Genomic DNA, 136,616 nt, shown 5'->3' on the forward strand with positions numbered 1-136,616 from the left:
AGCCAGGCTCTCCGCCTGCTCCGCCGGGTGGTTTTTTTTGGGGCAGGCCGGGGAGGGAATACTGCTCCCGCCCCGCCCCCCCCCGCCCCTGCGCCCGCGCCCCCGCCCCCTCCCCCGCCGCCCCCGCGCGGCTCCGGGGAACCCCTGGTGGAGGGAAACTTGCAAGTTTGCACCGCGCTCGCTCCCTAGCTCGCAACTCCGCGGCTGGGCGGGCGGCGCGCGGGGGGGCGGGGGGCGCGCTCCGGGCTGCGGAGGGGGGCGGGGAGCGGAGGGGGCGGTGCGCACTGGGCGGGCGGGGGGACCGGCGGGGGGTGCGCTCCGGGCGGGCGGGGCTGGGCGGGCGCGCAGGCCGGGCGGGCGGCGGCGCTGCGCCGAGTCCGCGCCCGTCGCGGGCCCCCCGTCGCCCCCCCGCCGGCGCCGCAGCGGTCGGAGCGGGGCGCGGGCGCGCGCGGCGGGGGCGCGGGCGCGGGCGCGCGGCGGCGGCGCGCAGCACAAGTAGTTTACATTGTTGGGCGACTTTTGCAACAACTCGCCGCGCCGCGGCCTCCGCGCGCCGCCGCCGCCGCCGCCGCCGCCGGCTCCCGCCGCCCGGGCCCGGCCGGCCGCGCCGGGGGCCGCCGCGCTCGCCCGCCTCCCGCCGCGAGGTCGCCGCAGACATGGACACCAAACATTTCCTGCCGCTCGGTGAGTGATCGCGGGCGGCGGCGGGGGCGGCGGCGGCGGGGCGCGTTCCCGGCGCGCGCGGGGGCCCCGGCCAGCCCCGCCCGGCCCCGCGCCCCCCGCCGGCCCGCGCGGAGTTGGGGCGCCGGGCGGGAGCGGGTGGGCCGGGCAACTTTTACCCGGGCCGGCCGGGCGGGGAGGGGGCGAGGGCGGCTGGCGGCCCCCGGCCCGCGCCGGGCCGCCGACTTGGTGGCGGAGCGGGAGTGGGCAGCGGGCGGGCGGCCGGTCGGCTGGAAGGGGGGGGCTCCTGGCCCCTCCTGGCAGCGGCCCGCGACCCCCTCCCGGGCGCCCATCTCCAGCGGGGCGGCGCAACTTGTGCGCTCCTAGCCTTCGGCCGCCCTGGCATCGGGACGGCCTCTGCGCCGCCGCCTGGGCTGCCGAGTCCAGCAGGCCGCCGGCCCTGGAACACTCCGGACTCCTCCTCCCCCAGAGCAGCCCGGGCGCGGGTGGGCAGGGTCGCCAAGGGGCCGTAAAACCGGGAACATCAAACCTGGGGAGGCCCCATTCCAGAAATGGGGCCCCTCACTCTGGCGCACCAGAGTGTTCTCCGGGCATTCTCTGGAGCTGGCCCTGCACTTGGGGTGGACACCCTAGAGGCACGCAGGGCCGGTTTTCCTGTCCTCCCACTGCCATCCCACCCAGTGGCTTCCCTGCCCCGGACTGCTCTCCAGCTCAAGGTCTGGACCCACGGAGGAGGAGGAGGAGGGAGCATGGCCAGGTGCCCCGAGCCATCGTCCTGCCTAGGGTTTGGGAGTCAGTGAGAGGCCGGGAAGGGGGGAGGGGGTGGGGAGACTTTATAAATGAGCCCGGGAAGGATATTAATTTGGTGGTGGGGCCGGCAGCTAGGCTGTCAGGCTGGGTGAAGGATTTGTGCTGAATGGAAATTAAAGCAGCTGATTATGAATGAAACCCGCGGTCTATTGCCCCTCCTGCCTGCCCACCCTCCTGCAGCCCGGGGTGCAGTTTGGCCACCGGGTTGGCGGCCAGAACTCAGCACAGCTGCAGAGACGTTTGGTGAGATGGGGAGGTGGAGGGGAGCCGCGTGGAGCTGGCCCCCCTCCCCGGGATGTGTGGGCGAGGGTCTGAGCCCTCGGCGCCGGCTCACAGAGGGGCATATGGCAGGGTGACTGGGGCAGGGTTCCGAGTTTGTCAAACCTAAGGAGACTCCTTCCCTGACTCTGTACAGTGAAGACCTCCGCAGGCACCAGGCTGAGCACCCTCCTTCCTCCCCAGAGACCCCAGGGTGGGCGCTCATGCCCGTTTTGCAGATGAGAAACCTGGTTGAGAGAGACTGAAGCCACAGGCTACAAAGTGATGGATTTTGGATTTGAATCCCCAGCCTGTGGTGACCGTGTGTGTGGAGCAGGATTGAAAGCTGAGTTGTTTGACTTGCCACTGCTGGGCCTGGCGTGGGCCTGGCGGGGCCCCGTGTAGGCCGACAGCCTCTCCTGTCCCCCGTTAAAGCTTTGCACACGTGTGTGCACATACACACACACAGAGCATCCCTCTGGAACAAGAATGCTGAGCTCTGCCTTTGCTCTCCTCCTGGCCCCCGTGATGAGGCAGGGCCATGGCTGGGTGCTTGGAGCGGGACAGGTCCCGGTCCCTGACATCCTGGGAGGGTCCTGGGAGTCAGCACACATAGGGCCCAGGCTGTAGGGTTGCTGTGCTGCAGTCCCCGTCAAGAGGAAAGGTCGTGCCCCAGGAACCTGGGTAGGTGTCGTGTTCCTCCCCCCCCTTCCCCCCCTTCCCCCCCCGCCGCCCCCCCTGCTGCAAGTAGGCTGGCTGGGGGAGCTCCTCTCCTTGACTCAGCCTGTGGCCTCCCAGGCAGCCCATGCCCCAGGCCTGAGTGGAGAGCTCTGGGCTCTGATTACACTTTATTTTTTTCTAAGCTTGTGACCAGCTCTGAAGTCCAGTGGAGTTGAAGGTCCATTTAAGCGGCTACTTGCCTAAGCCCTTTTGTCAACATGGCCTAATCCCTCGTTGGGGGTGAGTGTCAGGAGGCCCGGCTTGTCCAGGCGTGGCTGGCGACCCAGGGCGGACCTGGAGCTGCTGGGCAGGTGGCGTTGCCCCTCATGGTTGTCCGGTCACTTTCAGGGCCTTGGGCAGAGGGCCTGCTCCTTCCAGCACCCATCGCCTGGGGCTCGGTGGGCTTGGGTACTTGCTGTCACCCGCCCGGGAGTCTCCCAGCGGCTGAGCCTCCCAGTGGTGGTGGGGCGGGGATGAACCCAAGGTACAGATCTGGAGGCCAAGGAACTTGCCCAAGGCAGCCCCTGCTTCCTGCCCCTGCTGCTGCTGCCCAGGGTGGACCAGTGCCCGTGCCCATCGGGGGGAGACCTGCACTGGCATCAGGCCGGACAGTGGGACTGGAATGCTGAGTCCGCAGTGTCCCAGGGTCTCAGACCCCAGACCCCTGGCTGCTAGTAGCCCATTTGCCCGGGGAAGGGTGGGGGGCAGTAGCAGAGCAGGAGGTCCACTGGTCACCCTCTGGGCAGCTCTTGGAGACCTGGGAGAGCTTGGAGCCCTGGTAAGGGGCATCTGGTAACATCAGAGCCCTCGGGACCCAAAATAGAGCACATTCCGGGGCCTCCCGAAATAACAGGGTCATGTGACTCTCTGGAGGCTGGGCTTGGAGGCTGGGCTTGGAGTCCGGCCTGCGAGGCAGTCCTGTCTTGGCCTGGGCACTGCTGACTGTTGGGGCGTTTGTTTTGGTAAACTCTGGAGGGGGCTCTGTTTGTTGACGGGGGAAGTGTCAGGGTGAGAAAAACAGCCCTCAGATGGGTGTGGCCGTGGCCGTGGCCTTGCTGGCCTGCATCCTTGCCTGGGGTCGGTTGCCTGTCTGATGTGCCTGGGCCCAGCGTGTCGCCCTGACCCACTCTGCCCGCACATGGGTGGGGCGAGCTGGGGACCCCCAGGGGGAGCCACGGAGGGCGGGCGGGCAGCGCTGAGCTGGGGTTTGGCGGAGTTGAGCGGGCAGCCCTGCTCGCCCCGGGGCAGCTGCTGGGGGCCTGATCCCAGCTCCACCGGCTCTTCCAGCTGCGCCTGTCCTTCCGGGCCTGCGGGGAGCTGGGCCTCCTCCAGGAGGCCCTCTGCCTGCCTTCCCCCGGCCCCTGCCCCACCCCCTCTGTGCCTCTGTGGGCGGGTTTCGGTTGGTGGTCCTTGTCTCCCGTCCTGGGGGCTGGTGGTGGGATTACTGTGTGGTACAGAATGGGGCTGGGTGTGGGTACCACGGGCTCTGGCATCAGGAGAGGGGCCGCTCGGTGAGTCACGGGGGGACAGACTTGGGCTGCACAGGAGGTGGTGTGGGGTCGGGGGGAAGGCCCCAAACGCCTGCCCAGAGCCAGTGGAAGCTGCCTCCGGACTTTCATTTTCTTGGCTTGCCCGGGCTCTCTCTACAGTTGGTGTATTTCCACGGTAGGCGGTGGTCTCGAGTAAGGCCTGTCCTCTAGGAGAAGAGGGCCCCTGGGCCCGACTCATCTGCTGTCCGTAGGACAAGAGCAGAGGCCACTGAGCTGGCTCAGGACAAGACCTGATCCTCCTTCCCTTTTCCACCCACTCCTCGTTTGCCAGAATTTGTCTTTGGTAGCTGGCTCTGGTGGCCAGGGCCTTGAGGTGTCCCATCGACTGGTCTGTTCCTATGGGAACTGACTGCAGGCAGGGTTAAGGATGGGCAGGGGTGCCGGCCCTTGAGAGCCTGGGTGGCTGGTGAGGTTGGTGTCCACTTGGGGATCACCTTCAGTACCTTTGCCCTGACGTGCACCGTGCAGGTCTGTTTCCTGGATGCTGTGGAAGGTGCGGGGAGAGGGCCGGTCCCCTCCCCTCCCCTGCCTGCACTGCTTACGTTTTCCAAGGGGCCGTTCCATCTTCACTCTCCCTTCCTCTCCTCCTCAGGCCCCTTTGTCACCTGCCCCCCCTACCTGCTCTCTCTCGAATGACCCGGCCATTCCCGGGGAGGGGGTGGGGGGGTCCCTGGGAGCTGCACCTTCCTGGGGGACTGTGTCCTCTTGTGGGCTGGTGGTCAGGCCACTGGGGATCGGGTCCTCTGTCCCTGCTGCCTGTGTGTGTGGCCTGCCTGCCGGCCTCTCGGAGCCTTAACTGTCCATCTGTAAAATCGACACGTGTGTCGGCCCTTCTACGGTGCTGGCGGAAAGGCAGCCCATCTTATTGCAGGGGCGTGTCTACCTGGCGGCTCTTCTTCAAAGGCAAGGCCTGTGGCCAGAGCCTCCCGGTGTCCCCTGCCTGCATCAGCGTGGGGCCCGGTTCTCGAGTGTTAGACTGAAACAGGACCACAGAGCAGAGGCATGGCTGCTGCTGTCAAGGCTGCGGGACCCACGCTGGAGAGGAGGGCTGCCCCCGGCCCCGTCTCCACGCTGAGCGAGCACCGACGTGGCCCCTGGTCTGGGCGCCCTCAGCCCTGCTGGGTCCCTGCTCTGTGCACCCTCCCCGAGGCCCGCAGGAGGTGGTGGGGCGAGGGCCTCGCTTGCACGCCCACCGAGCCCGGTGCGGGATGTTCCGAGCAGTCGTGCCCCAGTGCTTCACAGACGGAGAAATTGCACCCTAGAGTTACAAAGCAATCGTCTAGCTCAGCAGCCGAATGAGCCTGATGGAGCAGAAAACAGCTAAATAAAATTGGCCCGGGCCGACGCAGGGGAGAGTGGGGACACACACGCGCGTGGCGGCCCCGGTGTGCACACACTCACGCGGCTGGAGCCGTGTGCTCGCTCTAGGCCCTGCAGCCGGGCCCTGCCTGCGCTGTGCCTGGTGCTGTCTGTCCTGTGTCCCTAGGTCTGTGTGTCCTCTTGTCCCTGGGACCCACGTGAGTGAAGCAAGTGAACGAGGCGGTCGCTCAGGGACCCATTTCCTTGGTCTCCAGAAGCCAGATGGGCCTCCTTGACCCACGTCTGTCCCATGTCTCTAAATCTCTTCTGACGTGTCCGGGGCACTGTGCCGTCCATCCGAGGACATGATGGCTCCGTTCACTGGGCGCCTGCTGTGTCCCTGGGCCTCGGTTTCTAGGACCTCGTGACAACCTCGCGGGGCCCACGGAAATGTGAGGTCCGTCGCAGTCTTTGTGCCGTGCTGCGCCTCTGGACGGTTCTGCCTGCTTTTTCTCAGCACCTTGGTTTCCCAGTCGCGGGGCCTGAGCACCAGCTGGGCCAGGACCAGTCCCTGGGGTGGGGCGCTGCTGTCCCCCGACCTCCTGATCCTCAGGTGGCATCTTCAGAAGCCACTCTCCTGGCGGGGCCTGGGTCTGTGCCCCGTCCTGGCTCCCCGGGAGCCCTGTTATGCATGTCGGGCCCTCAGGTGAGTGAACGTTTTGTTCTGGGGGACGTGGTGGGGGTTGAAGCTTCACTGTCCCCGTCTGTCCCCGTTCTGTCCCCGTTCACCCCTCGAAGGCCCTCTGGGGAGTAGAGACCCCGAACCTCCTCCGGGGTTGTCCCCGGCTGGGGGTGTGGCAGGGTCGATAGACTGGAAAACCACGGGCTGGGTGACAGCTAGAGGCGCAGCCTCAAGACCCCCGTGGCCTGGGGTCCCCGTCCTCGCCCCGCCAGGGCAGAGCTGTCTGGCAGCAAATTCCTGAGGGACCTGGTGGAGGTGCTGGGCGAGGACAGCCACAGCTGGTCCCCGGGGCGGGGCAGGGCCTCGCTTATCTCTGTGTTCCCCGCCGGCAGCGCACACGCATGTACGTGCACGTGACCGCAGGCCTCCACGCGTACACGCGCAACGTGCACACAGGTGCACAGCTGTGTGCACACAGGTGCACAGCTGTGAACACACGCGCACGTACGAACACACGTGCACACGCGCGCACGGGCCCTCACGCACCCACTCCCACGAGCGCGCACAAACACGCGTGCACGGACGCGCACACGCGCCTGGCCTTCCCAGCTGATTCTAATAAAGTCTCAATGAGCTTTTCCTTAGAAGGACTCGGGCCTGCTGGCTGGCTTCAGTCCCCACGGCGCCCGGGGAGCACCTGCCGGGCGCCGGCCGGGTCCTGCTGCCCCGCGGAGCTGGCTGTGAGCGGGAGGGCGGCCGGGCTTCCTGTCGGAGCCGGTTCTGGCGAGGACTCTGAAGCAGAGGCAGGGTTGCGGCGGGTCCGGGGGAGGGGTGCTCCGGGAGGCAGGGTCAGCTGAGACAGGGCCCAGCGGCCCGTGTGGCCGGAGCTAGGAGAGGCGGTGTTGTGTGAGAGCTGGCTGGTTGACACGGTGACCAGGAGGGGCCCCGGGGCCCTGGGGTCGGAATTAGGCCTCCAGCTGTGTGCAGAGGGTGGGCTGGAGGAGAAGGGTCCGAGGTGGGCTTGGAGCCCGACAGGGTAGGTGCCCCTGTGAGTGGGCTCTGGCTGGGTCTCTCAGCACAGCGGCCTGCACTGGGGGCGGGGACCCCAAGTGGCTTCCTGCGGGGGGAGGGTCAGGCTGGGCCACTGGGTTGGAGATCTTCACCTCCCTGAGCACAGGGCTGGGAGAGGACGCCCCCCACCCCCCAACTCCTGCCCGGCCCTGGCTCTTCTCCTCTCCCCTTCTCCCTTCCTGGCCCGTGGGCCCTTGGCCTGTCCTTGGGGACGTGCTCTCCACCCCATGGGCCCCCCATCACATCAACCGAGACGTTCCAGGGCCTGGGGCGCTAGTGGCTTCAGCTAGGGGGCCTGGGATCTCTGGGAAAGGTGATGGAACAGTCTGGAAGTCAAGAGGGCTGAGCCCAGCCCTGGAAGGACGTGTCGGGCCCGGAGCACCGACGTTGGGGGACGGGCTGTCTGTGCCGGGGCAGGGCGACCGGGCCTCCTGGGGTCAGAGCAAGGACTCGAGGACCAAGGTGGGGACTGACCTTGGGGCTGGGAAATGGGATGTTGGGGGGCCCTCGTGGGGCTGGAGCCACTGAGGGCCTCGGTGTGAGTTGTTGCCCTGGGGTCCCTCCTCGTGAGATGTTCACGGCTGGCCCTTGGCTCTAAGTTCCTGAGACAGGTGTGGGGAGCGCCGTCAGTTGGGGCTGGGGACACAAAGAGGAGCCCATGGTCTGCTTCCCGGTGACCCAGAGCCTGGCCCCGGCCCCCCTGCGCCTCCATGGGCTCATCTGAGCAACAGTGGTGTCTCGCCGTGCCTCGGTTCCCCTGGCTGTGCCCAGGGTTCGGGGCCGGTGGTGATGGGTCTCAGCAGAGGCCGCGGCCGTCCCGAGTCTGGAGCCTCCTGCGCGGAGGGGAGGAGAGGGAGGGGAGAGCGAGTTGGGCCCGGGCCAGCCGTGTGTAGATCCTGCGGTGGTCATGGATAAACCCCGCGGAGTTCAAAGCCGGCCCCGGTGCGGCCGCTGGGCTGTAATGAGGTTACTGATTCAACTGGCTTCCTGGTGCTGCCGCCCAGAACCGACGGAGGCTGGGGAGCCCTGGGGAGGGATCTAAGTATCCCGTAATTGACCAATTTAGCTTAAGTGTCCGCACTGGCCCCGGGCAGAGGTCAGGTGGTGACAGCCCAGGTGGCCGGAGTCGCTGCGCTCACAGGCTCTCTGCCCGGCCCTCTGGAGCAGGCGCCGTCGGGCGGCTGGCCCCGAGCCCCTACCTGGAGGTCCCTGTCCCGGTCCCCTCCCTCCGGCCTGCGGGGCCGTGTCCTCCGGAAGCCTGAGTGCTTTTCCCGGCCAGAGCCAGCCAGGCTGTGCGCGGTCTGTCGCCTGTGAGCCGGCCGAGTGGAGTGCGGGGCGGTGGGCTCAGTTCTGGACTGGGTGCCGGGCTACCTGGGTTCAGCTCCGCCGCTTCTCATTCGGACGCGGGGTGACGACGCAGCCTCGCAGGGACACGGGAGGGTCAGCCAAGAGAGCGCTCACGGTGGGCTCCGAGCCGTCCGGGAGAGTGCCCGTGGTTGAGGAGTCGGGTGGAGGCGACCCACGACCGCCGTCAGTGGCAGCTCACCCCCCGCCGTGGAGGATTCGCCTGGGACCCTGGCGAGGGGCTGGCGGGCCAGCCCGGCCCCCGCTCGCCGGGAGATGCAGGCCTGCTGTCCAGGGAACCCACCTTGCTGGCTGTTTGGCCCTCAGAGGCCGGGCCAGGCGTTGGGCGGCATTGGGCCGCGGTGGCAGGGCGGTGGCCTGGGCTGAGTGCCCTCCACGTGGACAGGCCCTGGGGTGGAGCTGTTGTGTCCACATTTTGGGGATGAGGGCTTCAGTCTCGGGGAGCTTGAAGGATGCGCCCAAGGTGCCCTGGCTGTGTGCCCCCGTGACCCGGCTTCATCTGGAGCAGCTTTGGGGTGCCCTCAGCAGAGGCTGTCACTGCTGCTCCCAGGAGAGGCCAGTATGGTTGAGCTCTTGGGGCGTCCCCTGAACCCCCTTGTCTTGCCCCACCTGGGCAGGCTGGTGGTCACCCCTCCCCCGCCTCCGGGGGGCAGGAGGGCCCCTCCCCTGCAGGGCTGCAGCCCGGGGTGGGGTGGACGGTCCAGTTGGCTCTCTGAGCAGCTCGCTGCATGCCCGGGCAGGTCCCTTCTCCCCGCGGGCCTCGGTTTCCCTGGGGCCCTCTGGCTGCCAGAGGCCTCTGCTCCTCCCTTCCTCGGCCCTGTTCCCCTGAGCTGGTGGCCTTGCAGTTGGGGTGGCAGAGCTGGGGACCCCCTCCTCGGGAAGTGGCTCTGTGCCCTCCCCCTGCTGAGGGGACAGCAGCTGAGCTGTGGGAGCTAGGAAGTTGGCTGCGGTGGGGAGTATGGTCAGTCCCGCCGGGTCCAGCTCTGGCTTTCACCTGGGAGTGTTATGGTGAGACGGTTTCGGGGTAAGCAGCGTGTCGGGGGGGGGGGGGAATAACCTTACTGATGGGGGCTGGGCGGAGCGGGGGCAGGGCAGCTGCAGGTGCTGTCATGCCAGCCACCACCCAAGGCCGGGCCGGCCCCTTCTCTCCTTGGGCCCTGACATCCCCAACCTGGAATTCTCCGCGGGCCCCCATTGCCCCAGTGTGGAGCTTGGGCCTCTGCTCAGTGTCACGTGACCCTCAAGCCTCTCCCTCCGCATCGAGCACCGCTCACTCTGCTCTCTGGCTTTCTCGTGTTCAAAGCGTGCTGGTGTGATGAATGAGTGCCAGCTCTGAGCTGGGGGCCGTGTGACCCTGGGCTGGCAAATTTACCTTTCTGGGTCTCAGTTGCCCCACCTGTAAACTGCCTGGGAAAGTCAGGGAGGCTTCAAAGAGGAGGTGATGTCGTAGTTAGGTTTTACGGGATAAATAAGAGTTTGTTGGGTGGGCAGTGGGTCGGGGCCCTCCCTGGAGGATTTCAGAAGGATCCGACTGCGCTGCCAGGCTCCTCTGGCTGGCCCCTTGACGGCTGGTTACCGGTCTGTGCTGGAGAGGACCCATGTGAGCGTGAGGGGTGTGGTCAGCTGCTCTGGGAGTGATTAACCTTGGGGGGAGGTACGACTGGGAGTGGGCCTGGCTGCGACCTGGCCACCCCCAGCCTGGCGGCAGGCAGCCCCTCTGAGCCGTCTTCTGCGGACCCGATGTCCCCTCTGCTTCCCGGGCCCTGGGATGTCCTGGTCTGGAGCATGGCCCACGCTGGCCCACCTTGTGTTCTTACCCCAGCTCGGAGCTCCGGCTCCTGGGGGGAGTGGCCAGAGTTGGGCCCCTCTCTGGGTGGAGCAGTTGGGGGTCCTTTCCCCACCCGCCTGTCTGTCCCCACATCCCTTGGTCCATCCCCGAAGTGCCCCTGCCCCCACCTCGTGGAGCCTCCTGCAGGAGTGCTGGGCTGTCTGATGGTTCCTCAATTCACCCCCTCCTTGCCTGGATTGAGAAAAATGGCTCTTACTGGGGCCAGAGTCCACAGGAGGTGGCGGAGCTGCCCCCGCCCCGCCCCTGCGCCTGGACTTTCTGCCCAGGATCAAGGTCAGGAGGAGGGCTAGGAGGTGGGGGCCTTGGGCAGTGAGTGCCAGGCTACTCTGAGCTCAGACGGTGGCGAGGCGGGCCACAGCCTGGGGCGGGGCGGGGCGGGGCAGCGCTGGTGGCCACCTTCCTGGGTCCAGCTGGAGGGGTGCGGACAGCAGGGACGAGAGCCAGGGCCTTCCCCCTTCCCTGTTCTGTCTCCCTGGGCAAAGGTCGGGGCGCCAGCCTCTGCCCCCAAGAGGCTGATCCCTGCAGACTGCTGACGGGGGATGGGTGGCCCGCTCAGAGCCCCTGGCCTGAACCTTCCGGCTCTGCCACATGAGCTTTGTGACTTGGAGCACGTTACTTCCTCCCTGTTTATCTCGGTTTCCTCATTTGTGAAATGGAAGGAAGGATGTTGGGCTGAGTCGGAGGTGGGAAGTACAGGGCTGGCATGCCGCTGCTCCACGGCCGGGACCCTTGGCAGACACCGCCAGTCGGGCGCGGCTCTTTCCCCGCGGGGCCTGAGACCGCGGAGCGCCCCTGCCCATCAATGGGCTTGGCTCACAGGTCTAGCTGGCTGCCGAGCGCACAGCACCAGGCGCTGCACCAGCCTAAGAAAGCGTTTGTTGACTGAATTAGTGCTTTCTGCAAATGTCTCCCGCACCCCCTCCACTTCAGAAACGTGGGGGGGGGGAGCCCACCCCTTGCAAAGTGACTTTGAAAGGCATCGTTGTTTGAATCACCCTTCTTCTGGGGGTCCATCCCAACTTTCAAGGGAGGGAAGTCCTGCTGTGTGTCTACCCTGGTGCTGATTCCTGGGCGTGGAGCAGGGAGAGCCTGGCGCCATCGACAGAGAGCCTGCCCTGGAGGATCCCTGGGCCCAGCTGGCAGCTGGAAGCCCTCGGGGAGCCTGAGGCCAGGGTTCCAACCCTGGGTGTCCCTGTCCAGGGCTGAGCCTCCCACCCTCTCTGCTCTGCGTGCTCTAGATGCAGCTGCCACCTGCTGCTGGACGGAACCTGGGTGTCCCTTGGACTCAGTGCCCGGATGCAGCATGGGGGGTCGCCAGACCCCGATGACTGCCTGTGTCGAGACGTGGTTCCTTCCTCTGCTGCTGAGTACGTCTTGTTGACACTTGGCTGGTGGGGCAAGAGGGTAGAAATCAAAGCCCGGCCGAGAGGTTCAGAGCGAAGCTCCCGCCTGCCAGCCGTCTGTTCATCCCTCTGTCCGTCTGACTGGCTGTCTGTCTGCAGACGCCTGGATCTGCTGGACCCTGGGGAGGCAGCGTTGAGCGAGGCTAAGCCCCCAAGATGGTGAGTGGTGCCTGGGGTCATAGGGACTGGGATGGACTGCCGCCACACTACCACTTGTGTCACCTTGGGCCAGAGTTTTAAAACCTCTCTGGGCCTCAGTTTTCTTATCTGTAAAGTGGGGCTGATAATGTGTGTCAGGGTAGATCACTCGTGGTTGACAAGTGTGGTCATGCCTGCTTTGACTGTGGGGGAGGGGACAGTGTGAGTGTGGCGGTGGGAGGACTACTGGAAGCAGGGCGGGCACAGGAGAAGGGTTAGCAGCTTGCCCTGGTGTTCAGTGGGCTGGGCTGTCTGAATTGGGTTGTGAGGGATGTATAGGAGTTGGCCTGGGAGAAGTCAGTTTCTGCGTCCTCAGATCCGCACGTTAGTGTTGTCCGTCTGAGACCTCCCACTCAGAGTTCCTTGAATCTGCCTGTGTGGCTGGAGCCGAGCCAGTGAGAGGAAAGGGTAGAGATGGAATCAGAGAGTGCAGAGAAGCCTATGGAACCTCTGCCCCGGGGAGGTGGAGCCACTGGAGGGTCCCGGGCCAGGGAGGGTGGCGTCTGGCCTGTGCTTGGTAGGAGGCTGTGCTGCTGTGTGAGAAGGGGGGGGGGGGCAGAGGGCAGGGCAGGGGAGTGGTAATGAGGCAGAAGTGGTCTGGGGCCTTTGGCCTGAGCACAGGAAGGGTGATGTGCCTTTTACCAAATGAGGAAGACTCTAGAGGAAGGTCTTGGGGGGCAATCAGGACTTTGGTGTAGGATGCAGCCTGACACCTGGGCCCAGGCAGCTGGGCAGTCTGGAGCACGCGCCTTAGGTTCCCACGGCCTGGCTGGCGGTCCCAGCTTAGTTCCGCAGGTGTAGATGGGGCTTATGGTAGCCTGGGTGCCTGAGAGTATGGGAGATGCTGCGGGCAGAGTGCGCAGCACAGCCCGAGATGTCCAAGGCCTCTCTGGGCTTCCCTCCCAGGCTGGAAGGGTGGGCAGGCGTGCGGGCACAGCCGCCGGCCTGGGACAGGCTGCCACTGGGCGTTGGATCCCTGCTGACTTATTCCTGGCTCCCGTGGCTGGCGTGGGATGGGATTTATAAAAAGGAAACGCCTTGGTGCTCAGAGGGCCTCCTCTGCCGGGGTGTGATCTGGCTGCAGGACCGCGGGCACCTCTGGTTCTAGGCTGACCACCCCCCAATCCAGGTGCTGCCCCTCCGACCCCGGCTGGCACCCTCCCCACCCCAAGTCCCAGGGCCACGGGGCAAGGTCGCAGCTCCCGGTGCCCTTGCTGGCTGCAGGTCTCGGGAGAGGCGTGCTCCCCACGTGCGTCTTCCGGCTGCAGCAGCCGCCCTGCCCGCACCTCTTTGCTGAGACTTAATCTGCTTGTGGACAGTTATTGTGTCTCCTCGTTGGGCAGCGGGGACGCTCTCATGGCCGGCTACCGGAGGGGGGAGGGGATGGCTCCCGAGCCCGCGCTGGTCCTGCACGTGGCTGATAAGCTATGGAGCTCGTTATCGGAGGGGCAGCCAGGGCCCCCCACCCCCTCGGCCATCACGTCCGTCCTGCATCGAGGCCAGGCCTTGCGCTCTGCCCGGGCCCCTGGGCGAGGGGAGGGGGCAGGCAGATCATGGCCTTGGGGGAGTGAACGGGCCTCGTAGGGACCTGGGGGTCTCAGGGAATCCCTCCAGGGCTCTGGAGCTGGCCTGCCCCGGACCTCCCTCCCCTGCTGACCCTCAGCCCCTCTTGGTGGCTGGCCCTGCACGCACACGCACACGCACACGCACACGCACACACGCACCCCCTCCCTGGTTTCTGAAATGACCGTCGTCACTCCCGTCGTATCCCTGGCTGTCTGGACTCCTCGCTCGGTGCTTGGTGGCCACTGGCCCACGCGCCTGTGTTGGGTGGGCTGCTGGCGTCCCTGACCTCGGGCTTGGCCCCCAGGACCTGGAGGCCAGAGGGCCCAGGGTCTGCTCTTTTGTCCTGTGCTCTCACCCATGGGACCCCCAGCTCGGGCTCTCCAGCCAGCTCAGAGGGTCTGTGGGCCGGAGGGGGCTGGGCAGCAAGGCCAGGACTGGGAGTGGCGTGTGCTGCCCCCCGCCCTCAGGGACCCCATCCTCCCCAGACTCTCCTTGGGGACTTGGAACCAGAACCACGTGGGGCGCAGAGCTCGGGCAGGGTCACTCCTGTGGCCGGGTTCTGGAGCCGGGGTGCATGTGTGCGAGCCTGTGTGTGTGAGCGAGGGGGTGTGAGCGTGCGTGTTCCGTGTGTCCACACAGGCAAGTCCAGGCCAGGGATGGGCCCACGGCCCTCTAGGGCCGGCTCGCTGTTAGTTTGGGCCCCGAGGGCTGGGAGCCCCGGCGGCCGGCATGGGCAGCGCCCCGGGTGTGTGCAGGGAGACGTGGGCGGGTCCGAGGCAGGCGACGCTCAGAGAAGCAGCGGGGCCGAGGGGCAAGTGAACCCCTCGGGAATTGGGGTTTTTCCCTGAGGGCCGGAGGATTGGGAGGGCGGAGAGCAGATGTTCCAGAAAGACCTGGGGCTGTCGTGGGAGGGGGTTTGGGGCCGAGCAGTGCTGGATCAGACCAGCCGTGTCACCCCCAGACCTCCCCAGCCGGTCCCCCAGGGCTCACCCCAGTTCCCAGGCCTGGGCGAGGGGTTAGACGAACGTCAGACCCAGTGGTGGGGGCTGAAGGGGCCACGGGAGTGACAAGGGTCCTCTGAAGAGGGACACAGTGGTGGAGGCGCTCGTCCGCGGCTCGTGTCCCACTGCCCTGGGCCCGGGCTCGGGCTGCATCACTAATGGCCTGCAGCTCTCCCGTGCCCTTTCGGCGGGCACCCTCGGCAGACTTGGCCAGTCGATGAGCGTTGATCCAGCAAGTGCCTCCCTGAATGAAGCGGGTGGTGGAGGGTCCTTGCCTGCCAGGGGCGGGGTGGGGTGCGTGGTGGGATGTGTGAGCCGGAGCCTGGCCCTCTGGCTGGGGTGCCTTCTCTTCTGTGGGGTTCTGCACCCTGGGAGAAGGAGCCGGTCTTGAAGCCAGGGTCAGTTGTGCACACTTTAGTGAGAATGAGCCTAACGCCAGCCCTGGAAAGGACTGGCAGGAAAGGATGAGAAGGAAGACTTCCTCTAATTGTGTGATAAGGAAATTGAGCTCTGAGCCAGGCCAGTGAGGGCCAGGCCTGGTCCTCACTGTAGTCTGGTGCTCTTATCTCCTGACTGCCCACCCCGGGGCAGAGCGGCGTGCAGATGGGGAGGGTCCCGGAGGGGACCCTGGCAGAGAGAGGTGGTGGGCCGGTGTTGCCGGAGCCTCGGGCAGGGCAGGGTGGGGGTCTGCAGCCCTGGGAGGGGGCCTAGCTCCCTGCCCAGGGTCCCACAGCTGATGAGTGGCAGAGCTGAGATTTGAACGCGGCTCTCGGGATCCCTCTCTGAGGCACTTCCTGCCCAGGGTGCACAGCTGAAGTCCTGGGAGGAGGGGGGATGTGGGGAGAGACATTCCTCGTCCGGGAGGGGCCCAGAGCTGAGCCCGCCCTGCTGGGCCGGGAGATGCCGTGTTTCCTACACAAACAACCGGGGCTGGCTGGAGCAATTTTATTTTTATTTCCTATTTTTACTTCCCCGTTGGCTCTTTTTAGCAACTCTGGGTTAGATGGGCCCACGCCCTCCAGTCTACACCCGGCTTCCTGGCTCGGGCCTGGGGCCTTGGGGAAGCCAAGTGTGTGTGCAAGACCCCGGTTCAGCAGCGTGGCTTGCACACCCTCGGTGGCGGGGAGCTCACTCTCTCCCCAGGTATAGAGTTCTGCCGGGTGGCCCCTTTCCGTCCCCTGGGACCAGCCGTGGGCAGTGGGTGGTGGCAGTGGCTGTGCCCTAGCTCATGACTCAGTTTCCTCCCATTCTCCCCTGGTTCTCCGCTGGAAGTTGAGGTTGGGGGTGAAACCTCATGACAGAGGAGGAAGGGTGACCAGTGTGGGTGTATCTGCTGGGTGGGGTGGGCCAGGGACACGAGGGTAAATAAATACTCAGTGTTTCTGTCTCTGACTGGCTGGGCAGGGTGCCCCGAGGGCAGGGCTGGGCTTGGCCTCTTTCAGACTGTATCTACTGCGGGCCCAGGCCCGACCCTCTGAGGGACCAGCTGTGCCAAGGGTTCGGCCAAGCCCGCCTCCGGGACGGGGTGGGGGGGTGTTGGAGGGGCTGGCCCGCAAGGTCTTCCTGTGATGGGTGCTGCTGGCTGCGGGGGACGTGGAAACCCCAGGTTGGGGGCGTCTCCCCAAGGGCTTACGACCCGGCCTGGGGCGAAGGGAAGGGACCCTCGCCTGCCTGCGTGGGCACGGCTGGGCCCTGTGTTGGCATTTGGCGGTTGGGGGCCCTGACCTTGGGGATCAGGCCCGCCGTGGCTCCCAGGCCTGGGTGGGGCTGGGGTTCAGGTGGAGGGCCGGTGGGCTGCGGTCCACCAGGTGGCCTGGTGCCAGCCTGTGCCCAGCCCACTGCACTCTCCCTTTGCAGGTGAGGCCCGGGTTCAGAGGCCCAGCCTGTGCCCAGCCCATCCTCGAGGCCACATAGATTGTGGGCGTGGGGCCGCCTGTCCCATGTATTTTGAGGTGCAGAGAACCAGGGTGCCACTGCCGAGGCCCCGCAGGTGCCGGGGCCCCAGAGCCCGAGCTGGGAACACTGCATCTTGCTGTCTGCCCCGGGCCTTCAGTGGGGAGGGGGCTGGGCAGGACGGGCCGAGCCATCGTGGCCAAGGGGCAGGGTTTATCCTGGACCTGCTGCGGGCCTGAGCACTTGGCGAGGGGCCGTGAGGTCAGAACAGAAGGCCCACGTGGTCCTGACATTGGGGAGCTGCTCGCCGGGATGGGGGACGCGGGACACAGATGTTTTCCACGCAGACGGGTCCATCTCATCAGCACTCATAGTGTCCATGTCAGAGCACGGGCCAGTGAGTCTGGGTGAGACCCCAGCGTGCCGCTGGCACCTGAGGACACAGGGCTCTGCGGGTCAGGAAGGGCTGCCAAGGTGAGTGGGGATGGACAAAGGACACAAGCTGGGTGGGAAGGCCGGGGCCTGGCCCCGTCCTCCTCTGCACCCAGAGGTGCCCGCTCTGTGCCCGTCACTCCACCTGTTGGCAGTAAGGCGGGTGCCAAGCAGCTGGTTGATCCTGGACCCTGTCCTGCTGAGCCCCACTGGTACCTGGGACCCTCTGCCGCCCCGTAGGTGCTGGGTGGACTTCCCAGGCTGGCATGGGCCGCCCCAGCGGTGCCCAGACGTACCTGGTAGGTCTGGGGTTCTGACTTGAGGGGCCAGTGGAGGGCGCTGAGGGAGGAACCAGCCCGGCCTCTCTTCTGGCCCTTGCTGCCCTGGCTGGCCCAGCCGGACTCGGCCGTGGCTGTTGTCCCGTGCCGAGGTGGCCTCTCCTCCTGGCGTGAGCGCTGTGGCTGGGGTGATCCTGGAGGTGTCTGGCGGTGCGCGCACGTGTGGCTGCCAGGGTTGTGGGGAATCTCTTGATCGGAGGACAGAAAACCGAATCCCGTGGCCCAGGCCGGGGTGTGGGGGGGGGGGGCTCTTCCTCCCTGGAGAGGCCCTAGAGATTATGGGATTTCTAGCCGCCCCGCCCTGGGGAGGTGGCGTGGGCAGAGGGCCGTCTGGCTGGTGGGGCTGCCTTGTCACTGCTCCGGTGAGGGCTGCCTTCTGTGAGCCTGGGAAGCCACGTGCGGGCTGGATGGCCCTGGCGTGCTGCGGGGGGAGGACTCATGTGCCTGCGTCGGGTCCCCACTCAGCCCTTCGCAGCTGTGTGACCTGGGCAGCATCTCATTCTCTGAGCCTGGACGTTGTCATCTGTGGAATGGGGTGATGACACTCGTGAGGGTGAGCTTAAGGAGGGCCGGAACTTTAGTTCTCGCCTGGGAGCAGGGCAGAGCAGTGGCTGGGGGCCCCCCCGACCCTCAGTGTCCTCCTCTGCGGGCTGGGGAGAGGAGTTTCTCGCTCTGGTGCTGGGGGGCCTGAGGCTGCCCCTCGGTGCCCTGCGGCACCCAGTGATGGGCTGGGCCACGGGGGGGGGGGGAGATGCGGGCGTTCTCCCCTGGGAGGAAGTGTTTCCCTGGGAGGGGCGGTTTCAGGGACCGCTGGTTCCAGAGCCTTCTGGGGCCCAGGAATCTCCCAGGGCCAGGAAGCGAGGGCCATTGCCAGCTGCAGCCTTGACGCGGACTTGGGGGCTTAAGTCCCTTGTCCAGTCCCCACCGGCTTTCCCTGCTTAGCGTCTTGGGCAGGGGAGCGCGTTCAGGTGGGTGGCTCTCTGGTGGGCGGGCTCGGGGGACCAGCCCCCCAGCCCCAGCGAGCACGGCCCCAAGCCGTGGAACGGTGTGATTCCGGGTTTGCTTCTTCCTTCAAGCAAAGAGGATCTTTCGAAACTGTGGGAAAGAGCATTTCCTCCCCAAAGCCGGGCGCGGGCGGGGGCTCGGTGAGCAGATGTGACGTCCCCGGCGCCCTCTTTCCCTTCTGCCCGCCTGCCTGCGACACTCACGGGCCCATTGCCGGCCCTCGTGGCCCCACCAGAGTGGGGTGCTCAGGCCTGTCAGCCCTCCCCCCAGACCTGGCAGTCTCCCTCTGGGGCCCCACTGGCGGAGCAGAGCCCCGAGAGGTCCCTGCTGGGCCGCGCCGTCTGTGTTCCCACCTCTGAGCCTTCACGCACGCTGTTCTCTCTGCCTGGCGGGCCCGCCCTGCCCCTGCTCCGACGCTTTGTCCCTGCAGCCTGACTCCAGTGCCACCCCACCTTGAAACAGTCCCCAGGCCTGAGCCCGACGTCCCTGCCTTCTGAGGGTCCCTGCTCCGGGCCCCAGGAGGGGATCTGGCCAAGTGTGGACTAGTACACCCTGTCCTGTCCCCGGCCCCAAGTGGGTCCCTTCCAGTGCTGACTGACAAGCGAGGGTGCTGTGGCTTAACGTCCCGGGGACGGGGTGCTGGGGCCGGGAGGGCGTGGGAGCCGGCTCTCTCAGCTCCCGTCTGGCCCGGGGGTAGGGGGAGCTGGGCGCCCGCGTGCTCAGCTGCCTGCCTGCGCTGCTGGAAGGGGTTGTGATTTGGGTCTCCCCCGCCCCCGCCCCCGCCCCCGCCCCGGGCTCCTGACTCAGCAGCTGCAGGGTGGGGGAGACCGGATTTCTCGACAGAAACCCCGACCCGGGGCACCCATGGCCCAGATTTCTTTTGTGAAGGTGGGAAGTCGAGCCCTGGGTTCCTGCCTGGCTTCCCGGCAGGAGATCGGGTTGGGGCTGGAGCCAGCTCGGGGCTCCGGGGCCCGCTGCCGCCGTGGCTCCTGGCCTGCCTCCCTGCCCTGCTGGACTGCCCTTTCCCCTGGGCACCACCCTCTGTGGCTCCCGAGTGCCCGCGGGATGAAGTTCTCACTGCCGCCTGGCCCTGCTCTCCTCTGCCCTCCCTGCGTCCCTTTGTCCTCGGGAGCCGCGCCTGCTCCCTCCTCCGGGTCCTGCCCACGCTGCCCCTTCGCCCTCCAGCTTCCTGCTCTGTCAGGTGTCTGCATATACTAGGCCTCCTCCGGGACGCCCCCTGGGGTTAGGCCCTCTCCACCCCACAGCCACAGTGCCTGCTGTCGCGTCGCCCTGGAGGGAGTGATGGATCTGGGCTTCGAGGCCTCGTCAGCGTCAGCGCTGGCCCCATAGTCAGACCGTGGATGTGGAGTTGGGGCGAGCAGGGGAGCGATGACAGCCATGGAGGGTCTGGGCCGTGTGGGGAGAGTTGGGGTCTCGCATGCACGGGGCCTGTCGCTGAGGCTGCTTGAGCAGGAGGGCTCTCCGCCCCGGTAGAGCATCTGGTGGCTCCTCTTTGCCTGGAAAATGGAAGTGGATGTGCCCCAGGGGGTGAGCGCCCAGTCTTGGCAGGGCCTTGGGCAGGGGCCTCGGTCTCCTTACCTGTCAGGTGGGGGTAACGACTCCCGCTGGGGTCCCAGAGCTGATGTTTGCACAACCTGAGGTTCTGCCCAAGGAATGGGGCTGCTGGGAAGGATGTTGAAAGTTTGGGCCAAATCTGGAGATGGGATTCTCATGTCCCCTGGGCCATCAGCGGTGGGGGCGCCTGGTAGGCTCAGGGCCCTTCCAGCCATGCCCCGGGGCCAGAATGGAGATGGCCAGCCAGGGGGTTTGGCTCCTGGGGTTGAGAAGCCATTGTCCCTGCCTCAGTGGCCTCCAGCAAGCAGGGGCCAGGGCCACGGGCTTGGGTCTGGTGGGGATGCACCTCTGTTGCTCTGATGTTGTGTTCCTCGCCTGGCCCTTCCTGCAGGGTCTTCATTCAGCGTCTGAGAACAGCTCTGGGGTCCCCCCACCCTACGGTGCCCCCAGCATCTGCCACCACCGGCAGTCGCCTGCTTGACCCCTTGAGGTGTTTGTGAAACATCAGCTAGGAAAGGCTCTCCCCCGCCAGCGGGGAGGGCGAGGCGGGAGAGAACAATTGAAGCTGAAATTAATTGTGCTGTGTGCTTTTCCTCCTGTCCCCTCACTCTGCCCACTCGCTGTCAATGCATAATGCATGACGAGGGGAAGTGAAAAGTAATTAGAGACTCGACTCTCGGCCAGGTTCATTCATGACTAAATCTGGGTCAGCTCCTGGCACAGATGAGCGCGCCGCGTGGTGGGATGGTGGCGGTGCTGCTGCACCTGCTTGTGGCGGGCTGTGCTCAGACGCCCCTTCCTATGGGAAGCCCTCCTTGATGCCCCCCTTAGGAGGGCCTCCCCCACACCCACGGCCCCGTGCCTTGTGCGTCTGATGGTGTCTTTCCCCCACCTGCCCTGTAAGGACCGTGTTGCGAGTAGGGGGCGGCGGCTTGTCGGGGTGGGGCACGTGGGGGTGACACCCAGAGTGATGCGATGGCGTCGGGCCACACGGGGTCTCCTTGAGGTGCTCGCTCACTCGTTCTGAAGCGCTTGACCCTGATCACGCTGTGGTCTTTAAGCCCCTCCCACGCTGCCGTGGTCCTCAGGGTGAAGTCCCAGCCCCGGACCTGGCTCTCATCCCTGCTCCCGGGGGACCAGCTGTACCGATCTGCTTCCTGTTGCGAGAATGTTCCCAGCCCTTCCCCTGCTCACAGCCTTTGCACATGCTGTTCCTGCCTTGGAACGCCCTTCCCCGGGTCGCCCTGCAGCCACTGCTGCTCCTTCCGGTCTCGCGTGGTTGTCACCCCCACGGACCCCTGGGCTGCTGTGGCCTTGGCTCCCCCCACTGTCACCCTTGGCCACCCGAGCCTGTTCTTTCCTCCTGAGGCCCTGTGCATCCTGCGAGTGATTAGCTGGCGGGGCTCCTGTCTGTCCCCTGACGGGGGCACGTGCGCTGGGGCTTCGGGGTTCCCAGGGGCTGTGGGACCTGCCCAACTCCTGGTGCCCCCTCCCCAGGTCTTCAGCGCAGGGGGTGAAGGAAGAACGTGGCTGGGGGCAGGGCTGGGCTGCCCAGGGACGAGCCCCCACTGTTGCTGCCCCGCCCCCTGCCGCCTGGGGTGGTGGGAGGTCTCAGGGCCTCCCACATTGGGATGGTGTCAGGGCGGGGTGATAGCTGGGCCTGCGAGACCCCGTGTCATAGGGGGGAAGACAGGCCCAAGGGGAGGTGCTTTGCGTTACTCAAGGCCACTGGGGGAAGCAGGGAATGTGCTGCCCCTTGGCTGCACTGGCCAGAGCTGGGCCCCGGGAGAGGACCTTGGCTATGGGGGAGGGCCCTGTGCTGGGGAGAGGGCCCTGTACTGGGGGAGAGGGCACTGTACTGGGGGGGAGGGTCCTGTGTTGGGGGGGAGGGCCCTGTGCCGGGGGGGGGGAGGGCCCTGTGCGGGGGGGGGAGGGCCCTGTGCCGGGGGGGAGGGCCCTGTGCCTGGGGGGAGGGTCCTGTGCCGGGGGGGAGGGCCCTGTGCCGGGGGGGAGGGCCCTGTGCCGGTGGGGAGGGTCCTGTGCCGGGGGGGGGGGGGGGGGAGGGCCCTGTGCTGTGAAGAGGAGCCCCGGCTGGCTGTGGGGAGGGTCAGGGGCCGGCACTGGGGAGGCGATAGGCAGGTGGAGGTGGGGTGGGAGCCTGGGTGTCACCCTGGGACAGGCCGCGTGGGGTGGTTGCATGCAGTGCAGGGCAGAGAAAGAGTTAAAGGCTGAGGGAAGTAATAACGTGTCTAATTTTTCCGTGTGATTTAATAAAAATGTAAATCACTGGGTGGAGGACGCCCCGTCCCCCACCGTGGTGTTGGCCGAGATTAACCGTGGGCTCGGGGTGGTCAGCCTGCCTTTGTCCCCAAGCAGAGCCTGGTGCCTCCATCATCCCAGGGGCAGACAGCGCGCCCTCCGCCCGGATGGAGGGGAGCTGGGGGGCGGGGGGTGGCTGTCGCAGTGTCGGGCCATCCGCTGAGCAGGAGGGCCCGGGGGGAGCCTTCCGTGGCCAGGTTGCTCAGAGCCGGGCTCCCCTCTGACCCCCACACCCCCACGTCCAGAGGAGCACGGGGCCTGCGGTGACGATGGCCGAGTCCTGGGTACATGGGGTGACGCTTGAGGTGAGGCTGTAGGATGAGAAGGGGCAGCCAAGCAGAGACGAGAAGGAAGAGCTTTCCCAGCTGCGGGGGCAGCATGTGCAAAGGCCCTGAGGTGGGAGTGAGCCTGGCCTGGGCAGGTCAGCGCAGAGGCTGGTGTTGGATGGCGGTGAGGTGGGACAGGGGTAGTGCCGGGAGAGGCAGAGCCACGTGGGCTCCAGCGGGACTCTGGGCCTGTCCCACGGCAGAGGGAAGCCCTGGCCGCTGGTGAGACCGGACCCAGGGGTAGGGGTGGGGTCCTGAGTCCCTGAGGAGGTGGCGGCTGTGGGGATGGGGGAGTGGGTGGGTCTGGGCTGCAGTTGAAGCCACATCCAGCAGGCCAGGGCTGGGAGCTCTGGGAATTGGGGTGCCCGCGAGGTTTGGTGAGAGGTGGTGCTGTTTGTGGGGGACTTGGCAGGGGAGGAGGCCGGAGTCCCGGCTGGTCAGTGAGGCCACCCAGGGCCGCGTGGAGATTGGAAGAGCCGGGGACGCTGACGCCCGGTCTTGGGAGAGAGACTTGGGAATCTGGGGCCTGTGGTCAGAGCGTGGAATGTTCTCGGTGCAGCATTTGGTCGGCATGAGCGGGGGCTCGAGGGTGGGAACAGGCGGCAGAGCAGTCAGAGCCGCCTTTGCTGGTGCGGGGAGCGCAGCATTCGTGGAGGGGTGGGGCTCGGCAGTGAGCTCCCCGTGGGAGTGAGGGCGCTCTCTGAGCTCAGGGCGGTCGTGGGAGGGCCCCGCTGCAGGTCAGGGTCGGTCATGGCTGGGGAGCCACGCGCTGATATCGGGGACTGTTGCTCCCGTCTTGTCTGTGGGACACCCCCCTGCCCCCGGTGCTCACCTGTCTTCCTGAGATGGGCCGCTCCTGCACATCCAGCCCCTCGCCCTGTCCTGGGGTCCATCCGCTCTCAGGTGTCCAGTCCCACCAGGACGCCTCCCAGGGATGCTGGATGCTGGGGCGGGGGGCAGCTGGGACCTGGGTGGGGGGCTCACAGCCCCCGAGTGAGAGTAGAATTCTGAGCGTGGTGCCGGAACGCTGGCCCCCCAGCCTCCAGGCGCACCTGCTCCTGGACCTCAGTAGGGCTGCTCCCCAGACACCAGCTCCGCCCCGCGTCAGTGGGAGCTGCGGTGGAGCGCCAGCGGGGGAGGGGGCAGGCGTGTTGGAGACCCGGTTCTGTCGCAGGCGGTGAAGGGAGTGCCTGTGCTGAGGCGGTGGGTGTTTGGTGTCGCGCTGCCGCCGGGCGGGGACCTGCACTGCCCCTGGACTCGTGGTGGGGATGGGGGTCCCCTGAGCGCTGCCCCGGCCCAGGAGGGCCCGCATGGAGGCTCTCCCGGGAGAGGGGGCTGGCCGGGCCTGGGGCTGCCGCCTGCCCCCACCCGTGATGCCGTGCCCGGACGCCTGCTTGGGCAGCTCTGGGCAGGGAGTGACCCGGCCTGGGTGGAGGGCTTGGTGGGCTTGGTGAGTGGGGAGTGGGGGGCATCCCTGATGGGGCAGGAGAGAGCAGACAGGGACTGGCCTGTCTGCCCGCGGGGGCTCTGAAGTTGGGGGCTGGTGTCTCGGGGTTGAGGAGCCTGGCCAGGGAGGGGGTGAGGGAAAAGCAGCCCCCTCTGGTGGGCTGTGTGCTGGTGGGCTGGGACCTGACCCGGGGGCCGCGGGTGGCACCCATGCCCACATGAGGTTTGATGTCTCAGGGTCTGTGGGACCGAGTAGGGTGTATCTCTTGGTGTCGGGCTGCTGCAGCTGGGGGTGGTGGCCACAGGGGGTGGGCTGGGGCCCGTGGCCTCTCGGTCCCTGGGGCTCGTTATGTGCAGGGAGCATTAGGGGACGGGGACCAGAGTCTAGGTGAGCGCGGGCAGGCTGGGCTGGCGACATCGGAGGCCCCATGCTGGGCTGTTTGGGGTCTTCGGTCCCCTCTAAGGCTGCCTGTATCTCCGTGTCTGAGAATTTGGCCATATTCGCTTTGAGTGTGTATCTCGGGTGTAAACCCGACGATCACAGCTCTGCATGTGATCCCCCAGGGCCGAGCTCCTGGGCCGTGCCCACCCAGGACGGCTGCTCAGAGGCGGGCAGTGCAGCTGGCTCGGGGGGTCGGGCAGGGACACAGCTGGCGGCTGGCTGACAGCACACACCAGCGTTCTGCCCGTAACACTGTCCCCCTCCTGCACTGCTGGGCCCCCTTCCCCGGGCCCTGGACTCACGCCTCTGTCCAGGGTACGCGCGGGTCCAGGGTCAGGAAGAGTGGCTGCACCAGATGGCTGGGCGGGTGCATCTGCCCAGTGATCTCAGGAGAGGCTGTGCTGATCGCAGACTTTGATTAAACGACCTGTCCAGGCCGGCTGGGCAGCTGGTCAGTGTCAGGCTCGCACGGCAGGATGCGTGGACGCTGCCCAGTGCTGCGGGGGTGGGGGAGGGAGGGGGGGAGGGAGGGGAGGGGCCTTCTAGAGCTCTGGGGGGGGGGCTGGCACTGCAGGGTGGAGGGCCGAACACACCACTGGCGTTAGAGACCCCCGGCTCCTCTGAGCCTCAGTTCCCGCATCTGTAGAGGAGGCTGCCCATCCTGGTCTCGCAGCTGGTGGTGCAGAGGCCCACGGGTGGCGGGTCGGTGGCTGGGGGTTCCCCGGGGCTGCCTGTGGAGGGGCCGTGCTCCTCAGAGGCCTGTAGTTTCCGTCCAGGGTCTTCCCCTGCGGAGGGCACAGCGGGCACCCGGCCAACTGCCCAGGATGGATGATGCCAGGCCCACGGATGTGTCCTCTGGCCGTGCTCACCGCGTGGCCTGCGCAGGACATTGAAGGGCCTTGCTCTCGGTGCCCGGCCGGGCCTGGCGGCCTCGTTCATTCACCATCCCTTCCACCCAGGGGGCTGCTCATCTGGAATGTTTTCATCCTCTGTTCGGAGGCAGGCGGGAAGGAGGTGGGCCGGCGTCCTCGCCCACCCCGCTGCACGTGGGGACACATTCCAGGGAGCTGAGGGTCCTGGGACCCCTCTCGCCGGCTCCGTGTCCTCATCTGTACTGTGCGCGGTGGCTCTGTGAGGGGGCAGGGGCTGCGCTGCCACCGCCAGGGGCCGAGTGTCACATGCCTTTCTCACCTGGCCGTTCCTGTGCTCCTCGGTGAGGGTGGGCAGACGCCCTGGGAGGGCGGCCAGGGCCTCTCCGCTCCGCTTTAGTATCCCCGCCTGTAAAACGGGGTGGGCAGCCGACTTAACCATCACGAGCAGTGTTTGCAGCCTTGAGGTGTAAATGCCTGATCATGAGGAAATGCTGGTGTTAGGTGCTGGGCCTCTGATGTTTCGCTTAGGAAACGGGCAGTGCTGGGGACGGAGCTGGTTCTTCTGCAGCAGGTTGGCCTGGCACTGGAGGTCCAGACATGGCAGGGCTGGGACCAGGAGGCCCGGGGGGACATTGCTGGTGACCTTGGGCCCCTGTGTCCCCCTCCAAGGAGTCACCCCCCCCGGAAGCCCCCCACCCCCACCCCCAGCAGTGGAGTTTGTGATGTACCCAGGGCAGGGCGCAGGGGAGGGAATAGCCTGTGGCCCAGGCGATGAGAGGGTGCTGGCCGCGGGGCGGGCAGGTGTCCAGCCCCCGCCTTGACCTCATCACCCCAAACTCGGCGTCCTCCCAGCTCGGGGAGCCCCTGGAGAGGGCAGGGATCCTACACCTTGGGAAACGTGATCCCCTCCCCGGCCTGTGAATATTTCATCAGCGGATTAAAAATTGAAGCTGAACCTTCGTCCCCTGCTCCGAGAGGGTGGAGGAGGGGCGCCGGCTCCGTTTCAGGCCCGTTTGAGTATTTTTTTTTGATGATGGAGCCTTGTCGATGAGAAAATGACACTGCTGTTTAAAATGCCGTTCTGCGGGCCTCTTTAATTAAAGCCGAGGTGTAATAGCCAATCTGGAGCCGTGAATGAATTTTTAAGCATCAGAATGAGAGGTGAATAGCGCCCAGTGGGCTTTGTGAGAGAGGGTGCGCGGGGGCCTCGGGGAGGTCTGTGGAGGCCGTGCAGAGGCTGTGGCCCCGGCCTCTTGGGGGCGGGGTGTGTGTGGCTGGGGTGTTGGTGGGGTCGTTCTGGTCTGTATGTGGCGGGGTGGAGGGTGGCAGACTCTGGTCTCTGTGTGCCCATGTGCACATGTGCACGTGTGCCAGGACGGGGAGAGCCTGGGGGGCTGAGGTCTGGCTTCCTGTTGGTCAGGAGGCCTGATTTGTGGGGAGTTAGAGCCCCCGATGGCCCCGCAGGAGGGTGTGATGTGTGAGGGGCTTGTGTGAGGGGCTTGGGTGCAGCCAGGGGACAGTGTTCTGGGCTTGAGGGCCGAGGGATCGAGGGCCTGGTCCCAGGGCTGCGGTGGGCTTTGGGCCTGCCCAGGTGTGTGATGGGTGCGTGGTGAGGCAGGGGGCAGGTGAGCCGCCCCCAGGCCTCCCGGGCCGTGGGGCAGCCTGGACGTGGATGGACCCTGCCACTCCTGACCGGCGGGTTGAACACCCCGGCGGGGCTGGGCTGGGGGATCCAGCCAGGCCTGGTGGCCGCTCGCCAGGGCCCTCAGGGGTGCATCAGGGCCCGCGGGTGCGTCTCGGGCACCAGGGAGGGCGCAGGGGTCCCACTCCGGGCCCACAGACGGGCGGCCCAGGGCTTGGCAGCACTGCCCTGCCCCTCCCCGCCTCGCCTCTGCCTAGCAGCGGGCAGAGGTGGCCGCGCGCCCAGAGCAGACCGTGCGAGGCTAAGTGTCTGGACCACCCAGCCTCCAGCCACCCTCTGCTGGGCCTCCCTTGTTTTCCTTTGGCGGGGCCGGCGCTGATCCCCGGCTGCCGGCGGGCGCTGGGGGCTGCGTGCCCCGGCCACGTCCTGCAGCTCCCGCCTGACTCGGCGGCAGTTTCCCCTGCGAAACAGAGTCAGGGTGCGGGTGTCATGGGGTTGACCGGGGGCCGAGTGCGGGGCCAGCACGGGGAGTGGCTCCGTCGGTCCCTGGCATCCCCTGCACGTCGTATGGGGCGCAGAGAGGGGCCGTCGGGCGCAGTCCTCTGGGAGAGCGAGGTGCCCGCTCCGTTTGCGCGTCCCGGGGGTGGGGGGCAGCTGCGTGGGCTGGAGCGCCTTGGGCACGTCTGCCCCATCTGCTCATCTTCCCTGGCCCAGGGCAGCAGGTCTCAGCATGGTCTCCCCTGTCTTCCTTGTCTCCTGGGGGACGGGGCCGCCACTTCCTAGCGTGGGCACTGGTTGCACCCGGGGAGGCAGAGGGCAGTGGGCACTGGTTGCACCCGGGGAGGCAGAGGGCAGTTTGCGCCCTGGGTTCTCCCCCTGCCATCGGGCGGGGTCCCGGGCGCGCGGGCTGGGAGGGTGAGTGGACTGGCCGGGGCCCTCCAGTGTCTGCCGAGTTGGGGTACGGATTCCCCCTTTGGCGCTGGCAGGAGGCGCTGGGGCTACCGGGGTGGCTGGGAGGGGTGGGCCCACAGCCAGGACTCTGGGGCCCGAGGAGACGAGGGCAGACACTGGCCTGAGCCGGCTCTGCTGGGGAGAGGGCATGTTTATTTTCTCAGCCGGATTTAAAGGCTGCTGGAATTGTGCTCACGAAGGTCCCCAGAAGGTGGAATTTCTGACAGCCCTGGGTGTGGGAGGCCTGGGCCTGGTGGACAGAAGTGGAGGGGGATCTGGCGGCCTGGGCTGCATGTGTGTGCCTGTGTGCAAGTGTGCACGTGTGTGTGTGTGTGTGTGTGTGTGTGTTCGTGCTGCCGTGTGTGTACATGCAGGGGCGTCAGGCTGGTCTCCCTTCACGTGGCTGCCCTGGACATTCCCTTCTTTCAGCAAACCTTCCCTTGTGTTCAAAAGAATTCAGACTCTACTAAGTGATGCCCTGTCAGCTTCTTGGAACCTGTGTGTCCCCAGTGTGTCCAGCTGGGCCTTGCGGTCCTCCTGAAGGTGGTGGCCTGGATACAGCCCTCCTACTCCAGGCCAGCGGGTCGTCTGCCCTCCCGCCAACCCCTTCCCAGGGCGGGAGGGCTGAGGTGCCCTCTGGGCAGTGATACCAGGCCTCGGGAAGGGAAGGGGCCATTTCTCCCTGAAGCCTTCCGGTCCCTTTAGAAGGTGGTTTGTTTCCAGGGCTAGGTGTACCCGTTTGGCGAGCCGAGCCATCTGTGACCTGGGATGCCTGACGTCTCCCTGATGATGTTGGAAAGACTCACGGACAGTTCCAAACACATCTCCAAGCCACGCTGAGGGTGCCCTTAGAAAGCTGTGTCTGCAGTTCGGGGCGGTGTTCCACAGGTGCTGCAGGGAATGGGCTTGGGTGAGCAAGAGGTGCCGTCTCGGGGAGCAGAGGTCACCAGGCCCCTGGAGCAGGCACTCAGGTCTGCCCCAGCCCACAGGCCCCAGCCCGCAGGCCTCTCTGACTGACTGATCGTGGCCGCCAGGGGCTCAGCGGGAGAAGTTCTGGGGCCTCGGAGGGGTGCAGTGATGGCGAGCAGGGAGACCAGGGGCAGGAGAGGTGCGTGCCGCGCCGTTGCCATCCTGGGTCTGCCGGCGCCCGCAGCTAATGGGATTGGGCTCTGTCGCCAGGAGCTGAATGACGAGGCCGTGTCCGTGGTCATCGTAACTCCTCCAGAATTTTCCGCCGCCGCCGCCGCGGGTTACTCTGCATCCTCCCTCCTTGAACAGGCTGGCGTGAGAAGGCCTGAGGGATTTGTGAAATTGAGCCGGTCGGAGCTTCTCACCCTGGCTGCCCTAACCCTAACCCTAACCCTCACCCTCTCTGCCTTGCCCTCCTTTGAAAGCACGGGAGCCTTCAGAACTGCCGGTGTCCAGGCCACGGCCTGGACCAATTACATCAGCAGCCTTGGGGGCCGGGCCCGGGCACTGGGGCTTTTCAGCGGTCCCTGGGTGACACTGACGTGCGGTCATCATCCGGGCCAGGTGCTCCCCAGTGTCCTTCCTGTAACTCCACGTGTGTGTGTGTGTGTGTGTGTGTGTGTGTGTGTGTGTGTGTGTGTGTGTTCCCAGGAGATTTAAATCTTCAGGAGCTCTGTTGTTGCTGGAGGTCTCAGGTCTGGGTCAGACCTGGCCCCGTGTCCCGGGCCCTCCACGCTCCTCAGGTGACGCTTATCTGAGTCCCTGATCTGTGGCTCCCGTCCCGCAGACCTTTGCACGCTGACTTCCCTGCCAGTGCCCATGGGCCTTCCAGGGCTGGCGATGGGCATGGGCATGTAGGGACTGAGGCCACTAGGAAGTCTCCACTGGTAGTTGGGAAGCCTGCCTCAGTGTCATGGGGTGTTCGGGCCAGAGGGACCCCCCCAGAGACTGGCTCCCCTGCTCTCAGGAAGCTGCGTGAGCAGGGTCTCTGTTCCAGGAGTGCCCGGGACCCGTGATTGCGGGAGGGGCGTGCATCCTTTCTTCTGCCCAGGTTGGCCTTTGGGGTTCAGGGTGGGGCTGGGGCCGGGCCACCCCCTCCCTGCAGGCAGGAGCCCTCCCCTGTGCCTGGCTCCCCTCTGCCTCTTTCTGCCCCGGAGTCCATCCTCCCCTGGGGAAGTGTAGGCCCAGGTCCCAGGCTCTGTGCTGTGGGTCCCCAGGGTCAGTGTGAGCAGTGCCTGGTGGGCTGGGCATCTGAGCTCCCCAGCTGGGCCAGGCGGCCAGTCTGACTTGTAGGGGGCAGGGAGCCCTAGCAACTGAAAGGCAGATGATGAAGACCAGCCGGACCCTCATCCGGGGTCAGGAAGATGTCGGGCACCACCCCCCACCCTGCCCCAGTCTCAGTTTCCTGATCTGCCCTCGGGAGGCTGGGAAGGTGAACAGTGCTCATGGCTCAGCCAGCCTTGGGAATCACTGCTTGTCAGTTTTGGTTAATCTTTGCTTGTTTGGGCTTCACTTCTTGGGTGGGGTGGGAAGGGAGAGGCACAGGCCCAGAGTTCGGGGGCCAGCAGAGCCCGAGAGGAGGGATGGGATGGCGGCTACCTGCAGAGAGGTTTGCAAAGCGTCCTCTGTGCCCAGGGCTGAGTGCTGCAAGGTCTGGGAGGCCCGGACCCTGCCCCCCGTGAGGGTGGGGGAAGTCCCGGCCTCTGCCCTCGCTCTCTTCTCCAGCCTGAAGGGTGGTGGGTCCTTGCAACACTGCAGAGGCAGGTAGAGACCTGGCCCGTTGTGCAACCTGCAGCTGTGCGGGGAATTCCTCCCAGGGCCCTGGCTCTGCCCTGCCCTGGAGTCTGCATTTTTTGGAAAGCTTTGTGGCTCCCTGGTCCCAGGGGAGCAGAGCCTGTGAGGGTGTCAGCCTGAGGGTATCAGATAAGGGTGTCAGCCCTAAGGGTGTCAGATAAGCCCTTGGGGGGGGGGGGTTTGACCACAGCCGGGTTTGGGGGACGAGGTCTGGGATGGCTGCTGGACCTGGATGCCTCCGAAGAGAGGCAGGGTTGTGTGTCCCCACGGGGAGCCAGAGTGGGGCCCACCAGAGTGGGGAGCAGAAACGAGACACAAAGCAAAGCAAAAATCCGCCCCCAGTCCCCCCAACCTGCAACTCCGCCTGCTTATCTGCGGCCCTGCGGCCTGTTGCAATCTCTCGCTGGGGGCCAGGTTGCGTAATGCGATGGAGCAGATAGTCTCCCGGCGCTGGGTCGTCCGGTGCAGTTGGACGGGTTTGGATCTGGCCCCCAGTGGAGGGCCTGCTCCCCGGGAGGAGAAACCAGCCAGGGTCGGCTGCTGCGGGGCGCGCCTGCACCCTCCTCCCTGCTCCCCCGGCCCCGTCCTGGGGAAAAGCGGGCTCTGTGGGGCCGGGGAGAGGCCTGCACAGAGCTGGGTCTCGCCTCAGCCCCTGTCCTGCAGCTGCGTGACGTCAGGCCCTTCCCGGCCTCGGTTTCCTCCTGGGCCCCGGGGGTGGGATTGGAGGAGGGTGTCTGTCCACAGGAGTTGTGCCAGGCCCGGGACGGCTGGGTCAAGGGGAGGGCGGGAGCTGCTGAGGCCTTGGTGACCCCACGCCCGCCAGGCCCCCTGAGGCCCAGGGATGCAGTGGTGGGCACGGTCCTGAGCGGCATTTAGGGAGGGAATGCTCTACCCAAGCAGAAGTCGGGTTTCTGTTAGTCAGAACCTCCCAGGACACGGACCTGTTTCAGAAATAAGGAGGGCCACCCTCAGGGCGGAGCCCACGTTCCTAGAAAAGGGGGTGTAAATCGTGGTTTCTCCGTAAGTTGACCAGTGTTTGGCCCTGGCAGCCTGTGACCTGGCTTACCAGAGGATGAGACCGTGGCAGCAGCTTGTGGCAGCCCCGAGGGCAGCGGGGAGAAGTGACGGCCGAGGAGGAGGCCGAGGAGGAGGCCGGGGGCGGCTGCAGTTACCCACGGTGCCCCGGGAACACGGGAAGGCGGGCGGGAGGACGGGCCGTGTGTGGCCTGGGGATCCTTCGGGACGCCTGGCGGGAGTGAGGTGCGACCCCTGCGTGTGTTTTCGCGGACAGACCCTGGTCGCCTGCCCACCCGAGGGTTGTGTCCTTCAGAGGGGTCCCCGTGGGAGGCCGTGTGTCACTTCTAAGAGGGCTGCCGCTGGCCACCCTGCTCCCGACCAAGGAAGGAGCCAATAGTAACTGCTTTCCCAGGTCAGAGCCCAGACCGCCAAGTGCTGCCCAGCCCAGGCTGGGTGTCCTCACCTGGTGAGTGTCCTGGCCTGATGAGCTGTGAGCTGGGCAGGAGGCCACTTCCAGGCAGGAGGGAGGCGAGGGCTCAGGGTCTAGTTGGGGCGACGGGCAGGATGTGGGCAGCTGCAGTCCAGGGTGAAAGGGCCTCCGTCAACCTGGGCTGGGGTGGAGCTTGGGGGAAGGCTTCCTGGAAGAGGCAACAACCTGCAGGTCTAGATAAGGGAACAGATGGGGGAACAGCATTTGCAAAGGCCCAGAGGTGAAAGGGGAGTTCTGGGTTCTTGCGGGGAGGTCAAGGCCTGAGCCTGGGCTGGTCCCAGAGGGCCTGTGCCGGGTCTGGACTTGAGCCTGTGGGAGCCCTGGACGTGTTGTATGCGGGAGCTAACAAGGTCCAGTTCCAGAGAATTCTCCAGGAATCTGGCTTTCCAGGCTTCTGTTTGGTGCTGTTTCAGTAGAGCAGCGCTGCCCCCCGGCTCTCCCTCCCCTGCCTCTCCCTGCCCTTGTTGTCAGCAGGATGGGGCAGGACCGCTCAGCCCTGCCCGACACAAGCTGCTCTGGGGCAGGCCTGGGCCAGGGCTGGGGTCTCCGCGAGGCGGTGGTGGCAGCCTTGGGAATGCCGGCAGGTCTGAGCCTGGCCTGTGTGTGAAAGCGTGCTGTGCATGAGGGCAGAAGGCCAGGAGCCCCGCAGTTCACAATTCACTGCTGCGGGCTCAGGGAGGGAAGGGGGGTGTGTGTGTCCCAGCATCCCCTAGAGCTTAGAAAAGCGGAAGGAAAGAAGGGGTGCAGGGGAGCCTTGTGGGCCAAGCTGGAATCGCCGAGAGGCTCACACCCCACGTGGGGGGGATTTTCATTAAGCCTTGTGTCACCTCCCCCTTTCCAAGGCAGAGGGGCCCGTTCAGTTCAGGGAGCGTTTGAGCACCTCCTGGTGCAGGAGAAGTTTGGGGTGAGGCCCAGGAGGAAACAGGGTCTGCAGCAGAGAGTGGGGGGCCTTGGTGGGGGTGGGTCTCCCAGGCCATCCGTAGGGACAGGCGAGGAGGGTGAGGTGTTCCTTTTGGGCCAGGGCTGGGGGTCCCCCGCCCCATCTAAATGAAGGTGCCTAAGAATCGGATTTGAAAGCCACCAGTCTCAGTGAACATCTGGGGAAACTGAGGCCCAGCGATGGTTGCCCGAGGCCACGCAGAGCCTGGGAAGGCTGCAGGGCCCAGGCGGCTTTGATGGGGCTCCCTTGTCGGGGCTGCCCTGGGGCCTCTCGTGTTTTGGAGGGCACCTCTGCTCATTATTCGCCAGTAACCAGCTAATTAGTCATGCAGGGGGTGCCTGCTGCCCCAGGCTGCCCCTCCCCGGGCACTTTTTTCTTCTGGCTTCACTCCCTTTCCTCCTCATCCCTCTTCGCTCTCTGGCGCTCCTGCCCGGCGGCGCGTCGCCAGCTCCCAGCCCCCAATCCGCCCAGCCCCCAGCCCCCCAGCTCCGTGGAAAATGAATTCCATAAATCGTCGTCCTCATTCTCCTCTGGGCTCTGCGCCCTCTCAGGGGACACTGTGTATGCCTTTGTCTGGAGGGTGCCGGGCTGGGGAGGGTGGGACCCCAGGGGAGGAGGCTGGCCCCCCACCCTCTCTCCGTGGGCCTGGGCTTGATTTTTCCCGAAGATTGGTTAAGAAGGACCCATCACTCACTCTGCTGAATAAGTAATAAAAAACCCAGTAATCGTTTGTGGCCTGAATCCCAGGAGAGGGCAGGTACATGTGGCTCTGGGGTCGGAACCAGCCGCAGTGGAGCCCTGGCGGGGGCAGGTGGCAGGCGGCCCCTCCTGTGTCCACCCCCCGCCCTCCCCAAACTCACAGCCATGGTTTGGGAGGTCCTGTGACAGCCCTTGGTGCCCCGGCCCACCTCCTGGCCACTTCCCTCGTGGGCTGCTTCAGGCCATCTGTCTATCTGGGCAGGGCAGCCCCGGGGGCTCTGGTGGGCCTGGCCTGTGAAGGGAAGGGGCTCACGCGCTGAGGCTCCTTGTCGCCCCACCAAGGGCAGGCAGAAGGGTCTGGGGCCTCCCGGGGTCCCGGGCTGGAGAGGGGGCGAGGAGCCAGGCAAGGCGGTTGAGCTGGGGTGGGACTGGCGGTGCTGAGTGCCGCGTCCGGTCCTTCAGCTGTGATCCGGGCTGGTTTTGTCACGGCCACTTAACCCCCCAGGAGGCAGAGGTGGCAGGAGCCCCCAGGCTCTTACCTAAAGCCCCTGCTCTCCCTGTCTGGCTGGGGGTGGGGGTGGGGGGGTGGTCCCAGGGTCCCCGGGCCCGGGCTGGGAGCCGCGCGCTGCTCTCGGGGGCCTTGCCCAGGCTGCGGGGTGAGGGGTCGGCGTCTGGCCGCTGCCTGAGCCGGTGACAGGCTGCAGATTCCCGTGTGGTCGGGGCTAGGGCCGAGCTGGCAGGAAGCAGCTGTTCCTTCCCCGCTCCCACCCCCGCTGGTCACGGGATCGCGCTGTGACAGTGAGGCCGGGTGTGCCCTGTGGCCTTGCAGAAGTGCCGGATTCGAGCTCGCATCCCTAAGCCCGCTTCCTCGTCTGGAGGACAGGCGGTGGGGACGACGTGGGTGCCGCGCCCTGCCCAGCACCCCTTGTCCAGACGCTGCTTTCAAGCCTGTTGAAAGGTCTTTGGCAGCAGAGGGGCCCCTGCTTCGGTCCCAGGGCCTGACTTGTCCGGGGGCAACCCGGGATCCAGGACCACCCAGGGAGGAGTTCTGGCCAGGACCTCCTGGAGGGAGTAGCCCCATCCAAGGCCTGGGGTCCCTGGGAGTGGGGCTGCCCTCGGGCCGGGCCGAGATCTGGGACTTCGCCTGGGGGATGGTGGACGCGGGAGGCCGAGGCGGGGGCAGGCCGGGCGGGCACTGAACGGGGCTGTCGGGCAGGCTGGGCGAAGGGGTCCTGGGCTGGGACCGGGGCCCATCCCCCGGGGCTGTGAGAGCCCCAGCTGAGCCCCATCTTTGCTCTGGTCTGGGGTCTGGGAGCCGCCTCCGGGGGGGGTCTGGGAACCCAGGAGGCCTGGCAGGGTTTGTGAGGTGCCTCCCGCCAGGGCAGCCCCCGCGCTGCCTGGCTCGGCCCCCTGGTCCCTCTGAGCCTGGTGTGGGCATCGCCTCCTCTCTGGGCTCCGCTCGGATTTTATCTGATGGGAGCGAGCAGCCTTTCGGGGTCAGACTTGACTTTGCCATACGTCCTGGCATTTGACTCATCAGAGTAATGCGGTGACCATTCTGCTAATTTCTTCATCAACTAATTAACTCTGGAGCTTTCTCTGGGCCCGGCACCTGGTCTCAGAGCCAGAAGGAAACTTGGAGAGCTCACGTCACAGGTGGGGAAACCGAGGCCTCCCTCGCGGCAGGGCGGCTGTCCCCACGCTGGCCCTGACGCCGTCTGGGCCTGCGACCCACTGTGCGGAGCGGCCCGTTTCAGGACCTGCCCAGCTGTCACGGCGCGTCGGGCCCCGTCGTCCCTCCTCGCATCACCCCCTGCTACCCACCTCCCCGACCCCGTCCCTCTCGCTCTTTCCAGCCCGAGTCCATCCAGGCGGGGCTGGGACAGCTGTGGCCAGAAGGTTGGAGGTGACAGAGGTGCAGGCGACGTGCCCCAGCTCTGGCCCCCTCCCAGCCCTGAGCTCGCCCCTGGCCGGCACTGCCTCTCTCGGACGTTGTCCCACTGCCCGAGGGGGTCAGGAGGGACGTGGCTCCGGAGTGGCCGTGCTTGTCCCTGCTGCTCGTGGCAGTCCCCGCTCGTGCCTCAGCGTCCCCGTCGCCCCTGGGCTATCGCCCGCCTCGGCCCCGCGTGTTCCTTGCCTGACCTGCCCCCCGTGGCTCCGGATCGTCTCGTGTATGGGGGCCAGGGGTCTGTGCGGGGCCGGGGCATCTCCCGGACCCCTCGCCCCCGCTGTGGTCCCCGTGGACGCTCTCGCAGCGCCACGTCTCTCCCTCCTGCCACAGGCAGCGTGTTTTGGTGGCTGGTCCAGGGTCTCCCCCAGCCCTGCCCGGCTGAGCTTCCAGAGGGCGGGAGTGGAGCTGGCCGTGTCCCCACTGTGCACCCAGCACCCGGCACAGCGCTGGCGGCCGCGGGTGCGCTGAGCGAATAAATGGTGGCATTCGAGGTCGCAGAGCCGCCTCCCAGAGATGGGCCGCCTTCTCTCCCTGGGGTGGGGGGCCCTGGGGCCACATGAGTCATTTCCCCGAGCAGGAGAGACCGGAGGTCCCCAGGGGTGAGCCTCAGGGTCTGTGTTGAGCCACTCATCTCTCGTGGCCAGCTCCTGGCCGGGGTGGCCGCCCTTGATGGTGGCCAAGCCTGGCTGGCAGGGCTCCAAGCGGGAGTTGCGGAGGGGTCTTCTCCTCCGCCAGAAGCCCTGCCTCCCCGCCCCCCGGCCCCGCCTGAGCCTGGCTCCCACACCACGTTTCTCGGGCCCGAGGCGCCCACCGTCCCAGCCATCCCATCCCTCCCCAGCTCCCAGCCCCGGTCTGGGTGAACGCTTGCTGTCCTTAGTCAGAGGAGGACGGAGATGACCGCAGAGCTGGCGCCCCTCCTCCCACCCCCTTCCTTTGACAGGTCCGGGACGGTATGGTCACCCTCCCGGGGCTGCTGGGCGCTCATTTCCTGCAGGGCTCTGTCTGTGGTGGGGAGCCTTCCGGGGGTCTTCGTGTCCTGTGATGGGTGTACTGTGAGTGATGAGTGGGCAACAGGACCTCCCTGCTCCCTGTCCCCTGCACAGCCTGGTGGCAGCAGGGCCGGCCTCAGAGGCGGCGTCCCCTCCCCTGGGCCCAGGAGGCACCGGCCTTGTCTGCCCACCCGCTTCCGTGCCGGAGGGGAGAGGTGGAAGGGGTCCGTTTAGAGGATCAGCTGATGTCACGGCTCGCTGGTTTCCCATCTAAGTGCCCAGCCCGAATGGGCCAGGGGTGGGGCCCTGCTGGCGGGCTCCTCGCCCCTCACCCTGCAGGGGCGCCTGTCTCCGCTGTTTCTGTGACTTGCTGGCAGCGTTTCTAGGCAGGCACCGACGGCGCACGTGGGCAGAGAGGGTCGTGTGGAGGGGCCGCGGTGAGCACACCTCCAGGATCCCGCGTCCTGGGCCATGCCAGGTACTAAGTGCACGGTCACACTCGGCTGGCACGGCAGCAGCCGGCGTCCGCCTGAGCACGGCCCTCGGAGGACGGCCCCACGCTGCCCCTTCCTGACGGTGAAAGCACCGGGTTCTGGGGGGCCGCTGGGCCTCCCCGCGCCGGGGGAAGCGCCCACCTTCCAGCAGGTGCGTGGGAGGGGCAGGGCACCGGCTTTTGGGCAGACGCAGGTGGCGTGAGTTTTGGGTAAACACAGTCGCGCCCTTTGCGGAAACCTCGGGCGGTAACGTTTTGTCACCTCCACTTGCTTTAGCAGTTTAGGGGGGAAGAGCCTTTTCTAAGAACTTCACAGCCAGAGAAAAGAATGGCAACCCCCCCCCCGGAAGACGGCAGTCTGTGCTATGGGCGTGGTTGCTGGGGCGCACCCCTCCCGCACGGGTCTTCTCCCCGCCCCCCTCCTCCTCCAGCCTGCTTTTCTAGGTTCTTCCACCGACGGGATGTCATGGATCTTTCTCTCTAAATCTTGAGCTGAGCTGAGTTTCCGAGGTCCCCGGTGTCTTGCCCAGACCTTCCAGACCAGGGTGCAGAAGCCGTGAGGTGGGAACCCGTGTGTCCCGGCAGGGCAGGAGGTCCACGAGCTGGGATGTGGGCTCTGGGCCCTGGATTGCGGCCTTGGCTTTTGAACATTACATGAGGATCTCCAGGTCCTTTCTCCCTTCCGCCCCCTCCCCTCTCAGATGAGGAACCTGAGGCTGGAGAGGGTTGTGCCTGTCCAGGGTCACCCCGTGGGGGCGGGCAGTCCCGCAGCATCTGGGGGGGCGTGTCTCGTGGTAAAGGCTGTGAGATTTTGGATGGCAGCGTAGCCAGGGTCCGGGTGCTGGAAGGGAGGAGGTGGGCGAGCTGACAGCTCCTGGTGGTGGGGGGGCGGGGGGCGCGGCCAGGGGCTGCTGATGATCGTGGCTGGCTGCACATGGGCCTCGGGAAAGCCCCCCAACCCCGTGTGCCATCTCTCAGGGTCCTGTCGGGGACCCCTGCTTTAAAGACAAAGAGATGGAGACTCAGGGTCCCAGCCACTGGCCTGCTGGTGCCCGGCCGAAACCCCTCTGCCCCACCAGCTGTCTCCCCGGGGGGCAGTGGTGCCTGGGCGGGTGACCAAGGAGGCATCTGGGTCCTGGCCCTGGGCGCGCTTGGAGTGTGGGCCGACCCTGCCCCTGCGAATGGGGTTTGGCAGGTGTGTCTGCCCCTGAGAAACGCAGCTGCACCCGGTTCCGGTGTGAGACTGGGCGTTTTTGGCCTCTCTGTGGGTCTCACGCTGGCCTTGGTGCGGATGGCAGGCCCTGGTGCTGTGTGCGGCCAGGCCCCCTGCTCTTCCTTGCCGGGGGTGCTGGGGGCCCAGTGGCTTGTGCTGTGTGTGGGGACCGGGGCCCAGCTGTCCCTCGGTGGGCCTGGGATGGACCGGTTTTACATCTGACCTTGGTGGCTGCCCTGGTGGGGTGGCTCCGAGGAGCTGGGCGGACTTGGGGAGGGGCGGTTGGCACGCTCCATGGATGGAAGGGAAGGTGCTTTGGGCAGAACTCACCCCTCCATTCACAAGTCCTCCCACCCCGCCGTTCATTCATCTTGCCTGGGTCAGGCCCGACTTGGGGCACGGGTCCCATGCTGGGGGGCTTGGCTGGTGGGGGGAGGCACACACAGACGCTCAGCATTGATGAAGCTGGGCCCTCCGTGTGAGCCCGTGGGTAGCCCAGAGGTGATGGGTCGGGGGTCAGGGGTCAGGCGAGTTACCTCTGGGAGCATGGCTCTCTCTTGGCCTGAGCCTTAAGACTGTACGATTTTGTCTGGCGCCTGCTTCTTGCACCCCTTCCTTTCTGGGGGGTGGGGTTGACACTTGGTCCGCATCTCTCAGGCCAGGCCTTGGGGGCCGTGCTGTGCCCGGTCGCACAGGGAGACTGAGGCTGGGAGACGCCAGGCCCCGGCGGGGAGGCGGCCAGGGAGGGACTGCGGTCCTGGGGGTGATTCTCCAGCGTTGGCGCTGCCTGGGTGGTCCCCTGCGCGTGCCCCTCACGCATGGGGAGGGGGTGAGGGCCTTCCTCTCCTCTGCATGGCTCGCCGCCCCTCCGGGTCGCAGGGCCTTGGCACGGGCTCAGGAATCCACATGATCTCCGGCCGGCTCCAGCTTCCTCAGCAGGGCGCAGGGCAGGGCTGCTTCTGTGCTCTCCCGGCCCCTCTGGAACTCGCTACCTCTGGTGTCAGTGACAGAGCGCCCGGCGGCGGCGGGCTCCTAGGGCCGAGGGAGCGGCCCCCTCCCCGGCACCAGCTGCCCCGGCCCTGAGCACCCTCGGGCAGCGTGAGGCCGGCCTGGGGCCAGCGCAGCAGGGCTTGGCGTGGGAGGGTGGGGATCAAGCGTCCCCCACCAGTGGGCTTGGGCCTCGTCCCAAGCCGGGCCAGCCTGGCCTGGTCTTCTTGCTTCCAGAAGCTGCGCCTGGAGATAACAGTGTTGGGGTCTGAAGGGCCGGGAGGCGCCGTCCACGGACACATGGGGAACTGAGGCCCGGAGTGGAGGATCCCTTGCCCGAGGCCATGCAGTGCCCTGGGACCAAGGCCTTGCCCCCTGCCTCCATGCCCTTGGAGGGTGGTGGTCTCGGGCCTCTGTGGCGGGGGGCACAGAGCAGTAAAGGAGCTAGCTGCTCATAGACGGGACGTGAACTTTTGCCAAGCTGTCGGGCTGCCAGGGAGGGTGTGGTGGGCTTCTCTCGGCTGGCCTTTGAGGTGTGCCCTGGACTTTGTGTTTGCCTGGAGTGCAGTCTCCCGAGCCTCGACTTGCCCAGCTGTGCAGTGGGCCCGTGGGAGCCCATGCGCCCACTGAGGGGCAGAGACGGCCTTAGCGCCCGCAGTGCTGCCTCGCGGCAACCTGTTTGCACCTCTGGTTCTGGCGTCACCCAGGAACCCGGCTCTGGCAGCCACGCTGGTTCCCGGGCCCTGGCTCAGCCAGCGCTTTTTGCTGATCGTGCAGGAACTGCTAATTAAGCTAAATCGTTCCCAGAGCTCCCTGACATCAGTCCACGGGATCGGCCCTGCCGGAGATCCTCGCTGATAAGACACTCCCTGCCGGCTTGTTGTAATTTGTTATTAAACAGCCCTGCTCGTTCACCCTGTGGAGGTGCCAGTGTGAGCGCTGGGCTCCAGGCCCGGGCTGCCCGAGCTCAGCTGCAGCGGGTGTAGGCCTGGGTCTTCTCCATCTCCTGGGACTCTTTCCACCGTCTGAGGGGCAGCGGCAGGAGTTTCCTCGGCTTGAGTCCTGGGGTCCGGGGTTGGAGGAGGCCCAGGCCCTCAGCCTGGGGAGCGCCAGCCCGTTTCTCACCTGGTTCCCACTCCTTCAGTTACGGAGGCTGCTTTCCCCCCTTGTCACTTGCAAAAGATATGGGGGTGGGGGGTGGAGGTGGAGGAGAGGCCTTAAGCTGAGACCTCTCGCTGGGCCCTGTCCCCAGGCGCCCCTGTCCCTGCAGAGGCCTCCTCCCGGTGAAGGAGGACACGCCGGTATGTGGGCCTGTCCAGTCCGGGCTCCCAGTGCCCGGTGCCCCCACCGGCTCAGCAGACAGTCGGTCGGGGGCTGGACAGAGGCGTGACCAGGCTCCCAGGAGGAGGCGAGGCCCCTTCCAGGAAGATGGGAGCAGCTCTCACTCCGGCCATCCCAGGGCTCTGGTGAGTTCGGCCCCGAGGGCCTGGGGCTTCCCTCCCGGGGCCAGACGGCCCCTGCCTCGGGGACCTCCCGGTACTTGGATGGCGTAGACGTGCACCCTGCAGGGTGAGGGGCCGGGCAGCGGAAGGTTCGGAGTGCTCGCTGTCTTTTTGAGTGAAATCGGGCTCCGTTCCGTGGGCGGTGCACACGCGTGTGTGTGGGTGTGAGGGACCAGGGCCTCTGGGGTCCTGTCGCCCCGTCCCTGTGAGGTCCCCACACCCCCAGCCCAGCCCAGGGTCTCCTCGCCCCTCGGGTGCTGACCGGGTTTGGGAGTTACGGGCCTGGCTCTGTGGTCCACCCTGGGGCGGCTGGGTCCCTCTCGGCCACGTGACCTCGGGAAGTCCTTTTCCCTCTCCGGCCAGGCGGGCACCATCGCACAGCTGCCCTGCCGTCTCCTGCAGCCTTGCGGTTCAGAGGTGGAAAAGGAGGTGCGGGCCGGGGGCGAGGCCCCCTCCTCCCAGCACGAGGCCCATTTAACCTGAGACCTTACACCTCTTGTTTACGCACAGTCACGCACGTACACATGTATGTGCATAGACACGTGTCTCCGCGTGCGGCGAGCACGGTGTTCAAGGCGCTGCGTCCCACCGTGGATAACACGCTTCTCTTCCGTCTCTGGCTTCCAGACCCTGCTGGGTCTGAAGACCCAGCGGGGTGCTGGGCTGGGGCTCCCGGGCACCTGGGGAGGGGATCCTGTTGCCTGACATGCTGGGATGCAGCCAGGTGTGGCCCCTGGTCTCCTGGTGTGGGGACAGGGAGGGCAGCCACTTGTCTGTCCCCATCGGGGGCGTCTCCGGAGGCTTCAGAGGGCATGTGGGGTGACGTCTATCCACGGTGGGCCCTGGGGGAGCCTGAGTTTTGATGACCTCGGGCCTGAGTTTGAACCCTGGCAGACCGCTCTCTCCCCGGCAGGAGACCCCTCTGGCTGGCGGTTCCCGCTGCCGGGAGCGCTGGGCCCCCTCCCTCGTGGCCTGCTCCCCCCGGCCTTGCCCTGCCACTGTGTCCAGACCGGGCGACCCCACCTGGTGCCTCCTAATTACCTTCCTTATTTCTGTGCCGGTTCGCACTCCATCCCCCTGTGGGTTCTCTGCTGCGTGCCCAGGTCTAGAACAGCACCTGGTGTGCAGAAGGCATTCGGTCCCCACCTGGTGAAGGGTGTACAGTCATTTGAAATTGTGTGTCTCTCTGGGTGCCGCCGGCCGTGTCGAGCCTGTCGGGATTTCAGAGAGACCGTGGTGTGGTGGCCCCGTCATCCTTCCTGGTAACCCCTGAGCTGTCTCTGAGAGCCAGCTGGGCATTGTGCTGGCCACTGGCAGGGGGCACCCGGGTAGGAGTGTTGTGCGCGTGGAGGCCCAGGTGTGGCATGTCTGCAGGTTGGGAAGGGCTGGCCCTGGCAGGACCTGGTGGGCGGTGTGCTCAGTGGAGCTCTGACCACGGCAGGGCCCCTCGTCCTAAGAGAGGGTGCTGCCGGGGGCGGGGGGGTGCTGCCAGGCTGGGTGGCTGGGTGAGGGGTGCAGTCACTGTGGGAGGTGGCGGTCACTGCAGCGTCCCCTCCACTGACTGGTCCTGGATGTCACCTGGGGGCCGGGGGCCAGGCCGTGTCAGGCCTGAACGGCAGGCGGCTGTGCCGGGAACCTCAGCCCCCTGGGCTGAAGATGGGGTGGGGGAGGGCGGCTGGCGCTGGGGGCCCTGGTCCGGCTCCGGGGGTCAGCGGCTGGAGGGACCCTGGGCACGCCCCCTCCCTCCCAGGGACGCACGACAGAGGGCACGCGGAGAGGGATTTACCTCCACGGTTGACCCCGTCCCAACTCAGACTCAGACCCCCACCCCAGCTAAAACCCTCCGCTCCTCCTGGCCCAGTGCGGGCAGCCAGGTGTGGCGCCAGAGCGGGGTCCCCGCTGCCCCCGCTCCTCCAGGTGTGGCCTTGGGCAAGTCCCTCTCCCTGACTGGGCCTCAGTTTCTTTCTGTGGGTGGGGCTCAACGGGACCATTTTGGGGGAGCAGGGGTGCCCTTGAGTGGCAGCTGCCATCCCAGGCCCCTCTTGTTTTTGCTTAAAATTCAGCCAAGCGGTGTAGGCCGCGTGCAGGCCCTGGGCTCGGCTGGACCCGTGTGCTGACCGTGAGGCCTGGGTGGGCCGGGCTGAACCTTCCCTGACTCGGCTGTGCCTCCCGGGGCTGGTGAGGAGTGGCCCCGGGGTGCTCTCTCTTTCTAGAACGTGATCTCCCCGAGCTTGGCCCCTGGTGGGTCCGCTGAGCGCTGGGCCAACTCAGGGCCACGGGAGGCTTGGGGCAGAGCAGGCCTGCAGTGGCCTGTGGTGGCCCGGGGCCGGCCTCTGCACCTTCGAAACGACCCAGCCTGTCTGTGCGCCCCTGAGGACGAGGGCCGCATCTGGGTCGGGCCAGGCAGGCGGACGAGAGGGCCGCAGCCCTCCCCGGGCGCCGCTGTGTGTCGAAACTGGTCGCTGACGCGGCCACGGTGTTGAAATAAGTGCCTGTGGGTTTCCCAACATCCTGCCAGCTGTCACAGGACCGCGTGTCAGGAGCCTGGGTGCCAGGCCTGGCCGGGGCCTCCCTCTTGGGGTGCCCAGTTCCCCGTTTTCTCCCCGGGGAAACGAGGAGAGACCACCCCTCCCCTACCGCCACCTGGGCGGGGCAGAGGTCGTGACATCAGGGCAGGGTGGCATTACCCTGGGCCCACGTAATCCTTGTGACCTGCCCGTTTTACGGAAGTCAGGTGGCTTTGGCGTGGAGGGCAGGATTTGAACCCAGGCCTCGGATTCTGTGCTGATACTGCCTCCTGGGCAGGAGGGAGGGGAGGGGCGGAGAGAGGAGGAAGCGGGCCAGGATGTCCCGCTGGCCGGGGGGGGGACACATACCAGCCTGGTGGCAGAGGGCGGTGGCCAAGGGTCCTGGCTCCTGTGCCCTCCAACGGACAGCCCTGGACTGGGGGTGTGGGCCCTTTACTGAACGGCGCACCTTGGGGAGACGGTGGGAAGTGGGCCTGGGGCTGCCCTGTGCGTGGGCAGCCAGTGACCGTGGTGGCTGCAGATTCATTGATCATCCACTGTGCTCCAGGCCCTCGACTTCCGGGGCTCATGGAGCCCTGCCTGTAACCTCCTGGGGTGGGTGTTCTTATGCTCAGTGTTTAGAGAGGAAACTGGGGCTCGGAGAGGCCGAGTGACCTGCTGGGGGCACACAGCAGTTGGCAGGGAACTGGTGTCTAGGCTGCCGGCCAGTGAAGGCCACGCTCTCTAGGATTCTGCTGGGTCAGGTTGGGAGGAGGTGGTGTAATGGAAAAGTCCACCCCCAGTGGCAGGTCCTGGCCCTGCCATTCTGAGCTGTGCAACCTCTCTGATCCCTGAGGGACCTCTGCCAGCTTGGGTGTGGAGCGGGTTGAGGGTTGGAATCTGGCTCTCTGGGTTAAGAGGAGGAGAAGAGGGGCTCAGGACCGTCTTCCCAGCACAGCGCTCCTGCAGACCCCAGCCAGGTCCCCTGCAGGGTGGGGCCTGGGGTTCTAGGAACCTGTGGCAGGCCTCACCCTGACTGTGGCGTCTGCCCGGCGCCCTTCAGCAGGGGAGGGGCCCTGGAGACTAGCCTCTTATGGATGAGGAAGTGGACGCTCCGAGAGGGTGAGGGGCTGGGCTTGGGCCACACAGCGAGGCAGCCGCTGAGCCAGGGGCCTGTGGACAGAGGGTGCGTCGGGAGACCCAGGCACTGGTAAGGTGGAAGTTTCAGTGGTCTGGTGGGGAGGACCACGCAGGTTCCAGCCAGTGACACTTAGCGCCTTCACTGGGGCTGGGAGTGACAGTAATGGGAAGAGCGGTGACCCCCGAGGTGGCTCTCGGTTACTGAGTACCTACTGTGTCCCAGGAACTGTGGTTGATGCCCGCCTGCTGTGCACCAGGCACTGTGCTCAGCTTACACCATTTATGTCCCGAAACAACCCTGTCCGGAGGCTTTATTAGCCCATTTTCCAGATGAGAATGTTGGCACCCAGAGAGGTGACATTGCTTACTGTGGTCCTTGGTCAGGAGGAGGTGGGGCTGGACTTGGCCCCTGGTCTCAGTGCCTCCGGTGCCAGGGGTCCCCTGCGTGAGTCTGCTGCCCTCCCTGGGCCTCTGGCTGGGGTGACTGTCCTCATGGTGGGCATGCATGCAGGTCTGTCCCATCCCCCAGCTGTGCACAGAGAGCCCAGGGCTTGGTTTGCAGGGATGTAGGAGTCTACTGTAGGTTATAGCTGGAGGGAGGCAAGTGGAGTCTCTGACAGGAAGGTAGAGTACCCTTCCTTCTGCTGCATCACTGACTGACTGGGCCCTTTGGGTTCCTGGAAAAGGCCTCTGGCTCTGGACTGGTTGTCCCTGGCAGGGCCCGGCCTTGACTACCTGCCTGTCCCCAGCACAGTGGGGGGCAGTGGGGGAGTAAGCGTCCCACTAGGGAGTGCTCCGTGATATGTGAAGGGAGCCGAAGCCGAGGGCACTGTCCCCTTTCAGAGGACAAGGATGCTTAGACCCAGCGGGGTTGGGTCAGATGCCCGCGGGCCCCCCCCACCCCCCAGCTGGGAGTTGTGCAGCCAGGACTCGAACCCAGATCTGTGGGCTGTGGGACACCTGTGTTCACCACCTGTGGGGATGGATGACAGGCCAGCCTCGTGGTCACTCGTTCACGTCCACTGTCTCCTGGCCGCTTTCTTCTTATGTGACATCTCTTTGTAGAAGAGGAAATAAAGGCTCAGAGGCGTTGTTCAGCCTGCTTGGGGTTGCACAGCTTGTCAGCACCTTAGGGCCTCTTTGGAACTTGGTGCTTGCCACTGTCATTCTGGAGGCAGGAAGGTCTCCTGGGCGCCCAGGCCAACGATGGCCATGAGCGCCACCTCCCGCCCTCCTCCTCGCACCTTAGGGCCTCTTTGGAACTTGGTGCTTGCTCAGCTGGTTCTTAAGGACTGTGGTGAATCCTGCAGCCTGTATTGGCCCTTTCCCACATCTCATCCCCAGTCCATTTGTCCATTTGGTCTTTATCCAGTGCCTGCTGCGTGCCAGGCCCTAGGCCAGGCCCCAGGGATGCCTGGTGAACCAGTTGTGGCTCCCACCCTCGGAGCCCCCAGACCTTGGCAGCCTCAGACAAGTGGGCTGGGGACACCCTATGGTGTGGTGAGTGCCCTGTTGAGGGTATGCAGTAGAAGACACCCCTACTCTGGCTGGGAGAATCAGGAGGGCTTCCTGGAGGAGGTGTTGTTTAAACAGGGTTGGAGTGAGCCAAGAGAGGTGTAGGGGGAGTTTCAGGCCCAGGGAACAGCATGTCCAAGCCTAGAGGTGAGAGCTGGTGTGCCTGGAAATGACTCGGTTCCCAAGCCTGGGGGTGGAGAGTGGGCAGGCTCAGATTGGGGAGGGCCAGGGGCTCCGAGGTCTGGCGAGGAGGAGGGCGGGAGGTGGCTCTCATGGCCTTCGTTGGCCTGGGAGCCCAGGAGACCTTCCTGCCTCCAGAATGACAGTGGCTTCTGGCCACTCACCTGGCCCAGTCCTGGTCTGGGAGATGGGTGAGCTTCTTGGAGGGAGGCTGAGGGGTCTCCTGGTGGGCCTCGGCCCTTTCTAGAGCTCTGGGGTTGGGATGCTGAGGCAGGTTGGTCCTAGGCTGCTGGCAGAGGCTTCAGGCAGGCCCTGGCCCAGAGTCAACCCCAGTTCATCTCAGGGTTAGCCCGGCGACCACTCGGATGGGTTGGCATTAGAGCTCGGGCCCGAGTGACGCTGGTCAGCCGTCTCATCTTATAGCCGAGAACACAGGTGGGGCGACGAGCAGGCGTGGGGCTGGGCAGGGGACCCCCCAGCCCTCCTGGGGCGCCTTCCAGCCCACGTTGGGGGAACCTTTGAAGGGTTCTGGGGCGGGTGGGGTTCTGGAGGAAATCAAATCCGCGTTTGGCCTGGAGAGCGCTTTTGGTGGGAGAGTTTGTGCACGTGGCTGATGGGGGAAATGCTGAGATTCTGTAAAGCAATCTTTATCTCCCCCACACCGCCCACCAAAAGAGAAAACAAAACCCAAGCACCCTGCAACGCTGTTACCAAAACCAAAGAAAGTCAAAACCAGCCATTGAGTCCCACCCACCCAAGGTTAGCCTGCTGGCTGCCTTTTCTCTCTGCGTGTAGACAGATAACGGCCCATCTTGGTGTTTATTATGCTTTAAATAAAAATGGAATACAGATTTTCAGTGTCTATAAAACTGAGGTCTCCGGTGGCAAGCGAGACTCCCCCTTTCTTTTGGTGGAGGAAAAGGAGGCCTTTGGTGGGGGGTTAGGCCCTCCCATGGCCGGTGGAGGAGAGAACCGCTTCTTGGACACTCTGGACCCAGCACCCAGGGTCCTGTGCCAGCCACAGCCCCCCAACCCTCGAGCACTGCCGACTCCTCTGAGGGCATTGCCAGGTGGGGGATTCAGGGGCTTCTGGGCCCCCGGCAGGGCATGTGTGTGTGCACACACCTTGACCCGCGTGTGTGCTCACGCCCGTCTGCGCTACCCGTCTCGGTGTCTCCATCCCCTGTGGGGTGGAGGATCCCGCCATCGCCCGCTGTCTGTCCCCCTGCTGGCCCGCTCTGCTCACCTCCCTCAGCCCCGCACCTTGTGCCCAGGCAGCCTTGGACCCCTGTCTCCCCTGCACTGGCCCAGCTGGGCGGCCTTGGGCAGATTGAACTTTGTGTCTCCGAGCTTCACTTCTGCTTCTGTAAAAAGACAGTGATGCTTGTAGAATTTCTGAAAGAGCTGGACGAGCTACACATTCTGAAGTGCTCAGTGTGGGCTCCCGGGCACTGGGCATTCAGGGAACGCTGGCAGTGTCCCTGCCTGGCTGGCGTTTAGCCGTGGGCCTTGGGGCGCCAGACCGTTTGGGGGAGGGACCCGCCTGGCTCCTTGTACCTGAGACTCATTAGGGGTCTAGGCACTGAGGACCCAGCGGGGCCCTGGTGGGCTACGGGATTCGAGGGGGGCAGGGCACTGGGGTTTCTGGGCCCATGGAGGGCTGAAGCGGGTGGGTGCAGGATGCACGCACCTCCCCGAGGCTGGCAGGCTGGCTGGCTGGCTGGGCGGGCAGGCTGGCCTGATCTCTGAGCTGAGCGTGGTCTGTGTGTCCTGGCCTCACTCCCTCTGTCCGTCCCAGGGAGGCCCCCTGCTGCTGTTCCTGACCTGAACCGTGTGGTCCTCGTGGCGGCCCGGAGGACCCTGGCCTAGGGGTAGGCCTAGTGAGGGGCAGGGACCCGGCCAGTTTTGAGTAGCCTCTGAGACCTGGTTGGGGACAGAACCCCAGGCTTGCTGCTTCCCAGCTGTGGGACCAGGGAGCCCCGCCCCTGTTCCCTTGGGCCCCCAGGCAGTGTGGCCGCTCAGAGCTCTCCGCTGGCACTGGTGGTCATCTGTCAGGTTGTTTGTTGATAGGCTAGCTGGCTACCTTCCCGGTGTCACTGTGGGCCGTTCCCCAGTGCAGGGGTCACGGCCTGTCCTGGTCACCCCTGACCAGTGAGCAGGTGAGAATGGGGGTAGCCCGGGGCCCCTCCCTCCAGGGCCGTCGGGTTGAGGCCCAGAGCGGGGCAGGGTCCCCACTTCGAGCTCCCCGTGGGGCAGGCCCCGTTTGGAGCTTGCCCTGAGCTCTGGGGTACAGTGTGCTCGCGGTGAAACGCACGCATCGCCCGCGCTCAGGGGCACCCGGAGCGAGAGCTGGCCCCCGTCAGCCCTGGCTCACCTCTGTCACTTTGCTCCTCTCAGACTTCGCGGGCACGGGCTGTCAGGATCTGCTCTTCACGCAGCCCTGGCCCGGGGGTGCGCCCGTTTCTTTGTTTCATCCCAGGAGGCAGGACTCTGCCTTTGTCAAGTTCACCGTCAAGTTCACCGTGTGTGTGGCCGGTTAACCCGTCCACATGTGTCGCTGGCCTCTGTAGCCTGGGCCCGGGGCTGCCACGGCTGGGGAGCATGTTCAGGGGCAGCGGTGTTCCCAGGGGTGTCTGGGTTACCTTCCGCACAGGTTGGGTGCTTCGCATCCTATCGTTAAACCACACGGAGCCCGACGGCGGATGAAGGCCCTGGGGTTATGTGCCTCGGGGGGGGGGTGTGTGTGGGGTGTCGGCCCCTGTCCCCATGCCCCATCGCCAACCTGTACTGGATTTGGGGGGGTGGGGAGCCCCCGTCCTCCAGAGGTGTATCATGTTCACCCGCAAGTCTGAGTTCTCCCTTTTTCTAGTCCTCTGTGTGTGTGTGTGTTTTCGTAGGTCACGGACCCCTGCTGCCTGGACCAACCTGTGTCCCGGGAACCTGTCCCGTCCCCTTGGGTGGGGGAGGGGGTGTTGGGGAGGTGGCAGGTGCTGAGAAGGTGCGTGTGTGGCAGGGCTGGCCGGGGGCTGGGCGGGGCCGTGGGCGCCCGGCCACCCTGGGGGTCGAAGCCCATGGTCCTCCCCACACCCTGCCCTCCCAGATGGGGGCTGCACGGCGGACGGTGGTGCCCTGGGTGCCGAGCAGGTTTTACGCTGACTGCGTTTGGGGATTAGGAGCGGCTCAGCAGGAAGCTGGCAGCCGCCACGCCTTCTGGGCAAGGCAGGGAGGGGCCGAGGGTGCGGGCCCCGGGAAGAGGTGGGGGAGAGGGGGACCGTGGGTGCCAGGCCACCCCGGCCTGCTTCAGGGGCGCATTCTGGGACGGGTGCCGTCATCATGGGGAGAGAGGCGTGCTCTCCATCCTCTGGGGCTGCGCAGGGGAGCCAGGCCGCCCCGGGCGTAGCTGTGTGATGGTTGTGTGCAGGTCCCTGTGCGGGGGGGGGGTCCTAGCCCCCGAGCAGTTTCACTCTTGCCCCCCGAGGGGCCACACACTCCTGTCTCTGGAGGGTGGAGCAGGGAGAAGAGGTGGCCCGTTCCTGGTGGCCTGCAGGGAAACGAGCATGCTTCCCTGGTCCCCGTCCCCGTGGAGCTGTCCCCCCGGGGGGCAGTGGATGCCTGTCCAGACCGTGGCAGTGCCCGGGGGCAGGTGTGAGGTGTAGCTCTCCCTGCCTCCCCGGCTGGCTGAGACGTGGTTCACCAGCGTCGGTCGAGAGCTCGGTTGCAGCCAGAGGTGGGGAGCTCCGACCCCCGCGTGCTTGCCCCGCTCTGCTCCGGAGGGCAGCCTGGAGCCCGGTTTGTGGAAGGGAGGCTGGTTCCCCGCACACCGAGGGCTCTGGACCCCAGAGGTGCCGCAGCCTGACCGTGTGTCCATCTGCCTCCAGGATCCCACGGACGTCCTGCCCGCAGGTGGCCCTCCCGGCCCCGCCCGGCTGCCTTGTGAATCCCCTTGAGCCGAGTGCAGGGGCAGAGCTAGGCCATCCTTGGCTGTGACTTTGTATTGTTTCCTCGAGTCAGATTGTCTTGCTTCCATCCTGTGCCCGGAAGAGAGGCCGGCTCCTGCCTCGGTGGGGCCCCTCGCCCCTCGCCTTCCCTGCGGCGGGGGGGGGGGGGCCCTGCTGACGTCCGTCCAGCAGTCAGTCAGCAGACGCAGCCGCTGGCGGTCACTGGCCCGCTGACACAGCTCCAGGGCCGCGTTCCGGCCCTCTCCCGCCTCACTGGCCCTCCTGCCCACCCCCCTTGCGCAACAGGCGCGGACTTGTTTGCTGTTCCCTGTCCTCCCTGCTTGTCCCTGCGTTGCTCTTCCTGGGCCCTTTGCCTTTATCTCCCCTTCGGACCCCGCCGCCGTTCACCCTGCCCCTGGGGGTCTGTCCCCACTTCCTGTGGGCCTCCTGCTTCCTGCTGCTGAGGGAGCGATGTCCATGTCTGGGGACCGAAGGGGGGGCACAGACTGCCTCAAGGTGGGTGCCCGGCACGGGGCGCTCCTGGGGGCTCCTGGGCCAGGGCCTCCCTTTCTCTCTGGCCGCGGCGGCACGACGGGGGAGCCTGACGAGGGCCCCACCCCGGATGGTGGGTGGGCAGTGGCCCTTCTGTGTCGAAGGCCCGCTCCAGCCCTTGTAGCTGCGGTGTGGCCGCCCTCTTAGAGGCGTTTGCCACGCTACCCTGACGGCTGGCAGGCCCTCAGCCTCCTGGCCGTCACCCCTTCTCGGCCCCACTTGTTCCCGGGAGGTGACACGACACTCCTGATTGACGACTGAGACCTCGGGCCCGGCCTGAACAGCAGCAGAGCTCTGGCCAAGACCCTCCTTGGGGTGGGCTTCCCTGTGTGGCCCCGGCCAGAGCCCGAGACCCAGAGGCCTGTGGCCCGTAGGGTGCCAGGGCCCATTGGCCTACCCGGCCCCTAGGGTGAAGCTCAGCCTCACGGGGGGAGGGCAGAGGTCCGGGCCTGGGTTTGGGGGTGCTTAGCGCCCTCCCTGGTCGGTGGGCACGCTGATCTCTGGGCTGGTGACTCGAGGAGGGTGTGGGCCCCAGCTCCCAGGCCCTTCCCTGCACCGCTCCCCGGGGCCTGTGGGGCCTTTGGGATCGGGCTCCAGCCCTGCAGGGGCTACAGTTCCTGGGTCACCTCCCTGAGTGTGACCTTCCCGGGCCCCTCCTGGGGGCCCCTTTGTGGCCCAGTGCCTGGCCGGCCCCCTCCCCGGTTCCCAGGCCCATCCTGCCGGCCGCCGGCATCAAGTCTGGACAAGTGTGGCGTGTGTGTTCAGGGCAGCCGCCTGTGGAGGGGCCGGAGGTGGCGTGCCGGCCCTGTGAGTCACACGGAGCCTGGGAGCCGGGGAGGCGGGGGCCCGGCCGTGGGCGGGCGTGACAGGGCACGCTGCCGGCCTGGCCTGGGGGACTGGGGGCCGGGGGCTGCCTGCGCCTCCTGGAGGAGCTGGGACAAAGCCCAGATCTGGGGTTGGGGTCTCTGAGACCCAGCCTCCCCCCGCTGCCCCGGGGCTGTGCAGCGGTGGGCGGGGCTCCTGCCTGCAGCCCAGGTCAGAGCCTCACAAGGAGCAGACGCTGCCCAGGTGCCTGCCTTCCAGGTGGGAGAGAACCTGCTGAGGCGGGAGGAGGACGAGGAGGTGGGGAGGCAGCTGGGCACGGAGTCCAGGCCCCTGGGTCGGGTGGATCGATGTCCCTAGATGTCCAGGGGGCAAGCATGGCAGTGGGCTCAGTTTGAAGAGACAGATGCCGCTGTCCCAGGGCACCTCCAGGCCAGACCCCAACCCTCCTGTGCCTGGGCCGTCCCGCCCCTGTCTGCCTGGGGATAACGCTGGCCACCGAGGCCCGCTGAACACCTGCAGACCCCTCCCCCCGGGTCTTGGGGGTTAGAGGCCAGAGTACAGGCCTCTGTGGTGCTTCCGGGCCGCCAGTCCTGGGGTTCGGGGGGCTTAGAGCTGCAGGGGTTCCAGGGTCGCCAGCAGCCCCACCTCCTCCTGAGGGTCAGCACCCCGCTCTCCCCTTGTGGCAGAGACAGCAGAGCCCCAGGGGCAGTGGGAGTGTGGAGGCCCTGCTGTGGGGCGTGGTGCCCATCGCGCAGGGCAGTCAGGCAGAGCCGGGTCGGAGCCCCGCGGAGCCTCTTGTCGGATCTGTGACCCGGGCACTGTGTGCCTCCTGAGCCTCAGATGCTGCTTCTGCAAAGTGGGAGGGCTCCTGCCCTTGAGGGCCGGTGTGGGCACCGCTGCAGGGAAGGAGTGGCCTGCAGGCTGGGCTGGGGCACTGAGGTCCTGGGGGAGGTGGGGCGGCTGGAGCAGGGCAGAGGTTGCAGAGGCTTTGAAGAGGCAGCATGCCTGGCGGGGGCGGGGGCGGGGGCGGGGGCGGGGGCGGGTGACCAGCCCAGGCTGGGGGCTGGTGTCCAGGATGACCCGGCCTGTCTGCAGACCTGCCGTCTGGGGCGGTGGGCTCGGACCTGAGCTAGCATCTACGGGGCTGGGGCTCTGTCCAGACCTTCCTACTCTGTCTAGCAGGTGTGAGGAGGGCTCCCTGGAGGAGGTGTCCCTGACAGGAAGACCCAGAGGGGATGACCGTGCTGCTCTGAGGGCCAGGGCTGGGGCTGAGAGGGGCTGATGGCCACACCAACTGGAGGCGCCCGGGGACGCTGGGCTGGGCGCCGAGACCCTTGTGGGGCAGATTGGCCGTGGTGGCCCCAGGGCCCCTCTGAGAGAGGGAGGTGTGGGGCTGGCCTTGGTGGGAGTGATCGATAGAGACCCCTGGGTGAATTCAGGGTTTTTCCAAGGTAACGGTCAGCAGCAGGGGTGGGGGCCCTGCTCAAGGCATTGAGGGGGGTGGCTTCACGGCGGACTAGCCCCTGACTTCCTGGGCGTCTCTTCGGGCGCCTCCTGGGTATAGGGAAACAGGAAGAATCAAGTGCTCCTGGTGGGGGGCAGGGGGCTGCAGGTGGGGCCAAAAGCAGTCCTGGTGCGCCCGCCAGGGGGCCCTCGTCGCCCCTGCCGGCCTCAGCGGTGGCCCTTGGTCTCTGTGCTGCCCATCTAGCACCCCCCCCCCCCGCTCCCCACCCCACCAGGATGTGAACGAGAGGGAGGGGGCCGCTGGCCGAGCCAGGGGGCAGCGCCGGGGGCTCAGCGTAGCCGCGTGGGCTGGTGCCTCCGCCCACCCCCGGCCCCTGCTTGCTGTTCTCTCGTGCCGGCCTTGAGGAGGAAGGAAGCTGAGGGTTGGGTGGTGTGTGTGTGTGTGTGTGTGTGTGTTTGTTTTCGCCTGGGCTCCGGGGCTGCTGGCTAGGGCCCGGGCTCCGGCCTCCAGTGCCTTGACTGTGAGGGTGAGGCCTGGGGAAGGCAGGGGGGCCGCAGCGGGGCCGGGGGGGCTCCTGGGGGCCAGGAGGTAGTCACTGAGGCAGGTCTAGGACAGCTGGAGGGAGAGGAGGCTGCCCCAGAGCCCGTCTGCCAGGGGTGACCCCTGGGCCAACATCTTGGGTGTTGCCGGATTGGCCAGGAGGCCCAGAAGCGGGGTCTGGAGGGCATGCACACCAGGGCCCCTGTGCTTGGAAGGAACAGTAGGTCTCTGGGATGGAGAGGTGCTGGGGGTGAGGGGAGGGACCTTTCAGGCCACATGCCAACCCCCTTGTTACATCTGGGGGGAAGCTGAGGCTGGGAGAGGGGCAGCCCCGTGGCTCGGGGGCGGAGAGTGTGATCTGTGGTTTTTTCCTACCTTCTGTTGGGTAGACGCTCCCGCCATGGCCAGCTTGAAGCCACTGACGCGATGTCGCTGAACGCTGATCGGGAAGAGGTGTGTGCATGAGCTGGTTCAGCCCCTGCGGGTCAGCCCCCCGGGGTCCCCCCTTTTCTGCCCACCCAGAGGCAGCACATGCTACTGCTTGGGATTCTGCTTAGCGCCTAGCACGTTCTGGGTGCTCGCTAAATGTCTGAGCGCCTTTGGCTGGGCCTGCCCAGGGCAGGGCCTGGCTGGTGAGACCCCCGGGGGGCAGGGGGCTCTTGGCAGTGCCCAGCGCAGACTTGCGGGCCTCGGGGCCCACGTGGACGTGGCTCGTGCATGCACACGGAGGCCGGGGTGGCAGGGGTTGGGGCATCTGAACACCCGGTCCTGCGAGGGGACCCCCAGTTGTCACCACACAGGTAGGTCACATGCCCAGGTTGCGTCGTCACCCCTGAGGCCACCCAGCTGGTGGGACAGGCCCAGTGCCTGGTCAGCTGGACTCTCTCTGAGGGCGCCGAGGTTGGGTCTTCCTACCAGCAATGAGCCACGTCGTGGCGGCACAGGAGGTGGCACCGTCCGGGCACGGGGTGGTGTTGGGGGTCCTGAGGCTGAGGGGGCGTGGTGGGCTGGGAGCCAGCTGCTGGCCAGGATGCGCCCTGGGCCCAGCACTGGCGCTGCTGAGGCAGGATTAAGTCTCTGTTGACTCGAGAGGTGGCCCCGCCTGCCACCTGTGGGGCTGAGCACCTTTCCTGCCCTGGTGCGGTAGCGCTCAAGTCATGAGGCCTTGTTGGGTGCAAGTGAACTGAGTCAGTGGGGCTAGGGCCCAGGGGACCTAACAGGCGCCTCCCCACCCTGATCTGGGAGTACAGGCCCTCGGCTGCCTGGCCAGGCCCTCAGGCAGCTGAGAAGGAGCTGGGGGTCACGGCAGACCACCAGCCGCAGCTGAGTGGGCGTGGCTTGCCTCTGTGACTGGGGCTGGGCTGTGATCCTCGCTGCAGGCCGGCCCTCACCACGCCCCCGTCCATCGGGTGAGCTTAGCCAGGTGTGGTCCCGGGCCCTGAACCACGCAAGCGGGGAGCCCGGAGCCGTGAAGAGGAGTGAATGAGGAATCCTGGCCAATACAGAGGAGGGCGGCAGCAGCCTCGGGACTGTCTGGCCAAGGTCTGGCTAAAATCAGGTTTCTGCAGAGGCTGTGTCATTACCGTGAAAACCACACCATGCACACGGCAGAAACCTGAGCCAGATAACGTGGGAAAGGATGTCCCATCTCCCTCCCTGGAGTTGGGAGTCCTGCACCCGCCACTTTGCAGTGTGACCCCTGGGGATTTCCTTCTTCATCCTTGAACCCCAAACTTTAGTGGGTTCTAGCGAGAGTGGCCCTTTATGGTCAGGGCGGGGTGGGTGGTGGACCCCCTGGAGGGAAGGGACCTGCCCGGGTCCCACAGCAAGCTGGGTCTCAGGTGGAGAGCGCGGTGCGAGCGGATGGGTGCATGATGGTGGGGTGCGCTGGAGACGCCTGGGGGGCCGGGAGGGGGGCTGCTGCTGGGCCGTCAGCCTGGTCAGCATGGGCGGGAGTCCCTGGCCCTGCTGTAGGAGTCCTGCCGGAGGAGCCAGGCCGCCTGGGCCCCGACCCTGCCCCACGGCCAGTGCCAGGCCTGGAGTGGGCGGCAGGGTTTCCATGTGCCCAAGTGAGGGCCCCACCTGCCTCCTGTCCAGGGCCGGCCTGGCCGCCAGCTGCCACGGAGCAGGCAGTGTGCGGGCAGCATGTGCGGCTCAGAGCTGCCCGGGCAGCCTCGGCCCCTGCAGCCTGATGTGGACAGTGTTGGTTGGACCTTAGGCCTCCGGGGGGCAGGGACTGAGGACCCCCCCCCCACTTGCCTGCCAGAGAGCAGCAGGGCTGAAGGCCGTGTGATACAACCCCCCGCGCCCTCACTTCCACCGCCGGCCCTGGGCTGGGCTGCTGGCTGACGGGCTACAAAAGGCATTCTGTGCCCCGGGAGAATGACCCCGTTGTGTGGCTGGAGGGTGGCCGGGGGCCACGAAGGCTTCCTTCCTTCCGTACTTCCTGCACACCCGCTCTGAGGCCGAGCCCCCACCCGGGGCTCGTCTAGTCCTGCCCAGGCCCTGCTTCCCGGGCTGGGGGGCTCCGAGCGGCTGTCAAGGCCCTGCTGCACCGCCGCCTCTCCCCTGCTCGGCCTGGTGCCCCCGTCTTGGACTCGGCCTGCGCCTTCGCCGCCGCTCCTCCTGCAGGACCCTCGCTGCTGGCGCGTCAGGGCACAGGACGCACCTGTCGGGGAGCAGGGGGGAAGGCGCGGTGGGGACCTGAGGGTGGGCGGGGGTCTGTGGCCCCCACGAGTGCTGCTTCGGCTTCTTCCAGCCTACCCCCTCACCCGCGCCGGGCCCGCACACCTGGGTGAACGAGCGTGCCTGGGTGTGCCGGCTGGCAGCAGGTCGGGGAGCCGTCGTGCCCCATCCCCGCGCCTTCACGCCAGCCTGCAGCTGGGGAAGTGGGCTCGGCCAGGTCTCCTGACTTGCCCACAGCCAGGCAGCTGGCAGCGGAGGAGTGGATTTGAACTCCGGTCTGGGCCTTGCCCTCCCCCTCTTCTGGGCCCCTGGCTGGGCGAGGGTCCCATGCGCCGCGCCATCTGAAGGCTGAGACTGCTCTCAGGTGGAGGAAACGAGGCTGGGGTCCCTGTTCTCTTCTAAGAAGCACTTGGCTTCGGGCAGCGGGAGCCGCCTGTGGTCACAGGTGTCTGGGTGAGGGTGGTGGGCCGGGCGGCCCTGGGAAAGGGGAACTCAGCTGTTCCGGCGGATTCCCAGCTGCCTGGCGGAGACGCCGGCCCTCCCGGGCCTCCTTCCTCGCCGGCTTCTGCTGCTTCCTCGTCCACCGTGTGACATCGCCACAGGCCATGGGACCCTGAGCCGGCGGGCCGGGCGCTGATGGGGCCGCCCCCATGGTGGGACCTCTCGCCCGCCCTGGCCGTGAGGCTGCACCTTCTGGCCTCTCTTTCGGGAGGTGGGCTGGGCTTGGGGGGGCGCTGGGGGCGGTACGGCCTGGGAGGTGCCGGTGTCTTGCCTGTAGGGTGTGGTGCTCGTGGTGACCGTGCCGGGGCGGGGGGATGCGGGGGACAGGTGGGGAGAGCCGGGCCGGTGCTGGGTGTCTCCACAGTGTGCGCCTGTCTAGGGCCAGTCACGGCTGCCCGGCGCACGTGAGGTGCCCGGCTGTGCTCGGCGCATCTGGTTGGTGGCCTGATTCTTGCCCCCGGCCTGAGGCCAGGGCTGCTGGGCTCTGGCCTGCCCTGGGTGTCTGGGCCAACGGGTTTTTGGGTGGGGAAGGGAAAGGGGCTGGCTCTTTTCCTCTCCTTGCCTTGAGGCTCCCTGGAGGGCCTCTTGGGGTCTGGCTCACCCCCTTTTCAGATGAGGAAACTGAGGCTGGGGATGGCGGGGACTTGTCTGGTTGGAGGATGCGGTGGACCTGGCCCATCCTCCTGGGGCTGGTGTGGGAAACGTCCGCTCTGGGAGCCACAGGCACCCTGCGATGCGGCCGCACGGGGCTTGGGCCGCCCGGAGCCGGCCCGGGATGGACAGATGGCCCTGGACCCGGCTCGCCCCTGGGTCTTGGCTCCGGCTCCTGTGGCGAGGGGTTTGTCAGGGAGGAGGCCTGCAGGGAGGCAAGAGGCTGGAATCCCAGCGGGTCCCAGTCTCCCCCTGTCGTGCTGATGGGGGGCCGACGCCTGATTCCCCTCCTGGCCCGGCTCACGGGCCACTTCCCTTCGTCTGGTTACAAGGAGCTCCATTTCTTCATGATTGCCCCGTGCCGGGGCTCGTGTGGGTCACTCACGGACCTTCACCGACGTCCCTAGGAGGACGTGCTCCTTTGTGCCCAGGTTCTGGGGGAAGCTGAGGCCCAGAGACGTGAAGTTACTTTCCCAGGGCCACACGGAGGTTCAGGGGAGGGCCTCCAACAAGACGCGGCAGCCGGGGTGGGAGCCGGGACCACCTCGCTCTTCCAGGCCTTTTAAAGGCCTTTTGTGATTTGTGAATGTTCAGCCCCCCACGTCTCGGGTGCCTCGCCTGCATCTCCCTGGAGGGGGCCGTGACCTGGCCTCCCTCACGCCGTGTGGAAGGTGTGGACGCCCGGCGAGGCTGCACTGGGAGGTCTCCGGGAACCACTTGGTGTTGGAGTTGGGACCCAAAACGAGAGAACACTGCAGCCGTGGGCGCTGGGCTGTCTTGACTGGGGGGCTGCCTGCCCTACCCTGCCCTTTACAAGCCTTGCCCACGTGCTGCTCGGTCAGGATTTCAGGGACGGGCACCCAGGGTGCGCTTGTGTCCTTGGGCCGGCCCTGGGCGTCTCTGGGCTCGGCGTCCCCCATCCTCCCTGAGTGACCGCGAAGGCTCACTCCAGGTCTGAGTCTCTGAGCCCGAGGTTCCTCACAGGCCCCGTCCTCCAGCAGCAAAGAGCTCTGTGGCACGTGTTTTGGACCGGGGGCTCTGCCTTCCTGTTCTGGAGGCGTCACTGGGGGTCTGCGTTCACCCCCCTCCGGCAGCTCTTTCTCGAGGGCAAGGACTGGGCAGCCCCACACACAGGGCCCTGGACAGGCCTCTTCAGCTCTTGGTTTTGGTTTCCTTGTCTGTAAACTGAGTGCAGGAAAGAGAATTTTCCAGGTCAGTTCGTCTCTTGACGTGACAGAACATTTAAAATCATCTAAAATTACGTTCATACAGAAAACATCCCGGGCTGTTAGGCCAGGCTCTGTGCTCTTAGAGTGGGGAACGTGTTGACTTTTTTCCAGCGTTCTCAGCTGGAAGCTGCGTATGTGTACAAGGGGTGCGTTTTGGTTGTTGCAACCCGTGGGAGTATGACGAGGGGTCATCGTGGGCATTTGGTGGCTGGGCTGGGCGTTCTAAGTGTCCTGCTGGGCATGCTGCCCGTCTCCCTGCAGGGGATTGGGACCATCATTCTGGCCACACACAGGAGATGAGAGCAGGGTATTTTTGGGTTTCTCTGCGTGGAACGTGCACCTACCTGGCTGCTGGATAGTTGGTTGATTTTTTTTGTTCTTTTTTTTTTTCCCATTGTCTCCCACTTAGCATCTCTTGCTACCACTCTTCGCTTTTTCCAATTGTTCCTTCTCTGGGAAATCATCCAAAAAGGCATGTTAGCGTAGTGGGTAACATTGAGTCAATAGGCTCTGAGCAAGGACGTCTCCTTGAGCCAAACGCATGAAGTGTTTTGGTTTCTGGAGTTGCTGTTTCGAGTGCATTTGGCTTTCTTAGTGTCTGGGGTCTTCCCGTGCCTGGATCTGCAGCCCTCCTGGGTCTGGGTAGGCGTGGGTGTTGCACTCAAGACCTCTGACAGAGTGAGGTGGTACTTTACTGTCCTCTCTTTGACGATGCAGGCGACAGCTGATCACTCGCGGGGCCAGGTGCTAAGGGCTCCCCAGATGTCCAGCGGGCGGTATGTTCCCAGGAGGGACTAAGCCCTGCTTCCCAGGCAGCTCTGTGGACTGCGTGCGGGTGTGGGGAATTGGGGTGGGTTTGGAGCTTTGGAAGGCATGGCTCTGGGTCCCCGCTCCTCCTTGTCAGGTGCTGAGGGGCATACCCCTCCCTCCGGCAGCCATGAGAGCTGGAGGCTGCTGCCTCCCTGGTGTGTCCCCCTAGGCCTTGGTGTTGCCCCATCCCTCCAAGCTGGGCCTCACCGAGCTCCAGCACCCCTGGGCACGGGTCTGGTCACTGGGGCCCCTCAACATGGCCCTGCCGCTGGGAGCGCGTGTCGGTCACCTGGCTGGTCGCGCGATGGGCGGCCCCCAGCCCCAGCCTCTATCCTGCGTTCAAAACCGCACGTGGTTCATAGTTGCTGGAAGCTGTCGGCAGATATATTCCCAAGGGCAGGAGCCGGCAGCGGAAACATACTTTCCCAAGATTCCCTCCCCGCGTTGACCCTGACCTTGGCCACCCCCGGGGGTTGCTTGTGGTTGTTGGTGAGGCCGAGAGGGCCTGGAAGGGGCACTGAGGCGGCGGTGCAAGGGCAGAGGCCCCGGCCCCAGGTGGCCGGAACAAGGTGGGGGGGCGGGCTTTGGAGTTTGGGGACCGTGATGGGGAGCCATGGAAGGTTCTGGTGGTGACTGAGTGGACAGTGGCCATACTGCCAAGTGACCAGTGCAGGGGACGGCCATGGGAAGGGCACGCTGAGCCAGTGGCTGTGTCCTGGCCACAGCCAGATCTGAGCTTGGCCACTTGAGGCTCTCGTCTGTACGAAGGGGCTGGTGGGTCACTCCCGGGGGGCGGTGCTGTGCGGACGGAGGTCATGGTCATCCGGGCCCAGGGGGAGACTTTTCAACTGTCAGTCTGTCCATCCCTCTCCTGCCTGGAGGCCCTGTGGGCTGGGTGGCCGGGCTGGGTGCTGCCATGGGTGCTTGCTGAGGCCCCATCTGGGTTCTCAGGGCAGGGGGGTCACGGGGCACGGATGCTGCCTGTTACACGTCCGCCCTCGCGTCTGCGGGGTCAGCTGGCTTGTCCCCTCTGCTGCCGCAGCAGCCCCTGAAAAGCGCCTCTTGTGGGATGAGAAGGTTCTCAGCCTCCTGGCCGCTCCCCCCGCAAGGTGTGTCAGGAATGAGGCCTTAGGTCGGAGATCTGGGGACGTGGTTCAGTGCTTTGTGAGGACGGGGGTGGAGGTTCTAGGGCCTCCTGGGCCTCCGTTTCCTGGTGCAGAGTGGAAGCCACTCTCCTGTCCCTGCACTTGCTGGGGGCCTGGGTGGGGGAGTGAAGGGTGGACCCTGTCACACAGCAGGTCCCCAAGGGGTGGCAGAGTCGGATCTCAGCTAGGGAACCAATCCTGCCAGCCCCGTGGGCGCCCAGCTGAACCCGCACAGTGGGGACACGGCCCGAGGGGGTTCAGAGGCTGGTCCCCCCGCGCCGCCCCCGGAGGCTGCCCTTTGAGGGAGGGGGCCTCTCCAGAGCAGGGAAGAGCCGGCGGGGCGTTTAGCAGGAGCGGGTGGGATCAGGGCTGCTGTGCTGGTCCAAGTGGGAGGTGCCCCTGCTGCGGTCGAGATGGGGAAGCCCCGCTCCAGCAGGCGGATGTCCCGTTCTCGGTCTGTCTCACGGGTGAGGTCCTGTCTGCTGTCTGCAGAGCCCCTGCCATCTGTGCCTCCGCACACGACGGCACCAGCCTGGCGACCCGGCAGAGTCGGCGCGGTGTGGGTTAGCCTCTGATCGGGGCAGGACGCTGAGGGGCCGGGCTCTCGGCGCGCGGCAGCGGGGGTCTCCGAGAGCCTGCCGTGAGCCGCTCGGGAGCTGGGCTGGCGCTCTGCCCTCCAGGGTCTCCGGCTTGGCCCGGCCCCGCCCATTGCGCGGCCCTGGGCGACCACACGCTGGAGGTGCCAAGCATCCGTGCCCACATCCGAGAAGTGGCGATGCCCGGAGGGCAGTGGGAGGATTGGGGACGCCCCGGGGGAGGCCAGCCCGCGCCGGGCCCAGAGGAGGCGGGCCCTGATCTCTCCCTGACCGCTCCACAGTACTGGGACTGGTGGGCCGCCTGGCACGGGGCCCCCCGACTCCAGCACAGGTGGCCGGGGTGCCGGCGAACTTGGGCCTGAGTGTCTGCAAACATGTTCCCGACGCCGGCAGGGGCTGCGAGAAAGTTAGAAAAACAGCTGTAGCGGGGGTGGAAAGCACAGGCGTTCCACGACAGAGCCGGGCCGCGGGCCCCTGAGCCAGCCGGAGCGACGCGGCTCAAAATGAAACAAGCATCATTCTTTTCCTGTTGAAGAGAAACTGCCTCAGCCAGCCCACGGGCTCGGGGGCCCCCTCGCCACCCAGGCTGCCGTGGAGCAGGCGGGGTTTCATCAGGAATTCCCCCCCTCTCCGCCCCCCCACCCCCCTGCCATCTGGGCCGGCGCCCTGGAGGTGCTGGGGACGGTTCAGGGGTGCTGCTGGACGGGAGGCTGCGGCGCCCGGGAGCCCCTGCCTGGCCCCGGAGAGGTGAGCGTGCTCCCGGCTCCCCGTGCCCATCGACCCCACGGTGGGCGTGCCTGCTGGCACCGGGTCCGGCCTGGAGCTCTGCCGGCCACCCAGGCTGGCTGCGGGGGCTCTGTGTGAGAGTGAAGTGTGTCGGGCGCATCAGGGTGGAGAGCCGGGTCCTGGTCCCCGCCCGCCGGCTCCGGCTCTGGCTCTGGCTTGGGGCGTGCCCCTCCCTCCCTGAGCCCCTTCCTCCTCTGCAGGTGGGACGGAGCCATCCCCACGTCCCCAGGCTTTCCGGAGCCCCTGTGATCAACGTTGGCTTGGGGCAGCCACACAGGGGCTGCTTGTTAGACCCTAGCTCTGTGTTCTGGAGGCTCTGATTTCACTGCGGGGTCAGGGCGGGGGGTGGGGGGGGGGTGTCCCCAAGCCACGGGGCCGCCAGCAGGCCGTGGGTCTGGGGATCTCCATTTTGCAGAGGCCACGGTGCTAACGGTATCACACGCAGGTTCACTGCAGCTGGCTCCCCAGCTGCTCTGTGGCCCCGTCCCTCTTGTCCCCCCGCCCCCGTTTCTGTGCCTGTGCCTCCCCCCTGGGGATTCCAGCAGGCCTGGGGGTTCGGCTGCTGCCCCTCCCCAGCCTCTCCCCCGGGCAGCCCGTGTTAGGCCACTGAGCAGGAGGCATGGCCCAGTGGTCTGGCGGTAGATCGGGGTGGTCTGCCTGCCATGCCCAGGGGAGGGGACGGCCCCGCAGGGGTGCAGGCTGGCCTGCCGAGGGCCTCCGGCCACGGGGTTGGAAACCAGCTCTGGGGACTCTCTCTCTGTCCCTTGGCATCTTTCTGGGCGGGTGGCCCTGTGCTGCCTCCACCCGGCAGCCCTCCTGTGAGGCGCTCCTTTCTGGAACCAGCTGGAGGGAGTGTTGCTGGATGGGGCTGAGCTGGGCACTGCCTGTCAACCGTGTTCTCCTGACTCCTTCCTTGGTGCCGGCTGGGCCGGCCTTTCTCACCTCTGGGACCCTGGGATGGGTGGGCGGTCCAGTCGGTGAGGCTACGTGAATCCTTGTTGTCTCTGGGGTGGGGAGAGTGGGGGAACCTCTCCGTAAAGTCAGATGCCTTGGAGTTCTCCTAAAAGGACCGGCCTCACGTTTGGGGGCCCCAGGTGGTGGCCCTGTGCCCTGCACCCTGGGGTGGTCACCCTGCTGGATGGATGGAGAAACAGCACCCGAGTGGGAGCCCGGCGCTGGGTTGGGTCTCCGAGTCACCTTGGCACTGCTCAGTCATCGCCAGTCCTGACCCTGAACACCCCCCCAACCCCCGACCTTCCCAAGGCCTCTGGGGACAGGACGGCCAGGGACTGGCTCTGCCTGTGGCCACCTGGCTTCTCCTGAAAGACCGGCCGTGCCCCGAGGTCCAGGAGGCCCTACAGTCACGGGGAAGGGGGCGGGGAAGGGGGGGAGTTGACACTTCCTGAGCCAGCCTGCAGGGCATCTGTGTGGGGTGCAGGATGGAGCCAGGAGGGAGGTGTCCCAGCAGCAGGCCCTGGTCCCCGTTACCCTGAAGCTGTGAGCGGCTTCTTCCTGTCGCACCAGGCGCACGCGGCGTGGCCTGGCGAAGAGGGGCGCGACGCGGCCAGGGAGCTGGGCCAGAGGAGCAGGGTTCCAGAGGAGTCCGGCCCCAACCTCCCGGGGATCCGGCCAGGGTGTTCCCTGCGCCCCCCGAGCCCCTCTCCCCTCTCCCCGAGCGTGTTTCTGTAAGCTGCGGAGAGTTAGGTAGTGGACGCGGCTCTGGGACTCAGATCCCTCCTCTGTACCGTGGTGGCTGGAGCAGTGCTCCCCCCGGGTTACGCGTGCAGCTCAGCGCCTAGGGTACCGCCAGGTAGTGCCCCCCTCGGACATCTGTCCGAGTGCCACTGGCCCCGTGGGTGGTGGCAGCGCCCACCGCAGGGATCGGGGGAAAGTGGTGGAGACACGTTGGTTGATTGTTGAGCTGGGCCTGGTGTGAGGGCTGTGGCTGCAGACCTCTTGGACCGTGAGCTTCTGGAGGGTGGGCGTGGGGGGCAGCTTCCTGCCGAGACCCTGGCCCTAGCGCCCCAGTGCGTTGGCGCCATTACTCGTCAGCTCTCTCCTGGACCTTTCAGGCCCAGGCACTCTGGCTGGCTGGTCACAGGGAGCCCCTCCTGGCCCCCCCTTTCCTCCCGGCTGTGCTCCCCACTTCCCTGACAGCGGCTGGGCTCCAGTCACGGTGCCCCCAGGCCGTACGAGTGTGCTGGGTGAGGGCCGCTGCCGCCACTGCCCGTTCCTCCTCCTGCCCCTCACCAGCCTGGCTGGCTCAGGACAGCCGTCAGAACCCCGAAACATCGTCCCTTTGTCACTTGTGGCAAAAGCCATTCAGTGCCACCATCCGCCTCTTAGGGCTTCAGCCTTTTGTCTGTGCAGGGAGCAGGGCAAGGGATCCCTCAGGTGGTGATGGTGATAGTGATGATGATGGTGACGGTGACGATGGTGGTGGAGCCTCTGTCCCCCGGGCCTGCAGCCCCCAGTCACTCTGGGCTCCCGAGCAGCCTTGAGGTTGGTGGAGTCGTGGTGACTGTCCCTCACCCAGCAGTGTCCTGCCTGTTCCTCGGCGTCCACTCTGCCTGCCCCCTCCTCACCCCTTCCCCTCGGGCATCCCCCCCTGTGTCACGGAGGGCTGTGCCAGGAAGCAGTACTTGGGAGAGGCCAGCTGGTGCTCTCCATGCGGCCTGGCGGGGGGTGGGGGTGGGTGGAGCCCCTGTCGGGTGACCAGTGGGCGTCTGTGAGCAGTGGGGGGTGGGGTGAAGGGGATGCATGTCTTCGTTCACTCTGCCCCCTCCTCCTCTCTCCTCTGGGGTCTGGGCAGGTCTGGGCCACCCTGGGCTGTGGTGTGGAGCTGGGACCTGAGTTCTGCTCCCTGCAGGCTGACGGATTGCTGGGCCTGGGTCCCTTCTGGCCAGTTGGGGGCCTCTCCGTAGGGGCCCCTGAGGCTGCCTGCCCGGTGGGCTCCCTATGCGACCCTGTTCTGAGGCCCCAGGCTCTTGGGGGAGGGCCGGAGGCAGGTGGGAGTTTCTCCTGATCACGCGTAAGGGCTGAGCTGACCTGTGTCCTCCTCAGCGGGGGCTGAGATTTGGGGCTGGGGGCATTCGTTGGGGAAAGGGCAGGGTGACCCCAGAGGAGCTGAAATTTCAGGCCAGGCCACCTGAGCTGTAAACTGACACTGGGCCAGAGGCAGTGAGCTGGCCACACCCCCTGGGGTTGGAGGTGATATAGGTCCACCCTCCGCAGGCACACGGCCTGCGCTGGGACCCTACCCTTCGCGGGCTCGTGGGGTCCACTCCTGTGGGTTGTCACAGCAGCCTCTGCTGTCGGCGTACCCATTTGACAGAAGGGGAACCTGAGTGGTGGGCGTTTCCCCACCAGGGCCGGCACACCCATGTCGGGGGCACGTCTGTCCCCCACCCCCTGCCGCCCCAGTTCCCGAAGGCCCCCTCACCCCGTGGAGCCGGTGGACGCCTCCTGCCCCACCCCTCCCCTGCACCAACCACCCCGAGCTTCCCCCAAACCCCGACGCGCCACGGTCCCACCACAGCCCCCACCGGGCTGCCACTTCTCCCTCCCCTGGGCGGCAGGGGAAGCAGTCCTTCCGGAAGGTGGGGTCTGGAGGTGGGCGTCCCAGGAAGCTCCTGAGGGCCCGCCAGCCCCCCCGTGGTGGGGTTTCGGTTTGGGGGTGGGGGGGAGATGCTTGTGCTCGTTCTCAGGGTCGGGTGCTGGCGCCCTCGGGGCTCCCCTCGCCCCTTTGTGCCCCTCGCCCCTCCTGGCCCCCTCTCCCACCTCCGTGCTGTCCTGCACGGCCCCCTCTGAAGTCCCCGCTCTCTCCAGCCCCATGGGACTCCTCCCCGTGCTCCTTCGGTTGGACTGGCTGTCCCTCCCCTCCCTCCGCTGGGCTTCCTGCTTGGCTGGGCCCTCGACCCCAGTCTGTGGCCCGCCCGGACCCTGCCCTGATCGGCCCTGTAGGTTCAGAAGGGCCGCGGAGGAGCCCTGAGCTCCCCTTTCCGGGAGTCGGGGGTTCCCTGGCTCCTGAAGAGGGGTTGGAGGTCCAGGGGCTCACCCCCACGCCGGCCGGGCAGCCTCAGTGGGGTTGGTATTTCCTGCCACCTCCCACGCCTTCCCAGGCTGCCTGGCAGAGACCAGAAAGGAGTTGGTGGGGGTTCCCCGGCTTCCTGCTGGGGGTTCCGGGGCTGGGGGGGGGCAGGAGCGTCCTGGTGGGCATTCTGGAGGGAGCCCGTGCAGTTCAGGACTGTTGGCGGGGGGGGGGGGGGCGGGGAATGTCCCTTCCCTCTCTCAGAGGGACCTCAGGGTCCACCTGGTTGGCCACTCCTGAGTGGTGGCTGCAGTTTCTGCTTGCATACAGCTACGACGGGGAGCTCACTACCTCGAGGAGCAGCCTGTGCCCTTGTCAGTTACCATGAGAACATTATTATTTTTTTAAATTTTATTTATTTATTTATTTATTATTTATGGCTGTGTTGGGTCTTCGTTTCTGTGCGAGGGCTTTCTCTAGTTGTGGCAAGCGGGGGCCACTCTTCATCGCGGTGCACGGGCCTCTCACTATCGCAGCCTCTTTTGTTGCGGAGCACAGGCTCCAGACGTGCGGGCTCAGTAGTTGTGGCTCACGGGCCCAGTTGCTCCGCGGCACGTGGGATCCTCCCAGACCAGGGCTCGAACCCGTGTCCCCTGCATTGGCAGGCAGATTCTCAACCACTGCGCCACCAGGGAAACGCCATTCTTTATTTTAACTTTACTGAATGTAACTTTTCACGCCCATATACTCTGGGGGCCCAGGGGATTACTGCTCTCCTGCTCTGGGCACTGAGCATTCCAGGGCATTCCATCTCTGCTCCGTGGCTTCCCTATCTGGCCTCCAGGTATTTGCATTTTAGAGTCAGTTTTATGGCCTGAAACGCTTTTTGTGCCAAGGGAGAGATCTGTCCATCACCTCTTCCACGCAAGCCTTCCTGAACTGAATCTGGCAGCTCTTTGAAGTCCCTTTGCCTGTGTTGGGGCTGCCGGGATGTCCCCCTGCCTGGACGGGGGGCCTGTCTCTGTCTGGAGGTCCCTGTGAGCTCCCGGGCCCTGGCTTCCTTCCCCGGAGTCCTGAGTCTCATGGATTGCTGCTGGTCCCCAGGGGCATGGAGGGTGTAAGCAGTGTGAGGTGCTGGGTTCAGGCCTGGCGAGGCCCGGGTTCTTGGCGGGGGAGAGAGTCGGCAGTTGGGTTTTGCCCCTCCCTCCGAGGCCCCGTGCGCCTCCTTGGGTGGGGAGAGCTGGGTGTCAGCAGCTCCCAGGGTGGGGCCTGGGCCTGAGCCTGGTGTCCTGCAGCCCAGGATCAGATATGCGTGTGGTGACCGCTGGTGACAAGTCCCCTGCGAGTCCAAAGTATGACTTTAAGAATAGTGCCTTATCACAGCTACTCTTTATCAGTGGGTGGGGACAGATAGTGGCCCGGAAAAGGCAGAGCCTGCGTGCACGTGGAGGGCAGGGCGGGGCCTCTCTGCGAGCGGAGGGTGTGGGGGGTGGTGTTTAGGCATTTTTCCCTTTTCCTCCTAACGTTCCCTTCCTGGCCAGACTCCAGAAGACTCCAGAAAATACCCCCTGCCCATTGTCACCCAGGCTCCGGGAAAGTGTCTGCTGTGGATGTCCTGTGTCAACAGGAAGGGCCCAGAGTGGGGGCCTGGGGGCAGCGGGGGTCGCTGAGGTGGGTCTTGGCCGGGTGGCCCCTCCCAGGGGCTCATTGTCCCCGGTTTGGAGCAGTTGCTGTACACGTCACCCTGGGGTGCAGAGGATGGGGGCTGGGCCCCTTGCAATGCAACCAAGCCCCAATGCAACCAGGCCCCAATGCAACCAGGCCGCGACCTTTGCATTTGGGAGACGGGCCACACGCAGAGAGGCTGGAGGCTGGTGCCCCTTCCCCTGGCCTCCCCCTTTTTCCCGGAGGCCCCCCACCCCCTTGGACCCGGCTCCTCCTGTCTTGCCCAGTTTCCCTGCATCTCATTGTTGCCCTCCTCACGGTTCCCAGACTTGAGGGGCTGCAGAAGCTTTGGGGTGCAGCCTGGTAGCTATCAGTCTAAGGAGCCACTTCCCTCCCTCCTTCCTTCCGGCCAAAGCTTTCTCTTGCCTCTCCCACCCCTTCCTGCCAGGGAGCAGCAAACAAACAAATAAGCAAGCAGCTCAGGCCCCGTAGGCCCAGCGTGGACCTGGGGAGCCTCTTCTGCAGCTGTGTGAACGGAAAGCCCGGCTCCCCCCACCCCACGGGTGTGGCCGGCCCGCAGCAGAGGCCCCGACGGGCTCTGGGCCCCCTGGCGCTCCCGGCTGCGCTCTGCCCCTTAAGGAGAACAGCCCCCGAGGAGTCCCCCACCCCGTCCTCTCCTCCAATTCAGAGCCCCCCAGTCCCCCCAAGATTTCAGGGCAGCAGGTGGAGGTGAGGAAGCTGTGAGAATCCCGGAGTGCTATCTCCCTCTTGGCCCCAGACCCCCATCTCGTTCCCAGAGGCTGGGGAGAAAAGTGGGCTGCTCCCCTAGGGTGGCCAGGCCCTCAGGCTTCTGGACACACTGCTGGGGTTGGGACCCCTGTCCGATCGCGAGCCCCAGCAGTTGCCCCCTGTGCTCTCTGGTGGAGGTGTCTGCAAAAGGGATGTTGTAATGTCCATCCTGCTTTCCTTGCCCTCCCCGCCTGAAGTCGGAGGCGTGCTTCTCGGGACTGCGGAAAGGGGAGGGGCCGGCGCTAGCCTGCATCCTGCAGAGTGGGCTTGGACAGGGACCAGCTGACTCAGGGTTCCTCATGCAGGGGTGGTCGAGGGCCAGGTGAAATGGGCATTCCAGCTGTCCCAGGAGCCTGGTAGAAAGAACAGTGGCTGCTCGGCCTAGGGGCAGCTGCAGGTTTTGGGGCGTGTGCCTGGGTAACTTTTGCACCTTCCCTGTGCCCGTTTCCTTGTCTGTCACAGGTGGGTGGACAGGGTCGCAAGCATTCAGTGAGGTCAAGGATGTGCAGCCAGACCTTGGGGGTGCAGGGAGCTTAATGACTCATAGGGCTGGTTTGCAGTACCCATCTCTGCCAATAGGTGCCGCCATCTGGTTCTGGAATTTTAGGCTCTTATTTTCAAGTTCAGTGAAATGGTTTATTCCCAGTTCTGTGAATGGTGACGGTTTCAGACGGATCAGATGAGGCCCTTTTGCTGGTGCAGTGGCAGGCAGGCCCCCACTCCCTGACTGGGAATTCCAGGCCCCCTTCCTGTACCCCTCCTCCCTCAGAGGGCAAGCAAGGGAGGAGGTGCCCAGCAGGCTGGGGGCTACAGGATGGAAATGGGTAAGTGCTCCCAGAGAAGGGGGTCCCCAGGGTTGGCAGAGCCTCCCATGTTCCTGCGGGAACCACCCCACCCCACGGGCTGGCCACCGCCCAGCACCTCCATGGACAAGTTCACAAGGCCCTGGAGGAAGCTCGGCTCTGGCCGGAGTCGGGTCTACCCGGCCCTGACTGTTGGTAGTGGTGTCCTGCAGCCTGTCCCCGAGACTCAGTTTGCACCGGTGACCAAAGTGGGTGAGAGGACTCGGGGGCGATGCACAAACAAGGCTTCTTCCTGCTCCAAGCCTGGCGCTCAGGGAACGCTCAGGGCACGGCCGCTCCGAGGTTCAGGCAAGCGAAGTCCTCCTGCGGCTATTGGGTGGTGCGAGCAGGGCATGTCCCCCGACCTGGGGGTACGTGGACGGAGGCCGCCCGATCACACCCGTGGCCCGCTCGACCTCCCAGAAGCATGTGTGATCACTGCAGGCCTGGTGGGAAGGGCCCGAGAGACCATTTTGCAGATGGGAAGGCTGAGGCCCACCGAGTGGGCATGGCTTGCTCAGGACACCCTGCCAGAGGCCGGACTGGACTAGCTGTGGCCTGCAGCTCTGACTCATGCTGCCTTGTTTGGGCCTCGCTGAGTTCCCCATGGTCTGCTCAGGCCCTAGGGCAGTGGATTCACCCCCTGAGAGCCTCCTTCCTGGGGAAGCTTCTTGTTGAGCCCTCAGGGTAGGGAGGGGAGACCCAATTAGTGCCTGGTGGGGCTTTGAAATCCCTGGCATGAAAGGCTGGTGTGTGGGAGGTCCCGGCCTCTCACCGCCGAAGCCTCTGTGGGTTGCCCGTCTGCAGGCTTGGTGCACACCTGGGCCCCCTCCACCAGGCCCGCCTGGAAGCTCCCCTGCCCCGGGCCGCACGCCACCAGGCCTGGGCACACAGGAAGCTGTACTCTTTGGGGCCCCATGCGGTAGAGGGGCCTGGGGGCCTGTTGTCTTGGCCACTGCTGCTGGGGTACCTGAGCAGGCCCAGGCTGTGTGCTGGGCCCGCCCTGCCGTGGGCAGCTGTAAGAACGAACACAGGGCCTCAATTCCCCATCTGTAAAATGGGATAATAGGACCGCCGTGTACCTCCTGACTCCGTGCGTTCACCTACGCTGAGGACGTGCATTGTTTCTGCTACGTAGTGGGTGTTCCGAAAATGTCAGCCTTCGTTTTATTTTTATTATCCCCAGACTTTCACCTTGACCCCCTGAGTAGATGGGCAGAGGGGCTGGCAACTCCTGGCCGCCAGGCATTCCAGGTGGACAGGCCTGGGGTGCTGAGGGTTCCAGGGGCAGCCATCTGGCCTCCCTGCCCAGATAAGCAGCTGAGAGCAGCTGTCAGCCTGCTTTTCCTGCATCTGCCTTGGGCCCGGCCTGAACCTTAAAGTTGGGCCAGGTGGGGCTGGTGCCTTGGAGGGGAGCTCTGGGCATGCCTGGCCTGGCCTCGTGTTGCTGGGGAGCCGTAGGATTGCAGTGGGGGTCCCTTGCCATTCCACGGCCTGGTGTGGCCGCTGTGGCCTGAGGGGTAGCAGGCCGGTCGGTGTGGATTCCTGACTGGCCTCCTGTGGCTTCTTGTCTTACAGACTTCTCCACCCAGGTGAACTCCTCTTCCCTCAACTCCCCCACGGGGCGCGGCTCCATGGCCGCCCCCTCGCTGCACCCCTCCCTGGGGCCCGGCATCGGCTCCTCGCTCAGCTCCCCGGGACAGCTGCACTCGCCCATCAGCACCCTGAGCTCCCCCATCAACGGCATGGGCCCGCCCTTCTCGGTCATCAGCTCCCCCATGGGCCCCCACTCCATGTCCGTGCCCACCACACCCACCCTGGGCTTCGGCACCGGCAGCCCCCAGGTAAGTGCGGGGGCGGGGCCTGGACCAGAGGGGCGGGGCCTGGCTTTACCTGCATAGTCCTGTGGACCCTGGGAGGCAGGGGCTGTCACTTCTACCTTTCATCTCTGGAAACAGTGTCAGAGAGGCGGCCTTCGCCTGGGTTTGAGCTCAGGTCTGGCCGACTCCTGCGCCCGTGGCCCTCGGGGGTCAGCAACCAAGCTTCCTCGCCGGCCCTCTGTCCCAGCGAGGCCCCCTCCAGTGCGGGAGGGACCTGCCCCTCGGACTCGGAGCTCTGTAGGTTGGGGACTCCTAGGTCCTCAGGCTGGAGCCGCCTCCCTGGAGCCCCTTCGTCCCCTGGTCTGCCCTTCTTGTGCCCAGGCCCGGACCCTTCCCCACACGGGGTGTCTCAGTGCTCCCTGCCCGGATCCCCAGGCTCGGACAGACGCTGCCTCCTCGGGGGTGCCAGGCCTGAGTCCCACCGTGGCTTCAGCTCATCTGCCGGGCTTGGTGGTCTCTGTGGTCGTGTCTGCCCAGTTGCTCCTCTGAACAGCCTGGCTTTCGGGGTTGTGTCCAGATCAGGAAGCTGCTGGCACCTGGCGGGCCTGACTCGGCCACTTCTTGCCGTGGGGACCCCCGAGGCCTGGCCCGCCCTCCCCTGGGCGCTTCTTGTCTGAACCCCTGCAGAGCTGTCCTGAGTGCCCAGGACCCCTGCTTCTCCTCTCCTCTCCTCTCCTGGCTCTGGTGGTTTCCTGGTGGATTTCTCGCTGGATGCCTGGGAGACCTGCTGAATCCCAGGGGTCCTCCCTCTTTCTGGGGCTCAAACTGCCCTTTCGGACATTGGTGGGGCCCCCTTTGCTCTGAGCGTCGTTCAAGTCCGGGTCCAGCTGTCATCCCCGTAGAGGGAGGCCCCCGTAGAGCAGGGCCGCGTGAGGGAAGCTCTGGGAGCTGTTTCCCCGGGGTCGCAGGACAGCGGCCAGAGAGGGACTCGGGCGCAGGCTCCACGGCCCAGAGCCGCACAGCTAGTTGTGTCAGCGTGTCCTGTGGGCTCCCTGCTGCCCATGGAGCCACGCCGCCTGCAGGACAGCCCTCCCCCGCCCCGTCGGCTGGGCCTCTCCAGAGCTGGTCTTGGTGGAGCATCTTGCTGGCTCTTCCAGGGCCACCTCATCAGCCCCTTTGTGCCTGGAGGACGGGTGCAGAGGAGCTCGGGCCTCGGGTGGCGCCTCATGTCACCTGGCCTTCCAGAAGCAGGCAGAAGGCCGGAGGTGTTGGCGCGGGGGTCTTGGCTGCCTACCTGGGCCTGGCCGCGCTCTTGTGAGCACGCAGCCGCCACACCCTGACGACGCTGCTCAGCGGGAGGGCACACGAGGGCTGGGCCTGCGCCCTGTCCGCTGGGAACCAGGACAGAGGCGGCACCTGCCGGCTCCCAGGGCCCCGTGAGGCTCCTTGCTGGCCCCCGGGCCCGGTGCCTGCCCTGCACGCCCCGCGGGCACGCGTACGGCAGGAGCCTGGGTGTGGAGCCCGGAGCGAGGGCTGTGCAGGGGCAGGGCCCGAGGGTGGCAGTGATGTGCCCCCAACCTTGGGGGAGCCTGGTGCCCCTTGGCACTGGTAGCCTGTCCGGGGGCAAGGGTGGGCGGTGCTGGGGAGTGGCGGTTTGGGGCCACGTCCATCCTGTTCTCTGTTGTTCTCTGCACACAGCCAGGTTCCTGGCACACGGTGGGTGCTTGCTGAATGCAGGTTGCTTGTGAACGAGGGAGCGCAGGTCCCTTGAGGCTGGTGAGGGGATGAGGGCAGGAGTGGGGCTTAGGAGGGGGTGAGGGTGGGGAGCAGACCCCGTGTGTCCCAGACGTTCACGGCTGCCCTTCTGGTCAGCTGTCCGCCTGTTCCTCCGTAGGTCGGTCAGGCCGCAGTTCGTTTAGCCGTGGTCTGAGCCCCGTGCTCGGCCTCTGGCCACCGTTCCTGGGGAGGCCTCAGTCCCCCCGACCCCTGCCTCCACCCCTGCCCCGGGCTCTGAGTTCAGCTTCTGGGCTTCAGCAGTTTGCCTTGGAAACTTGGGGTTCCCCAGATTCATGGAAGTGTGGGTGGAGTTCGAGGGGGACATGCCCCCATCCCCTGCCTCAAAACCACAACCGCGAAGTCATAGGCCCGGAACCAGTGAGGCTTTCTGACTTCTGCTGTTGTCAGGGAGGGCCTCCTCCTCGACCCCGCCCTGCAGGGAAATGGAAACGTGGGGTGGGGTGGGGTGGGGTGGGGTGGGGTGGGGTGGGGGGGGTGGGTCTGGGCAGGACCAGGCCGGACCTCAGCTACTGTTGCCGAGCTGCCCCGCCTCTCTCCCCTGGTTCGGGGGCTCCATCGGCCCAGGGCCCAGGGCGCATTCCCCACCACATCCCGGAGCCCGCCCGCAGGGCCTGGCACGTATGGGCACCTCAGTCTCCGGGCCTCACCAGCTGGCGAGCCTTCCTGGAGCAGGACCTGCATGGTCCCTGCCTGTCCTCGCTGTGGGCACCACGGCTGGGTGGCCTCTGTGATGGGGCGTCCGGCAGGCCACGTGTGCTGCATAGGGTTTGCCCCCTGCCTTGTGATGGGCAGACGGAGGTAAGCGGGGCCAAGGGCCTGCCACCCTGTTCTGACCGTGGGTGATGGGCCTTACCAGCGTGGGCTGGGAAGGAAGGGCACGGTAGGCGTGGAAGAGAGGGGCAGCGAGGGGCGGGGAGGAGACCTGGGGGGCCCTGATGGAGCCGGGCGGTTATTTCAGTAAGTCCCGTAGGCTCCGCGGGAACTGAAATACGTGCCAAGGATATGAAAGGGGAAATGGGACGGGGCCCCCATCCTGGGCACGCCACGGAGCCTTCGGCCTCCAGAAGGGGGGCTGTTGGTGCCCCGGGTCTCCTAGGACACGGGACGGAGTGCAGGAGGGGAGCCATCCCCCATAGGTGGGGGGCCTTTGAGCCCACGGTGGGTGGGTGGGTGTGTGTGCCTGGCAGAACAAGGCGCTCCGCGCTCTGTCCTGGGAGCTGTGAAGCAGTCCAAGGCCCCGCCAGCCTGGGGCTAGGGAGGGAGAAGAGCGACCCCTGTCCCCCCTCAGCCTTGCCATGGCGGCCGTGCCAGGACCCACCAGTTGAGGCAGAGAAGGGAAGTGGTGGCCCCAGGCCTGGGGTGAGGATGGGGCTACAACCAGCCTACATCTTCACACACGTGCAGGGTCTCCTAGGGCTCCCCAGAGCCTCTGGGCTGACTGCTGTGCCCACGGGAAGGAAGCCTGAGCCCGGGAGGGCAGGGATGCCCTCAGCGTGTGGCCTGGGAGCCAGCTTGGCCATGACACTGACCGTGACTGACGGCTCCATCCATCCTGCCTGCAGCTGCTTCCCTGGTGCTGCGGCCTACCTGTTTCCTTAGGGCAGGCGCCAGTCCCGAGGGCCTGCACGTGGGGGCCTGGGACAGAGGACAGGTGGCCCCTACCCACCCGGCATGGTTTGGGCAACCACAGAAAGAGGAAACGCCCGAGTTCCTCTCCTCGGTGCCGCCTAGCGGATCCAGAGCTGCGTGGAGTCGCGGCCGGGCTCCCACAGCCCGAGAGGCCTCGTGCCTGCCTCCAGCCTGCGCCTGGTGCCCCCACGCGCTCAGTGGCCCCTCGAGACCTGCCCTCGGCCCCTGCTGCTGAGCCTCCACTCGCGGCCGCACGGATTTCCTGCCCTTTTCCCAACAGTCCTTTGGTTTCCCCACCTCCAGACGTCTGCTCCGGGGGTTGGGGGGGGGGCCCTCTGCCCCCTCTGCCTGGGACGCCGCCTTCCATTGTCCGCGGCCCAGCTGGCCTGGCGGCGGCCCCCGGAAGCCCAAGTGCTAATGCAGAGGCTGCTGCGCCCCAGGCTGGCTTCATGAGCTCTGCTGTTGGCGCTGCCCGTGAATCGCTCCGTTATCCTAATGGCAGCCCTGGAATGGAGGCACTCACGTTGTCTCCAGTTTTTACGCGAGGAGCGTCAGGCCCAGAGCGATTAGGTAATTTCCCTGCAGTCACACAGGGAATAGAGGAGGCAGAATCCCGCGATCAGCTGTGGCCGTTCCCCCTACTACCGTGGGCGAGCTCTGCGGGCTGGGCGGGGCGTGTTCCTCGAGGCCTCGGGCGCCTGGCTGGATGCTCAGTGGATGGTCTGGTGGATGGGATCGTCGAGCGGCTCTGGGCCGGCCCGTCCCCTGGGGCCCCGGTTGTCCCTTCTGCAGTGTGCAGGGAGCCCCTCAGCGCTTGTGGCTCCCAGGGGCCTGAGCTCACACCTGCTCGGCCACTTAGCACCCGTGGGCTCTCTGCTGGTCCCCTGACCTCCCTGAGCCTCCGTGTCCACTCTGGAAAGGGGAGGGCAGCTCTCCCTGCTCACTAGGGGCTTTCCACGTGGCAAATCCCGTGCACAGTGGCCCTTAGCAAACAGTCGGTGCCCCTGCTTAGTTGAGGCTCATCTGGGAGCTGCTCCTGAAGCCTGCAGATCCTGCGGGGGCGGTCGGAGGTGTAGGGTGCGCGTTCTTGGGTGCAGTGGGGTCCTCTGGACGCCCTCTCGCCCCACCTCCTGCATCTTGACAGCCCCAGGTGGCCGGGGCTGGCCTCCCGGCCTCCTTGCAGCCCCCCCCCCGCCCCACCCCCCCCCCACCGAGTCCCTTGGGGATAAGTGACCTGACAGAACCACAGCCCACCTGAGCAGAAGAATCCAGGCCTGTCCAGGGCTGGAAGAGTCCCTGCAGGCGCTGGGGCTGGTGTGAAACAGCCTTTGGGATGGTTTGTGCTTTGAGCACCCAGCTCTTCCCGTCCCACGAGAAAGGGGGCTGGGAGTAGGGGGCTGGGCGCCACGGGGAAGGAAGGGGGTGAGTGGGGTTCCCTTGTGCAGGAGGGGCCCAGCCTGGGGCTACCAGGGGGCAGCGTGGCAGCTGCTGTCCCTCCAGAGACATCGTAGGACCCGACTTCCGCCTTCGTCAGGGGTTTGCAGAAGTCGGGGTGCTGGGGGGCCGCCCAGCTGGCGTCCTGGCGCCTGTGGGGACCGGCTGGTGCGCAGGATGCGGCGGGAAGCACCTCGGGGCCCTTGGCGCTGATGGGAGGGCTGGGGTGGGCGCCGCGGAACCAAAACTGCTGTGTCACTGCAGCCGCGGCAGCTGTTGCCAGGGTGACCGGTGAGTTTCCCACGCGTCTTCCTGGGGCAGCGTCAGGATGGCGGGAGGGATGGCGGGGGCGGGGGGGGGGCGGGGGTGTATGTGTAAGGGATGCTGTCTCCTCCCTCTCTCCTCGGGTCACACGATCCAAGACCCCTACCCCGCCCGCCGAGGCCGGGGCAGTGGGGCCTGCTGGTGGCCCCTGGCTCTCCTCCCTCCTTGCTGGGACCAGGCTTCCGTGCCCGTCTATGGGTCGGGAGTCCCCGAAGTGCCTGCCTCACCAGAGGGTCCCAGCGCCCTCGCTGTCCTGTCGGGCGAGCGCCCAGGAGTGGCAGGCAGTTCTTCTTTAGGTGGGCGAGGGGCAGAGGGTGTGAGCAGGGGCCTTGCGGGTCCTCCTTCGAGCCTGGGGTCCTGCGGGAGGGTCGGGCCCTGAGGGCAGGAAGGCCTCCTCCGGCCTGGCTGAGTAAGCGGTGCCAGGCATCCCGCCGGCGCTCGGCGGGGCTGGGCCCTGCCGCTCCACGTGGCTTGGGGTGGGCAAGGCCCCTCTCTGAGCCTCAGTTTCTCTCTCTGTGAAGGGGGTGTGTGGCAGCACCTTCCTGGCCCAGCAGCAGGTGCCTAGCAGCAGCCTGCCAGGGCTGACCCCGGCTCCCCACCCCCCCCCAGCTCAACTCGCCCATGAACCCCGTCAGCAGCAGCGAGGACATCAAGCCCCCGCTGGGCCTCAACGGTGTCCTCAAAGTCCCGGCCCACCCCTCAGGGAACATGGCGTCCTTCACCAAGCACATCTGTGCTATCTGCGGGGACCGCTCCTCAGGTAAGCCACGCAGGGCGCAGTGGGACGGCAGGGCCCCCGGCCAGCAAGGGGCTGCCCGGAGCTCCGAGCCGCTCACCCGGGACCTTCTAGCGTTTCCACGTCCGGGAGATGGTAAGCGGCAAGGTGGCCTTGAGGCTTCCAGAGACGAGGCAGCTGTAGTGGTGACGATGGCATGGGGGCAACAGGGCTGCGCCCCTCTCTGGGCTGTGCCCTGGGCGAAGGGCTCCTCGCGTCCCACTCCTGAGCCCGGCAGCCCCGGGGGCAGGACGGCCGACCTCCTCGGGCCGCCAGCTCAGACGCGGAGACGGCGAGGACCCCGGGGTCCAGGTCTTCGGCGGGGCCGGGACGCAGCCCTGCCGCGCTCGCAGGCCGGCTCCCGTACCCCAGTGGGACGAGCCCCTCCTGCCAGTTGGCCGCAGGATGCTCACGGCCGCCCCGCCTGCAGGCAAGCACTACGGGGTGTACAGCTGCGAGGGCTGCAAGGGCTTCTTCAAGCGGACGGTGCGCAAGGACCTGACCTACACCTGCCGGGACAACAAGGACTGCCTGATTGACAAGCGGCAGCGGAACCGGTGCCAGTACTGCCGCTACCAGAAGTGCCTGGCCATGGGCATGAAGCGCGAAGGTAGGTGGTGCTGGCCCTCTCCCTTCTCGGAGCGCAGGGTGTGGCTCTGGACTTGGCAGTTTCGCGGAGCTCCTTTGCATACCTCTGATGACGGGGTGCTCACTGCCTCCAGAGGCGGCTGCTGCCCTGTTGGCAGTACATCCCCGGGGGCCGTGAGCTCACTTACCGGATCTTTCCTGAGAACCCGCTGTGTGCTAGGCTCTGGGATTACGGAAGAGACACTCTCGGTCCTTCCTGCTGGCGGCTCCCAGCCCCGTTGGGGACAGACATTGATCAGAGCCTTTTCAAGGTCGTAGTGGGCCCGGCCGAGTGCCTGGGCTCCGGGAGAGGCAGGGGCAGAAGCACGGCGAGAGCCAAGGCTGGAGGTGGGAGATGGCGGGCGCTGAATGAACGAGCCCGGGAAAGCGTGCACGCGGGTCCTGGAGCCTTGCAGGGACGGTCGAGGAGACCCGGGGCGGGGGCAGCACTGATTCAGGGGTGGGGGCAGGGAGCTCTAGAGACCATCAGGACGTTCCCAAGCCTGCTGGACGCCGGCTCGTCCTGGGCTGTGCTTCCTCCTACGGACCTGGCCGGGGTGCCTTGCGGCCCTAGGTCCTCCCAGTAGAGGGACTCGGGCTGCAGGTCTCTCAGCCTTGGGTTGTGACAACATTTATTAGGGGCGGGTGGGGGCGTGTAGCACGGAAGGCCGCTCCCCTGAGGTCGCTGAAATTGTCAAGCTGTCCAGCCAGACCTGGGCCCGAGCCCAGGGTGGCTCCTCGTAGCCCCTTGCCGTCCGTGGGCCTCGGTTTCCCCAGCGCAGGTTTGCTGGCTCCCGCATTCTGGGTGACTTCTCTCAGTTTTGGTCTGCGTCCCTGCTTGAGTGTCCCGTGCCTGAGGCCTCGTGGCTTTAGGAGGTGCTGTGTGGGGTCCCTTCTCCGCTGCGGCTGTTCCCATGGTCCACGCGTGGCTTGTGTTTGTCCACCTCCTTCCCACCGGCTCCTGTCGGGGTCTCGGGCTGGCGTCTCACCACCGAGGACCGTCCTCTCGTGGGGACTGCAGTTTTTCATCTCCTTTCATTTATTTATCTCTTCAGCCCCACTTGTTCTTGCTGAGAAACCGAAACCTCAGCTGGGCCGTGTGGTCCTGCAGGATTTGCTCCTTGAGGTCGTGAGGCCGCCTGTGCAGTGCAGTGATGTGACGGGGGCTCGGTGGTAGCCGCTGGTGAGGGGCGGGGTGCCTCCTGGGCTTCAGCGTGAGCGAGGGGCCGGCCTGGGCTCCGGGCCCTCCTGAGCAGGGCACGTGTTCCATAGAGACCTTGGCCCACCCTTCTTTGTCTGGGTGGAGAAGCTGAGGCCCAAAGGGTCCAGGGCTTGTCCAAGATCACACGTCGGGCTGGAACCTGGTACCTCTGGCTTCCAGTGCAGATCTTATTCCTTTAGGGCAGCAAGAGGGCAGAGGAAGCAGGTGCCTGGCTGGGGGAGGCCTGTGTCCCAGCCCTGGTTCCTCTGGCCACCCTTTGTCGTCAGGGTGGGCTTCCTGGAGCTGGTGAGTGCAGCGTGGTTCCTGAAGGATGGAAACTTGGGCAGGGGGCAAGCGTGTGGTGGGCAGCAGATCAGTCGGCATCCAGATGTGGAGCCTGGCCAGAGGGCCAGGTGCCAGTGTGCTGAGGCGGGGGTGGGGCCCTGACATGCAGCTCACGGCTCGGGGCTCCCTTGTGGGCACCACAGTATAGAGTGAGATCACTCGCTTGCTGAGCTTACCACCCCAGGCGCTGGGCACATAGCAGCGAGCCGTGGGCATCCATCCATTGAAAGTGACCGTCAGACAGCCAGGCGGGGCCCCCCAGGTGTGATCAGTGCTGCCTTGGGGGAAGCCCAGGGGACTGTGGGAGCCCAGAGTAGGCCCCTGGCCCAGCCATGGACATAAGGCAAGGCTTGGGTGGGCAGATGTCCAGCTGACACCAGAAGAGTGGAAGGGTGTTTGGCAGACCCCGTGCCCAGCTGGCAGGGTCAGCGCATGCCGAGGCTGAGAAACTCAGTGGATGTGGCGCCCTGTGGGGCCCCAGAGAGTGACCGTCCACGGGTCCCCAGGCCACTTTCCCGTAAATGCTGACCCCCTCCTAAGGCCCCCTCAGCCTGTCCACCTATGAGCCTCGGGCAGACTCCAGCTGCCTGTTCCCCCAAGACCTGGGGGAGAGTGGGTGACACCCCTCTCCTGTCGCAGTGGAGCTGCAGGCTCGGGGCTGGGGAGGCAGCGGGTCTGACCCCTGTGCTCGCCGGGGGCTGTTAGGAGCGCCCGCTGTGTGCGGAGCCTCTTTGGGGACCCTGTCCTTGTCGCACACGCTCTCAGCCGTGGTGCTGTGACGCCGTTCCCACACCTCCCGGGTAGAGAAACGGGGTGCAGGGGGGAGGGGCGCTCGCGGAGTTCTCAGGGCCGCCCTGGCGGGGCTGGGCTGCTCCCGTCTGCCTGGGCCTGAGCCGCGCCGCCCGTCTCTCCGTCTGGTGCATAAATCTGGAGCGCTGGGTGCGATCCTGAGGCAGTGCGGCCCTCGAGACCTGATTTATGGGCCATCAGATAAATACCTGATGCCATCAGGAACCCCCCCCCGCCCCGCCTCCCCCTTGCCTCCTGCTGGATTTATAAGTCACAAGCAGGCAGTCAAGACCCTCCTACACCGCCCTCTCGTGCTCCCAACACAACGTAAAACTCTCCTCACCGCCATGCGGCCCGCGAGCCCTAGGGCCACGGGAGGAGGCTCTGTCCTGGCGTGGGTGGCAGCGCCCGTCGTGCTTCCCATCGCCTGCGGGGCCCGGCCCACTGCCTCGCTCTCGGGGAGTGACCGGTGGCCCCGGCGCAGCCTCGGTGCCGGCCCTGCAGCGGGCTCGGTCCTGAGGCAGCCTCCTTCCTCTCTGCTGTCCTGGGGCGACCCCTGCCAGGAGGGCTCCCTGGCAGTGGCAGGGCTGGTGGCAGCATGAGTTGGGGCAGTGTGGGGCCCAGGGGGACGGGGCCCCGGAGTGCCACCCCAGCCTTGGCCGGGAGCATGCAGGATGTGGCTTGTCCGCCCCCAGGGCCGGCCTGAGCCCTCCTAGGTGCCAGGCCCACACGGGTGGCCATGCTGACTGGCCTCGGTGCCGCACGACCCCTGGGAGAGGCTTGTGATCACACCCCTGGTACAGGTGGGGCACAGGCTTGGGGCTGGCCCCTGGACCGGCCGACCGCAGGGAGGGCCGACGGGCACCCCGCCCCCGTGCTGGTAACGAGGGACGCGGCAGGCCCACGGCTTCTCGTGTTGGGCAACGGCAGGGGCGTGCGCACACACGCAGCAGCCCCCGGGGGCTCGTTCCGCAGCATTCCGGGGTTGATGGGGCCCAGGTGGGAGGTGCCCCGCGGGCCAGCCCTCCCCGGGCTGAGCCCGGGCCTGTCCGCTGAGCGTGCAGCTGCAGGGCTCGGGGGCCTGCCCATGCTCCCGTCTGAGGGGGGAGACCTGACAGCAGCAGGCTGGAGGGTCACCCCGCTGCCCCGCCTCTGCTTCCTCCTTCGTCTCTGAGGAAGGCCTCTCCCCGTTTCCTTCCTGGACCCCGTCCCCTGCCTCTGAGGGACTGGGGTGTGGAAACGGCAGCGCCTGATGCGTGTGCGCAGGCGGGCATGGCCCCGCATCCGGCTGCGGAGAGGGCCCCGCTGGTGCCCGCACCTCCCTGTCTACGTGGGGCGCGTGGCCTTGCCTCTCCGAGCCTCAGTTTCCTCGCGGTGCATGGGGGTGTCGGCAGGCTCCCCGAAGGGCCTGTTGGGGGGAACGTGGCGGGTGCCAGCCCCGTGCCTGGCGGGTGGTGGGGTCAGAGAGTGGGGGCCGCAGCGTGTGCATGTGTATGAACCCGTGTGCGTGCCTGTGCCCGTGTACGTTGCACGTGATCATTCTTGTGTGCAGGCCGCTTGTCCTGAGTTGAGCCCCCTAAGGGAAGGAGGGACGTGTCCTCCGAGCTCGAGGGACATAACTTGCCCTGTGACCTCTGGCAGGGACATGCCCCTCCAGCCTTGAGAAAGAGGCAGCCGGGCCAGAAATCCTTGGAGAAATCCCGTCCTGCCTGCCCCGGGGGGCCATACAGGGGATGGAGGAAGGGCCCAGCCGCTGGCGGTGCCAAAGCAAAGGAGGTGGCAGGCCTGTGGTCCCCCCCCCAACCCCCGCCCAGACACCCCTCCCACCTCGCGGCTTCCTGCCCGGCCCCAGGAGCCAGGAGGGCGGCGGTGGGCGCTGTGCAGGTTGGGGGGAGGGGGTCCCACCCTGGCTGTGGGCTGCTGTTCCCCTGGACGTCCGGCACCAGCTGTCTCCTGACGCCTGGGACCCCGCTTATGTTGGGCGTTGAGTGCCCCTCCCAGGCGCGTGCTTGGCTGCTGGGGGAGGGTCGGCCCCGGGGGCTTTTCCTGGGGATCCCCGGCGCGGGGGCCCAGCCTCCTCTGCCCTCCCGGCAGCGTCCCCTCCCCGTGCCGGCCCCTCTGCCCGTGGCTCGGGGCTGGGAGGGTAACGAGGCCCTGTCTTGGCCGACGCCTCCCACCCGAGGCTTCCCGGCGCCAGCGGACGTAAGTGAAACACAGCTACGTCTAAGAGGTGGTTGAACTGGCAGAGCATGAATCCCCAGGCTCCCTCCCGCCCCGCCCCCAACCACCACCACCCCCACCCCCCCCCCACCCCCCCCCCCCGGTGTTTAAATAAAACAATATTTGTAACGACGTTGCTCAGAGCGGCCGGGCCCTTCACGGCTTCAGAGTGCTTCGCAGAGCGCTCGCTAATTAATTCTGGATGTCCCCACGCAGGAGGCAAGTGCTGAGGGACCCCCACCTGCCACCCCGTCCCGTCTGGAAGGGGAGGAGAGCCCCTTAACGAGGCCGCGTCATGGGGGCCGTGCGCGGGGACGAAGCCGCGAGCGTCCCGAGGGCGCCTCCTGCGGATCCAGCCTGGAGGCCGGTGCTGTCCTTGTCACTCCGTGGCTGGGGGAGCTGGGGCACTGAGAGGCTAGGGACTCACCCGGGGCCACACAGCAGTTGGGGCCGAGCAGCGTCTGATTGCAGAGCCTGTAGCTTTAAGCTGCCTGTTCTCCTGAGAGCTCAGCCGCACGCACCCCTTTGGTGCTCCGGGCCTCAGTTTCCCCACCTGCTAAAACGTGCCTCTCAGCTGTGTCCCAGCTCTGAGGATTTAGGGTTCTGTTCAGAGGACAGACCCTGGGGACCCCCACCCTCAGGGTCTCAGGGACACTGGCCTGCCAGGGTTCTGGGTCCCCAACACTCCGGATGCCGGTCCAGATCAGCCTGTGGGGCTGCCGCCCACCGGGTCCACTCTTCTGGTCTGTGACCCCATCCCCTGTAGCAGACGGTGACATGAGGGGGTGTCCTGCTCCCCCCAGCATCCGCTGTGTTGGAAGAGGCCAGAGCCAGGCCGGCCAGCTTGAGCTCCCCACCCAGCCCCACCAGCTGTCAGACTTTCCAGAAGCACCAGGCTTGCAAAAACTCTTGACTCCAGGCCTCCCGCCTGGCTCCGGGGCCCAGCTGGTGGATCTGAAGCGTGGGCCAGCCCCCTGTCCCGAGTCTCGCCAGACGGATGGAAAGTCTCTCACTCGAGTCAGCGTTTGGGTCTTGGAGAGCGGAGCCCCTGGCAGGGGCCATCCGTAAATAGCCGTTTGTGGATGCGGGAAGGATGCAGGGCTGGCCCTCAGGGAGCCCCGTGGCCCGGAGAGGGCCTGAACGGTCGTTGGCGGGGCCGACGTGTCGGAGAGGGGTCCACGTGGACTGTTGCAGAGCTGTGGGCGGTGTTCCAGGAATCGCATGGGCCCGGGGGACCCCCAGGGAGCAACAGAGGGGAGCCCTCACACCCCCAGGCTTGGAGGATGGAGCGGAGGTGGGCTGGCAGAGCCCCTAGAGCTGTGGCCTGAGGAGGACGTGGCCGCTGAGAACCGTGGCCGGGCAGGGCGGGCACCAGAGCCACGGACCCCCTCCTCCCTCCTGCTGGTCCCCTGCGTTTGCAAGACCCACCCGAGGCCAAGGGTGAGAGGGCCCGGGTGAGGCAGCCCCGAGCTCGGGCCCCGGAGCTGGGCAGGGCGGGTGGGTCTGGAGGTGGGCGGGGGCAGTCCTGTGACAGCGGCGTCCGCGGGAACAGGGCACTGTGTTTTGCCAGGTCCAGACTTCCTGCAGGGGAGGGTAAGCCTCGACTGAGGCCCAGAGGGGTGATGGCACGTGGGAAGCCGCCCGAGGGGCCGCACCCACCCGGCCTCCGGAAGGCCTGTCCCAGCAGTCAGACCAGGAAAGAGGAGGGAGCGCTGAGAGCAAGGGTGCCCCAGGAGCGTGAGGGTGGGGGCGCCAGGCTGGGCTGAGGCTCACTGGGGCAGGGGGGCTTGCAGGTGGCTTTGGGGACAGAACTCTGGGATGGGTCCGAAATAGGGAGAGGGGAATCCAGGTGGGATTGGGCTGGATGGATGAGGGGCACCAGCCTCTGGCCATCCCGGTGGGCATCCCTGGGAGGGCCTGAGGCCCCCTCGCCGAGTCCCCATCTGCAGGGCAGGATGGAGGCTGGGCAGTGGGCCAGCAGTCAGCCGGCCTGAGTCAGCTCCTCCTAGGCTGGAGCTGACCCGGGGCCGCCGGCTCGGCCTCCTGCCTGTGTCACGTCTTCTGTCTGAACGTCCTACCCTGAGGCCCCCTAGGAGTCGCGGGAGTGGGCCGTTGACCAGAGCCTCTCGGTGCTGTGGTCCGGAGTGTGGCGGGCGCAGCACGCTGGTCCCCGGGGACGCAGGCAGAGTGGCTGCCACGTGGCCCGGGCCCAAGCAGGGTGCGCAGGGCCTTGTCCCCTCCCTCCGGCAGGGCCTGGCCCGTGAGTGGCGGGGTCGGCAGAGACCGTGAGGGCCTTCACACTTGTGCAGGTGTGGCTCTGGGCCGTGGGCTCCATCCCGGCAGGAGCGGTCTGGGAGCCAGGCTGCGTGGTGGCTCGTGGCCACCTCCTGTTCCACCCCCCGAGGACCAGTGCGGTGCCCGTCCAGTTCTCAGGGCCCTGGGATTCCGGCCGGGGAGGAGCTGCCCGTGCCGCTGGGCACTGTGGGGGGCCCGGCCTGGCCCTCAGGGCCCCCCCCAGGTCAGGATGATCTCCCATCTCTTACTAGGAACCTTGTGGACCGGGGTGCGCCCCAAGAGGCGGGCCCAGCTCCACCCGGCCCTGGGCTCCAGGCTGGGGGCTGCGTGCAGGCCCTTGCCCTCGGTGGGGATGGGAGTGTGTGACAGAGGTTTCACTGCAGCCCTCGGGAGGTCGCCTCGCACAAGCTCATGCTCTGCCTTGGGGTCTCCAGGGGCCCCAGGAAGCCTTGTCCACTGGGGTGGGGGCTGAGGAGCTGGCCCTGAGGAGGCCGTGGGCGCCCCGGGAGTGTCGGGGGACGTCTGGACATCTGCTCTGGCTCAGCAGAGCAGGACCAAGGGAGGGCGGCCGGCGGCGGTGGCGGGCCCCGTCCTGGTGCCGCGGCCCTCGCTTAGTGGCATCTGGCGCGTCCCTGGGGAGGCACAGGCCCAATACGCCCAGGGGCTCCCCCGTGCTGGTGCTGTGTGGGCAGCCTCTCCCACCCCGCCCAGGCCTCCTTTTTCCGGGTCCAGGGCCCTTGGTGTCCCCAGCAGAGGAAGGGGGGGTGTGAGGGTCAGCAGAGGGCGCTGCAGAAGCCCCCCGGGAGCCTTCTTGGGCCTTTGCGGGGCTCTGGGTGGGGTCCATAGCCTGGCTCTGGTTCAGTGTCGCCTTGGGCCTGCTGGGTGACCTCAGGGAGGTCTCGGCCCCTCTTGGGAAAGGGCGGCTTGAGCTGCGTGGGCTGTGAAGTCGAGGGTCTGTGAACGCCCAGCCGTGGGGTGCCTGGTCCCCTCGGCCTTCCTCCCACGTGGGTCTCCGCGGGGAGGTGTTGGCATGAGCCGTTCCCTCTCTGCCTCCTCCCATCAGCTTCTCTCCCTGGGTTCCCAGAAACTAGGCTGCCCCCCGACTGCAGCATCTGCTCAGTCTCTACCCTCGTGCTGGACCCCCGCACCCGCCCGGCCGGCCCGGGCTGTCCTGTCTCAAGCCTGGGTTTGGCCCAGCTTGTGCTCTCCCCCAGCCCCTCTCCTCCCCGCAGCAGAAAGGGACCATCAGAGATCTGCCTCTCACCCCATCCTTTTCCTGGGCACATTGGACCCTGTTCTCGGCCACGCCCCCCACAGTCGCACCCCTTGTTCTGCTCTCCAGCTGACACGAGAGGCCCTTTTTCATCAGCAACATCTCTGCTCTGGTTCTAGGCCTTGACACATGCTACCCCTCCTGCCTGAATTGCTCTCCCTGTTTTTCCTGTTCCTTCAATTTCATTGTCACTTTATCCGGGAAGCCTTCCTGGCTTTGCCTCAGTCCATAGCCCATCAAAGCCCTTCTCACTCCACGCTGGGATCCCTGTTGAACCGTCAGCTTCCTGAGAGCTGGGCCCCATCTGCCCTGGCCCTGGGCGGGTCCTGGTGTGACCCATAGGCGAACGAATGAACGAGAGGCGGCGTGTTCTGTTCTCAGAGCGCACAGCCTCCGGGAGGCCAGGCTTGGGGCAGAGGAGGGGGCCGCAGTCTGGCCGGCTCTGAGCAGCGTCCTTCTCCCCGGCCCCGGCCAGCTTGTGGGCGCGCCGCTCGGGCCCTGGCGGCGGAGGGGCTGCCGCGGGGGCTGCGGGCTGACAAGCAGCCTCCCCGTGCCTCAGCTGTGCAGGAGGAGCGGCAGCGGGGCAAAGACCGGGCTGAGAACGAGGTGGAGTCCACGAGCAGCGCCAACGAGGACATGCCAGTGGAGAAGATCCTGGAGGCCGAGCTGGCCGTCGAACCCAAGACCGAGACGTACGTGGAGGCAAATGTGGGGCCGAACCCCAGCTCGGTGAGTGCACACCCGCCCTGCTCTGGGGACCGCGGCCCCGGGCGGGCTCCTGGGAGGGAGACCCCCTCTGTAATGTCCCCAGTCGGGTGGGTGAGTTTTTGGTTGTTTGGCTCAAAGCCCAGGACTTCATGGTAACCTTCAAGCTTCGTGTTGTCTCTGGCCCGTCGTCCAGCCGGGTTTCAGGGGTTCTGTGTCTGCCCCAGGTTTGCGGGCAGCGTTAGGTCCAGACTTCATCTGTGTCTCCCGTGTGCGGTCAGGGTGGGACCACAGCCCTGTGGCCTGCCCTGTGGTCACCCTGGCCTTGCTCCCTCCATTCTGTCCCTGGCTCACAGTGGCCCAGATGGCACCGGACACACCTGTCCAGCTCCCTACCCCAACCCCAGGGCCTTTGCATGTGCCGCTCCCTCTGTTCCTCCTCAGGCTTCGGTCTCAGAGAGGTGTCACTTCCTCGCGGAGCCCCTTTCCCTCTTGACTCCCCTGGTGCCCCTGTTCTGTGGGCTCAGAGCCCCTGACGTTACTCTTCACGGCCCCTAGCACATGGGGGCCACACCGCAGCGTGTGCGGTGGGTTAATTCTCCATCCTTGCCATCAGGCTGTTCCACAGGACACTGCCCTGCCCGTAGGTGCTCTCTTGTGGCCCCCACCCCCATCTCCCGAGCGTGAGGGTCCCGTCTCATCTGTGGGGGGGTCGCAGGCCGCCCTGCTGCCCCGCCCTCTGTGATGCCCCAGGACCACGGCCCCTCTGAGACACCCACTTGGGCTGCGTGCCGGGGAAGGCGGGCCCTCTCCTGGGCGTGCCGCCTCTTGTTGTAGAATGACTCCCCTCGGCTGTGATCCTCAGCAGTCCGTCTGGTCTGTGGTCCGGCCCGACCCTACGCCCCCTCTCCAGTCCCAGTGCGGGGTGGGGCGACTGCGAGGGCTTCACGACTGAGTCGAAACCCTGAAAGAAAAGTCAGGGGATCAACCAAGGCCTGCCAGCTTTTGATTTTGTCAAGTAAGGACGTTATTTGGAAGAAAACAAATCTGCCACCTTCTCTCTCCACGAATTCAGAGCAGGCGGAGCGGGGTCTAGGGGACAGGCGGGCGGGCCGGCCGGGCAGAGGGTCTGCCCTCGTGCTGCAGCTTGCGCTGGGTTGGCCTGGGTCCCGCTCTGGGGACGGCTCGTTAGGCCCCTTCCCTCGACACCAGCGACACCTCTCTGCCCTGGGGCAGCCTCGGGCCTCTGCCTGGGCATCCCGCTGTCACCTCCTAGGACAGGAAAAGGTCTCTCCCTCTCAGGCACGGGCTGGAACTCCAGAAACTGCCGTTGAATGAGGCCTGTTTTGTCTCCGAGTGGGAATCCAGTCTCGGAGAAGTTAAGTAATTGCTGGAGACCACCCTGCGGGACGGAGCAGGGCAGAGCTGGAGCCCCCTCCCCCAGGGGAGCCCCCCAGGCCTAGTCCTGCACCTACTGTGCAGGCAAACTTTGCCCCCAGCTCTAGGCGTGACTTCGTGCTCACCTACAAGGCCCCGGCCTGCCCGGGGAGTGGCTCAGGGTGACAGCCTGTGCCCCGGGCCTGCTGTGGGCCCCTTGAGGGCTCGGAGGGGGCCGTTGGCCAGTGGCCAGGGAGAAGGCCCGACCCCTGGGGCTCTCCTCGGGTCTTCCCCACGCCCCCTGCTTCCCCCTGCATGGCTCCCCCATGCCCCCCACCATTGGGCTTGTGCTCTCACCTCGAGGGGCTGCCCTGCGGCATGGAAGGGCAAAGAGCACGGTCCCCGGGGAGTGGAGCCTGGCCGCAGTGGCTCCGGCGAGAACCTGGCCCTGGCCTCTGGCACGCTAGCTGCTGGGTGTTTCGCTCGTGTGAGCCGGGACCCCTTGTGGGCCAGGCTCTGCCCGTGGCTGCCGCTGTCCATCAGACGGGATGGGGTGGGCGCTGCCCGCAGGGTGTCCTGGGCACATGGTGTCCGGGGCCCAGCGAGTGTGTGGACTTCCGGTTGACGCTCCTGGGAGGTTTGTTGGGGAGCAGGTGGAGGAGGGGACGCCGTGTAGGCTGGGGGCTGGCCCCCCGCGGGTGACAACGGGGGTATCCAGGGGCTGCTGCCTGTCTACCCCTTCCCCCTGAGGTCCGCAGACCAACTGGCCACGCTCCCCGGCTGCCGCCTCTCCCCGAGGTCCCAGGTCCCCTTTCTGCACGCCTGGCTCTGTCCACCCTGGTGGCCTCGGTGCCAGTTTGTCACCGGGCCTCCCACGAGAGCCCTCAGCAGACCCTTCACGGGGCCGGGTTGTTTAGGCTGCGTCACTGGAGGGCGGATGGTTTCTGTCAGGGGAAGCTCTTCCGAGGGGGCCTCCCCCGTGGGGCTGCCTGGCCGTCATGGTTTCTGGAATGAGGGGTTTCCACATCCCGTGCACGGGCCTCGGTCCCCGCCCCCTGGGCCCAGAGGGTTCTCCACCCGAGCCCCACAGGCTGGAGCCGGGAGCAGCAGGGTGCCGCTGAGGCTGCCCAGGTTTCCTCGTCTCTGAGAATGACCGGGGCGTCCCCTTCTGGCTAGAACTTTCTGGAAGGGCCTCTGATGCACCCCGTCTCTCTGTGTGCCACCTCCGAGTCTGGTAGGAAGAGGCAACACCGGAGGGGCTGGCACCCACCCGCGAGTCTGGTCTGTGACACGGGGTCACCCGGCCCCAGCCCCAGCCCCCAGGGCTGCGGTGGGGACTGAGTAGGTCGTAGCATGGTGACCTTCCTGTGGCTGCTAGGACAAGGGACCACAAACCAAGTGCCTGAGACAGCAGAGATTTTAGTATCTTACGCTTCTTGAGGTCAGAAGTCTGAGCTCGGTGTCCCTGGGCCAAGTCAGGGCATCGGCAGGGCTGGCCCTTCTCGGGGAGAAGCTGCTGCCTGGCCCGTCCCTGCTCTGGAGGTGCCCGCGTTCCTCGGCTCCCGACGCTTCCTCCGGCTTCGGGGCCGGCATCCCTCCTCCATCTCGGCCTCCGTCCTCACTCCTTCTCTCCGCTCTGACCTCCTCCCCCCTCCAGTAGGGACCCTTGTGATGGCACTGGGCCCACCCACTTCACGTCTTCCAGGGTCACCTCCCATCTCAAAACCCTTAGCTCGGCCACGTCTGCAGAGTTCCCTTTGTCGGGTAGGGTGGCACGTTAGCAGGTTGTGGGGTATAGGACGTGGGTGTCACCGGGGGCGTTGTTCAGCCGCCACCGCCGGGTAAGGCGTGCGGCGGGGCCTGGTCTGGGGCCGCGTTCTCTGCTCGGTGCTCACCGCGGTGCCCCTTCCTCCAGCCCAATGACCCTGTCACCAACATCTGCCAAGCGGCCGACAAGCAGCTCTTCACCCTGGTGGAGTGGGCCAAGCGGATCCCGCACTTCTCCGAGCTGCCCCTGGACGACCAGGTCATCCTGCTGCGGGCAGGTGAGTGGCCGGGCCTGGCGGGGGCTGGGCAGGCGCGGACAGGAGAGGGGCGGGGGCTTTGGAGCCCCGCGGGTGGGACGCGGCCTTCCTCCTGCTGTGTGAGGCCGCAGGGGAAGGGGCCCGGGCCCGGGCTCCTGCTCCAGCACTGCCCACCCCAGCCTGGGTTTTCCTCCCCTCCCTCATAAGGAGGGATTCAGTGTGGGGTCTCTCCTAGTGGCCCTCAGAGGGGTGAAGGGCCGCCTGGGGGACCTGTGGAGAGGGAGGGGTGAGCACGTCCAGCAAGGGCTGCCCTTGGGGGTCTGTGTGCTCTGCCTTCTCCCCCCACTGAGGCCGCGGCCCCTTTCCCAGGCTGGGCTTGCGATGCGCGAAGCTGGTGCAAAAAAAAGCTCGCTCGGTGCTCAGCACACACCCCACGGCCGAACAGGTTGTGAGGGAGATCCTGGGCCCCGGGGGCGGGGGTGGGGGGATGGGAGCGGCAGCTGTGGAGTCCTGACGAGGCAGCTGCCCGCCTTCCAGGCCGTTCTCTCATCTGGAAAGTGGGCACGACGGCCGTGCCGCGTGGAAGCCGGTTTCTGCTGGGACACTGGGGTCCTTGGCGCAAAGCTCCTGCCAGAGAGACAGTAGGGACGGGCCAGCTGGGAGGTGCTGGGCGGGAGCCCCGCCCCACGGGTCCATACGTGCGCGCTGGGCCCCGCGGTGTGCACCTGCTGACCTGCGTGCTCCGGGCCTGTGCTGGGAGCCGCAGGAGCATCGGGTCAGCCCAGCGCCTGCCGGGCCCACTCTTGGGGCAGGAGGGCAGGTGGCAGCCGGGTCAGAGGTAGGAAGGGGCTGGGCGGGCCTCAGTGGGGGATGGGAGGGAGAGACGCAGAGTGGTCGCAGAGTGGCAGGGTAGGGCAGGCGCTGGGGGGCTGGTCCTGCCCCTCGCAGAGCTCTGGTCCTCGGCCCTGGTGTTTGGCCAGCGGGGTGTCCCTCCCTGCTGAACCTGGGGGCGGGGAGAGCCCGTGCCTAGAGGAGTTTTCCCCCTGGGGCACAAAACCCAACACCCAGAGCCGTCAGACCCGCAGGGTTGGGAAAGTCTTTGGGACCAGGGGTTGGAGGGGATTCTGATTCACTGACCAGGCAGCCCCTTCCTCTCCCTGGGCCTCAATTTTCCTCTGTATAAAGTGGGGCCAATACTTGCTTTGTAGGGTTGAATCAGGATTAAATGGGATGATCATCGTGATGCTGTCAGCTACCAGCCCAGAACCTTCAGGGCGCTCGGGAGTGGAGGCTGTGACGGTCACTAGTGACGGTCTTGTGGGATGATTCACGCTGTTCAGTTTATAGGGTCATCGAAACACTTGCTCACAGAATCGTTTCCATCCCTTTCTGTAGCCCTTGCACCTACTCTGAGATGTGCGCCAGGGCCTCACGTAGAGAGAGCGGCGAGTCGGCCTTTGGCTCTAAACACACCTTGTTTCAGCTCAGTAATTTACTGTTTTGCGGCATCCACAAAATGTCAGGCTCCGGGAGTTGGCCGTGGGGGCCAGACTGGCGGCAGCTGCTCCGGGGCCGCCTGGAGAGGGTCCTGGGAGCTCCCTTGTGCTCCGTGGCACAAGCGTCTGGCACTTGCAGAGAGAGACTTCCCTGGCACCCTAGTTTGGGAGCCTGGGTTAAACTACGCCACAGGACATGCTCTGTGCGGGACTTCTCAGGGCCTTGATTGCACGCACTGTGGAGGCATTTCCCAAACGTCAGTGCTTGGGAACTTCCTTTCTGTGGAATGGTCATGGGCTCGGGGTTTCATGGAGCCCACTTTGGGAACCGTGGCTTGGGAGGGTGAGCGCTGCCTCTGGGGGGCCCAGCGGGGGTCGGGGGCAGGGCGGCCCGGGGGTCTGGAGCCAGCAGTGACCGTGTGCTCTCCCCGCCGCAGGCTGGAACGAGCTGCTCATCGCCTCCTTCTCCCACCGCTCCATAGCCGTGAAGGACGGCATCCTCCTGGCCACCGGGCTGCACGTCCACCGCAATAGCGCCCACAGCGCGGGGGTGGGCGCCATCTTTGACAGGTGGGGGCCCAGCCCACGGCCGTGACCTGCTTGGCCTTTGTCCTGTTCACGAAGGTTACACTTGCGGAGATGCAGAGAAGTGCAAGGACTAAGATTAAAATCCCTCCGGGGATACCCGACCGCCGCAGCTGACGTTTTTGGTTTGCTTTTCTCCAAATATGTTTTAAAGTCCTGCCCATGGGAAGGAAAGCTGCCCTATTTTTAACGCAAAGGTAGCTGTGCCGTAGATACCGTTCCGTGGTGCTGTCCTGTCGGACGCGGCCGAGACTCTTCCGAGCCGAGACCAAAGCATCGCAGCCCCTGTGAGCCCGCGCGCACCCTGTCCCTGGGTGCCCGGCTGCATCTCAGCGCTGCTTCTGGCGTGTCCCCGGTGGAGACACCGCTCTCTGCCCCTCTGCCCCTTCTCGGCACGCAGCCAGGGGGCCAGTGCTGGGCGGTGGGCAGGGGGCTCCATTCAAGTGCCTCCAGAATCATGGCCCACCTGTGCTGCGCCAGGCGGGGCGGACGGGAGCTGCTCAGTCCTGTCTCTGGGCCTTGCCTAAGAGCCCAGAGGACCTGGGGACCTGGGTGTCAGCTCAGCCAGCCGGAGTGGGAAGGGCTGGGGAGGGGCACCCCACGGTCCCTCGGGTGGGGGGCGCGGCACAGGAGTGGTGAGTGGGAAGGAGCCGGAGGCAGGGGTTGGGGGGTGGGGATGGTGGGGGGAGGGGTCCCAGGCGAGCCCCCGAGAGCAGGAGCCTTGAAGTCAGAGGGGAGCAGCAGAAGCCCCTACTGTAGCCCCCCGGGGATAAATGTGGGCGTCGTGCTGCCCCGTGGGACAGCTCGGGTAGAAAAGAGGGGCACCACGTACTGTGGGCAAGCACTGGTTTAGACATTGTAGGGATGTGTCTTTGCCACGGGACGTTTCAGGGCCTTTAACAAAAAGCTCACGTACAGAAGTGCCACCAAAAGGGGCTGCGGAGTGCGGGGTTTATTGCCCGCAGACGGCTTCTTTGGAGAGCACGTCCCTCTGGGGGGATGTTTAGAAGTGCAGCCCCACTCACGCACCCAGCTGACAGTTCTGCGGTCCCAGCTGCTAGAGAGGTGACGGTGATGGGAATGTAATAAGTGGCTGGTGACGGGAAGTGGAACGGAGCCTGCTCTGGCTGCAAGGAAGGAGCCAGGAAGCCAGGAGCTGGGGAAATGCCTTCCCGCGGGCGGACTCGAGAGAGCGGCAGGAATGCGTCGCTCAGGCCTCGGCCTCAGGCGGCCGTGTCTGGTCTGCAGCCCCGTGGGGGCGTGTGGCAGTGGGCTTTGCCCCGGACGTGCGGGGGCCCTGGCTCGCCCCGGCTGTCACGAGGTTCCTCTTTAGTCTCTGGCCCCCCAGGATAAAATCCCACTCGCAGACCTTCTTGAGCAAGAGGCGTGGAGCCCCCGGGGCGGGATGGGACAGGCTGGGTGTGGGGACTGTCCCGCCCTGTCTGGGCAGCTCCCTCCCCCGGTCTCCTGGCTCTTCTCAGCTGCCCTCCAGGCCCACACCGGGCTTCCCGAGTCCTTTGGGTTTTTCTGGCAGGCCCTGTGAGGGGCAGGGTCTGACTTGGACGTCGGCATTTGCCTGCTTCCCCCGCAGGGTGCTGACGGAGCTGGTGTCCAAGATGCGGGACATGCAGATGGACAAGACGGAGCTGGGCTGCCTGCGCGCCATCGTCCTCTTCAACCCCGGTACTGCCTTCCCACCGCTTCACCTGCTGCCAGGCCCGGGCGTCAGCCCACCGGGGGGACTAAAGGCCCCGGGCTCTCGCCCCCGCCCCACCGCTCACTGGCGCTGCGGTGTCGGCGACCTGCCCCTTCCCCGAGCCTCGGTGTCTCTCTTACGCTGGGGGCACAGCCATGCCACCTTCTTCCCAAGGCCCTTGTGAAGGTCGGACGAGGCCTGTGCGGCCGAGCTCATCCTCTGTGGTTTGGTGAGGCCTCTGGCCGGGCCTTTGGGCGCTGTGTCCAAAGCGAGGCCCCACTCGCACCGGCATCCTGGGCTCCAGAGGAGACGGCCTCTTCGCGCGCCTCTGCTGCCGAAGTTCTGGAGCCCGGATGTTTTGGGGGTGGACGGGGACACCGGGGGCAGGTTGGGGGCTGCTGAGGGCTTCTAGGGGGAGGCGCAGGGAGCTGACCAGGCGGTGGGCGGATGGGACGGCCCTAGGGGTCACGGGCCCTGACTCCTGGCCCTCCATCAGCTCCAGTGCTGAGGGCCGGGCTGGGGTGGAGATGCAGTCCGCTCATGGGGACAGCCCGTTGCCAGGGACGTGTGTTGCCCAGGTTTGTGCTCGAGCCCGTGACCCTGCCAGCGTGGGAGGCTGAGCCGTGTGTCTCGGCCCTGCCTGGCAGGATCCCCGTTGAAGCCGTGCATGGCTTGGCTCCTGGCGCTGGTTCGCCTGTTGGGGCCCAGGCGTGGGGTTGCTGGGGACAGAAGGGAGATGTCTAGAGCTGGCAGAGCCCCAGGGCCTGGGGGAGCCCAGTTGCAGAGGAGCCTGGCATGTTCCCAAGGTGCCCAGGACCCCAGGCCAGCATGGCATTCACACTGGGCCACAGTGCTCCTACCGGGACATCAGACAGCTAGGGCAGGGCCGGTGTGGGACCCCCTGGTCTGGGACTCAGAGGCCAACGGACAGCAGTCCTGTTCCATGGCTGAGCCCGCAGGGGCTGCGTCAGCTTCAGACCAGCAGCAGCGAGGCTCTAGCCTCTGCCCCCTGAGCCACTAGGACAGACCATGCCTGGCTGGGGCCAGACTCCGGGCTGTGTGAGCCCAAATCCAGATGCCCAGTGACGGCTGCTGTCCAGGGGCAGTGGGGGGAGAGAGAGAGGGAGGCTCGCAATGTCAGCTTGCTGGGCAACCTCAGGAGATGAAGAAGCACAGGGGGCGTATTAGCAGAGCTTTGCCCGGCCGGGGGGCTCCCGGTGCCTCAGAGAGGCCTGTGGCAGCTCACCAAGGTGAGCCGGGGCGGCCCGTGCTCCTCAGCCTTACCCCTGGGCCCTGGGGGTTTTGGCGACCCTGGTCCCGGGTATCTCCGTCCACAGGCAGAGCCTTTCCAGACTGGGCTCCTGCCGCCAGGGTCCCAGGGCTCAGGATGGCTTCAGGGCCCCCCATAGCGTGGGTCTGGCTGTTTCAGGTAGAAGAGGGTTTGGAGCCTTCATCTGGCTCGAAGGGGCTGAGACCCAATGCAGCGGAGGCCTCTGGAGTCAACCCAGTTGCCATGGTAACCAGGAGCCGCCCGGGGGCAGGCCCATCCCACTCTACAGATGGGGCCGCTGAAAGGCAGGAGGTCAGGGGACTGGCCCAAGGTCAAGTGGCCAGCAAGCAGCAGGGCCAGGGCTCGAGTGCAGGGCAGCCTCGTCTGAGTGGGGGCTCTGGGTCCCTGGGGCAGTTTCCCTGGGCAGGGCTCTTACCTGCGGCCCCTGCTCCCTCACAGACTCCAAGGGGCTCTCAAACCCGGCCGAGGTGGAGGCGCTTCGCGAGAAGGTCTACGCGTCCCTGGAGGCGTACTGCAAACACAAGTACCCCGAGCAGCCAGGAAGGTGAGCCTCGGCCCCAGCCTCTGCCTGGACGGACCTCGGGGTCTCTTTGCAGACCCCCTGCCCGGGGCAGGACCCCCTCACCAGCCCTTCAGACACTCTTGTGAATTAGAAGGCGACAGCCTGCCTTCATCCAGGGCAGTGGGGGATTGAGGTGCTCTCCCGGCCTCAGCGGGCACGCTCTCACGCTTTCTTGTAGCCCCGCCAAGAAGATGGGCCCAGCGCCGGCGCACAGTAGGTGCTTGTCGCTGTAAAGCACGTAAACGAAGTCAGTGCTTTCCTCCGCCTGCCAAAGGGAACCGCTAGAGGCAGGGGCCTGGCGTGCTCACCCCTAGCAGGGAAGGACGCCAGCACATAGTAGGTGGTTTATAAGCATATGCAGAGCAGATGGCCGTGGTCGGCAGACCTGCCCGTCTCTCCTGGCCGACCGTGGGCCCCGGAAGGGCCGGAATTGTCTTCTTTCTGGATCCACAGTGCCGGGCGCGCCGTGGGTGTCCAGGAGAAGGGGGGGAAGCATCAGTGGCTTCGTGGCATTCCAAATCTGTTGTCCTGATTCTACCCCCTCCCTCTCCCGCTGGCCGCCCCGCCAGCTGGCACACACGGGCCACACGGGGTTAACTAAGTCTTGCTCAGCCTCATCTGGTTTGGTTTAGAGTGAAACTTCCCGGAGGAGGAGGAGGAGGATGAGAGGAGGGGTGGCAGGCCCGCCTGTTTTTCCTGGCTTCCCGCCCTAGCCCATCTCGCCAGCTCAGCAGAAAACAGCTCGTTCTCTGGCCCTGTTCCAGCCTCTAAGCTGCGCTTCTGCCTTTAAAACGCGGGTAGTGTTGCAGCCAAGCACGGGGCTTTTCCCCCTGAAATACAGACACTGTTAATAATTAATGAGGCCCTGGGGCCCCTGGAGGGGCATGTGGAGAGACCAGGCAGCAGTTGGATGGGGACAGCGTGGGGGGCAGATGTGGATGTCCCTGGAGGGGCATGTGGCCCCGTCCCCCCCCCCCCGCCCCCCCACGGCAACTGTCCTTGGCAGCGGGGCCACTAAGCCTGGCGTCCCTTTTCCAAGAGGCTCCCAAAGTCTTCCCCTGTTCCTCCCCCACCCAGCGTCCTCCCCAGAAACTCCCCAGGGGGTGGGCAAGGCCCGAGGAGCCTCCTTCCCTCCCACCCGCCCTGTCTGGGCATCAGGTGCCTCTGGCCGAGCTCTTCCTGGGGAAGGTGGGCGCTGGCGTGGGGCCCCCTGGAGGCTGGTCCTTGCTGAGAAGGGCTTGTTGGCGCTCAGACCTGCTCCCAGCTCAGGAGCAGCTTTACCTTTAGCGCCCCTGCAGCCAGAGGCATTGCTGGTACTCAGATCTCTTCTCGTAGCCCTTCTTCCTGCTTAAAATCCTGCTGTGGCTCCCTCTTGCACTGGAGAAAGCCCACGTGTTGTAACCTCCCCACGAAGCCCTGTTCAGCCTGCCCCAGCCCGGCCACTGTCTCGTCACTGGACCTTCATCCTGGATCTCCACCCTGGGGGTCTCCGTTCGGGGTCTTCTGCCTCCGGGCCCTGACCTGCTCTGTGTGCTCGGCCTGAGAGACCCCCCTCCCCGTCCAAGGCCCAGCTCAGGCAGGCCTCCTGCCGTGGCGGCCTCGGGGATGGGGCAGTGAGCCTGGTCCCTTCCCCAGGGGGCCGCCGGGCGCCAGGACGGAGGGTGGGAGGGCCCGCCCGCCCCTCACGCGGCTCCTGTCCCGCAGGTTTGCCAAGCTGCTGCTTCGTCTGCCGGCCCTGCGCTCCATCGGCCTCAAGTGCCTGGAACACCTCTTCTTCTTCAAACTCATCGGGGACACGCCCATCGACACCTTCCTCATGGAGATGCTGGAAGCCCCGCACCAAATGACTTAGGCCCGTGGCCCGTCCTTCGCACCCGCTGGTCCGGCCGCCCCGCCCGGCTGCCAGCTGCTCTTCTCAGCCGAGCCTGTCCCGCCCCTCCTCTGCCTGGCTGTTTGGACTTGGGGGCGTGGCCTGTCACTGCTAAACCTGAGATGTGCTGCCACCCTCGTTATTTTCAGTACTACTCGACTGGACCGGGCAGTGGCCATGCTGGGGTGGCAGCCGGAGTGGCAGGAACTGGTGTGAGCCCCGGGGGAGCCCGGGCGGCTCACGGGGTCTCAGGCCCCCGCCCCCGGAGCTACGGCGGTCAGAGGGTGGCTTTGTTCCGTCACTGTTTTGTTGTCGCTGGGTTTGGAAATATCCCGTGCGAGGTCCTCTGTTTGCAGGGATCCCTCTGCCTCCTGTGTGTGCTGGCAACCTGCCAGCCCGGCCTCACCCACAATCGGGAGGAGGGGACAGGTGGGGGGGGGGGTTGGCATTTCATTGCAAAAGACCCCACGTGCCCCCTGGGAAGACGGGAGGGGCTCTGGGGCAAGCAGCCTTGTCTCCCCTCAGAATGAAGGGTGAGCAACCCGTTTCCAAAGATGACTTTCAACTTTGTCCCCGAGCCAATCAGAACAGAAGCTGACCTCTGTGCAGGGTTTGGGGGCCACCTCAAGGCTGCAGGGGCTGGAGTCACCTGCCCACCCCACCCCACCCCACCCCACCCCACCTCACCTCATTTCTCTCTTTGCATCGTCCTGGTTTCAGCTTCTTCTCCCACATGGTCCTGTCCAGCCCTGGGTAGCCAACACCCCCCCCCCCCAAATCTTCCAGTCTGTGCAGAGGGCCAAGGCTGACCCCACTCCCCAGTCCTGGAGGGCTAGCCTGGTCTCTGGCCCTCCTGGAAGCACTGGGGGGGGGGGGCCATGCCGACCTGGGCTCTGCTGACCTCTCAAGGGCAGAGGTCACCACCAAGGAGGCCCACAGGGACGGGAGGAGAGGAGAGTCACTTTCCCCAGAGGGTCCTCGGGCAGCTGTGCACGTTGAAGGAGGGACTTGTGGGCACATGGCTCGGGGGAGGGGGCAGATGGTCCATTCTGGAGCGCTCTGGGTAGAGAGGCCCCTTCGCTGGCTGTTCTGTCCAGAGGACTCTTGGGGTCAGGAACCGTTGAGTGCCAGCACCCTTGGGCCGGGGCTGGGTGCCCCTCGGGGACAGCCAGCCCGGCTGTTGTCTTGGCCGGCTGATGGAGCCCTCTGTGGGAGCTCCATCAACACCTGCTCTGGTTGAGGGCACCCCACCCAGCCCTGCACCGGCCCCTGAACCTTTCACCCAGCCCAGGCAGGCAGGCCCTCTGCCCCTGGGGCAGGGGCGGGGGTGGGGTCTCTCAGGTTGAACTGGCCTCTTTTGCACTGTAATGCCCTCCCTTTGGTCCGAGTACTTTCCATCTTCACGCCTCGTACTCCCTGAACCCAGCATTTTGTCAGTCGTGGGGGCCTGAGCCGGGGCCGGGGGTAGGGGTTAGGGAGGAGTCCTGTCTTCTCAGCCCATCAGGGGGATGCCTGTCTTCTTCCCGCCGCTCCCCACCAGAGAGGCCCCAGAGCGGGGGTGGGCGTGGGGGCTGTGGATGCCCTCCCCCCAGTTCTGTTCCCTCAGGTGCTGCAAGGGTGCCCCTGGGGCTGGAAGGGGAGAGGCCGGCCTCCAGGCCTCTAGGGAGGAGGGAGTCCATTCTTTGCCCTCCAGAGTCTGGCCCGAGTTAAGCGTGAGGCACCTGGGCAGAGGGTGTGGAAGCTTCCACAAACACGTCCTTTCTCTGGCACCCCACCCCGCCCTTAACTTGGTGGCCCAGGCGAGGCGTCCCCTGCCACACAGGCACCCCCAGCCCCGTCCACCATCTGAGGCAGAGACGGGGCGAGCCCACGCCTACCTAGTTGTCCCTCTTCCCAGACTCTCCCTGCAAGTCTTGGCAGCCTTTGGGGGCGTGCTTGTGTCAGGCAGAGGGACGCCGGCACCCTCAGGGGCCTCCCTCTGGGACCCCCTCCCCCTGGGAACGTAGACCGCCCCCCGGCCCACCACCCTGGTGCCTTCTGCAGCCAGATGCACCCTGTCCGCACCCAGCCCCCTCCCGCTCCCCTGGACCCCTCGGGAACGTGGTGGCTCCAGTGGGGAGAACCCAGGATGGGCGCTTTGCTGGGGGGTCGGCCTCGTGGGCTGGCTGCCCGTAAGGCACTGAGGTCCCCAGGCCACCCCCTCCCAAAGCCAGAAATCCCCTGGCCCCTCGCCGCTCAGCCTTCCGTGGCCCCGCCGGCACGGCAGCATCTTGGGCTCTTGGGGCTGCCCTTTCGTCTTCTCCTCGGTCCGCTGTCATCGATGTCATGCAGTGCTGTTTGTTTGAAAGATGATGGTGGGGAAACGGCACATTACTCAGTAGAGAGGTAGGATTTTTATTTAACCAGACCTTCAGTAGTATTACCAATCTGGTTCAACTAAGGTGATTTTTTGTAATTATTATTATTATTATTATTATTTTGGTGGGACAATCTTTAATTTTCTAAAGATAGCACTAACATCAGCTCAGTAGCCATTCCGGTGCCCGTCCCCGCCTGCTGGGCGCTTCCGGCACGTCCCCTCCCTGCTTGGACATCAGATGGGGCTCCCGAGGCCGAGGAGTGAAGATGACCGCGCCCCGGGTTTGGAAGGTGTTGGCAGAGCCAGACTCCGACTCGTCCCCCGTCAGGCGTCTCCTTGGAAGCTGGCCTGCCGGGGGAGGTCCGCCCAGATGGCTCCCGGGTCAGCCCCTGGCCCTCTCGTCCCCTGGGGGGGAAGACGGCGCCACACTCTCGGTGTTCCGGAAGGATTCGGGCTGGCAGGCCGGTGGCCAGTGCTGGAGGCCATGCCGAGCTTCCTCCTCCGTGGGGGCCCCTGGGGGGGCCCGGCCGGAACGTGCAGCTAGCGGGTAATCAGCTGATGATGTCCCCATCGCGGAATTCGGTCCCTGCCCACGCAGGTGTGTGGTGTACAATGTACACGCTGTACAGAGACCCTGTGTGCACAGACCTGCTCGCCGTCCACACACGTGGACCAGTTCCCAGCGTTTTCTGTTTATTTTTAATCAAGACTTTCCTCCCCCCCCCCACCCCCCGTTTTCCTACAGATTTGCTTCATGTAAGCAAGTACGTAAGGACCCCTCCTTTGGTGAAATCCGGGTTCGAATGAATTATCTCGTGGCAAGGAGACGCATCTATTTTAAGATGCTTTGGTGCAAACAGGTTTAGCCGTTCCCAGTCCCTAGAATGCCTTAGCCGGGATGCGTAGCTCACACTTAGAGAGGCTGACACGTACATACAGAGAAAAGATGTCTAAAGCCTCGGGAAAGGTAGAAAAAAATCTATTTTTGTACAAATGTAATTTTATCCCTCATGTATCCTTGGAGGATGTGGCGGGGAGGGGGGGACTTGTTTTGTTTCTGCTTCTAGAGATTGAGGTGAAAGCTTTCTGAGTCAACGTTGGGACACAAGGCGGAGCGGAGGAGGGAGCTCTCGGGACGGGGCACGGGCTTCAGACGAAACCGCGGCACGTAGATGTTTTCTTTCTGGGGCAGGAAGGTGGGCCTGAAACTTTCAAGGGTTTTCTTCCCCTTTCGAGTAATTTTTAAGCCTTGCTCTGTTCTGTCCCTGTTGCCAGCTGGCCTTCCCGAGACTCTGACTGTGAAATTACTTCCCCACGTGATTGTTCTCGAAAACGTCGCGGCCGCAGGTGCCGGGGATTCACGAACAATGGTGTTAGGATTGTGGAAAAGAGAAACTCAAAGCCAAACGTGAGAGGAGAAACAAACAAAACATGAGTGTTTAAAAATACATCCCCATTCAGTTTGCCTTTGTGCTGGTGGGGTTTTCCTGTCGGTCTGGAAGTCACCCACGCCGGGGGCTTCCGGCCGCCCTGGAGCGGGAGGGCCTGCCGGCCTCGCCCTGACCTGGGCTGGGTCCACACCAGGCGTCCCAACTGCACCCCGGACGGCGGTGGTGGCCTGTCCAGGGTGGTGAGACTGCGCCCTGGGCCCCCTCCGGATCACAGAGCTCCCGGGAGCCTGCCTCTGTGTCTGGGCCCCGTCCAGAGGCCTCCCGAGAGGGCAGCCCTCAGCGTCCGAGGGGCCAGGTGTGGGCTGAGCCCAGCCCCGGCGTCCACACTGGCTTGAACAGGCGGGAGGTTCACACACAGCCACAGAATGAGTGATGTCATCGAACTGCCCCATTCGTGAGCAGGTAGCGACACCCCTTGTCCTCCCACCCGTCCCCATGCTGTCTGGGGGCTGGGCTGGGCCCGGCCGCAGTTTGGCGATGGTCCCCGAACCCTCTTGTGTACCTTCAGCTGGCAGGCACCCTCCAGGGAGCCCCGGGGTGTCCTGGAGCTGGGAGCCTTGAGGGCCAGAGTCCCGCCCGGTGGCGCCGGACACATGGTACCGAGGGCAAAGTTGGCTCCCGGCAGGAGGGCGTGAATCTCACCACGAGGCCTGTGGCCCGAGAGGCAGGGGCTCCCCTGGTAACCCCCCTAGATGTGCTCATGCACATACAGTATACACGGGGACACGTGCACTCACACACGTACAAACGCTCGTACACACGTGCACACACACCACCTCACAGAAACTCAGCGGCTCCTGTCCCTACCAGGGCTGCAGGCCGTGCCAGCGGGACTCTGGAAGCACAGGGCACTGAGGCCTTGCCGCCGAGACCCGCTGCCAGGTCTGCTGCTGCTTGGGAGGGCCTCCCCAGATTCAGGGCGTGGCCTTGCCCACCAGAGCTCAGCCTGGACCTCCTGGAAGGGGCGGGCACAGGGAGACAGCCTCCCGTGGCCTCCGGGCCTTGCTGGGACCGGCCCACTCTGGTTTCCTGTCATAAAAGCTCAAATAATACCAGCCGTGGGGGCTTCCTCTTGGTCTGAAAAGTGGGTCAGCCCTGGGGGGCCTGGAGAATTGTTAGAGGGTTGCCACCCACTGAGGGCCCCTTGCCCTGCCTTCCACATGCCCAGGCCTGCTGGCTACCCTGGCCCAGCTCTGGGCCCGGCCTCCACGGATGGATCCTGCAGGGGTGTCTTGGGCAGGGTGCGAGGGCACAGGTGTAAGCGGGCCCTGAGGAGGGATGGCTCCGATGGCTGTAGGGCGAGGAGGGGCCGCTGGGATCTCGGGAAGACCAGGGAGAGGAGGGTTCCTCGCAGGTTCCCAGGCCGAGCAGGGCAGTGACCGAGATGACCTATCCAAGCCCAGCATCCCCCAAACGTTGTCCAGGACAGAGGCTCCAGGGAGCACACCTGGGGTGACGTTACCCCTGAGGAGAAGCAGCAAAGGAGCCAGTAGGCAGAGGGGGCCGAGAGGTGGGTGAGTCCGGGTGGGCAGGGCTCTGACACCCGACTTCTTGTGGTGAGCTGTGCCCCTGGTGAGCCTCCAGTCAAGCGGAGACCCAGGCTGCCTACGGGCACTGCTTGGCAACCTGGCTTCTGGCCTCTCTGCTGCCTCCAGTTGCCAGGGTGACTCCTGCCCAGGGCGGTCCCCCTGGACCAGAGATGCTGGGCCTGATAAAGTTTATCACCAGCAGGATCAGGTGGTGACAGGATGTGTCAGCAGGGCTTGGGGGTTGTAACCTGAGAGGTGAGATTTGGGTGGGGGGTTTTGGGACGGAACCGTGCTGAGCACCCCTGGATAACAGGTTCTGGGCTGGGTGCCGGAGCCCAGTGACAGGAAAGGGCTGGCCCTGCCATCAGCAAGCAGGCAGTGTGATTGGAGAAAGGGCATGTGTGGGAAATGGGGGGGGACATCCTGGGAAGATGGGGTGAGCCCCCCAGTGAGGCCCTGATGGCCAGCAGGGGATGCAGAGGACAGAAGAAGAGTAGGTGTCCTCACTGGGCCCGAGGGCTGCCGTACCCAGAGTGACGAGAACCCTGCAGAGGTGGTCAGGGGAGTTGAGACCTCAGGCAGGAAGTGACCGGAATGTGGAGGGTTAGGGAGAGGGGCCTTGTCACGATTTCAGTCCTCAGCCCCTGCTACCCACACAGTCCCATCTGCCCCCAAACGCGGGGGCTCCCCTGCAGTGGTGAGTCCTCCCCAGCCAGGACAAGGAGAGGCTGCTGCCCTAGTACGTGCCAGTGTGCCTGGGTCCACGAGGGGGACGGCCAGCCGGCTGCCTGTGGACTTCGCATCTGCCCTGTCCCTAGGGGAGGCGTCCTGACTGCCGGTGACCTCGAGGACTCCGTGTCAGAGTGGACTGGCCATTTCATCCCCCCGACCCCGCCCAGCCGCAGAAGCCTTCTACATGGATGCCCGGAGAACCCACAGGAGGCTGGGAGGGGGCTGCAGCCCCGGGGCGGCCTCCCTGATGCAGACAGAGCCCCTGGGAGGAGTTCTGAGTTCTGACGGGGCCCAGCCCAGCCCTCCACCCCTGTTACGAGGGACCCCTGTAGAAGGGTGCGCTGGGTGCCTCAGAACAGAAGCTTCGGGGCCAAGCTGCCCCAGATGCGAGGCGGCACTGCCCCCTGCTGGAAGTGCCGGGGCAAAGCCCACCCTGGTCCCTCCGGTCCCTTGTCCCTCCCATCCCCGCAGCCCGCGCTGCAGTGGGTCCCGATGCCCTACACATAGAATCACCAGGAGCCTCACGGAATCCTGATGCCCAGGCCGCCTCCCCCAAGCTGATTAAATCAGAAGGTTGGGGTGGGAGAAGGGAGGGCGGCACGGGTGCTTAGTATGGATGCCCGGGGTGGGCTGGGCAGCAGGGGCCTACTGTGCGCTCAGCCTGGGCCGGGAGGTGGGGCGGGTCCTGCCGTCTCTGGGCCTCAGTTTCCGTGTCCGCACCACGAGGACAGACGTCTCCACCTCCCAGAGCCGTTGTGATGAGGTGTGCAAGAGCTTGGTCATCCAGAAAATGCTCCGAAGTCACCACTTCCTGTTTCACTTCCGTGCGAAGGGACTGTTGCACAGAGGCGCAGACCAGGCGGGGGCTGGAGCCCTCGGAGCTGTGGCCTGGGGCCACGTCTGGAGGAAGCCAGGGCTGTGGGCCCGGTTCCAGGCCGGGGGACCAGGAAGGTCAGCACCATCGTGTCCTTGAAGGTGAAAATCCAAGGGCAGGTCAGAGCTGCCCGGGTGGGCGGCCAAGCCCTGGGCATTTGGGAATCCCGGGGAGGGGACTTCGTGCAGTCATTCACGGATGACACTCATCAGGCCCAAGCCCCACCCTGAGGAGCTTTCTACCCCACTAGGGCCCCTGGGTCTGAATCCAGGAGCGCCTGGACATCCCTATCCCGCCCCCCCCCCCGCTGGACCACCTGACCCAGCTGTCCCCGAGCCTGACCCCCAGGCCCTCCCTGCCTGGACACCTGGGGCCCTGCCCTAACCTGGCAGGACTGCCGCGGACACTACGACCCAAAGCCTGTGCAGCATGGCGCTCAGCACCCAGCGGGGCTGGAAAAAGCTGCTTCCGCCTGTGGGGCTGTGGTTGGTTCCCGTCTTCACAAGGCAGAGGTCAGTCAGGGGCACCTAGTGAGTCCAGGCCCACAGCCCAGAGGGGCCCAGAATCAACGCGCTTGACAGAGGCTTTCCTGGCCGCCCTGCCCCCTGGGGGCTGGTCCCGATGTAGCTTTGAGAGGCCTGCTCTGGCTGGGGAGGGACAGGTCTCTGGGTAGCCACCAAAGTCGGGCCTCCGTCCTCCTGCCCTTCTCACACCAGCAGCTGCCAGTGCCCAGCCAGGGCCATCCGGGGAGGCATGAGACTCAGGAGGCCAGGCCCGGGGTCCAACCCCGGCTGGAGACGGGTGGACAAAACATTTCCCTCCTGGGCCTCAGTCTCCCTTCTGTGGATGGGTGAGAACGGTAGTGAGCACGTGCTGTGGAGGCTCAGAGCAGAGTAATGATCTTACCAAAGATGAGCAGCCCCATTGCTCAGGTAAGAAACTGAGGCCAGGAGAGGAGGTGACCGCCCGGGTTCAGCTTGAGCAGTGGAACCCCGGCCCCCGGCATCTAGGCGGCTCTCCTGCCAGGAGAGGAGCAATTGTGAGCCCGCCCTGCCGCCTGCTCGGAGCCCAGGCTGCCCAGTGGAGCGGGTGGGGCCCCAGGTGCTGGGGTGGAGCAGCCCGGCAGAGATGCCTGTGGACCTCCCTTTCCGTCTGCTGCCGAGACCTCAGGGAGGTGGGGTAGGGGCTGGGCGGTGGGCCCAAACTCTTTAGGTGCCCAAGGCCATTTGAGAGCTCAGAAAGGGGAGAGGCTGCCATGGCAGGGCATCAGGGTCAGGGGAGGCTCCCCCCAGCACTTCACCTCCTCTCCAGAGGGCTGGGGAGGGCTGCTTTGGAAGGCAGTTTGGCAGTTTCTTACAAAGCTTGACATCATCCAGTGACTGCAGCCCTGTGTTTACACAGCTGATTTGAAAACATATGTCTACCCCCAAACTGGCACACAACCGTTTACAGCAGCTTTATTCATAATTGCCGAAAACTGGAAGCGACCAAGATGTCCTTCAGTAGGTGAATGGACAAGCAGATTGAGGTCCATCCAGACGGAGGGAACACTCTTAACAATAAAAAAGAAATGAGCTGTCAAGCCACGAAAAGACAGGGAGGAATTATAAATCCGTATTGCTAAGTGAAAAAGCCTAAGAAAGAGAAAAGGCTACATGCTACATGATTCCATTTATGCAACATTCTGTAAAAGGCGTCACTATAGAGATGGTAAACAGATCAGTGGTTGCCAGGGGTTCCAGTGGGGAGCGAGTAGGTGAGATGCAGGATTTTTAGGGCAGTGAAACTATTCTGTACGAGACTACTGGTGGGTGCATGGCACTGCAAACTTGTCCAAACCCACAGGATTTTACTGAACAAACAGGGAGCCTTACTGTATGCAAATAAAGAAAACTACTTAGGAGCTTGGGAGAATCCCAGGACGGCGTGCAGACGGCGGCAGAACAACCTTCCTGAATCAACCTCACTGAAAGGGTGGAGGGAACAGCCGCTGAGCTAGCGGCTTTGGAGACGAGTGGGGTTTGTAAGATTAGAGATGAAACGCACTGTGTGAGGCCGCGCTTAAGGTGATAAAGCTGTTTCCGGGGCTGCGGGCTGACAGCTCTGATATCTGATGTTGCTGTACGTCTACACTGGAACTGAACCGTGCCGTGGGGTGGGTGTGGGGGGGCCTGGCGTGTGGCTGCTGGAGTGGGAGGGACAGACCAGCAGGGGAGGTGCTCGAATGATCCGCGTGGCAGTGGCTCAGAGCTGGAGATGCGGTACGCACCCAGGTTTGGCTTCCTACAGACGGCTGCATGGAGAATACCTATAATTATGTGTAAACACAGCCCAGCGTAGGATGCACACAGTTTCCTTGCTCCATCAGCTGAGAGAGCCTGGAAGTGACAAATGGCTCCCAGCAGCCCCGAGCACCCCAGCTCCCGGATCTTGGTTTCTAACACCGTTCTCCAATGCAAGGACCAGGGCTTCTGCGGGAGATGGCTGATTCTAGGGCTGGGGCAGGAAATGGCCAGGATAAGCCTGGAGCATCTTGTCGTGCTAGAAAGTAAAAGTAAAAAAAAAACAAAACCGCAGGAACCACAGAAGCACGACCATGGGGTCATCAGGGGGACACAGGATGTGACTGGCACAGTTCCCAATGGCTGAAGCTGTAACAACCGGAGCTGGGACAGAATAAATAAAGTTGGATTGGATGATGGCCCAAAGGATAACATGAATATCCGTGAGCCTGTACTCATATAAATACATGATCGAATAAATAGACAAATGGTGGACAAGAGACCAATCTCCCTGCAGAAGAATTCCAAAGGATTTATGTGGATGCTTGCCCTCCAGGGGGTGGAGCCCGACCCACCACCCTTGAGCGTGGGCTGTGCCCAGTGACCTCCTTATAAAGAGGGCTCTACAGGGAGGGAGAAAAAGAGGAACTTCGTGGAGGCGGGGATGGGGCCGACCCTGGCAAACACGACCTCAGCCAGTGATCAAGGTCAACACCAGCAGTGATGAGCCCTGGTGATGGCCTGCACCCCTGGTATGATGGCATGAGGCGGGCACCTCCCCTCTGGGGTCTTCCTCCCAAACCCACCACCAAGTCCAACCACAAGAAAAACACCAGACAAACCCCAGCTGAAAACATTCTACAGAATCCCTGAGCAATCTCCTCAAAATTGTCAAGGTCATCAAAAATACGGAAAGTCTGAGAAACCATGCCAGCCCAGAGGAGCCCTAGGAGACGTGACTACTAAATGCTGGGCGGGGTCCTGGGACAGAGGAGGACATTAGGGAAAAAAACAAAGAAAATTAAACTATGGACACAAACACAGGCAAACCTCGTTTTATTGCGCTTCACTTTATTGCACTTTGCAGATACTGTGTTTTTTACAGACTGAAGGTCTGTGGCGACCCTGAGTCAAGCAAGTCTGTTGGTGCCTTTTTTCCAACAACATTTGCTCATTTTGTGTCTCTGTGTCACATCTGGGGAATTTTCACCATATTTCAAACTTTTTCATTAATATTATATCCATTATGGTGATCTGTGACCTTCGGGGTCACTATCGTAATTGTTTGGGGGGCCATGAACGGCATCCATATAAGACGGTGAACTGAATTGATCAATGGGTGTGTTCTGGCTGGCCCACCGACCGGCTGTTCCCCGTCTCTCTCTCCCTCTCCTAGGGCCTTCCTTTGCCCTGAGACACAACAGTATTGAAATTAGGCCAATTAATAACCCTACCATGACCTCCAAGCGTTCAAGTGAAAGGAAGAGTTGCACGGCTCTCACTTTAAATCAAAAGCTAGAAATGACGAAGCTTGGTGAGGAGGGCATGTCAAGAGCTGAGATAGGCCTAAAGCTGGGCCTCTTGTACCAAACAGTTTGCCAAGGTGTGAAGGCAAAGGAAAGTCCTTGAAGGAAATTAAAAGTGCTGCTCCAGTGAAGACACGAATGATAGGAAAGCAAAACAGCCTTATTGCTGGTATGGAGGAAGTTCGAGTGGCCTGGATAGAAGATCAGACCAGCCCAACGTTCCCTTAAGCCAAAGCCTCATCCAGAGCAAGGTCCTAACCCTCTTCAGTTCTATGAAGGCTGAGAGAGGCGAGGAAGCTGCAGAAGAAAATTTTGAAGCTGACAGACGTTGGCTGAAGAGGTTTAAGGAAAGAAGCCGTCTCGTAACGTCGAAGTGCCAGGTGAAGCAGTAAGCGCTGACGGAGAAGCTACAGCAAGTTATCCAGAAGATCTAGCTGAGATCATTCACGAAGGTGGCTACACTACGCAACAGATTTTCAATGTAGACGAAACAGCCTTCTATTGGAAGAAGACACCATCCAGGACTTTCATAGCCAGAGAGGAGAAGTCAATGCCTGGCTTCAAAGGACAGGCTGACTCTCTCGTTAGGGGCTAATGCAGCTGGCGACTTTAAGTTGAAGTCAGTGCTCATTTACCATTCCCGGAGTCCAAGGGCGCGTAAGAATTATGCTAAATCTCCTCTGCCTGTGCTCTGTAAATGGAACAACAAGGCCTGGATGACAGCACATCCGTTTACTACGTGGTTCACTGAATATTTCAAGCCCACTGTTGAGACCTACTGCTCAGTAAAAAAGATTCCTTTCAAAATATTCCTGCTCCTTGACAATGCACCTGGTCACCCAAGAGCTCTGATGGAGATGGGCAGTGAGATCAGTGATGTTTCCAGGCCTGCTAACACGACATCCATTCTGCAGCCCACGGATCAAGGAGGAATTTCAAGTCTTATTATTTAAGAAATACGTCTTGTAAGGCCACCGCTGCCATAAATACTGATTCCTCTGATGGATCTGGGCAAAGTTAACTGAAAATATTCTGGAAAGGATTCACCCTTCTAGATATGGTTAAGAACATTCGTGATGCATGGGAAGAGGTCATAATATCAACATTAACAAGAGTTTGGAAGAAGTCGATTCCAGCCTTCATGGATGACTTTGAGGGGTTCAAGACCTTAGTGGAGGAAGTCACTGCAGATGTGGTGGAAATAGCAGGAGAACTAGAATGAGAAGTGGAGCCCGAAGACGTGACTGAATTGCTGCAACCTCATGATAAAACTGTAACAGAGGCGGAGTTGCTTCTTACAGATGAGCAAAAGAAGTGATTTCTTTTGTGAGTGTGTGTGTTGTAAGAAGATTTTATTTACAGAAGGAGACAGTGGGCTTTAGTTTGCTGACCTTTGCCCTAAACTCATGCTTTACATATTAGCATCTACCAACTTCAATCTCATGTTTTTTGCTTTTTTAAAATTTTAATTTTATTTGAGTAAAGTTGATTTACAATGTTGTGTTAGTTTCAGGTGTACAGCAAATGATTCAGTTGTACATATATATATATATATATTCATTCTTTTTTAGATTCTTTTCTCTTACAGGTTATCACAGAATATTGAGTAGAGTTCCCTGTGCTGTACAGCAGGTCCTTGTTGGTTATCTGTCTTATATATAGTGGTGTGTGTATGGTCATCCCAAGCTCCTGATTTATACACGCCCCCCCCACCCCCATGTTTCCCCTTTGGTAACCATAAATTTGTTTTCGATATCTGTAAGTCTGTTTCTGCTTTGTAATTAAGTTAATTTGTGTCTTTTTTAAAAATTATGTTCCACATATGAGTGGTATAATTGTCTGACTTACTTCACTTGGTATGATAATCTCTATGTCCATCCATGTTGCTGCAAATGGCATTGTCTCGTTCCTTCTTATGGCTGAGTAATATTCCACTGTATATATGTACCACATCTTCTTTATCAATGCCTCTGTCGATGGACATTTAGGTTGCTTTCATGTCCTGGCTATTGTGAATAGTGCTTCAATGAACATTGAGGTGCATGTATCTTTTCGGATTATGGTTTTCTCCAGATATATGCCGAGGAGTGGGATTGCTGGACCATATGGTAGTTCTATTTTTAGTTTTTTGGGGGACCTCCATACTGTTCTCCATAGTGGCTGCGCCAATTTACATTCCCACCAACAGTGCAAGAGGGTTCCTTTCTCTCCACACCCTCTCCAGCATTTACTGTTTGTGGATTTTTTGATGATGGCCATTCTGACCAGTGTGAGGTGATACCTCATTGTAGTTTTGATTTGCATTTCTCTGATAATTAGTGATGTTGAGCATCTTTTCATGGGCTTTTTGGCCATCAAAAGTGATTTCTTGAGATAGAATCTACTCCTGGTGAAGATTCGGTGAAGATTGTGGAAATGACAACGAAGGATTGAGGATATTACATACACTTAGTTGATGAAGCAGCAGCAGGGTTTCAAATCACTGACTCCAATTTTGGAAAAAGTTCTACTGTGGGTAAAATGCTAGCAAACAACATCGCACGCTACAGAGAAATCGTTAATGAAAGGAAGAGTCAATTAATGCAGTGGACTTCATGGTGGTCTTATTTTAAGACATTGTCGAAGTCACCCCAACCTTCAGCTACCACCACCCTGATCAATCAGCAGCCGTCAGCATCCAGGCCATCAGCCCTCCATCAGCAAAAAGATTACAGCTTCCCAGTGGCTCAGATGGCGGTTAACATATTTTAGCAATAAAATATTTTAAATTAAGGTTTGTACATTTTTTTTAGACCTAATGCTATTGTACACTTAATAGACTACAGTACAGTGTAAACATAACTTTTATATGCCCTGGGAAACCAAAACATTCCTGTGACTTGCTTTCTTGCGATATTCACTTATTGCAGTGGTCTGGAACCGAACCCGCAATATCTCTGAGCTGCTGCCTTTAGTAACGTATTGATACTGGTTCATTAGTTACGACAAATGTACTAGATGAATGTAAGATGTTAGTTAGCATTAGGGAAAGCTGGGCGAGGGGTCTGTGGGAACTCCCTGTACTATCTTTGCAACAATCCAGTAAATCTAATACGATTCTAAAATTAAAAAAGTTTATTTAGAAAATTAAAGCAGCATATATACAGAAGAAATGTCACAACCCATGGCCTGAATACTGACTTACGGAAACCAGTGTGTTTACTGAAGACCTCTTGTGAGACAGCCCAGCTGTTGTGAATAAGGACGTTGCTTTTCCAGAGAGATTCCATATCCAGCCTGTGTGTAATATCCCATATTCAGGAGAGAGAGGGGGAGAGAGAGAGGGGCGGGGGGAGAGAGAAATGGAGGGAGAGAGCATGATGGGGGGTTGCTGGGGTCTGGTGATGGGAGGGGGCTGAAGAGCTGACCTGCTAGGCTGACGGGCTCTCCGTCACCTCTCTCCCTCCCCACTCCCTCCTGCTCCTCTAAGGTCACTAACTAGGGTCTCTGTTGTATGTGCCTGAGCCCCTTCCCTAGCAATGAAAGCTCTCTGGGAATGGGCATGACCCCAGTTACAGAACCACATGGACAAGTTTTCATCCAGTAGCTCAGCTTTTGTGTTTCAGTCTGAAAGGCCCCAAACTCAGCTGATAGGGGAGCAGCCCGGGTGCTGTGGGCGAGGGAGGGTTGGGCTGCTGGGCGGAAACCGGTCCCATCTCACAGCCGGTGCCCACCCGGCAGGCCCATGGTCTGGCTTCCAGGCCCAGTGCGTGTGAACGCACCAGGGATGGCAGGGGGGCAGGAGGCTCAGCTTGACACTCAGGCCACACCATAGGTTACCCCCTGGGGCTCAAACTCCAGCCCTCCAGTAGATCACCCCCCGCTCATGTTCTAGGTCAGCAGGACCTGGGCTGGAGAGGTTCCAGGACCAGGGGGTCTAGGGGGTGGGAGTGCTTTCCCAATAGGGAGGCAAGGTTTTCTGATTTGTCTGGGGTTGGATGAGGTGGGCGTGGGAGGGGAGATTAGAGCATCCTTACGGAACAGGAAGTGGGCTCTTCAGAGCCTCCGTGGCAGGGTCTCAGGGCCCTGCTGGTGGTGGCAGCCCCGGAACCCGGTCCTGGGCCTCAGCCACCCCGCCCCTGGGTTCTGGAGTCACATGCATCATCTCCCCCGCTCTGGAGCAGAATGTCACGGGGCAGGAGGTGGGTGTAGAGGTGGGGCTCCCCTGGGCCTCAGGAGGCTGCCCAGGGGGTAGAGGACCAAGATATCAGGGTTGCTGGAGGGCCCTGAGGTCTCAGAGGGCCCTGGTGGGACACGTTGAAGGAAAGGGTCCAGGAATTTGCCAGTGAGTACAAATCCAGTGAACTTTGGGTGCAACAGATAAGTGAGATTTTAATTAAAAAAATAAGAAATATACCAAAACCCCCCCCCCAAAACCCACAAAGCAAACAAATGAGTTAGGAGCAAATAGAAGGTGGATTGAGGGTCTGTTCTGAGCCATTCATCTCCAGGGCCAGCTGTCTGCCCTTTCCAGTCAAAAGCAGGGGCTGCCTGGGGCACTGTGTTGAGAAGGATTCAGATGCCTGATGGGTTGGTTCTGCCACAGCTTTAGGAGAGTGGAGGCTGTACACTTACCAGCCTGATAGAACTGCCTCTGTGTAGCTGTGTCCAAGGATGAGCTGGAATGTGTGAGAGGGCAGCTGGCTTAAAGGTCTGGAGCTAGCTGACTTCACTTACTCATCCCTCTGACTTTGGTGGTTTCTTTCTGTTGGTCCCGCCAGGACCTCTTAGGGCTCTAGAAATCCCACCAGTTCCTGGACACCCTCTCCTACCCCTCCAGCCACCCCACTCACAGAGGCTGTGGCCCTTCTGTTCCAAGAGTTACAACAGCTTGTAAAGCTGGGTTGCAATTCTCTGGGTCGACAGTGGGGGGCGCTCTCTAATTATTCCAAGCGGAAAGTTCCTCTATTCTGCAACTTTAGGGTTTACCAAACCAGCATAACTTACTGATTGAGCAAGTTCAATAAAGCCTATCTTTGTGCACAGAACTCTGTGGATTATAACTTCGAATTAAGTCAGATTCAAGGAAAGAGGCATTTTGTGGTCTCTCTATTACCTGCCAACAGCTTTCCTTGACTTGTGGGGCAGCAGGTGAGGGTGACTCCAATAAAAATAACCTCCTTGGAGTACAGGATGGTTGTGAAACTCATCACAAAGGGAGGTATTCGGCCTCCCCCCCTAGAGAAACCCATGCCTACCTGGGTATCTTTAATGTACCTAGAATGAGGGGGAAACATCAGGTGCCTCCACCTGGCATGATGGCAGAGATGGGGCTGGGCTGTCAGCTCCCCCTTCCACCACCAGAGGACAGCATTGCCCCACTGAGTGCACCCCACCACCAAGCCTGGTGGCCGGTGCTGATTGGCTAAGCCCTGACGTCTCCCTGGCAACCGCCTCTAGCCCGCCCTCTCCCAGTGCCCGTCCAGCAGCGTGCTGCTATGTGATGGACAGGTGCTGTCCCTCCGCACTCTGTCCCCCATGCCTGGGGCCGCGGAGCTGCCCAAATGGACTGTGCCAGACAGTGGTAGTAGCCAGGGGCCCCATACCAGCATCTCTGATTTCATCTTGGCTGAGGGGCCCTCCTTTTCCCCAAATGCTTTTCTGTCCCACATCCTGTTCTGGAAACACAGAGCAGAAAAAAAAAAAAAAGAGAGCGAACTTTCACAACCAGGTGCAAAGGCAGCGATCATCTCACACCCCATGGTGGAGAGCGGGCCAGGGAGGGTGCAGTGGCTGCCTGCCAAGGGGAGGGGGATGCAGAATGCAGGAGATCTCCGGTGGAAGAGTGGAGGGGCCTGGGACATCCGCCCCCAGCTGGTCCCAGAGGAGGTCCAGTGGGAGCTCCCTCTGTGGCCAGACCTTGTCAAGTGAGAAGCGATTATGAATTTTGACCACCTTGGACCCCAGTGTTACACCCCCAGCTTTTCCCCGGAGCCTGTAGAAAGCCTCAGGCGGGCACCTTCCCAGTTCAGAGTGAGAACCGAGGAGAAGGGAGACTAGGGATGAGCCAGGAGCCCAGGCAGGGCGTCGAGCGCCCGCATCTGGGTACCAGGGCCGTTGGCCCCAGCTAAGCACTCTGAGGAATCAAGCGGTGGGGCAGGTGGGGAGCCCGAGGAGATGGCTGGGGAGACGACCTAGACGGCGTGGTCGGGCCGGGCCTCGGTGAGGAGCCAGCCCGCAGAGACCCAGGGAAGGACATGGCTTCCTTGTCCAGCTCGGCCTGGCAGACTCTTAGCCTGAGCAGAGGGCCGGCGCCCAGCCTCCCCGCTGCCTGCACGGCCCGCTGTGAGCCTGCAGGTGCAGCCAAGGGCGTGCTTGCACACCTCTGACGCTGCACACTCACTGGGGCTCCCCGTCTTCCCCTCGGGGTGCACCCCCCATCTTCTCCCCAGCGTGCCCCGAGACCCCAGCACAGGGCCAGGCGCACAGTGCCTGGGACACGGGTTGGGTGTAGACTCCAGAGGAGGGAGCTATGGTTTAAACTTCACACGTCGTCTGTGTTTTAACAGGATGGTCATGGGTCTCGCTGGGGTGAGTCTGAGGCTCCAGGGCAAAGGCAATGGCGTGTGGCCCTGAGCACCCAGTCATTTGTTCATTCATTCAGCAAACACTGCCTGGAAACCTGCACGGGCCAGGCCCTGGGCTGGCTCAGGGGAGAGCAGAGTCTGTCCCATAGAATGTAACGTGTGTGGCTGAAAATTTTCTAGTGGCCACATTAAGAACCACATGAATTTTAACAATATATTTTATTTAACCCAATGTGTCAACCTATTATTATTTCAACATGTGGGCAATCGAAACATTATTAATGAGCTCTTTTACACTCATTTTTGGGTACCAAGTCTGAGATTTGGTACGTATTTCACACTTACAGCACATCATCCCCACTTGTACAAGCCACACTTCAAGCTCTCAAAAGCCACATGTGGCCAGTGGCTGGCATATTGGAGAGTGAAAATCTAGAACATTCCCTTGGGGCTGCATGTAGGGAGCCAATGTGGGCTGATCTGGGCCAGGAGGAGGCCACGCCCAAGGTGCTGCGGGAATTCAGAGGAGGGAGCACCCAGGGGGGAAGGGGGCTGGAAGGCTTCCCAGAGGAGGTGACATTTGAGCTGGGCACTGAAAGGATAATAGGAGTTCTTTGGGTACGAAGTAGGGAAAAGAAAATCTTCTAATTTCATTCCTTGTTGCCTAGGTAGGGTCTGAAGAAATCAAGGACTTTCAATGACCTGCCACCAGGTTCTCCTAAAGGAACCGCTGGTTTAATCCTCTTCTTTCTGCCCCTGGGCCAGTGCTGATATTTTGCCATCTTTTGGTTCCAAACACCAAGGTCTAGAGGTTTAGCTACTAATAGGCGGGCCATAGATCTTAGCTGTATTGGCCAGGCCATTGGACAGTATTATCTGGTCCTACTGCTGTTTTACGAGGCCACTGTGTGCGCCTGTGCCTTCCAGAACCTTCACTTAGGTGTTACAGGAAGGAGGTGCAGGTGGGGGTTCCCAAAACTTGTCTGTAACCAGGTATGATCTCCTGGCTACCGCTTGGGTAGTCTTCCTTAGGTCTAACGGAAACGTCTCTTGCTGCTGTTGGGGTCCCAGGCGAGGCTGCTTTGCAGGGCTGCTCAGATGCCGCCCGTACCCATGGCTATTCCTAGGGACCAGCCTGGAAAGCTGCCGTGTTCATAAAAACCTTTAGATGTGAATCTTCCAAAATATTTCTACAAAGAATCAAAAGATTAAACCTGCATCAGGGGCATCTCTGGAGAGGTGACCAGTGTGGGGCGGCTGAGGGCTGTGACAGCTGTGTCGCCAGAGGCACATCCCTTCTGCTTTCTGGGGTGTCAGCTTTCCTTTCTGTAGAAAGAGGGGGTTTATCTGGAATCGACACTCTGTGGTTCCGGGTGATGGGGGTGGGCAGCAGGAAGACCTCCCTTTCCCCAAACCTCCCTCCTCTGTTGTCTGGAATCCGAGCTTCGGGGTTTCATTCTGGGGGGCTAAGCATCACCCTCTGCCCTTACAGACGCTTGCTGCACATTCTGAGACTGAAGTGGTCCCGGTCGTTCTTCTTGGGGGTCCTGGAGAGTTTATCAGGGACCGCTGTGAAGGGTGCTCGTGTCACTGGAGTTGAGGGAAGAACCCTTGGGTGATGGAGAGGAAGCTGGTCCAGCAGCCAGTCCCAGCCCGTTGCAGGGTCGCCGAGACGTGGGTCCAGCTCGCTCTGCTGAGGGGCCGGCTGCGTGTGAGACTGGGTTTGGACTTGGGCTCCGGAACAGTCTGGCTCCGTGCCCCCATCCAGCCTCCGTTCCGTCACCTGTAAGATGGAGGTGACGGCGGCGCCATCCTTGCCCCTGCACCTGCCATGTGTCTGGCAGGGGCTGTAATTTTGCCGGATGCTTTTCCTCCTCGCCTCCCCAGCTTGGGCTCATCTGGGCGGACTGCCTCCCAATATGGTGCATGGTGGGTCAGGGTCACTGTGCAATAAAAGGTTAACTCAGCAGACCTGGGCTGCCCACACCCTGCACATTCAAGAAAGGTCCGTCTCTGGCCCGGCTCCCGGCAGGGACCTCTGTGCCCTTGGGATGTCCTGCCGATAAGAGCATCTCTGTCTACCTGGGGCACCCCAGGCCAGGCCAGAGAGTCTGTGAAATGATGGGGTTTATGGGGGGCCTAGGGGCCCACGGTACCAGCTCGACCTCTGCAAGGGCTGTAGGCTAAGTTCACCCACGTGGGCAGTCAGCCGTGCCTACATGACCCCCCCCCCCCAAACGAGAACCTGGGCGCCAAAGCTCAGGGGGGCTTCCCTGGCTCGCAAACCTCACCCATGACATCACACGTCCACCAGGAGGGGCTGGTGCCTGGTATCTCCTGGACCTGCCGCACGCGGACCTTCCCTTGGCTGGTTTTTATCTGTCCTTTCGCCGTAATAAGCGTTAACTGAGCGGCTTGGCTGGGTTCTGTGAGTCCTTCCAGGGCATCGCGGAAGCTGAGGGTGGTCGGAGCCCCTGGGCGGCAGTGTCAGTCTCCCTGTTGACTGGCCCTGAGGCCGGTGGGGGGGCATCCGTCCCGTTTCTGTCACGACCCCCAGCAGGCAGGCTTGTGTCCAACAGGCCCTGTAGGACATCCTCAGACCCTGGGACATTTTGCTGAGGGCTCCCCTGTCCAGGTTCCCAGCTCTGCCCACCGGGCATGCACCTGGCATCCTACAGTCCTGGGGAGAGCCAAACTCTTTCAGGTTGGGAGACCCTCCCTGAGGGGGGGTTCCTGCTGACCGAGGTGGCAGCATGGCCTCCCCCCCATCCACCCCACCCCATTCTGAACCTGGAGGCACATAGGACGGAGGGGACGCTGCCTGGTAAGACTTTGGACTCTGCGTCTGTGTGCAGACTCTGAGTCGTCTCGGAAGGGGGAGCGCTGGGGGCTGGGTGGGGCTGCAGGGCTTCCAAAAGCAGCATCTGGATCTTTCTCCCCCGGCTCAGGGGCTGCCTCTGTGCTGCCCTCACTAAGGCTCGGGTGGCATCCAGGAGAGCGGGGTGGCCTGGCCCTGCCTCACAGCCCCTCCAGGGGTCCTCATGTGCCAGCTGTCCCAGAGGTGCCTCGGGCCCCAGCGGTGGGTCTAGCCAGGCCGCTGCTCCAAGGGCATCCCCGCCCGACACACCTTCCCCGTCTTTGCCTCCTTCCAGGCTCCGAAGCCCCTCCTCCCGTACGCCCTGTGGACCAGCCTCCAGGTGAGCTGGTCTAGGTGAGGTGGTCCCAGGTGCCAGCCCTGGACAGAGGCTGCTTGTCATTAAGGCGCCCAGCCGCTGTGAAGACGTGGCTCTCCCACGGCCACGTGTATGAGCCACTGAGCTGGGATCACACCCGGGTCAGCCTGAGCCCAGAGCCTGGTCTCGACGCTCTGCCCCGCTCTTTCCCGGGCCACGGCCTGCGCTCGGCCCACCGCTGGGCCAGGGCCCCGCATCCGGGGATGGGGGCTGCCCCCAGCGCCCTGTGGCCCTGCAGCCATGTCCTGCGGGTGTCCGGACCTGTGGCCTGGCTGGAGCCTGTTGCCTCCTGCCGGCCTGAAGCTGTGGCTGCCGCCCCCGCCCTGCCACGTCGCCACTTCCACCCGAGCCGGCAGGAAGCCGCGCGCTTGCTCTTTTTTTGTAATTTTTGGAGGGTTGCTATTGCAGGAAACACCTGGACGTGGTCCAAGGAACATAATAAAAAAGAGAGAGGGCGAGAGGGAGTTGGGGAAGAGGCAGGGGCTGGGGAGGTTTGGAAAAACCATCTGATTTCACTTTGCAAAGACAACTGCAATTATGTCTCTGAGGGTTTCGAAGTCACTTCAGATTCAAACCATGCCGGGTGACGTCAGTGGGAAAATATGAAGCTCGCCGCTGGTTCTGGGACACACACAACATGAAATAGGTCCCAGGCCGGCTCCTGGCCCTCAAGCCAGGCCAGCTGATGGCCCATGGGGTCTTTTGCACAAGGCGGTGAAGTGGGGGAGACGGGGTCCCCTGCCTTGGGTGTCCTGGGTTGTCTGGTCTCAGCCCCACAGCCTGGGAGGGAGAAGGGGCGCCCACTGGGCTCCTCCCGAAAAGTTCACTGTCTCTCGACCCTGCCAAGAGCCCGCTGGCCCCGGACGGAAATGTCACGGCGTTGCCGGGCCTGCTCTGCTTCCCCTCCAGCCTCGTCGTTGGGAGGGTCGCCTCGGGGCTGCGGGGGTGACTCAGCCCTCAGGGCTCCCCCTTTGAGCGCCCCCCGGCTCCCGCACTGTCCAAAGTCAGCCCTGTAGCCTGGGGCCAGTTGTCCGGGACCACCACGGTGTCCCCAGCCCCTGGCTACCAGATGGGCCCTGGAGTGGGAGGGAGGATGGCAGCCCACCTCTGTCCCCCCCTGTCCTCAGGACCCTGCTTGTCCCAGCGCCTCCGGCTGGGGTCTCCAGAGGGCGGGTCCCTGAGCCAGGAGTCCTGGAACACGGCAGAAGCTGATGTGGTCCTCACTGCACAAGGATACTAAGTCCCCTTCTCCGGGGACTGTCCCCACCCCGCCAGAGCCCAGGCCTCTGGGCCACGGTCACCACAGCCTCAGACCCCTCCCAGCCCTAGTGGCAGGGGGCCACCCTAACCTGCCACTTATAAAGCCCTGTCGGGCACAAGCCCTGGCATCTCTGAGGGGTCACTCCAGGGAGGTCCGCACAGGTGGCCTGGCTTAGCTGTCATCTCCACGTTCTGACTCAGAAATGTTTCTTGAAATAAAACCTAGCAGAGAAGCCCAGTGACAGAGCGAGAATGGGCGAGCGTCTGCCTGGAGGGATTCAGATTCCAGTCGACCAGCGTTTGCTGGCAGCTGACTGGTGCCAGGCCTGAAAACAAGGGCCCAGGGCCTGAGGCCAGGCTCCAGGGTCACCCCCGAGCAGCCCCGCTGTGGGCTCTGAGGAGCCCACTCGAAACCAGCCCACTTTTCAGGTGGGAGGTAGACGTCCTGGAGGACAGGGGGCTCTCATCGGGGCCCGTGCTGGGGCGAGGCAGAGGGCCAGGGGCCTGCTAGGGGCAACGGCGCCTGCCGGTGGGGCTTAGCCTGGAGGCAGCCCTCGCTGTGACCCAGCCCTGATGGATGGGAGGGGGACAGAGCCTGGCTCAGGATGGGGTGGGGGGCCAGGGTCGAGGCTGTCTGTCTGGGAAGCGATTCAGCAGTGGCTGCAGCAGAGCCTTGACTCATGGGCTGGGGCCTCCCGGCCTCTGGGGGTCTGAAGACATTTTTTCCATGGAAAGTAGCCGCTGGCTCTCTGCTTAGCAGGGAGCTCTCTGTCTCCCTCCCACCGCCTGCTGGGGCCTTGGCAGTGGGCTGCACTCTCCTTGGGCTGATTCTCTTTGCTGGACTTTCCATGGGCCTGGGGTGGGGCGGGAGCGCCAGGCAGGGGTCCTTCAGGCGGTTCTGGACGCCGGTCAGCCTCCAGCAAGCACTGTCCCCTGAGACCTCAGTTTGCTGTCTGCCTGGGGTGGGATGAGACAATGAATGTCAAGGTCTGGCTGTAGGGGGACAGACCTGATTCCTTCGTTAACTCTTTGGGGGAAGATGGGGGGTGGGTAGGGAGGTACAGGAGGTGGACCGTCCCCTTGGTGGGGGGCAGTGGAAGTGGCGGGTGCTTGAGTGTTTGCTGATGCCGCTGATTTTAGGAGCGGCTACCCCGAAACCTCCCCACTGGGTGCTGGTGGCGGGGCACCTCCCTGCCTGTGTGTTTACCTGGGGCTGGTTCTCCGCTGGGGGACCCTGGCCATGAATGGTTAGTCAGAAACCCTCCTTGGAGCCCCTTGAAGGCCTCATCGCCCCGCGGGAAATGCAGGCACCCCAGGAACCCAAGAACACTCGCTGACCGAGGGGCTTGCACGTGGGGCAATGGGTCTGCAGTGATGCTTGAGGCTCAGTGCCACCTGGTCTGCAGCTGCGCTCAGGACCTCAGCTCCTATCTCCTCTCTGTAGCTCGGCTGGGAGGGGCAGGTCCATCCTGGACAGCAGGCCTCCAGCCTGCGTGGGGGGCCTGCTGGCTGGAAGCGGATGCAGCCTAGGAAAGACCCCAAGTGGCTTATCCCCAAGCGGTCTTGGCAACATGGCCCTGGGGCTTCCACAGAGAACACTCTGAGACCATCTGCAATCCTACCCCCTCCTCCAGGAAGCCCTCCTGAACCACCCCTGTCCACCTGAGCTTCCTCCTTCTTTGGATTCTGCCGCATTCGGCACATGGACCGCACAGTCTGATCTTCATATCTTCTACATTTTTGTGAATGGAAGACTTGTCTCTCCGAAGAGCCAGGGGCAGGGCTAGGCTTAAGGCGTGGCGGTTGGAAGGCCCCCCATAAGCACTGGTTGTGTTGACCAATGAGAAAGCAGGGCCAGGTGTGTGGCCCCTGAGAGGGCCCCTGGCTTTGCAGACAGGCTGGCCTGGCTGTGATTCCCGGCTACGCCACCCACAGCCTTCAGGGCCTTGAACGGGCTGCCCATGGGTCTGAACCTCAGTTTCCCCTTCTGTGACATGGGGTATTAGCAGCACTGGCCTCCCTGGGTTACTGGAAGGCTTTAAGGGGGAAGATGGATGCAAGCGCCCAGCCCAGTGCCTGGTGCCTGGAGAGGCCGGGAGCCCCCAGAGCTGGGGGCTGGCTTCAGAATGCCCAGGCCATGTGCCTCCTTCCTCAGGCCCTGCCAAGCGCTCAGGCCTCAGCATCTTCCAGGAGGCCCCCCTCCGTGCCTGCCCTGTCCCAGTTCTTCATTTGTGCTCTGGGAACTCCAGGCCGCTCACACTGGTGGGTTTCTTTTTTCGGGGGTGGGGGGTTGCTGCTGTGCTTTGAGACTATACAAAGATTCCACTTCTTCTTAAACCTTTGCCCGTTGTGGCTCCCACCGGCTGCCACCACTGCATACTGGTCGCCGACTGTGGGCTTGGGGCCGGGTCTGTCTCCTTACAGAGGCCCTGGGCAGCTCCCAGGGCGAGTGGCCTTGCTTGTCCCAGGCGACAGGACGGGAGGACGAGGGACCTGGGCCTGGGCGCTGTGGGGGGAGCCCAGCCACGTCCGCATCAGCTCATCTGATGCACATGCATCAGATGTTGGGCATCTTTTCATGTGCCTGTTGGCCATCTGTATGTCTTCTTTGGAGAAATGTCTATTTAGGTCTTCTGCCCATTTTTCAATTGGGTTTTTGTTGTTGTTGTTATTGAATTGCAGGAGCTGTTTGTATATTTTGGAAATGAAGCTCTCAGACCTCAGGCAATGACGAACCCTCCCTGAGCCTCAGCTTCCCCATTTGTACCATGGGACTGATGCCCAGCAGGTAGGGTCATTCTAAGAGTCCGTGAGTCGCTGAGCGCAAATGTTCCGCTCAGGGCTCGGGCCGTGAGATACCCAGGGAGTGGGGGCCGGTGGCGGTGGCACTTGTCTGGGCTGTGAGGCCCTCCGGCCAGGGCACCCTGCCTGGCTGCTCTCTCTGAAGTCCAGAGGGAATCCTGTCTGGTCCTTCCGACTCCCCTGGAGCAAGCTCTTGCTTTGCAGTTTGGGGAAACTGAGGCCTGGAGAGGTTGCTGTGTCAGGGGCAGCTGACTTGTCACCTTCTGAGTAGTGGCCCTCAGGGACTGGGAGGGAGCAGGGTCCCGGCAGGGAGCGGATGCCCCAGGCCACAGCGGGGGTGGCGCAGGGCCAGGCTGGGAACAGGGGTGGGTGCTGTCACCTCCATGGAGCCATAGGTGGGGAGGGGCCCAGAGCCCTGCGGGGAGCCTCATGGGAATCCTCAGAGGGGACACTGCAGCCCCGTGCCCCGGCCACGGGGAGCAGGACTAGGTTACTCCCCTGCCCTGCCCCCGACCCGCCGGCTGAGCCAGCAGGAGGCTGGAGGGCAAGAGAGGATACGGGTGGGCCCCGGAGCTCAAAGCGGGGTGGAGGAAGGGGCACTCAGGTCACTGAAGTTAGGAAGATAGGACCCTCCAAAATGACAAATGTCCGTTTCTGAGAATTTATTTCAGGAGGTTTAAGCAGTGCTTGACTCAACAGTGAGCCCCCAACCCCTACCCACCCCCCTACCCCTGCTGCCGTGAATCCAAAGTCAAGAAGCCCCTTCACATCGGGGCCAGGCTCCCTCCCCAGACACTGAGGCTCCCCGGTGCCCCCGGTACAGAGTCCCGGCACCTCTGCCTCGAACCCCAAACCAGGCTTCCACATCCTCTCCCAGAAGTCTGCCTGCAGGCTGCTGGGGGCTCCCGGCAACGGGGCCATTGCTGCACCTGCGGGCGGGGTCTGGTCGGTCTGTGAAGTCCCTTCGTCCCCTCTGGGCCCAGAGCAGGGCTTCTGTGCCCAGCACCACGGGCGTCTGGACTGGCTGTGTCTCTGTGGTGGGCGTCCTGTCCAGTGCAGGACATCAGGGCACCTGGCCTCTACCGCTTGGTGCCAGGAGTCACCCCTACCCTGGCTGTGACGACCACGAGTGTCTCCAGCCATTGCCAAATGTCCCCCAGGGGGCAAAAATGCCCCTGGTCGAGAACCCCAGGCCTAGAGAAATAAGCCCCCTCCTGAGTCAGGCGGGATTCGGACCAGCTCGGGTGTGGCCTCCTCCAGGAAGCCAGCCCTGGTTCTCCGCAGCGCTCTCCCCAGTTGGGCATTTCTGCTCATCTTGGTGTGAGTTGCTCTGCATCCATCCGGGGGAGCGTCGCGCTGCTATAACCCTCCCCTCCCTCCGAGCCCTGGGGCCCTCACAGCTGGAGGCCCCGCCCTTGCGGTCCTGGCCTGCGGCACCCGGACCAGGTGGGCTCCTGCTGCCCGGCGGTCAGCCGGCGAGGTGGCCTTTACGTGACAGCTGCCCGCCCTCCGCGGTGCTGGGATGCGGGGAAGCCTGGGCCCAGCGCTCGGGCCTCCTCTCCTCCCTCAGCCGGGACTAGCTCCTGCCGGGGCTGCTCTGATGCTCCTCGGAGGCCGAGGACAGGGGATGGCAGGCTGTTCACGTCACCTGTCAAAGGCTCCCCTGAGCCCCGCACTGCCGTGTGCCCCGGGGACCAAACGGGAGAAAACGCCGAGTGACAGGCGCCCGGCGGTGCGCGTAGGGGTTGGGTCCTGGGAGAAGATCTCCCACCTTCTTCTTGAGAGCCAGGAGGGCCGCGGAGGGTTGGTGTAACAAACCGCCCTGAAACTCGTTGGCTTAAGGCAACAATAGCCATCGATCCTCCTTCACCGTTTCTGTGGGTCAGGAACTGAGAAGCAGCTCAGGGGTGGTTCTAGCTGCAGCTAGACGGTGGCTGGCGCTGCATCCTCTGCAGGCTTGACCAGGGCCGGAGGCACTGCTCCCGGGGTGGCCGCCGCGTGGTGGGCTGGCTTGTCCCCCTGCACGACCCCGGTGGGGGCAGGGAGCTGCTGGAGTGTCCTCACAACATGGTGGCCGGGTTCCCAGCACATGTGATCGGGGCCCAGGGGAAGCCACCGCCTTGAAGTCATACACTGTCACTCGCACGCTGTCCTCCTGGTCACCTGGCCCTCAGGTGGCCCGCTCGGCTCAGCTGGGTCCCAGCAGTGGCCTTTCTCCAAGATGGCCTTCGTGGCACCAACCTGTGGCCCATTTTCTCACACGCCTGGCTCTTCTCCTCACTGGGACCCAGCATCTGATACGCAGGATGGTTCCGTCAGTGTCTGAGTTGAGCTGGGCCCCAGGTCTCCCGGCTTGCCTTTTGCCCAGGCCTAAATGGGCCCTGGCAGGCCTGCGGGGTCTGTTTTGTGTCTTGGGGGGAGTATTGCAGCCTGGCGGTGTCCAGTGAGAGGGACATGCATTCCAACTCTGGCTGCCTGACCTCAGGTATGTCCCTGGGCTCCCTGGCCTCGGTTTCCTTGTCTGTCAAATGGGGATAAAAGAGGAACCGCCTCCTCTGGCAGAAAGGTTTCAGCACAGCACCCGGCCAAGAGCCAAGCCAGTGTGACGGGACTGTCCCAACAGCAAGCTGCCCCAAGCCAGGCTGTGCACCGTGTCTGTCTGCTCGGCCTCTGCCTTGGGAGGGCTGTGCTGGGCCGCGCGGGCCTAGAGGGGAGGCTAGAGGCAGATGAGGCCACTCACTTCCCGGCTGCAGGCTGCGGTCAGTGGCTACGGCCCGGGGAAAGCTGGGGAAGAGACGGGCCCGCCGTCATGATGCAGGGTACAGCACGGCTTGGCTGGAGGAGAATCAGCGCCTGGATATGGGGAAGGGGGGAGCGAGGGTGGCACCTCTGAAGCGGGGCAGCACCGGGCACAGCGAGAGGGCCCGGCCAGCTCTGCACACCTGAGGCCGCGTGCTTTAGGAAACACACAGCTCTGGCGCTTCCAGTGTGTCTTCTGTATCTTTATTGCAGCTGAACTCCTGCTACTTCTTTTCAGGGAGAAGTCAGTCACAGCCCCCATGCTGCATCTGTCTGCCTGAAGACAGGCTGTAGGGTGAGGGCGTTGATTTTGCTGAACAACTGGGCAATGAAAACCCCAGCCAGCAAAGCACCCAGCCAGGCAGGCGGTTGGAACAGCCAATGAAACGGGGAGATGCTGGTGGCTGAGGCAGGGAGGCCTCTGGTCGTCCCGGCCATCTGGTGTCCGTCCACAGGCCTGTGGCCCCGGACCCTCCCCAAGCTCCAGAAGTCTCCATGTTTGTGCAGGTCACTGGCCTGGAGACTGTCCCAAACTTCTCCATAACATCAGCTCCCATTGCCTGTTACTCAATGGTCTTTTTCATTTAAAAAAAGAAAAGAAGAATAAAAAAGTTTTAAAAGGAGGGCAGAAGATTCACGCTCAAGGCCCGCTTGGCGTCCACTTCCGAAGGCGCAGGTGTGAGTAGGTCTCTGCCCGGGAAGGTCCAGGCTCCCACGGGAAGCGGGTCTGGGGAGAGCTGCCTCTGTGCTGCCCGTCACTCTCCATCCCCACGGCCACCTCCCCGCGAGGCCACCTCCACTGCCCTCTGCAGCAGCAGCAGTGTCCGGGTCACCCCTCTCTTGCCAGAGGTGACTTAGTCATCTGTCCTCACCCCAATCTGACTATCTCCCCCGTGAGGAAAAACCCAGAGTCCCAACTTGAAGGCTGCTCGCTCTGAAGCTGTGGGTCAGGCTGGACCACCCCTCCCCTGACCCCCGCCCAACCCTCCCGGAGCTCCTGCCGTGGGCACCTCTGCGCTCTCCTCACCTGGCTCCCTCTTGCCCTCCTTCAGCGCACGGCTGAGGCCCCAGAGACACCTGGCTGGGCTCGGGGCCCTCCTCTGCACCCCCGTCCCCCGTCCCCAGGAACTCAGTGCAGCCATCCACTTCCACCCTCGGACAGCGGCCTCCGCGAGGCTCCCATCGAGCCTCCCTCCTTCCGTGTCCCCAGGCTTGGCCAGTGTAGGTGCCAGTGGACGTCCAAGCAGAAGCTTTGTCCAGAGCTCAGATGCATGCCTATCGTGGTGGTGGGAGTGGGGGTGGGGCAGAGGGAGCCGCCCTGGACCTGTGAGCTGGCAGCCCAGGGGGCCAGGAGGAAATGAAGAAGACCTGTTTCCTCTACAGTCCCCCTTGGTCTTGGCCCAGCCAATTCAGGGCCTAGGTGGCCAGTTAGCTCTAGGCTAGCGGCCTTAGCCCCCAGAGATCCCACTGTAGACAGAGCTCCTGTTCTGCGCTGGATATCTGAATCCTTGTAGGGGGTACATGCGGTGAGGTTGAGGATGGATCGTGATGCCCTGTGCCCCTTGGAGAGAGGCGGGGGCATCCCAGCAGGTGAGTTGTGTGCCCCAAGACATGGTGGTGATAAATGGAATATTTATAAATGGAATATCTCCTGCCATATCAATAAACAAAGGAGGTCACAGTCACCAGTGATTGCAGCCCTCCAACGTGAGCAGGTGAGGCCTGACGAAACTCGGGGCTGAAAAGAATACCTGCCATCTAGCAGCCATCAGACTGCAGCCACTCCCCGCGGTGAGCGCTGAGGAAACTCAGGATGTGAAAACACAGGATATTGGCCCCAGATAGCTAAGGTGCCTATCAAAGGAATGACTTCAGTGAGCCCAGACTCTTGCATCTTCCCATACATAGAGAAGTGCTAACTTCCTTAACTTGAGATGTCTGGTTTTCTTTAATTAACAATAATCCTTTGACGTTCCCGACTACCTGCCCTTTGCTGCAAAGCTCCTGTATATCCCGGCCCCTCCCCTGGCCTCCTGGGAGCAGTTTCTCAGAGCCATCTGAAACGCTGTCTCCCAGGCTGCAGTACTCATTTTGCCCCCAGTAAAACTTAACTCGCAACTCTCACGTTGTGCATTTTTTTAAGTCAACAGTGGGGTTCCCAGCTACATCCCATCCCATGCTGGTGAAAACCTGACACCCACTGGGGCCAACCTGTGTGGAGGACATCCGTGTTTGGGGCCCCCAGTGGCCATCTTGGGGCTTCCCGGGCAGGCAGGCCTCTTGGGGTAGGGCCGGAAGGTCTGAGCCACTGCCGCTCTGGAGCCCCGGTGTCCTGCTTCTGTTCGGCTCACTTGGCTGACCTCTGCATGCCTGGCCCTGACCCATGTCCCTGGCTTCATTGTCACTGGGCCCGATGGCCTCAGCTCACGTGCTAATTCTAGGTCTGGAGCTGCAGTTGAAGTCACCCGGGCCCTGCAGGACGGCTGAACTGGGGGCCAGGAAGTGGAGGTGAGCTCTGGGTGCCCTACAGCCCTTGATCTTCCTCTCTCGTCTCCAGAGAAGGGCCCTACCTGCGTGTAGGGACGTGACAGGGAGCCCAGGTGTGACCTGGGGGGCGGGGAATGGACGAAAGTGTCGAAGCCCTGGTACAAGCAGCCTAGAGTTACACTATGATGACCAGACACTCCAGACTCGGGGACCTCCGGGGATGCACCCAGGCGGCTCTCCCGGGCATCTGCCTACACGGTGGCTTGGCCACCCCGGAACGCCCCCGGGGATGTCCCCATCTCCGCCCCTAGCAGCCTTGCCCCATTGGAGGAGAGGCCACCCTAGCTGGCAAGGAGCCTTCAGAAGGAAAGTGACCAAGGAAGCCTGAACCTTTGGGAGTCCCGTGTCTTCAGTGGGTGCCCATCTGCCAGATGGAGGGTCTGGGGAGAGCAGCGCAGGGCTCCCAGTAGGCCTTGGTGGCCTAGAACCTATTTTGAATAAGACGTTTGGGTCCCCCAAATCTCTGATTTGCCTGAAAGCAGAGACGCCCAAAGGACCTCCAAAGAATCCAATTGTCATAAATCCCCTCTCGGAGCCACCAGTAAAGACTGTTTCCACGAGGACGCCGGGGCTCCACACCGCACCCGAGCAGACACGTGCAAAGCTGTCACAGCCCCTGCCCTTCTCCTAGGGGCCCAGGAATCCTTCTAGAAAGTCATGTGTTTTCCTGCCAGTACCCTTCTCCCCCTCCCCTTCCCCTATAATGTACCCGTAAGGTGGTGTATAAGCCCCACGTTCTAATTCCCCGAGTCAAATTTTTCTGTGAACTCCCAAGTACGTATGCAAAGGAATAAAAATCTGTCTTTTCTCTCCTATAATCTCTCTCTTGCCTCCAAAACTGAACATAAGAGGACAGGGGAAAAGTTTCACCTCCCTAACGGGAGATGTTTCCAGAACCTCTCACACGTTGAGGGGAGCCGGGATGAGGAGGGGGGGTAGGCCCGGGGTGGGGGTCAGCGGACCTCCTTCCTACTGTGCACCACGTGGTCTGGGTCCCTGCCTCTTCCTGGCCAGCCTGGTGAACTCCTATTCACCTGTCCAAGCCCTTCACAGGCTCTCCCTCCTTTGCCTGAGTGTCCGTTTTTGTTGCCCTCCACGAATCAGGTCCTGCACCAGGTAGTTTAGGTAAAATGATGTCCTTACTGTTTAGAACCAGGTACAGAAAGGGGAGGTGAGGCCTAGAGGGCCCACAGGGCTGACACTTGTGCTGGGCTGACACTTGTGCTGCACTGACCAGGCCGGCCCCTCCCCTGGGACACCCCACGACCCAGCTGTTAGGGCCCACACACTGCCCCCACCTTAACCATTTGCTCCGAGGTCCGGGCAAGCGCCTCTGCCTCCCTGGACCCCAGTTTCTCCCCTGCACCATGAGGCATCTTTACCTGGGCCCCTTCTGGCCCAGAAAGTCTGCACAGAGTAGGAAACTGTCCACACGGATGCAGCGTTGCTATTGTATTTAGCAACTGCAGAAACAAACTCACCATGAGTTGTATTTTGGCCCTAAAAAGAGGCCATTTGAAGAGGGTAGGCTGGCCTTTCTGGCCCCGTGTGTCCGGCAGCTGGGAGCTGGGGCTGGCTGGGAGAGGAGGCCAGAGGGGCCTGGGGTCAGGCTTGTTTTATGTCAGGATGTCTCGGGCTGCGGAGGAGGCTCCGCGTTGCCAAAACAATGTTTAAAACATCTCGGAAAACGTGCAGCCGCTTCTTTTCCACGGGACTTGTGTCCAGCGCTCCCAGCTCCTCCGTGAGGGTGGGCACTGGGCGACGGGGGAGTGGGGGCCGCCGGCTCCAGAAAGAGAGACTGCGGCCCTGGTGGGCTCCATCCTCGCCTGTGCCCGGCCTGCAGCAGGCCCTGCCCCCGCCCTGCCCTCTCCTTCCCGCCCTTTCCCTGCACTCCCCCTTACCTCCCTCTCTTCCTGCTTCCCCCCTACTCCCTCTCTCGCCTCCTCTCTCCCACCACCAGCCTCCCGGACTCCCTCACCACCCACCCCAGAGTGTCAGAGCTCAGTCTCTGTTTCTTTCACCCCCCAGACCACCCTGGGACCTGGGCATAAACCCATTTCACAGATGAGCCGCCAAGGCCGGGGTAGGGGCACGGCTGAGTCGGGTAGGGGCACGGCTGAGTCTGACCCAACCAGTGTGAAAGCTGGGAGCTGGGCCAGCTGCAGAATTTGTGGGCCCCAGTGCAAAATGAAACCGGAGGGGTCCTCATTCGAGGAAGATTAAAAATCTCAAGAAGGCAACCCACAGAGCACGGCCTCCTGAGCACGGCCTGTCTGGGCCTTCACCCCGCCCCACTTGCACTCATGCCCGAGGCTGCGGGTGTGACTGGCCCCAGGTCCTGGTCACAGGCCCTCCTGCCCCACTGACCCTGATGGGCCCTGAAGTTGCGGACACTAGGGGGCAGAGGAAGCCTACCCAAGCAGGGGCCTGGCCACGGGCAGCCCAGGGGACCTGAGGGGTGCCCTGGGCTGGGGCGGTGGCTTCTTCCTCAGGTAGTACCCTGGGCCTCGGGGTTGCAGGAACCGTCTAGAGACTCGGTGTTGGGCCTTGAGGCTCTTGCAGATGGAGGGTTTGGCCAGGCCTCACTTTGGAGCCGCGGGCCTGGGGCAGGTCACCCCAGTTCCCAGCAGGCAAAGTGGGAGTCACGGCACCGACCACAGGGGCTTTTCTGAGGACCCTTCCCTTCACATGTGGTCATTCGCACACCACGTGCCGGGCCCTGTCCTCCCATGCCCTGCGTCCAGACAGAGTCCGTTCACTAGCGGGGTGTTGGGCTGTCACGTCTGTGAGGGGCACTTGGTGTCCTCTGGGGACCCTCAGTTCCACCCTGCCAGGATTCCCAGCTGGAATCAGAGCCCTAGGACCTGGCCCTGCCCCACTGTCAGCTTTTCCCAGGAAAAGGCTGGGTGGTCTGAGCTGGGGGCTTCTCTAGCCTTCGGGGTACAAACTGCATCTGATCGTGGCTCTGGCCCCTGCGGTGAGCAGGACCCCAGGGTGCAGGGGGAGCCGGGGAGGAGGCTGCGGGCTGCCCTCCACGAGGTCCCAGCCCAGGCTTCTGTCCCGTCTTCCCCACGTGGGGCATCTCTGGGGGAGTGAGGGAAGCACTCGGCTTTCCTCCCCAACTTTTCCTCCTGTCCGGGCTGCGCCTCACATCTGCTCGGGAAGCCTGCCCTGGCACCCGCATGGGGTTTCCGTTTGGTAGGCCGAGGGGTGCTGGGACTGGGCTGGCTTTGGGGAAGAAGCTCTGTGAGCCTCTGACTAGGGCCGACTTGCTTTCGTCTTGGAAACTCGGGAGGTGACGGGGCTCCGTCTAAGCGCCGGGGCTGTGCTCGGCCAAGCACTGGGGCTCAGCTTCGCCGTCCTGACCTGGGCTGAGCCTGGCGGCTGGAGCACCCAGCAGCTGCATGGCTGGGGAGGGGGTAATGTGACCCCCCTGGGCATCTGTGACAGGGGGTGGCCGTCCCCCCTGCTTGGGTTGCTGTGAGATCACATGCATTCGGTGCCTGGGTCCCCGAGCACAGCGCGGTCCCCGGTCAGTGCAGCCCTATGGCTCCTGCCTTTCTTTTGGAAGATCTGCAAGGAGGCGGGTGGCTTGCGTGGGGAGGGGGAGCAGGAAGGGGGCCTTGCGGGCCCTGCGTACCCCACCAGCAGCCGCCCACACTGCCCTCGGGATGAGGCCAAGCCCTGCCGATGCCCCTCCCGTGGACCCGTCTCTTCTCCCCCAAACACTCTGCTTCTGCAGCTTCCCCTGGGGGAGCATTTGCAGACCCCTCGGGGTGGGAGGATGTGCTGGGCAAATGCCCAGAACCTTCCAGAGCCACCTCCTGGGTGTTCCGTCATCACGGGCTTTCCCCACAGTGCCTCACGTCTGAGGTCTGCAAGCAGCAGAGCGGCAGGGGCTGGAGCAGGGCGCCTGGGGCCAGGCTGTCCCCTGCCTGCTCCGTGCCGACGCTTTCCATCAGCGCTGACTTTGGCCGGTGCCGGCCTCCTGGTCCTCACAGTGGGACCCCGGGGGGGGGGGGGGAAGATTTAGCCTGGCCTGGAGATAGCGCCCAACATCCGCCTTGGAGACACTTCGCGCACAGACACTCCAGGCACACAGTTGGCACTCAGTGTGCGTTTAGGGAGAGGATGGCCTGTACAACCGTAGGAAACACTCGCTTTCCTCCCCAGGCATCAGCTGTCTGCGCCATCAAGACAAGGGGAGGGCCAGAGGCAGCCCCATCCCGGCTCTGGGATGCCACTGGGGCCTGGTCTGGCCTCCTTCTCGCTCCCTTCCACTGTGGCCTCCTGGGAGCCCCTCCTGCCTCAGGGCCTTTGCGTTTGCTGCGCCCTCCGCCTGGAGCACTTTCCGAGAACTCCAGGTTCTCTCCGCCGCCGCCGTGTCCTCACTCGGGTGTCGCTTCTGAGGTTCCCCCCCACCCAACCCTGCTCTCCGTCTCCTCCCTGCATCTTCCTTCCTCAGGTGGGGTCGGCATCTCGTTTGCTTGTTTATTTGTTCTCTTCGGGGGGCCCAGAGCAGAGACATAGGCTTTGTTCTGGGCTGTATCCCTGGTGCCAGGGCAGACCTCACACACAGAGGCGTGGCTTTGGCCCCGGGGGAAAGCCTGGCCCTGGGAGCTGGGAAAGCCTGGCACTGGGAGCTGGGTGAGCCCGCTGCTGCTGGTGGGAGAGGCCTGCGTGTCCCCCACCCTGACCGGCTCCTGGGGCCCTGTCCCTGCTGTCCTGGGCTCGGGGGAGAGGCACGAGCCAGTTCTGCAGGGCAGAGGAGGGCAGAGTTGGAGAAGGGCATGAAGGGGAGGGGCGTGAAGGGCCAGCAGAGAGGAGGGGGTGCCGCTGGTCCCAGTAGGGTCCCCCCCACCCCCTGGGGAGCCTGCTTGGGTGAGGCTGCCGGCCGGGGGGGGCGCTCAGGAACTGCCACGTGGACGTGGCCTGCACTCTTCCTTTTCTGCACCCATGTTCAGGAAATGAACTTTTCCCTCCTCCTTTTCTGGGTGGCTTCCCGGCGAGGGTGGGGCTGTGAGGGGAGGCGGGCCCTGGCCCAGGAGATGCTCCTGATCCCCTCTCCCCACCAGGCCCCCCACCCCCAAAACAAGCCACACCCCAACTCCGCCCGCCACGGAGCCCTGAAGCCCAGGGTGGGTGTGGGTTGGCTGGGATGCAGCCAGAGTCAGCGGTCCCTCCAGCCCTGACACATTATCAGAGTGGGGATCCCTGGAAGCTTCCAGAGCCCCTGGAGGATCTCAGCACAAGTCCGTGAGCACACACGGGACCCCCACCTGCACCGCCGGCTGGCTGTGGCTCTCTGGTGGGCCTCGCTTTGCCCCTCTGTGTGCCGGGCTGAGAGCTGCAGGGATGGCCAGGTGGGTGTGGACCCGATGTGCGGCTTTGGTGGTGCGCAGGCTGGTCCCAGCTTGGCCACGTCTCAGCTCTGCAGCCTTGAGCGAGTGGCTTTTGCTGCCTGAGCCTCAGTTTCCCTGCCTCTGTAACGGTGTAAATGCTCAGTCAGTGGGAAGAGTTGTGGCCACCGAGGCGACTGCTCGTGCCCCCGGAGCTGGTGGGGCAGCCTCGAGGGACCAAGTGAGGCCGGAGCCCTGGGAGGGAGGAGGGTGTGGGAGCAGGCACACAGGGATGCCTGCCCACCGCCTCCCGCCGCCTCCCAGGCCGGCTTCTCCTGTGCCAACCCCGAGACGAGCTTGCTCCCCAGCCCTGCCATCAGCAAGTCTAGGACTGTGGCCTGGATGCCACCATTGCTCCTCCACCGCGACTGACTCAGCCTGTGGGGAGCCCGGAGGGAGGGGGCTGGGGAGGGCGGCCGAGCGGATGCCTGGGCCCGGGCCTGGAGCAGCCAAACCGCCCCACTCTGGGCAAAAGTCCAGCCGTGCCCCGGAGCCAGGGTCTGGGGCAGGGGCGCGCTGACGAAATCAGACTTAGACACAAGCTCACGTCCCCTCCGCCCCCTCCTCCCTCTGGCGGGAGTCACTCACCCCGCCTTGTAAATGTGCTCTTGTGCACACTTTGGAAGGGGAAAGAATTTTAAGTCTTTGTGAAGTTTTATTTGGGAATATAGAAACCAGGTGGACAAAATTAGTTGCACCTAGGTTTTGTAACACTTGTGACATCTATTAAGAATGCTTCAAGTGCAGTTTTTGATACTCCTTTCAAGGGAAGTGGGAAAACATGTCTGAATTCAGTACTTGAGGAAAATTCAAGTCCCTTGGGATGCAGTTCTAAGCCAGCTTTTGTTTCTCTCTTAAAAGGTCAGAAGTCCCGGGGCTCTGGGGTGGGGGGAGCGTGGAGGGCATCGGGTGGTCCTGGCCGGGATACTGTTGCCCAGGGGCGTGCGGCTGAGCAGAGCAGGTGGTGAGCCTGCTGTCAGTTCTCAGCTCGCACCCCCAAACCCAGCGGGCCCCTCTGCACACCAGCTTGCAGATGGCGGGCTTTCCTCCTCCTCCATCTCGCTGTGTGGGGCCCTGGACCGCCGAGGAGGAAGCCGAGGGGCTGGCTGTGCTACAGCGGGATGGTTCTAGGACACATGACCCTGCCCTCGGAGGGTCCCGGCTTCCACCCTGCCGGGGCCACGGTGCGCCAGGCGGTGCCGTTCGCAAGGCGTGCGATTCTCCGCAGAGGACAGCCTGCTCCAGCCCGGGGGCCTCTGTGTTTCTCCCGCTGAGGCGGGTCTGTTTTCCCGGCCAGGGGACAAGCCCAGTGTGTCCGTAGTCTCTCCCAACACATCCTCCTCCCCGGACGACTCTATGACCCGGTCTTTGCTCTGGCGCCCTCAGACCGAATCCCATGTCTGCTCCCCGTCTCGCCACTGCTGGGGTGCCGCCCCCTCATCCCTAATCAGGCTATGACTTAACCCTAGTCATGGGCCCTGCGTGCAGGGGAGGAGGGGTGCTGTTACCCACCAGGGTCCTTGGCCTCCTTAATCAATAGAAATTGACAAGAGGCCAGATAAGAAGTTCAGGCGAGGCTGCACTGGGGCCCCTGCTGCGGCGGGGGCGGGGGGGAGCGAGCGAGAATAAACAACAGGTTCCCTTGCTCACTTCCTCCCTGAGGGAGGGGCGAGCTCGTTCCTTATATGGGGTGAGGGTAGGGTGCCCACCCCCTTGGTGGTGTTGCGTGCAGGGGGCATGCGCAGTACCCTGCTTTTGCTCCCGGCTCCTCAGAAGTGGCAGTTGGGTTGTTTTGGTCTCTTTGTATCTTTTGTCCAGAATTTGCCCCACCTGCGCATGCACGCAGTTATTTTTAGTCCCTTATGGTTTCTTTGTATTTCGCCCCTTGAGGAGACGTGTGTCCAGGTGCAAGCACTGCAGCAAAAGGTCCCGGGTCCCGGGTCCCGGGTCCCGGGTCCCAGGTCCCAGCCTGCCTCAGCCATACTTACTGTCTCACAGGGGAGGCCCCCCACTGTGTGGGCAGGGGTGGGGTGTAGCTCGCAGGGCTGGGTGGGCTCCAGCTGCGGCTCCGAAGGCTTGGAGGACCTGGGGACGGGCATCTTCAGATATTTCATCCCATGTGCCGTGGTTCCAGCTTCCCCCAACCAGGCCCCTGACCTTGGCCCGGCAGGCCTGCCTGGTTGGACGTTTGGCTGTCTGTGGGGTCCAGCCACTCTGACCATCCTGGCCCTCGGACTTGTGCTGGGTGTTCTCAGCCGTCCCCTCCCCTCAGGGCCCCTGGCTTTCACACCTGGGCTGTAACTGCCTGGCCCCGCCCCCAGGGGTCCCTTGTCTTTCTCTGGGACATTGGTGGACTTCGCAATGACCGTCCAGTCCTTAGTCCTCACAGATACCATCTGGTCCCCTCCAGCAGCAAGGCAGTCCCAGTTCCTCCTGTTCAAAGTTTCAACACCTGGGCCGCCAACCCTGCAGGGGGTTTGAGCCTCGCGGGCCAGCAGGGATGGAATCCATGAGCGTTTCACTCCCCACCCCTCTGGAAGGGGGGCTGCCTTCTCAGACCACTCGGGAACCACTGTCTCAGGCTGGGTGTTCCGGAAGCAGATGCTGTGCCGGAGTTCGGGGGCCGGATGTGTGTGAGGGGTCCACACTGCGCAGGGCAGGGGGAGGCGGGACTGGGCCGAGAAAGTGGCTGCAGGGGCTTCAGGCCTGTAAGGCGTCGCCTATCCCCGAGGGCGCCCCAGAGCACCTGCCCCCGACAGAGTATCCAGCGTTAGGCTGCGGTGGCTGGACCTCTAGAGTGACCTCTCGCTCACTCTGAATGTGGGGTGCAGGGAGGGGCGAGACCTCGAGGGGGGTGACAGCTAGAGGCTGAGCGCTGACCGCTCCCTGGGGCTGGGCGGCGGGACCCCGATGGAGAAGCTGTGCCAACCCCAGGTCCTACAGGGACATCAGGGCTCAGTCATGCTTGAAAGGACTGCTGCCTTCCCCGATTTTACAGCAGTGCCAGGCGAGGGCTGGCGCAGCCCGGGGGTGGGGGTCGGCCGTGGAGGTGGGGGAGGTCGGCCTCCAGCACCCTGGACGCCTCTGGTCTTTACTGTCTGTCTTCCTGGTGGGCTGGCGGCTCTGTGCGGGCAAGGGTGGGGTCTGCGGTTCGCCGCTGTAGCCGTTCTGGGCATGGCTCAGCTGTGTCTATTTTGAGCACCAACTGTGTGCCAGGCTCTGATGATTTCCCAGAGGAGTACCGAATGGGTGTGGTCACCCTCGTGTGTCTCCTGCTGGGTCCCCCACCTTGTCAGGACCTGGGGCTTTGATTCCGGGGTGGTGAGTCTGAGCAGGGAGCCTCACGCTGCTGGCGGGACCTCGATGGCCTTTTAAACATTTGAAGGGAGGAAAAGCTTCTTGTTTTAGTTTGCTCATGGGTTAGCAGAGAAGTGACCTTTCAGGCAATTTCTGAAGCGGCAGTAAACTGTGATTGAGGCAGGAACTGGGTCAGGACGTGTCAGCGAATGGGTGAGGCCAGCGGTCCTGTCTCAGCACCGGCTCCCTCGGGGCTCCTCTGTCTGCTGGACTCGGTGGGTCTCCTCACCAGCCTCTGACTCACCTTGGGGACAGATTCACTGGCTGGACTCAGAAGGGCGAGTGGCCACGTGGTGTCTGGGCCGGAGGCACCGCCATTCACGCATCCATTCCAAGGAGAGCCACCCCTGGCTCAGAGAGGCCTGTCACACTGGGTATAACCCTGTCGCCCCAAACCTATTTCACTGTGGAATCTTCTTTTCTCAAAACACCTGTTACTCTTGCATGCACAATGGTGTTTGATGGAAAATGTTTTGGGAAGTTTTTGGGCGGGTCTTTTTATTGTCAAAGGAAATAAGAGAAAGTCCAGGGTAGATTCCCTTGTCCATGGTTGAGGGAGAGACATCTAAGCTTCTCTCTGCAGATGGCCATGGGGGTCTCTTATGGACTGAATCTGCCACCCCCTTCATCTAACCC

At 64.2% G+C, this 136,616-nt stretch overlaps 1 protein-coding gene across 7 annotated transcripts; it reads left to right on the forward strand.

The window, feature by feature from the left end:
* Positions 1-576: 576 nt before the first annotated feature.
* RXRA (retinoid X receptor alpha) lies at positions 577-101,073 on the forward strand. 7 transcript variants are annotated; one of them, XM_068553381.1, is made up of 10 exons: positions 577-684; positions 70,708-70,973; positions 76,743-76,893; positions 77,339-77,518; positions 86,218-86,387; positions 89,656-89,785; positions 91,698-91,830; positions 93,437-93,528; positions 95,271-95,376; positions 97,099-101,073. In XM_068553381.1, the coding sequence occupies exons 1-10, from the start codon at positions 657-659 to the stop codon at positions 97,244-97,246; spliced, it is 1,404 nt and encodes a 467-aa protein (XP_068409482.1). In that variant the 5' UTR covers positions 577-656; the 3' UTR covers positions 97,247-101,073. The 7 variants fall into 7 exon arrangements, with proteins under 7 accessions (XP_068409482.1, XP_068409477.1, XP_068409481.1 ...); XM_068553376.1 differs by having other exon boundaries at positions 598-684; positions 86,134-86,387; XM_068553380.1 differs by lacking the exon at positions 577-684 and adding an exon at positions 1,240-1,397 and having other exon boundaries at positions 86,134-86,387.
* The last annotated feature ends 35,543 nt before the right edge of the window (positions 101,074-136,616 follow it).

The sequence above is a fragment of the Eschrichtius robustus genome, chromosome 10, assembly GCF_028021215.1.
Source record: "Eschrichtius robustus isolate mEscRob2 chromosome 10, mEscRob2.pri, whole genome shotgun sequence".
NCBI lineage: Eukaryota > Metazoa > Chordata > Mammalia > Artiodactyla > Eschrichtiidae > Eschrichtius > Eschrichtius robustus.

Coding starts and splice junctions, on each gene's coding strand:
- RXRA (XM_068553376.1), top strand. CDS start 657: ATGGACACCAAACATTTCCTGCCGCTCG. Junction 70,974..76,742: donor TCGGCACCGGCAGCCCCCAG/GTAAGTGCGGGG, acceptor ACCCCCCCCCAG/CTCAACTCGCCCATGAACCC. Junction 91,831..93,436: donor GTGGGCGCCATCTTTGACAG/GTGGGGGCCCAG, acceptor CTTCCCCCGCAG/GGTGCTGACGGAGCTGGTGT.